General features: G+C 53.8%; 3 protein-coding genes, 1 long non-coding RNA gene and 1 other non-coding gene across 17 annotated transcripts; 3 read left to right on the plus strand and 2 right to left on the minus strand.

The window, feature by feature from the left end:
• Window positions 1-36,605: 36,605 nt before the first annotated feature.
• On the plus strand, window positions 36,606-44,188 carry LOC141278402 (uncharacterized). Its single transcript, XR_012331136.1, has 3 exons — window positions 36,606-37,379; window positions 37,992-38,166; window positions 43,396-44,188. It is a non-coding gene; the product is annotated as an uncharacterized lncRNA (long non-coding RNA).
• TRNAG-UCC (transfer RNA glycine (anticodon UCC)) lies at window positions 43,857-43,928 on the minus strand. The gene has a single exon. It is a non-coding gene; the product is annotated as a tRNA-Gly (tRNA).
• A 23-nt stretch (window positions 44,189-44,211) lies between the features above and the next one.
• On the plus strand, window positions 44,212-85,393 carry DPP9 (dipeptidyl peptidase 9). 11 transcript variants are annotated; one of them, XM_033854619.2, is made up of 23 exons: window positions 44,212-44,348; window positions 45,337-45,389; window positions 47,150-48,072; window positions 48,287-48,392; window positions 51,750-52,003; window positions 57,817-57,929; window positions 59,127-59,300; window positions 59,384-59,552; window positions 60,301-60,414; window positions 63,681-63,809; window positions 65,081-65,142; window positions 66,721-66,821; window positions 67,484-67,661; window positions 67,891-68,053; window positions 71,455-71,534; window positions 74,536-74,688; window positions 75,094-75,229; window positions 77,197-77,342; window positions 78,293-78,439; window positions 79,324-79,476; window positions 80,102-80,244; window positions 81,576-81,687; window positions 84,329-85,393. In XM_033854619.2, exons 5-23 carry the CDS (start codon window positions 51,781-51,783, stop codon window positions 84,419-84,421), a joined length of 2,589 nt encoding a protein of 862 aa, XP_033710510.1. In that variant the 5' UTR covers window positions 44,212-44,348; window positions 45,337-45,389; window positions 47,150-48,072; window positions 48,287-48,392; window positions 51,750-51,780; the 3' UTR covers window positions 84,422-85,393. The 11 variants fall into 11 exon arrangements, with proteins under 11 accessions (XP_033710510.1, XP_033710508.1, XP_073659496.1 ...); XM_033854617.2 differs by lacking the exon at window positions 48,287-48,392 and having other exon boundaries at window positions 47,150-47,212; window positions 47,985-48,072; XM_073803395.1 differs by having other exon boundaries at window positions 47,985-48,072.
• A 4,852-nt stretch (window positions 85,394-90,245) lies between these two features.
• On the plus strand, window positions 90,246-102,659 carry MYDGF (myeloid derived growth factor). Its single transcript, XM_033854626.2, has 6 exons — window positions 90,246-90,470; window positions 91,830-91,880; window positions 97,960-98,021; window positions 99,381-99,462; window positions 100,636-100,708; window positions 102,094-102,659. The coding sequence occupies exons 1-6, from the start codon at window positions 90,285-90,287 to the stop codon at window positions 102,171-102,173; spliced, it is 534 nt and encodes a 177-aa protein (XP_033710517.1). The 5' UTR covers window positions 90,246-90,284; the 3' UTR covers window positions 102,174-102,659.
• A 162-nt stretch (window positions 102,660-102,821) lies between these two features.
• TNFAIP8L1 (TNF alpha induced protein 8 like 1) lies at window positions 102,822-121,404 on the minus strand. 3 transcript variants are annotated; one of them, XR_012331130.1, is made up of 3 exons: window positions 121,273-121,404; window positions 105,122-106,561; window positions 102,822-102,958 (listed from the first exon to the last, which is right to left on the minus strand). XR_012331130.1 is itself a non-coding variant. In XM_033854625.2 (2 exons), exon 2 carries the CDS (start codon window positions 106,554-106,556, stop codon window positions 105,996-105,998), a length of 561 nt encoding a protein of 186 aa, XP_033710516.1. In that variant the 5' UTR covers window positions 106,557-106,561; window positions 121,273-121,404; the 3' UTR covers window positions 103,966-105,995. The 3 variants fall into 3 exon arrangements, 1 of the variants encoding a protein (XP_033710516.1); XR_012331129.1 differs by lacking the exon at window positions 102,822-102,958 and adding an exon at window positions 103,824-103,956; XM_033854625.2 differs by lacking the exon at window positions 102,822-102,958 and having other exon boundaries at window positions 103,966-106,561.
• Window positions 121,405-121,896: the final 492 nt, after the last annotated feature.

Here is a 121,896-nt window from a genome sequence, read left to right on the forward strand (position 1 = left end):
GTGCCGGGGAGAAGTGGCTGTGCTGAGGGTCTCGAGACTCGCAGGAGGCGAGGAGGGGGGATCCGGTGAGCGAGGCGAGCTGCTTCCCTCCCCCAGCTCTCCCCAAGCCCATCGCCCGCAGCCCAATCGCCCTTGGTCCCCCGTGGACGTGTCATCTGTGAAGGTGGACACAGCAGATTCAGGGTCGCAGATGGAGCCGGGGGTACACGCAGAAGAGTCCCTTGCCAGGAACTCCCCCATGCGCAAACAGGGTATACAGGCAGAACAGAGGGGCACAGATCTAGCATTGACAAACAGTTGCTGAAAGCTCACCAACCTCAGAGCCTGTGTTCAGATGGGGCAACACTAGACAAGGCAGAGATGAGACAGTCCCTGTGCCCCCAATCATCATCCTCATCACAGGAGCCCCTGCACCTGACAGCTCCCACGTAGAGGGCCTCAGCTAAGCAGTGTACCTGCATTTCATCCTCATTACACTCCTAAGTTATTCCCATTTTACATATGAAGAAACTGAGGCTCAGAATAGGGCAAACATCTAGCCAGGAGGAAGGTACTCCACCCTTCAAAGGTATGTCTATTAAAGCCCACATACTTAATTCACTTTATAAAATGTAAGCCAGTAATAATAGTAATAATAATGATAATAGTATGTTAGCTATTGCTGTGTAACAAATTACCCCAAAACTTAGTGGCTGAGAACAACAATATTTATCATCTCACAGTGTCTGTGGGTCAGAAGTTTGGATGTGACTTAGCTGGGTGCCCTGCCTTAGAACCTTTCTGGCTGAATTCAAGGTGTTGGGCAGGGCTGTGGTCTCATCTGAGATCTGACTGGGGAAGGATCCACTTCCAACCTCATGTGGTTCGTGGTAGGACTCAGTTCCTACAGGGCTGTTGCTGGAGGTGGCTGTCAGTTCTTTGCCTTGCGGGTCTCTCCAACATTGTGGATTGCTTCATTAAAGCATATTAGCCCATGGTGGGAATTCCCTGGCGGTCCAATGGTTAGGACTCCACGCTTTCACTGCCGAGGGTGAAAGTTCAATCCCTGCTCAGGGAACTAAGATCCTGCAAGCTGCACAGCGTGGCCAAAATAATAATAATAAAAATAAAAATAACTTAAAAATAAAGCATATTAACCCAGGAGACAACAGTCTCCTAGCAAGATGGAGGTCACAGTCTTTTATAACCTAATCATGGAGATGACATCCCATTACTTAGTGTGTGTGCACTTACTTATTGTGGTAAAATATGTATAACACAAAATCTGCCATTTTAACCCCTTTAAGTGTACATTTCAGTGGCATTGAGTACGTTCAAAATGCTGGGCAGCCATCACCACTATTTCCAAAACTTTTTCATCACCCCAGACAGAAACTCCATGTCCATTAAAGCAAAAGCTCCCCATTCTCCCTTCCCCTCAGTCCCTGGTAACCCCTAATCTACGTTGTCTCTATGAATTTGACTATTATAGGTACCTCATGTAAGTGGAATCTTACAATATTCTTTTGTGTCTGGTTTATTTTCTAGGCTAATATTTTCAAGGTTCATCCATGTTGTAGTGTGTGTCAGAATTTCCTTCCTTTTAAAAGGCTGAATAATATTCCATTTTATGGATGGCTCACATTTTGTTTATCCATTTATCTGTCAATGAACATTTGGGTTGCTGTCACCTCTTGACTACTGTGAATAATGCTGCTATGAACATGGGTGTGATAATATCTCTTTGAGACTCCGCTTGCAATTCTTTCGGATAAAGACCCAGAAGTAGGATGGCTGAATCATATGGTAATTATATGTTTAGCTTTCTGGAGAACCTACATACTGTTCGTAAAGTTTTCCACAGTGGCTGTACCATTTTATATTCCCACCAAGAGTTTGCAAGGGGTCCAACTTCTCCACATCCTCAACATCACTTGCTATTTTCTTTTTTCTAAATTCTAACAGGGTGTGACAGTTGGGTGCATTTTGTAACAAGGTCTTGCCAGGTGAGTTTGAGAGGCTTGAAGGACAAAGAGCGATTAAGGACTGAGGGACTCAATCAATCAATGTGTTGGTTATGAAATGAGAGTTACAGGCTTACCCCAAAGCTTTGGGGTCATGGGGCAGGATAGCAAGAGGATTATAGGAGTGAAAAGCAGAGAGGAAAGTGGTTGGAAGAGCTTGGAGTGGTGTGATATTGTGATTTATAATAGGATAGATATAGATACAGATATAGATATATTTGGACTTTTTCTCTGTTCCTGGCACAGAGCTCCTAAAACCCTTGGAATTTCCTAAGTGATAAGAGCAGTAAAGATGAAATGGGTGTTGTTTGTTATCCAATAGCCAATGATTTAATCAGTTTTGCCTACATAATGAAACCTCCATAAAAATCCCTTAAAGTATGGGTTTGGAGAACTTCCAGGTTGATGACCGCATGGAGGTGCTGGCAGGGTGGCGCACTCAGAGAGGGCATAGAATCTCCGTCCCTTTCCCCATACCTTGCCTTTTTTTTTTTTTTTTTTTGCGGTCCGCGGACCTCTCACTGTTGTGGCCTCTCCCGTTGTGGAGCACAGGCTCCGGACGCGCAGGCTCAGCGGCCATGGCTCACGGGCCCAGCCGCTCCGTGGCATGTGGGATCTTCCCGGACCGGGGCACGAACCCGTGTCCCCTGCATCCCCAGGCGGACTCTCAACCACTGCGCCACCAGGGAAGACCTGAGTTGTATTCTTCTATAATAAATGTGTAATCTAGTAAACTGTTTTCCTGAGTTCTGTGAGCCATTCCAGCAAATTTTCCAACCCGAGGAAGGTATCAAGGGAGCCTCCCATTTACAGCTGGTCAGTCAGAGGCACAGGTGATGGCCTGGGCTTGTGATTGGCATATGAAGTGGGAGCAGTCTTGTGGGACTGGGTCCTTAACCTATGGGATCTGATGCTATCTCAGGGTTTGTAGTGTCAGAATTGAGTTGAATTCAGGGTACCCAGCTGGTGTCTGAGAACTGTTTTGTGTGTGGGAATAGCCTACACCTTTTGGTGTCAGAATTGAAGTATTAAGAGCAATCATAGAGAGGAAACACAGGAGTGTTTTTTTCCTCCAGTTGGAGTTTCAATGGAGGAGCTCTGGTTGCCAGCAACAGAAGCCATACCAATGAGCCTTACAGAAGAATTGGGTTGTTCACAGGATTAGCTGAATATAGGACACGGGGCAGTTCTGGGGATCTGGAGAGCAAGACCCAATGGATGTCCCCTTGAGGGAGCTTCAGTTACCACGGTTGAGCCTGTAGCAAAGGCATTATTCATCTTGACCTCCTCCCACTCAGGTGGAACATTCTGAGAAAGTTCCACCAATTGTCTCAAAGTCATGAAACTGTCCCCTGACTGAGTGGGATGTGTGAATTGACAGCCCATCCAAGACCCAAGACCTAGGGAAGGAGGTGTTCCCCGGCAGTAAATCGGGGTGCTACCAACCCTCAAACCTCACCAGTTCACTATAAACAGTGCCTCAGGAACCCAGGCATTGGGACAAAGAAGAATGAGCTGACCCTCACGTGCAGGAGAAAAGTCTCTGTGGTAAGAGTCACCGAACGCATGCAGCCTGGCAGCAAGTTTGACCATGTACTTCCCCTGCTCTAACCTCTTCCGTGGCTCCCTATTTCCCTCAAGATAAATTCCATGCCTCAGTTTGCTCATCTGCAAAACAGAGCTGCTAATAGCATCAATCCCCTTAGGATGTAGTGAGAATAAAAGAGTTAACAACAGGGAGGGCACGTAAACGGTGTCAGGCATATAGTTACCACTCAAGAAATGACAGTGACCATGATGATAATTATCTTTTGTAAGCCTTCGCCTCTCCCCTCGCATGCCCCCAGAGATTCTGATATGCTTTCCTTCTGCTCAAAAAACTCTCATTATGCCTCAGAAATGGTTTCTGCATATGTAAAATGGAGGCAGTGACAGGATCCCCCTGACAGGTTGTGGCGAGTATCTTTCTTTAAACCCACATGTCACGTGCTTAACCAGTGCTGGGGGCATGATAAGTGCCCAGAAAATTTTAGACAATATTATATATCTTTTACGAAAGTTTTGAGATAATTGTAGATTCATATGCATTTCTAAGAACACGGGAGGATCCAGTGTATCCTCTACCCAATGATGACATCTTGCAAAACTATTGATGCACGTCCGGAATATTGACACTGAACATTTCTGTCACCGCGGGGGTCCCTCCTGTTCACCTTTTAAAGCCACACCCGGTGTCCTCCTACTCCACCCTGTTAACCCCGGGCAACCACTAATCCATCCTCCATTTCTCCAGTTTTGTCATGTCAAGAAGGTCCTATAAAGGGATGCATCCAACATGTAAGCTTTGGGGAATGGCTTTTTTTCATTCAACATAATTCTCTGAAGATTCATTCAAGTTGTTGGTGTTATCAGTAATTTGTTTCTTTTAACTGCTGAGTAGTTCCATATATTGGTTTTTCACTTTTTATTTTGAAATGAATATCAAAGTTTACGAGACTAGGGACTTCGCTGGTGGCGCAGTGGTTAAGAATCCACCTGCCAATGCAGGGGACACGGTTCGAGCCCTGGTCCGGGAAGATCCCACATGCCGTGGAGCAACTAAACCCGAGCGCCACAACTACTGAGCCTGCGCTCTAGAGCCCGTGAGCCACAACTACTGAAGCCCGCACGCCTAGAGCCCGTGCTCCGCAACAAGAGAAGCCACCGCAATGAGCAGCCCACGCACAGCAACGAAGAGTAGCCCCTGCTTGACGCAACCAGAGAAAAGTCCCCGCACAGCAGAGAAGACCCAACGCAGCCAAAAAAAAAAAAGTTTACAAGACTAGTACCATGACCTCTTGGGTACCCATCACTTCACTTCACATTTTGTTATTCACGTTTTAATATATATATCCTGTCATTGTCACCGAGCCCGTTAAGGGGTTTGGCACCTCTAAGAAAAAGGCTGTCCTCTTACATAATCATACAATGAATTCATGAAATTTAATATTGAGTCAATGTTATTATCCAATATGTAATCCATATTCAGATTTCTCCAACAGTCAGCATGGTGTTCATTAGAGCTCTTTTCTTTTCCGATCTGGGATGTAGTCAGAATCACACGTTGCATTTGGTGTTCCTGTCTCAACAAGCTGTCGTTGCCTTCCATGACATTTGAAGAGAGCAGAAAAGTTGTTCTGTAGATGGTTTTGCTTTGAATTTGTCTGATGGTCTCTCTAATTCATTTCATTCATCCAACAAGCATTTATTGAGTGTCTACTGCATGCCAGGTGCTGGCATCATACAGCAAATGGGACTTCCTAGTTGTGTAGTGAAACCATCAAGTAGATGGGCTGTAGCGTTGCTTTGAGATTTCCAGCCCTTCCCGGCCAAACATCCGGCTCTGCCGTTCACTCGCTGTGTGCCCTTGCACTGGACACTTTCCCTCTCTGGGCTTCACTTTCCTCACGTGGAAAACATGGCCAATGTTAGTCTTTACCACTGATGGGGGTTCGGAGAATTCAGTGGGACTTCCCATGGCGAGACTGGTAGATACCGAATGCATGATAAACAAAGTTAACTTGTGATTTTCATTATTGTGTGACTCTAGGTCAGGGTCTCCCAACTCCGTACTTGGGGCCGGATCCTTCTCTGTGGTGGGTCCATCCAGTGCACTGTGGGGTGCTGAGCAGCGTCCCTGGCTCCCACCCCCTTGATGCCAGGAGCCCCTCCCGTCATGACAACCACGGATGTCTCCAGACATTGCCCAGTGTCCTCTGGGAAGGAAGGACCCCGCTGCCCCACTGGAGTGAGGACCGCTGATCTGTGATAAGTGATTCTGAAGAATGATGATGATTGAAGCAATCCATGATTAAGTGACCAAGCCCTCCACACCTACTCAGCCAAGGGTTGAGCGACGCCGAGGAATATAAAGTCACATCCTAAGAATCTAAGGGGCTCTGGTTTCACAAGGGTAAGGTTTCCCGAGGTGTGGTCAGACACTGCTTGCTGCTCAGCCCGCTGGGCCCCCAGAGCTCCACCCCTGGCTCATCAGCTGTGTCTCCATGGGTCCGGGCGCGCCTGCCCACCCAGCCTCTGTCGCCGGCCTCAGCCGTGAGAAGAGGGGCTCAGGTTTCAGCTCAGGGCAGCTGCTGGGAGGCCCCGGTCAGGTGAGGGACTTGGGAGCAAGGCCTCGCAGATGAGGACGGAGCCCGATAATCCCCGTGTCACTCTTGTCCCTTGCAGTGTCCCAGCTCACCTGTGAGAGCCAGCTCAGGGGCCCAAGAAACAGGGAGAGTGTGTGGGTGGGCGAGCATACAGTCAGTCGGTGGCAGTCATCTGGGTTGGGACGTTTGCTCCCCCAGGGGACATTTGGCAATGTCTGGAGACATCTTTAGATGGAGGTGCTGCATATAATGGGTAGAGGCCAGGGATGCTGCCGAACATCCTGCAATGTGCAGGACCGCCCCCGAAAGCAAGACTGATCCGGCCTCAAATGTCATTAGTACTGAGGGGGAGGAACCCAGATCTGTGTCGATGGAAAGGGGTTCATTTCATCTTTTCAGAAATTGTCTTACTTGTTGTCTTTTTCTTATTATGTGAGTGCGTATTACCTGCCGATAAAGGTTAGAGAAAAACAAAAAAGTAAATAAAAGTCACCCACGACTACCCCATGCAGAGGGAATTGCTGCTAGCAGTTTTTAATATCCTCCTCCCTGATATATCTGTGTTCTCATTTGTATATTTACAAAAATGGAATAATTCAGCACAGTATTTCACATAACAGATAGGAAAATCTTTTTGTATCTTGAAATTCCTCCGTTATATTTTCTGATACAGCTGCCCCACCGTTTAAGTAAGAGCCTCATCATTGGACATACTTACTGGTTGCTCACAGTTTAGGGCTAAAGCACGTTTGTGACAGAGCTCTTCGGGACTCATTCTTTGTACAGGTTCACATTTATTTCCTCAAGATAAGTGGTTGGAAGCAGAACTGCCATATTAGCAAACACGCTCATTTTAAAGTTTTTTTTTTTTTGCGGTCCGCGGGCCTCTCACTGTTGTGGCCTCTCCCGTTGCGGAGCACAGGCTCCGGACGCGCAGGCTCAGCAGCCATGGCTCACGGGCCCAGCCTCTCCGCGGCATGTGGGATCCTCCCAGACCGGGGCACGAACCCGTGTCCCCTGCATTGGCAGGCGGACTCTCAACCACCGTGCCACCAGGGAAGCCCTAAAGTATTTTTTAAATGACAACTTACCTATTACCTACAACTACAAGGCAGTTGATAACTGCATTATTCACTACAGTGCAATTTGAAAATGCAGTCTGTAAAAAAGGTTGAAGAAGGATGTGAAGAGGGAAAGTACACTTCTCAGTTAGCCCCACCACTCAGTACCATCTCTCTTGACAGTTTGGAGCACACCCTGCCAGAGCTTTTTCTATGTGGACACAAACCTATGTTCATGAATTGCACTTCTACAAAATGCGAGCTGCTCTGTTCCTAAATGTAAAATTCCTTTTAAAATGAGTAAGACCATCTCCATCCCCCCGGCTTCTCCTGTCCTAATCAGTTCAAAATCACGTAGACCCATCTGATTCTCATTTTTCTCAGGTGGTGTGGCCTGGGGGTTGGAAATTTCCTCACTCATTTGTTTATTCACCACGTATTTATTGAGCATCTGCCATGTGCCCGACATTGTTCTAGGTGAGCAATGAACAAGACAGACAAATATCCGTGCCCTCACAGAGTTTATAACCCAGAAAGGGAGACAGACAGTAAACGAGGAAGCATTCTAACACAGGGCATTGGAGAAAAGTACAGAGTGATATGAGATGACCAGGGCAGGCTTCTCTATGGAGGGGTTGTGTGGGCTGAGACAGGAAGGTGCATTGGCACAACTAAGAGACCCAGAGAGCAAAGAATGTTACTGGAGGTGAGCACAGCATGTGCAAAGGCCCTGAGGTGTGAGGGAATATGACCCGTTCTAGGCACTGCAACCAGGTCGGTGTGGAACAGAGTGAGTGAGGGGGATCCTCGTTCGGGATGTCGCTGGAAGGGTCCTGCTTTTGAATATGGCTGAGACTAAGCTGGGTGCGGGGAGGTGGGAATTGGGTAGGGAGCACAGGAAGTGTCGAGGGGACTCCCAAGACCCTGGCAGGATGGATGGTGGTGAGTCTTGATGAGGACCAGGTCTGTAGGGGACAGATTACGGGGTGGGGTCTGTGAAGGTTAAAATTGCAGGTCTCGGTACAGCCTCCTTTCTCCCCTTCTAGAACTTTGAATATATGTCCATGTCTGTTAAATCCAAAGCCAGTAAAACTTATACCGAGGTAGCAAATGTTTTCTTTAAATAGGGGTGGGGAGGAAGAGAGAGAGAGAGAGAGAGAGAGAGAGAGAGAGGGAGGGAAACTGGCGAATGCAGACAATGTCCTCCTGAAACCATGGTGACTAGAATGACTTAGGAGGGGGGCTGCTGAGGATATTAATAATAATTTGCTGTGTGGATTTTTCCAGCATGGGTTATTGTGTAGGCAAGGCAGTGTGTTTGCCTCTGTGTGCATACGCGTGTGTGTGTATGTGTGTGTGCGTATGCATGCATGGGTGTGGCTGTGTGTGTGCACTTTTGCATAGGTTCCTGAATGTGTGTGTGTGAGTGACTTGCAGATGTGTGGCTGTGCATGTGTTGCGCATAGGTGTGACTGTGTGAGGTGCACTTTTACACAGGTGTGCAGAGTCCCATGTGTGTTCAAGTGTCCCTTTCCAAGCACTTGTGTGATTGATCAGCTGTGTGTATGTGTGCATCTGTGAAGGCATCTGAACTGGCTTGCACACATGTGTGCATGCAACGCTGTGCGAGCGACTCATGCCCATGGATGCAGGTGTGTCCCCATGTGCATGTGTATGTCATGTGTGTGCAACTCTAGAAGTGCGTCTGCACACACTTAGCTGTGTGCACCCGAGGGGAGCTTAAAGTGAAAATCGGAAAAATGAAGAGTCACAGTCTACCTAGCAGTTGGTGCCGATGTCAATTTCCTGATTTTGAGAATGTACTAGAGTTATGTAAGATGATACTACTGGGGAGGAAGCTGGCAGGAGGGTACAAGAGACCGTCTGTGCTATTTTTGCAACTTCCTGTAGAGCCTATAATTATTTAACAAATAAAAAGTTTTTAAAAATCTGAGGATAAGAAACACGAATTTCATACGTTTTCGTGTCTCCTCAAAACAAGGAAGAGAAAAATGGAAAAACAACCTAAGCAGCCGACCACTGATTTCTTTTAAGTGAGCTTTTTATCTGAGAACATGGTCGATGTCCCCAAGTCTCCTGGGTGGGAGGTGACGATCCAGGCATGTGTGCTGGGGGCTGGGGAGGGGGAGGTGGGGAGGCTCAGGCTGGACCCAGGCAGGTGCAGTTGGTGTTAGTATGCATGTGGCTGTCTGGTGACCTAGGAGGACCCGGGAGGGGACCGGGAACCTGCAGAGTGAAGGGCAGGATCGGCCGCATCAGCTAACGCAGGGGACTTCACAGGTGAAGAGGAGGAAATTTAATCAAGGTGGAGAGGACAAGTCAGTGATATCAAATCTCTTGGGTTGGCAGGGGAGGGAGGGGCAGAGCAACTAATCCCTGGGTTTCAGGTTGTCTGACCAGCTGCTGCTGTGGAGTTCCTCCTGAGACCCCAGGGTCCCAGGTTGAATGGGTGTGGGGGGAGGGAGGGAAGCAGAGACATGGAGATGTGAAGGGAGAATGAGGACGAGAGGGAGAGAGACAGAGGCCAGGCAGAGCAGAGAGACAGACAGAGAGGCAGAGACATAAAGAGAGACAGAGAGGTGGAGACAGAGAAAGAGAAAGAGACAGACACAGACACCTAGAGGTAGAGAGGGAGAGACACGGAAACTAAGCCTTTGCTGCCTCTGTTGAGCCTTTGTCTGCTTGCCTAAAAGGATGGATCAATTAATTGGTCCACTAATGGCATTCTCTCAACAGGCCAGTAATGTATCAGTTATCTATTGCTGCATAACAAACAACCCAAAAACTTAAAGGCTTAAACAACAACAATTTATTATTTCTAAAGATTCTGTGGTCTGGCCAGGTGGTTCTCGCCTGGGCTCATTCACGTAACTGGGTTCAAAGGGCAACTGAGCTGGGCTGGAAAGTCTAATATGGTCACATTCACATGTCTGTGTTATGGGGGATCTGGAAGGCTAGGATCTATCTCCTTCTACATGCTGTACTGCTGGGGCTGGAAGCCTAGAAACTACATTTTTCAGAATCTCTTGAAGCTAAACTTTGGGTGCAATTAAATTCTGTTAAGGGAATATAGTCATGCAGTGTTTGATTCAAAGGCTATGTTTCTGCCCCATCTGTGCTGTGTTTCTTGGCAAGCAGGGTGGTGATGTGATATGAACAGAGGCGTGAAGGTCCAGGTACCATTTTTTGTGGGCATAGAAAGGCAGGGAATGGGGGATCAATTTCTGTTGCTCTTTTCATTGACAGTTGTTGTTGACCAATAACAACGTGTTTGAGATGGGTTTTCTGTTAACTTGCAACCCAGAGAATCCTAACTGATGTGGTCAGGAAGGTGAAGTCTTCATGGATGAACGTTTTATCCAGAAGGAAGCAGAGGATTTAGTTTAAGGAAAATGATTTCCATGAGGTCATGTTCCCAGCTCAGCCAAAGCAAAGAGCAAACATGCTGGAGCCAGATAGAATAGCAGAGCCAGAATAGCCCACAGAAAAATGTTACTTGAACCGTAGCAAGGTAAACTGAGTCCAACAGGGACAGAAGGGCTTGCCCAGGATGACACAGTGATGCCAGATGAAGCTCTTTTCCCGCTGGTGGCTGGGTGGGCGGGTGGGTGGGGGTGGTGCGGAGGAAAGGTGTGGGGAGGGAATGGGAGAAGATTTCTCTGTGTGCAGAATTGCTTCTAGAACAGGAATAAAAAATGAGTCATCAGCAAGATGGTTGAGAGATAGAGCCTTAAAATGTCACTGGTCTGGGAAGGGCCAGCTCTGAGAAAGGATGGAGAGATGTACAGACATCAGGGGAGATGGTGGCATAGATAACAATTTTTTCAAGCCCTCAATTTGGTCTCAATTTCTGGATGAAGAAGTGCACAGTAGCTGATGTCGCCAGGGTCCTGGGGTGCAATATTACCTCTATTGTCCTAGGTATGGGCATACCAACAGTTACGGCATGGCATATTGAATCAGGTACTACAAAATCTCTGCTTGTCTCTGTGGTGGAAACAATGAGGTTTCAGAAACCAAGGGTGTACCAGTTAGGGAAGACTAAGTTTATGCTGCAGTAACAAACATCCCCCAAATCTCAGTGGTTCAAAACCCCAAGATGTATTTCTTGCTTGTGCTAGCCCCTCTGCTGGGATTTGGCAGAGGGCTGTATGTGTACTCCTCCAGGATACAGGTTGATGGAGTCACAACCATCTCAAACTTTACTGGTCACTGTAGCTGAAGGAAAGAGACAAAGTGATGAGTAGTGCCCTGGCTATTAAAGTTTCCACCTAGAAAGGGCACATGTCACTTAAACTCACATTTAATTGGTCCAGGGCAAATCTCATGTCTCCCAGCTGACTTCATGGGCGGCAGGGGAGTGCAATTCTGCCTAGGAGAACAGTGGACATTTTAGGAGGACAGCATTAATGGATAACTTGGGAGATGGGGGAGGGGGAATGTTCTCTAGAAATGAGATACTCATACCAGTTTTTTTTTTAAATTAATTAATTAATTTTTGGCTGCATTGGGTCTTTGCTGCTGCATGCGGGCTTTCTCTAGTTGCAGCGAGCAGGGGCTACTCTTCATTGCTGTGCGTGGGCTTCTCATTGCGGTGGCTTCTCTTGCTGCGGAGCATGGGCTCTAGACGTGCAGGCTTTAGTAGTTGCGTCTCGTGGGCTCTAGAGCACAGGCTCAGTAGTTGTGGCACATGGGCTTAGTTGCTCCACGGCATGTGGGATCTTCCCGGACCAGGGCTCGAACCCGTGTCCCCTGCATTGGCGGGCGGATTCTCAACCACTGTGCCACCAGGGAAGACCCACCAATTTTTTAAAAAAGAAAATAATGACATACTAGCAAAGTCAAACTATGTCTAATGCTAATGGATACTGGCACTATTCTAAGCATTTGATATGACTTAACTAATTTAGTCCTCACAACAACTCCATTTGACAGATAAGGAAACTGAGCCCAGAGAGGTTAGATAGTTTTTCCAAGAACCCAAGCTCTGAAGTAGCAGAGGTAGGGATTTGAACCAGGCAGTGTGACTCTAAAGCTGGTGCTTTTAAACACTACACTATAATGCCTCAAATCCAGAGAAGGTTTTATTATTATTATTATTATTTTTTTTATGGTACGCGGGCCTCTCACTGCTGCGGCCTCTCCCGTTGCGGAGCACGGGCTCCAGACGCGCAGGCTCAGCGGCCATGGCTCACGGGCCCAGCTGCTTCGCGGCACGTGGGATCCTCCCAGACCGGGGCACGAACCCGTATCCCCTGCATCGGCAGGCGGACCCTCAACCACTGCGCCACCAGGGAAGCCCCCAGAGAAGCTTTTAGGAAAAAAAAAAAAGAGGCCAAGAAATGTCAGTGGCTGCTGGACCACATGGGAGCCCCTAAGGACTCTCAAAGTGACAACCACTCCAATGACAAGGGAATCACACTTGAGAATGTTAGAACAAGCTTTGGGAACACTGAAGCATTTCTGAGCAGTGCAGCCACAGGAAAGCTGTGAAAAGATGTCTGTGTTCACCTAATATGTGGAAGACATTTGTGTAGAGGCCATGGACCAAGAGAGCTTTGAATATGGGACTGTGGTTAGATGCAGGGGCTCTGGACCATGCAGCCTAGACTCAAAACCTGACTTGTCTGCCTCCTAGCTGTGTGACCTCGGGTCAGCAACTTACCCTTTCTGTGCCTCAGCTTTCTCACCTGTAAAATGGGGGTGATAAAACACATTTCATTGATTCTAAGCCATGCATTTTTTAACATCTGTGAAGGTAGGGCATGCCTTATGATCAGTAGCAGTTCAAGGCTTGACTGGGGTATATTTTCTTTTTTTAAATGGCACATGGTTGGGTGGGCATCATTGGAGATGCTCCTCCCTCTCAGGACCACAGGGTGGGATATGTGACCCAGTCTGGCCAACATCCTATCCACTTGGCTGCAGTGATTGGTTCAGGGATGAGCAGATGATCCAGGCTGAGCCAATCAGATCCTTCCCTGGGACTTTCATGCTAGATCTAATGTTAAAGATTCTCTTTGTCCACTGGAGTTGCTAGGAGAGACGAGTGTGTGTCTGGAGAGTGGATGATAGCGTGGAGAGTTCAAAGACAGAGATGTTGGTGTTTGAGCCCCCGGATCTATCCATGTCTGAGGTGAGTTAATCTTGTTCTTCCTAGTTCCACAAACCAGCAAGTTCCCTTTATTATATATTTTTTTCCTCAAGACAGTTTGAGTTGAGTTCCTTTTACTTATAACCAAAGGATTCCTAAAGAGGACAGGTATCCTTTTGCAGACCCCCAGGAAAATGGCTCAAAATGAGGAGACCCTAGCACCCTGGAAAATGAGTTTATCTCTAATATGTCATAGATGTTGATGAGCCTATGCTTCAGAAGAGGGAAGTCAAGCCCTCCAATTTGGTAGGTGTGGTAGCCAATCTCCAATATGATCCCCAGTGACCCCCACCCTTTGGTATTTACACCTTTGGGTGGGCTTCTCCCTCACTATACCAACGTTGGTCTGTGTGACCAATAGATCTCTCTCTCTCTCTATCTCTCTCTCTCTCTGATCAAGCATTCTGGGGAAAGCCAGCTTTCATGTCATGAGGACACTCAGGCAGCCCCTTGGAGAGGCCCATGTGATGAGGAACTGAGGCTTCCTACCAACAGCCATGCAAGGGAACCATTCTCCAACCCCAGTCAACTCTTTAGCTCTCTCTGACAATCTGACTGCAACCTCACGAGAAGCTCTTAGCCAGAATCATCCCATGAATCTGTCCTGGACTCACCCTCAGAAACAACAAGATCATAAATATTTTTTGAAGCTTCTACGTTTGGGGGTAATTTTTTTTTTTTTTTTTTTTTTTTTTTTTGCGGTATGCGGGCCTCTCACTGTTGTGGCCTCTCCCGTTGCGGAGCACAGGCTCCGGACGCGCAGGCTCAGCGGCCATGGCTCACGGGCCCAGCTGCTCCGCGGCATGTGGGATCTTCCCGGACCGGGGCACGAACCTGTGTCCCCTGCATCGGCAGGCGGACTCTCAACCACTGCGCCACCAGGGAAGGCCTAGGGGTAATTTGTTACACAGCCATGGATAACTAATATACTGGGGAAGGAATGGGTTCCACATGGGCTGAATTGCAGGACTGGCAAGTGAGTTTGGGTCTAGCTGGTGCAGGGGAGATGGGAGTCAGGAAGGTCGAGCTGGACTTGTGGGGTACCATCTTTGAATCTCAGGGAAGGCCAGTCAAACCTGCCTGTGCCATCCAAAATGTTCCACCTTGAAATGATGGTGGCTGCACATAGGGTAGTCCTTGAAGGGATGGCCTGCTGCTCAGCTACCCAGCCCAGCTGCTCCAACTGCCCCTAAGAGCCTGGGAAGGACCTGGCTCCCCTCTTCTCATCCACCTCCTTCCAGGGTACCTAAGGGGGTCAAGGAGTCCCCCACATCTCTGCTGTAGACCTTCAGCACAACCCTGAGTCACATTTCTTATCAGTTGCCAGGGGTTCTCCTTCCCCCTCCCAATGCTTCTCCATCCTCCCACCACGGCTGTGGTTCAGGCTGACATCATCACTTGTTTGGATGGTGCCTCCGTCTCCTCTTGGTTCCCTGTGACACTTCCACCTCCCCACTCCCACGCCCCCAGGGAGCTCTTGGAAACATCAGCCTGAGAAAGTCACTCTCCTGTATAAAACCTTCCCGTGAGAACAGAAAATGGTACAATCTCTCAGAAAAACCATTTGGCAGCTTTTAGAAATGTTAAACATATACCTCCCCTAGGAGCCATTCTGCTCCTTGATATTTACCCAAGAGAAATAAAAACATATGTCCATATGAAGATGTGTCCATACACGTTTATAACAGCTTTATTTGTAATCGCCAGTTGAAAGAAACCTGTTTAAAAATGACGACAACGTCCCCTGAGGGCAATCTGATGACATCTACCAAAATTACAAATAAGCATGTCCTTGGACTGTATAACGCCACTGCTGAGAATTTACACTCCATCTGGAACCACACATGTGCTACATGACACACGTAGAAGACTTTCTCCCAGCACTGTGTGTTTATAGAAAAAAAGAGTGAAAACCACATAAATGCCCATCAACTGGGAGCTGGTTAAATCAATTATGAGAAATCCACGCAATGAAATATTATACAGTGAGTAAAAGCAACAAGAAAGTTCTTTATTTACAGAGAGAGAAATACCTCAGAATGTTATTATTAAATGAATAAAGCAAAGTGCATAATGGTTTGTTACCAATTGATCATGTGTGTATGTGCATGTGTGTGAAATATGTTTCTGTTTAGAGTCTTTACACTGGCTATTTGCTCTGCTTAAAATGCCTCATTCCCTCACTTCTTTAAGCCTCTGCTCAAATGTTGGCTTCTCAGTGAGGCCTTCCTTGGGCACCTTATCTAAGATTTTTCACACAACCCCATCTTATATTCCCCATCCCTTTCCCCTGATTCATTTTTCTCCTTAGCATTTAACACCATCTAATATGATATAGTTTATGTACTGATACTGTTTCTTAACTATCTCCTCCAGGACAGTGTGAACTCCACCAGGGCAGTGATTTTTTTACTTGCTTTGTGCATGCTGTGTCCCTGTTCCTATAACGGTGCCTGGTACACAGTAGGCACTCAACAAATGTTGGTTAAATGAGTGAGTGGATCTCTCTCTGAGATCTGAAGCTGCCCATAGGCATGTTCTAGATGGACCACCACAAACAAATGGATTTTTTTTTTTTTTTTTTTGCGGTATGCGGGCCTCTCACCGTTGTGGCCTCTCCCATCGCGGAACACAGGCTCCGGACGCGCAGGCCCAGCGGCCATGGCTCACGGGCCCAGCCGCCCCATGGCATGTGGTGTCATCCCGGACCGGGGCACGAACCCGTGTCCCCTGCATCAGCAGGTGGACTCTCAACCACTGCGCCACCAGGGAAGCCCCTACAAATGGATATTTAAGTGTCCCCAAACTCTTAGAGGCTGCCTTTGAAACACTTCCTATGTATTGGTCCATTTCTTACTGTATCAGTCAGCTATTGCTGCGTAACAAATTATCCCAAAGTGTAGACATTTAAAACAATGAACATGTATTATTTCACAGCTTCTGTGGACCAGGAGTCCAGAGCCTCTTAGCTGGGTGGTTCTGGCTCAGTGTCCCTCGTGATGTTACAGTCAGATTCTTGGCCAGAGCTGCGTCATCTGAAGGCTTGACTAAGGCTAGAGGAGCTGCTTCTGAAATTACTCACACAGCTGTTGGCAGGAGACTGGAGTCTAGTCAGATTTTGTTTCCTTTTAGTTTATTTTACTTGGAAATAATTTTAAACTTATAAAATGTTGCAAAAATAATACACAGAAGTCCCATCTACCTTTGACCCATCTTCTTTTATTTATTTATTTATTTAAAATTTTGGCTGCATTGGGTCTTCATTGCTGCACGTGGGCTTTCTCTAGTTGCAGCGAGTGGGGGCTACTCTTTGTTGAGGTGCGTGGGCTTCTCATTGCAGTGGCTTCTCTTGTTGCGGAGCATGGGCTCTAGGCACATGGGCTTCAGTAGTTGTGACACACGGGCTCAGCAGTGTGGCTCGCGGGTTCTAGAGCTCAGGCTCAGTAGTTGTGGCGCACGGGCTTAGTTGCTCTGCAGCATGTGGGATCTTCCCGGACCAGGGCTCCAACCTGTGTCCCCTGCATTGGCAGGCAGATTCTTAACCACTGAGCCACCAGGGAAGTCCTGACCCATCTTCTTTTAATTTAACATTGTTGATAACTGCAGGAAATGAACATTGATGCAACACAATGAACTAATTTAAGATCTTATTCAAGTTTCCCTGATTGTCCTATTGAATACTATTTAACTGAACTATAGATCTTATTCAAATTTCACCATTTTTTCCTCTTAATGGAATGAATATCATTGGATTATTCATCCTATTATAATTATTAACTTAATTTTATTAAATATTAATAGGATGCTGGTCCAGGCTCCCACATGGCATTTCATCTCCTCCAGTCTTGTCTTCCACGACCTTGACAATTTTGAAGAGCACTGGTCACCTTTTTTTTTTTTTTTTTTTTTTGCGGTATGTGGGCCTCTCACTGTTGTGGCCTCTCCTGTTGCGGAGCACAGGCTCCAGATGCGCAGGCTCAGCGGCCATGGCTCACGGGCCCAGCCGCTCCGCGGCATGTGGGATCTTCCCGGACCGGGGCACGAACCCGTGTCCCCTGCATTGGCAGGCAGACTCTCAACCACTGCGCCGCCAGTGAAGCCCGGTCATATATTTTGGTAGAATGTTCCTCAGTTTGGGTTTGTCTGATGTTTGCTCATGATAAGATTGAAGTTAGGCATTTGGGAGAAGGATGCCATAGAAATGATGTGTTCTCAGGGCAACTGATAGAGGGAGGTACATGATGTCAATGTGTGTCATCACTGATGATGTTAACCTTGATCACCTGGTTACAGTGGTGCCAGCCAGGAGTCTCCACTGGAAGGTTACCATTTTTCCCTTTGTAATTCACAAGTATCTTGGGGGAGATTCAGTGAGATGATGCACATACCCTGCTTCTCCTCAAACTTTTGCCCACTGACTTTAGCATGTGGATAGATGTGGAAGATCAAACCAACAGGACAATTCCCAATTTTCTAACTTAGGCACAGTTGATGCCCCATCCACATCCCCTCAGCGCACCTCAGACATCACCTATTGTCAGTTCCTGAATCTTGTAAGTTTTGGGTGTTCTCTGGGTGGGCACTGAACTTGGTCAGCACGTGGGGGAGCCATTGCCCCAGGAACGGACCGTCAGGTATTGATGGATAAAGGGAGAGACAATTCCGAGGTATGTCCTATAGGAACACCTTCTGCGTCGCCCCCTCCCTGCTCTGTCTCACTTCCCTCCCCTGTCTCACTTCCCTCCCACCCCTCCTGGGGCTTCCTCTGCTCCTACATGAACTATCAGTCCCTAGACCTTGTCTCCGGGGCTGTGAAAAATTGGTGTTCAAGGCATTCTCATGAACTTCAGCTTGGATGCAAGGATGCTTTTTTTTTTTTTAACAGCTTTATTAAGATATAATTCACACACCATACAATTCACCCCTTTAAAGTGTACAATTCATACTGTTTTGTTTTGTTTTGATTTTTGCGGTACGCGGGCCTCTCACTGTTGTGGCCTCTCCCGTTGCAGAGCACAGGCTCCGGACGCGCAGGCTCAGCGGCCATGGCTCACGGGCCCAGCTGCTCCGCGGCACGTGGGATCTTCCCGGACCGGGGCACGAACCCGTGTCCCCTGCATAGGCAGGCGGACTCTCAACCACTGTGCCACCAGGGAAGCCCAATTCGTACTGTTTTTATTCTGTCCGTTTTTAGTATATTCACAGAGTTGTGCAACCATCACCACAATCTAATTCAGAACACTTTCACTCCCCTAGAAGAAAAACCCGTCCTCATCAGCAGACCCTCCCCATTCCCCCTCCACCAGCCCCTGGCAACGACTAATTCACTTGTGGTCCCTGTGGATTTGCCTGTTCAGGATGTTTCATATAAATGGAATCATACACCTTCTGTTTGTGTGTGATTCTGTGTCCTTCTGTGTCTGGCCTTCTGTGTCTGGCTTCCTTCACTGAACGTCATGTTTTCAAGGTTCTTCCACGTGTCACATGCATCAGTGCTTCATTCCTTTTTAAGGCTGAATAATATTCTATTGTACGGGTGCACCACAGTTTGTGTATCCATTCATCCATTGACGGATGTGTGGATTGCTTGCACTTTTTGGCTATTAGGAATAATGCTGTTATGAACCCTGCTGTATACATTTTCACACAGATGTATGTTGTAATTTGTCTTGGGTATACACAGGAGTGGAATTGCCAGATCATGGGGCAACTTATGGAGGAAGGGGATGCTCCAAGCCCCCAGGCTGGCCAACTGTAACTGCTGTCTCTGATTATCTGTTTCTTATGGAATTATTGGTTTGCCTCTTCCACTGGAAGATCGGCTCCACCAGGACAGATTTCCCTCTGTTTTTTCGCTGCCAAGGTGTCCCTAGGGTCTAGCACAGCGCCTGGAATGTAGCAGGTGCTGGGTAAATAAGTTAAAGATCAAAATGAGTCCCATCCGGAGCTTAGCGCAGGGCCTGGCACACAGTGAACACAGGGTACCTGTAGCTACCGGTTTTACTGCCAAAATAACTTGGGGGCAGGGCGGGGGGGGGGGTCCTAGGCCGGTTCTGTCAGTTGTGTGCCTGCCTGAGTCTGTTTTTGGTCTCCTCCCCAATCACCACTCCTGCCTCCTTTCCTGGGAGGATCCCCCAGGCTTTCTCTCTTGTCCTCCCCATCTCCCTTCTGATGGCTCTTCACGGGCCTGGACCACTTTCTCTTTTTATGTCTGGTCGTTTGCATCTTTCTCCTCTCTGTCACTCTCTCTGTTTCCCTCTCTTTTTCCCCCTGTATCTCTCTCCTCCCCCGCCCCCTCCCTCTCTCTGCCCTTTCTCTCCTGGTCCTCTGGGATTCTCCCCCTTGGAGACTCTGTGTGTCTGTCTTTGTCGGTTTCTTCCCCCTTTTTCTCATTTCCCTCTCTCCCTGCCTGCCGGAGTTTTGGTCTGTCTTTATCTCCATCTCTTCCCCTCTGTCTCCTTCTCTCTCTCTGTCTCTGACCTTCTGTGTCTCTGGTTCTCCTTCTCTCTTCCTCTCCACCTCTGTCTCTGCCTTTCTGCTCCATCTGACCCTGTGTGCATCTTTGTCCGCTGTCTCTGCCTCTCTCTGGGGTTCTCCCTCCCACCTCCCTGCCCCCATCCCCTTTAAGTGCACAAGGCAGGGAACAGCAGCCCCGCGGATCTGGGGACACTCCCTCCTTGGTTGCCTGGGTGCTGGGGCCGGGGAGGGGCTGTGGGCTCATTACTCTAATGGTATCTGCAGTGGGCGCACAGCTGGCCCAGGAAATGGGCCACTTAAGCCTATTGGAGCTGATGGCAGCCTGCGGCCACTTCTCCCCTGCTGCTTTCAAGCAGAGCTGGGAGAGGGGAGTGAGCGGGGAGAGGTGGGGAGAGGGAAGGGGAGGGGAGGGAAAGAAAGGGGAAGGAAGTGAGAGGGGGAGGGAGGAGAGGGGAGGGAGGAAAGGTGGGAGGAGGATGCCTCTCCGTTTCAGGCCTGGGATGTCCTGGAAAAATGCACTGGGCTGGCTGGGAGGGGCAGGAGGCTGGACCCCGGGCCCCAGGAGCAGGGCCCCCCTTGTACACACAGTTGCACACCCCAGAGAGCACCACCCAAGGCTTTCCACTCAGGGACACCCCACGGCCCGTCTCCCCAACCCCCATGATCACAGATGTCATTAGCACAAACACGCACCAGGACACAGGCACAGACCCTCACCAATGGACACAGATGAACAGGTCACGCGCACACTCACACACTCACGCTCACACACAGCATTGAGACGCACGGAGAACTGAAAAGGACACGCACTCAAGTAGGTGTCTCGCACACAGCCAGGCACACGCTTACAGGCTGGAGATGCACAGATGGGACAGAGCGACCACATCAAATACACACGGGCCGCGAATTCCCCTTCACACACCCTCACGCCATGGTCAGGCGCGATCCGTGCCACAAAGATCCACGGATTCACAAACACACGAGCACATGCAGAAACAGCGACATCGGTAACAAAGGACACACACAACCACAGCCAGCCACGTTGGTCCACCCCAGCCTCTGCTCACGGCCACGTGTCACCAGGCGGAAAAGCAAGCCCAACCTGGCCTGATCCGCCCATTTTTTTTCCTCAGAGAAGCTGGAGATCCGGATTTTTATGTGAAACCACTTAAAAAGAAGATAAAGAGTGTGCAGCCCAAACCAGGAGAACTGATGGTCTAGACCTCAGCCTCCAGTTTGCAAAAGGGCCCCTAGTCGCACCATGAATAGCTGAGCAACCCCTAGGCCGCTCTGAGCCTCTACCTTGTCTTCTGGAAAATTCCATCATAACGGTCCTCCTCTCCAGGGCCTGTTGTGAGGACCGCGGCATGATGCCAAGTCAGCCAGGGGACAGAAGGAGGGCCTCCTGCCCCCTTCATCTCCCCGTGTCTGTCTGCCTCTGCTCCTCTGGTGGGTCTTACCCCTTCTCCGTCCTTCCGTCACACGCACACACATATTCACACGAGTGGCCTGGACCCCAGCCAGGAAGAGGCAGGGAGGCCATTGGGCTGAGTTAGGTTCTCACAGGGGCTTTGATTTTGAAGAATCTGAAGAGGAATATGTGTGTGTGTGTGTGTGTGTGTGTGTGTGTGTGTGTGTGTGTGTGTGTGTGTGTGTGCGCGCGCGCGCGCACACACACACACGCACATGCATGCACGCACACGCTCGTGCGTGGGTGCCTGGTGTGCCTGCATTTGCCTGTGTACCTTTGCCCACAAGCCAGCGTGAGCCATGAGCTGACACATGGGTGTGTGGCTCTGTGCACCCAGGATGCATGTTAGGGATGGGCGGTGAGAAGGGACCGCTCTGAGACCCACCTCTGCCTAAACTGGGTCTTCATTTCATCTTCTTGAATGGAGGCCCCTCTATCCCTCTTCTTTGGGTGGGGTCCCCATACCAGAGCCCCACCCCCACCCCGGCTCCCATCTCTGGCTGCTACTGGTTCTTGTTCTGTGACTGTGGGCAAGTCACTGCCCCTCTCCGAGCCTCAGTTTCCTCATCTGTAAAGTGGGGAGGAGAACAGTTCCCTAACAGGCAGGTGGATGGGGAACATTAAAAGAATGAAAATTACCAGGAGGGAAAGGGGTGGCAGGATAAATTGGGAGACTGGGATTGACATAGACATACTACTATATATAAAATAGAAAACTAGTAGGGACCTACTCTATAGCACAGGGAACTCTACTCAATACTCTGTAAAGACCTATATGGGAAAAGAATCTAAAAAAGAGAGGATATTTGTATATGTATATAGGGATGTATGTATAGGATTCACTTTTCTGTACAGCAGAAACTAACACAACAGTGTAAATCAACCATACTCCAATAAAAATTTTAAAAAATAAAAATAAATAAAAGAATGAAAAAAGGAACAATGAAAAGAATAAAGAATTTAAAAAGCAAGGGATTTGAATAGCCATGTCTCCAAAGAAGGTATACAGATGGCCAAGGATCACAAGAAAAGATGCTGGACATCAATGAAGGAAATGCAAGTTGAAACCTGCAGCAACTCCACCAGGACGGCTCAAGGTCACAAACAGACAATAACAAGTCTGCGAGGCTGTGGAGAAATTGGAACCCTCGTGTATGGCTGGCTGGCGGGAAGAGAAAATGATGGAAAACAATCTGGAGGTTCTTCCAAAAGTTGACATAGAATCACCATATGACCCAGCAGTTCAACTCCTAGTTATTTACTCAGGAAAAATGAAAACATATGTCCACACAGAAACCCGTACATGTATGTTCATAGCAGCATGATGCATGCAACCCAGTGATACTTGCAGGGGACTCTACGGACCCTACAAACCCTACCAACCTTGCTTGCAGAAGCAACGTGTTTATTAGCAAAAGTTTTCAAGGTATAGAAACACATGGGGAGAGGGTGGTAAAACTACTCAAAAGGTTAACATATTCTCTTATTTGTTTAAAGCATTTAAATTAAGGGACGGGAGTTTGCTCCATCCCCACCAGTAACTTTTCAGAAAGAATGAAGAGTGTCATGGGCATTTTCTGATGGGACTCAGATCTATCTCTCTCCCTGTCTCTCTCTCCCCAGTCTCTTCCCCTCCCACAGATTTGCTTTACAAAGCCTCATTTCGTTGATTTTTATTTTTTTATTTTTTGGCTGCTCCGCGCGGCATGAGGGGTCTTAGTTCCCCAACCAGGGATCGAACCCTCACTCTCTGCATTGAAAGCGTGGAGTCTTAACCATTGGACCACCAGGGAAGTCCCTCGTTGATTTTTAAATATAACTTATCTCATATATCACGCCAAATCAGGGCACATAGATCTACCACTCTCTTTTTAAAAATAGGATCTATTTTTGCATAAGCAATCCATGCACCGTGGGACAAAATTCCAGAGTGTATGTTGGCAAATCTTTCCCTGTCACCCAAATGCCTCTTCCAGAGGGACCATTGATACTGGTTTATTTTGTCTTCTGCGATTTTAGTTTTATTGGGACAAATATACATAGAAATTTTCACTCTTGGCATGTGTATTATTCGATATATAATGTATATTCCTATATATTATGTAATATAGAGATAAAATAATATATACATATAGAATATAAATACATGTGGAATATATGTATACATTATATAAAATATAACAGAATTTTATATAAAATGTATAATTCATCTATACATAGAGAGATGGAGAGGGAGATATAATGAGTGACCAGGGTCCCAGCTCTGTCCGCGTTTGCCCAGTTCCCAGAAAGGAATTTTTTTAGCTTTGGGAAAAACCTATTCTTACTCCTTCCCTCTTTTTTTTTGGAGGGGGGCGGTATAATTCCCTTTGCTTTTTCTCCCAGTTTTATTAGGACATAGAACCTTGTATTAATGTAAGGCATGCAACATATGATTTGACACTTGAATCACCACAACCAATAAGTTTAGCTAACATCCGTCGTCACCTCACATAGTAACAAATAGTTTCCCCGTGATGAGAACTTTTAAGATGTCTCTCATAGCAACTTTCAAATATCTGATACAGTATTGTCAGCCTTTTAATACATAAAAGCCAGCACACTCTACACATTCTGTGCTCTGTTTTTTTGTTTTGTTTTTTTTAACTTAGCCATCCATCTTGGAGATTTTTCCAGATCTACTTAGTGAAAGCATCCTGCTTCCTATTTCACAGCGCCTTCATTTTTTTCAACATCCCAGCATATAGACCTATCATAATTGACTTAGCCAGTTCCCTATGAGGGGGAATTTTGGTGGCTTTGGAATGTTGCTGTAACTACATCTTGGGTACCACCGCTTCCCACGTGAGTGGGACAACTCCTGCAGGGGTGTTTGTTTTAAAATATAGCATATTAGCTGGAGAAAGGGAGGAATGGGGAATTAGTGTTTCACGGGACCAGAGTTTCAGTTTGGGAAGATGAGGAAGTTCTGGAGATGGATGGTGGTGGTGGTTGCATGACAGTGTGAATGTGCTTAATGGCCCTGGGCCATACACTGAAAAATGGTTACAATGAGAAATAAATTTTATCTTATGTGTATTTGACCAAAATTTTGTAAAAATAATTTTAAAAAATATAGTCTTTATATTTTTAAAAATATTTATATATATATTTAAAAATATAGCATTGGGGAGTTCCCTGGTGTTCTGCTGGTTAGGATTCAGCGCTTTCACTGCCGTGGCCTGGATTCAATCCCTGGTTGGGGAACTGAGATCCTGCAAGATGCATGGCGTGGCCAAAAAACATTATATATATGGCATTAATAGAAAATTTGAGGCGTATTAAGGCCAACAGATCAGGAGACAACTGCCATTGAAAAGAGTTTGTTACGGTTCCCAAGAGGAGGGGCCACTCCATGCCAATCAGGGCCAAATGGGGATGCACCAGTGTCAGTCAGGAAGCAGAGGGAGGGGGAGAGAGTATGGGCCAGAACCTTTATTGTAGTTTACTAGAGAATGAACAGGCAAGGCAGGGTATGCAGGCTTAGGATGGGCTACTTTGAATAATTTCAATGGACTTTGGCTGTCCCTGGTTGTCTGGTTCCTGGCCCTGGGGTCATTAGGGCAGGGGGATAGTGACCCAGAGTATAAGAGCCCCATAGAGGAGGGGGTTGAGGGTGTGGGCCCTGGATTGGTTGGTTGGTTTTTGAAAAGTACACTCATGGTCAAGTTAACTATCTCTGGGAATTAGCTAGCCCTGGGAGGGGCCATTTTCCAGGGTCTGTGAGGCCCCAGATGTCAAAGCATCAGAAATAAAAAGGCATGGTTAATACAGTGTCCCTAGAGGGGACATCTGGGTCCTGGGGAGAATGGCTTTCCAATTGGGACGAATGTTTCCAGGTTTCCTCCCAAACCACTGTTCTTTTAGGCCACTCCAGGTCTCTCTTGTGTGCCAATTAAGTCCCTGTGGGGAGGGGCAGGTAAGGCCTGGGAAACACAGTTCTTTTTAAGAACTTAACTTTTCTGGGCCGAATTTAAAACCAGCCACTCCGCTCAATATTATGTAACAACCTAAATGGGAAAAGAACTTGAAAAAGAATAGATACAGGTACATGTATCGCTGAATCACTTTGCTGTATACCTGAAACTACCACAACATTTTTAATCAACTACACTCCAAGATAAAATAAAAAGTTTACAAAATAAAATAAAACCAGCCACTGATGTGACTACCCAAGTTCAGGGGCCGTTAGGGGAACCAGGAGCTCTGCTGAGATGAGACCAACAGCCACCATTTTATCATCCAACCTCCTGTGAGTGGAATCATACAATATTCGTCCTCTGTGTCTGGCTTATTTCACTCAGCATCATGTCCTCAAGGTTCATCGGTGTTGTAGCAGGTGTCAGGATTTCCTTCCTTTTTAAGCTGAATAACATTCCACTCTTGTGTATATACTGTGTTTTGTTTATCCATTCATCTGTCAGTGGACACTTGGGTTGATTCCACCTCTTGGCTCTTGTGAATCATACTGCTATGAATATGGGTGTGCAAATATCTGTTTGAGCCCTTCTTTCCAATTCCTTGGGGGTACATACTCAGGAGTGGGATTACTGCATCATACAGTTTAATCTTTTGAGGAACTGCCATACTGTTGTCTACAGTGGCTTAGCACGAGAGATGTTTGGTGTGATAAATCTTCCTTTGACAAATAGCTAAATTTGAAAGCAAATCTCGGTGGCCCTGTATTGACATGAGAGTATGTTTCTCCTACATTAAGCGAAGAAGCAGATGCCAAAAGAGTGTGTACGGTGATTCTTTTGATGTGCGTTTGAAATACACATACATCCCTCAGGGTCTTGGCCTTTCCCCAGAGACCCACACGATTCACTCATCCCCTCTACTCAGGTCTCCGCACAAATGTATCTTCCCTGAAACCTTCTAAAAAGAACCTCCCCCCTTGCCCCGCTTAATTTTTCTTCCTTCACTTACTCCTTCCTGTTGTATTATAGTTGATTCTACTTATTCATAGGGGTTCTGTTTTATAAAGTTGCCACAAACACGGACCTAGCCAATGCTGGACCACTGCTCCTGGGGGAAGTATGAGGTTAGGTTCCTGTGAGCCTCTGGGTCACAAGATTTTCATCAACCAGTCAATACATAGCCTTGTTTTACGTGTGTTTCTGTTTAGGGTCACCTCATTTAATATATATTGTTGATTCAATAGCATTGAACTCCCAACCAGTAGCACTATAATTCATGCCTGAATGAAGCTCATCTAACACACGTGTTTTCCCCATAGGCTTAGGACACACTGGGCGGTACTTCAGCACGGCGCTTGGGGCCACTTTAGAGAGCCAAATCACCACCACCACTGCCACCAACACAAAAAAGACAACACAACACTCACATCACCCAGAAAAGGACACTTGTCCACAATCTGAGCTGAAATCGGAAGACGGGCTTTGCCTGGTTCAGCCTCAGCAGGGAAAATATGTGGTGGGTGACACATTTTTTCACCATTCTGCACATGTCCACGAATGACTGTGAAAGTCAGACGTATTCATTTTGGAGTTACAAATAAATGTTAGCAACGAGGTGATTTTGCATATACCAAACCTGAAAATAATGAGGATTGACTATACAAAGAATGTGTATTTAGGGAATTCCCCGGTGGTCCAGTGGTTGGGACTCCATGCGTCCACCGCAGGGGGCACAAGTTTGATCCCTGGTCAGAGAACTGGGATCCTGCATGCCATGTGGCGAGGCCAAAAAAAAAAAGAATGTGTATTTAAATTTCATTATTGTTGTCTGTATTCCCCGGCTAAACTATCACATGGGCAGGGGTCTTGATCTCTCTTGTTCAGAGCTGTGTCCCCTAGCTCCAAAAAGAGAGACTGGCACACAGTAGGTGCTCAATAAATATTTACTGGTGGACAAAAAAGAACAGATAGATACATTTAAAAACAGCTATCTTGGGACTTCCCTGGTGGCGCAGTGGTTGAGAGTCCACCTGCCGATGCAGGGGACGTGGGTTCGTGCCCTGGTCCGGGAGGATCCCACATGCCGCGGAGCGGCTGGGCCCATGAGCCATGGCCACTGAGCCTGCGTGTCCGGAGCCTGTGCTCCACGACGGGAGAGGCTACAACAGTGAGAGGCCCGCGTACCGCAAAACAAACAAACAAACAAACAAAAACAGCTATCTTGTGGTATAATTGACATCGAATGAGCTGCATTTAAAGTGTACAATTTGCTAGGTATCGACATCCATGAAGCCATCACCACCATAAAGATAATGAACACATCTGTCACTCCCAAAACTTTCCTCCTGTCCCTTTGCCATCCCTCCCTCCTACCCCTCCCCATCCCCAGGCAAGCACTGACCTGTTATCTGTCACTATAGATGAGTTAGCACTTTCTGGAGTCTTCTATAAATGGAATCTATAACTGTATGTACTCTTTTGTCTGGCTTATTTCCCTAAGCATAATTGTATGTGATTCATCCATACTGTTGTGTGGATGTATAGTCTGTTCCTTTTTCTTGCTGAGTAGTATTCCATTGTGTGGATGTACCACAGTCTATCCATTCACCTGGAATGACATCTGGCTTTTCCAGGCTTCTTGTGATACGATACAATGAAATTCTGACATAACCACCTGGAGTTAAGGAAGACCCCACAAGTTAAGGGCATAGTCGCCAACAAGACTGTCTTCACTTCAGATGCATTCACGGACCAACAAGCTCTGCTGAGCCTTGGTGGTCAGAGTTTTTACTGGAGTTTCATTATATAGGTATGATTGATCCAATCATTGGCTATGAGATTGAACTTAATCTGCAGCCACCCTCCCCCCCCCCCATCCTTTAAGGTCAGGTTGACATCTTAAGGTTGGTGTTTCCTGCATGACCAATCCCCATCCTGAGTCATATCATTTGCATAAACTCAGGTGTGGTCACGCCCCACCACGAGCAACCAACACTCCTATTGCTCAAGGAAAATCCAAGGATTTAGAAGTTATCTTTCAGGAACCTGGGACAAAGTCCAGATACTTTATAATACAACAGTTGATTACAAGTAAGGCTGCTGTGAACATGCAGGTACAACAAGTCTGCATATGAATATAAATTCCCTTTTCTCTTCGGTAGGAGTAGAAAGAGTGGGTCATGGCATCGTAAAAGCATTTGATTATGGACACTTTCAAACACACACACAGGGAAGAAGACAGAATAGTGAGTTCCCATCCCCGTCTCAATTTTGTAGCCATTCCCCGACATTAGGTAAGCATTCACAAATGTTTTAATGATCTCTCAAAGATATGGACTCTTTATAAAAAGTATAATTCCAATATCATCACCACTCTTTTAAAAACTAGCCATAATCTTTAATAAGCTTAATATCATGGACTAGTAAGTAGCCTGTCAGGACGCATAACGTTTTTGCACAATTGGTTTCTTCAAATAGCCCACATGTGGTGCTGGCGTACATTTTTTTTTTTCATCTAAAAGAATATTCACCAAAAAGTTACCAGTGGGGAAAGGAATTAGGAGTGGCTGCTATTTTCTCCTGATTGTAGATGGTAATAATGATTGTTAAAATTTATTTTTAAAATGTGCTTACCTCAGTGTCTGTCACCTGTGGACTTTCAGCTTTTACTGTCTGAGCGTTTGCTGTGTCCTCAGCACCGAGTCCTTTAGAACATGTTTTATCTTATTTAATCTGGACAGCTGCCCTCTGCATCAGGCTTGGTTATTCCCTTTTGCAGATGAGGAAACTGAGGCTCAGAGAGGTGGAATGACTTGCCCTCGGGAGCACCCAGCTAGTTAGAGAGGGGGGGGGGTCAGCCTGGAAGCCCAGGTGTGCCCAACTATAATTTCTAAATCGAATCTATATTTTCTAAAGATTCTACAACAAATATCTACCACTTTGGGGAAAACAGGGTGTATTCATCTCCTGTGGCTTCTGTAACAAATTATCCCAAATTCGGTGTCTTTACAACAATAGAAATTTCTCCTGTCACAGTTCTGGAGACCAGAAGTCCTAAACCAAGGTGTCGGCAGGGTTGGTTCCTTCTGGAGGGTGTCGGGGAGAAACTGTCCCATGCCTTTCTCCTAGCTTCTGGTGCTTGCCCGAAATCCTTGGTGTTCCTTGGTGTGTGGATGTATCTCTCAAATCTCTGTCTCCATCTTACCATCATCTTCTCCTCTGTGTCTCCCTGGAGGTCCCCCTCCTCTTATAAGGACACCATTCATTGGATCTAGGGGCCACCCCAAATCCAACATGACCTCATCTTAACTAATTACATCTGCAAAGACCCTATTTCCAAATAAGGTCACACGTGGAGGTTCCAGGTGGCTGTGAATTTTGGGGGGGACACGCTGAAGCCAGTACATAAGGTTAGCTTTTTAGGCACAAAAAGGCAGGAAGGAGGACCCTTCACCTGCTCTCCATAGCCTGGTGCCCCAAGAGCTCTGTGCCTGGGTCCCCTGGCCGGGATGGGGCCGAGTGCAGAGCCAGCAGCGACATGGGGAGTGTGAACCGATCGCCCCAAATCATCAGTGACACAGCCAGGGAAGGAGCCAGTCTTCGAGGCTCCAGGCTTCCAGGCCCCTGCACTGTGGGTTTCTGACACTTCCAGCCCTCAGCCAAGCTCAGGATGGGGACACAAATGTGGCCAAGCAGGGCAGGGACATTGGGGTTCTAGAGACACTTGTCCCATCTCCTCCCTGCTGCCCCCCCGCCACCTGTCGTTGTATGAAGTCGCCAGAAGGACCTTTGATGGTATTTCTCCTACTTTTGATGGAGACATCACCTGCACACGTGAAGCAGACAAATCTTGTGTGTTCAGCACCCTGAGATCATACATGTGTGTAGACAGTGTAACCACCATCCAGCTGCTTGTATGGAACACTCTGGGCTCCCCAGAGGGGGCTCCAAGGAAGTGTTTCAAACGGTAAATCTGGTCCTGTTCTCCCTCACCTAAAATCTTTCCATGAGTCCCATCACCGTGAGGATGACACTCACAATAATCATAACGATGACAGCGGTGTGGTGGGTGCTCAGGGTACACCAGGCACTCAGTCTACACCATAGAGCTTGTCTGCATGGACTGCCTTTCCCTCCCGACATCCTTTAGACGCAGGTACTCTTATTATGCCCATTTTATAGATGGGGAAGATAAGGCATGGAGTGTTGAATTCGTTTGGGCTAAATTTGAAGCCACATGTCTGGCTCCATCCCCACCTCCAGATGGTCATGCGGCTGCTCCTTGTTACACAGGTGTATGCTTGAATGTCACCTCCTGTGACCCCTAGCACCTAGCAGTCCGGGGTTAGGGGCTCAAGCCAGAGATGGGGAGAGACAGAGGTAGGGTAGGAGTAAAAAGGCAGAGAGAAAGAGGGACTTCCCTGGTGGTCCAGTGGTTAGGACTCTGCGCTTTCACTGCAGGGGGCGAGGGCTCGATCCCTGGTCCAGGAGGGATCCCTGGTCCAGGGGGTTCGATCCCTGGTCAGGGAACTAAGATCCTTCATGCCGCGCGGTGCACAGCCAAAAACAAACAAACGAAGGCAGAGAGAGAGACAAAAAGAAGCAGAGACGGAGAGAGAGTGCAGAGAAAGAGAGAGAAATAGGCATAAAGGTAAAGCGATCATTGGAGACAAACAGAAGAGCTGATGTTCCTAGCAGGAGCTTCCTATATGTGCATGGCTGGGGACCACTGATGAGATCGACAGGCATCGATGCCAGTGGGGGCAGGGGAGAAAGCGGCAAGACCCCAAACCCAGGCACCTGAGCGTGGAGCATGGTGAGAGGGGGCTGCGACGCACCAGCGTGTGTGCACATGAGCTGAGCGTGAGGGAGAGCCCCGCGTGGATGCAGCTCTTTGGCCTTAGCATCCTCTCTCCCTCTCTCTCTCCCCCATCCCGGGTCTCCCAGCTTTTTCCCGTGACTCTCTGTCTCTTGTCATTGAGTCTCTGTCTCTGTGTCTCCCTGGCAGCCAGTGCTGTGGGTGAAGGGGCGTGTGTTGGTATAGAAGGCAGCTCCTGGGGGTGGGGTCACCATGGCAGCGGCTGACGCCTTGCACGCCATCATTCACGTAGAAGTGGACCCACCCACGGCTGACAGTCACCCTGTGGTCCCAAATGACAGCCTCCACCCCATCTCACCCACCCAGTGTGGACTGCAGAACCACAAGCAGCCTGCTCTGACACTGAGAAGGGGAAATGGATGGGAGCCCCCTTCCCCCCAAACCCCAAAAACCTGGCCAAGGAAGAATCATGGGGCCTCTCAAGTCAGGCCCAGCTGAGGACTTCCATCCCCAGGTCCCCAGGGAGGCAGGCTGGGGGTGGGGGGTGCTCAAGAGGAGGAGGAAGGGGGGAAGGGGCTCAGGGAGGAGAGGGGGCTCCGAGTGGGGAAGGGGGCTCACAGAGAGGGAGCAAAGTCAGAGAGTGGCTCAGCGAAGGGGAGGGGGCTCCAAAGGTGAGGGGGTCTCAGAGGTGGGCTCCAAGAGGGGGAAAGCTCCAAGAGGGGTGGGGCACCTGGGATTGAGGACTCCCCAGAGAGGGCCTGCGGCAATCCTGGAAGGCTTCCAGGAGGCCTGGCCTGCTTCCCCCTGGGAGAGTCCTTCCCACCGCCACCCCCCAACCTGGAGGAGTGGACCCTGGACCCCACGAGTAGATGGCCAAAGGGACTGACCAGCTGACCCTGGTTTACCAAGGAAAGCTGGCCGCCAGTCAGGTTCTGAGTGGCACAGGGGTGTGTGTGTGTGTGTGTGTGTGTGTGTGTGTGTGTGTGTGTGTGTGTGTGTGTGTGTGTGTGTGTGTGTGTGTGTGTGTGTGTGTGTGTGTGTGTGTGTGTGTGTGTGTGTGTGTGTGTGTGTGTGTGTGAGAATCTCTGTCTTCCTAATCAGGTCTGGGGGAAACAGACATGGCGATGGACAGAACTCAGCCCCTTCTGTGCTTTGGGGGGTTTCAGCTGCCCCCACTGGTACAGGTCCCCATGGGCCTGGGAGCCCCAGCCTAGGTGCCCCGACCCTGGATCACGTGGTCCCCTCCCCTCCCCCACTTCTTCCCTCCTCCTTCCTCAGCCCACTGGGCCCCCTGCCGACTTTAATTGGCTTTCGTGGAGCTGAATTCATTGGGACTCTGCACAGCCCTGTGAGGTGGGGCCGGGCTGCAGCTCTCCCGCCTCCCTGCCTGGCTAATTGGGGGGCTTCATTGTCGAGAGGAGGCCCCCCCAGCGCTCCCCACCGCCGCCTGCTCGCTCCCGCAGACAATGCTGGGAGCCCGCTGTCCTTAAGGGCGGGCTGCTGTAATTTGGTCTAATTCATCCGGGGAGACAGCGATTAGAGCTAATAAATGGCCCCCAACCCTGCTTTGTCTCACCCGCACCCCCGGCCCCGCTTCCATCCTCCCCCAGCGGCCCAGCTCCTCTCCCCTCCCCCAGCCAGGAGAGGGCCGGAAAACAGAAAGGCCCTCCAAGCCTCAGTTTTGCCATCTAGGAAATGGTTATAGCGTTGGTCCCCAGGAACTGGTGCCCACCTGTCTCCGCCGCAACTTGGAGGCGGGGGCAGCAGCCTGCTCAGATCGGCGACCCTCCCCCATGTCCTGGAGACACCAGTGGGCCCCATTCCTTAATGGAATCTCCACTCCACCCCCCAAATTCAAGGTCATGGTTTGTGAATCTAGCAAAGGGCTCTGGGCCCACCAGACTGGGCACACCTCCCCTCACATAGATTAACCCTGACATAAAGCCACTCTTTTTTTTTGGCTGTGTTGGATCTTCGTTGCTGCGCGCGGGCTTTCTCTAGTTGTGGCGAGCAGGGGCTACTCTTCGTTGTCTTGCGCGGGCTTCTCGTTGCGGTGGATTCTCTTGTTGCCGAGCACAGGCTGTAGACATGCAGGCTTCAGTAGTTGTGGTACGTGGGCTCAGTAGTTGTGGCTCGCGGGCTCTAGAGCGCAGGCTCAGTAGTTGTGGCGCACGGACTTAGTTGCTCCGCGGCATGTGGGATCTTCCCGGACCAGGGCTTGAAGCTGTGACCCATGCATTAGCAGGTGGATTCTTAACCACTGCGCTGCCAGGGAAGTCCCATAAAACCACTCTTGATGGTGGCTTGAAGCACCGAGAGGGTCAGTAGCATATCTGATGTCACACAGAAATTAAGGGGCTAGGTTGAGGGAATTCCCTGGTGGTCCAGTGTCCAGTGGTTAGGATTCCACACTCCCACTGCAAGGGGCATGGATTCGATCCCTGGTCGGGAGCTAAGATCCTGCAAGCCATGCAGCACGGCCAAAAAAAAAAAAAAAAAAAAGAAGGCTGGGGCAAGGTTGAGATTTGAACCAAGGCTTCAGGAGTCCAGTGCCTGTGTTCCTAACCACTAAGATATAGTAGCTTAGGGGATGAACTTAGCTTAGAGGATGAATTAATTTAGGGGAAGAACTTTGAATGTAGTCAACTCATGGGCAAGTTGGCCTTACTTCCTCAAACAAAGGAAAGAGACTTCTAGAAGGAAGACAGGAAACATTCATTCACACAATTAATGTATTTCCTGAACACAACAGGCTGTGTACTGTGGACAGAACAGTGGCTAAGACAGGTGGGCATGGCTTGAGGAAAAGCAGAAACAACAAGGAGACATCTGAAGGGACAATCTGGAGATGGCGGTGTTTCCCTGCCTGAGTGGGGACAGGTCAGGGCACAACTGGGGAGGGGGCTGGGCTGAGCAACAGGGGAAAGGGCACCAATGACACCCTGGGGACCGGGGGCCTGCGGTGGGAAACCCTTCCTGCGTGTCATCGCCGTGAGCCATTCAGTGCTTGCAACAACTCCAGGGGCAGGTGCTATGGTCACCCCCATTTTTCAGATGACAACACTGAGGTCGTCACAGGGCCCTCCTTGCCCAGCATCAGAGGCGGAGCCCGGTAAGCATCAGCTGCGCTCGTTGGCACATCCGTCTTTAGCCTCTGCAGCCGTGTCAGGGGTGGGGGTGAGGAGTAGGCCTGGTGCACACAGAGAGGACAGTAAAGGAGCTGGAAAATTCAGCTGAAGATTCACGGTGGGAGTTGTCACATGGTGGTCCAGCCCGGTCGACGGATGGGGTGGCGGATTCTTTCTCACGGTGGGCTCCAGACGGCGTCAGGGATGAGGATCCCTATGTTGGATCTGAGGCACTGACAAGTGTCCGTGTGATGACACTCCCAGTCAACAGCAGGATTCATACCAGTTCCCCCACCCGGAGGGGCCCTGGGGCCAAATAAAAATCACCACGGATGCTCTGTATCAAGGACCTTCTTTGTGCCAACCCCATAGTTAGCCTTTATTTTATTTAATCCTCCCATCACCCTCCACGAGAGAGCGTTATTATTATCACCCCCATTTCACAGATGAAGAAGTTGAGGCTCAGAGAGGGAAAGCCACCTGCCCAGTGTTACACAGTGAGGCTGAGTTTACCAGGATAGCCAAGAGTGAGTGAGACAGAAACGCAGTCCTGGGGAAATTCCAGTGGGGTGTGTGTGTGTGTGTGTGTGTGTGTGTGTGTGTGTGTGTCGGGGTGGGGGAGACAGATATGGGGGATGAGAAAAGCTTTCTCACGTCCCTCCATCACCGCACCCCCTCCCCCCCCCGCCACTTCCCATCTCCCCCCACATTTAGCCTTCAGACAGTGACGGTTTGATTGTGCGGAGCTAAGAATAACCCTCAACGGCAAAGTGCCCTGGAGATGCAGGGAGGTGAGAGGCAGAGATGGGGGGAAGAAAGTAGGCAGGGAGGCAAGTCTCATCCATGCATGCCCCCCACCCCCACGCCCAGACTCCCTGATCTGTAGCTTCTGTCAACAGCCCAGGGCTGCTTCTTCTCTTATCTACCATTCCTGCAGCCCCATAAAAAAAATAACAAGCCGACTTTGTCATCATCTCTTGATTAGGAGGGCCCTTTCTATATTTATAGGTACTGGGTTAGCTGCGGACAGGTTTCGAGACTTGTGTTCCGGAGTCAGAATGCCAGGGTTAGAATCGTCACTCCCCGGCTGGCTGACAGGTGACTTCAGCTCTTTCAGCCTCAGTTTCCCTATGTATAAAATGGTATTAATGATCACACTTCACAGCGTCGCCAGAGGATGAAATACGTTAGAAGGGCACCCACGAGGTCTCTGATTAATGTTATCTGCAGTTATGGTTGTGGTGATGGTGGTGTGTGAGATAGAATTTAAGGACCCCCAAACACCAGGGATTGTGTGTTGGCAGGGGGACTCCACATGGGCTACGGAGGAAAAGGCCTCATTTCATAAATCGATCAAAATTGCGAAGATAAGGTGAGCAGGTGAGTTCCCAGCTACTGCAAACCTCCCCAGATAATCAGTCAAAGAACTGATTCATTCAAACATGATCATTGTGGTTCCAACACCCAGGGAACAAATAGTTTAAAAGTATTTCTCAACAGCAAAAAAGGAGTGAGCGAGGTTGTTTATGAAATTAATCTCTCTCCCTCTCTCTCTCCCCCTCTCCCTCCCTCCCTTCCTCCCCTCCCCCCCATACACTGCTTTTTGTGTAACTTAAATTGCCAAGACTCAGTTTCCCCATCTGTAAAATGGGCATAATGAGAGTCCCGACCCCCATAACTGTGGGTTCTGATAAAGAAGTGATTAAAACAACTAGTTCAGGACCTGGCACCTTAACTATCATTATTTAACTACTAGTTAACCAGTTCATTAGCTAGGAGTTAACTATCATGATTTTCTTAATTAATTTTTAATTAAAAAGGTGATCCCAGCTCACAGAGGACATCAACTGTATCAGAAATGACTTATTTATTGTTTTTAAAAGACTCAAAGCAAATATCCTATATTCTTACCATTTTAATGGGTTTTAATTATGACGCGTGGCTCACCAAAATTCAACAGTGCATAAGGGTGTGCCGTGAACAACGAGGCTCTCTCCCACCTTGTGAAAAAGATTCGATGGCCTTTTATTTTATTTTTCGTTATCTTGATGTCCTTGAATTTTATCTATATAGAAGGCCGTCTAGTCTAGTTACTGCCAGAAATTACTTTCCTCGGTGTCTCCTATTCGATTCTAGCAATTTCCAAAGCACGTCTATTTTCACGCGTCTGCCCATGCAAAGGGGAGACTCATCTGTTGTTTGCTCTTTTTAACTGTAAATGTCTCGAGGTTGCTGGGGGAGGGGGGGTGTCTTTCTACATCAGCACATCCCCTCTCCTCCTTCCCTAACTCCACTGAAATCGGGGGCGCCGGGGGGAGCGGGGTACCACTCTTTATTTTATTTTATTTATTTATTTGGCCGCGCTGCGCGGCTTGCGGGATCCTAGTTCCCGACCAGGGATCCAACTCATGCCCTGGGCAGTGAAAGCGCGGAGTCCCAAGCACTGGACCGCCTGGGAATTCCCCGGGACGGGGTAGGGTGGTTCCATTCTTTAAATGAGCTGTTGAAGAAAAGAGGTTTTTGCATGAGAGCCGTGATTCCACTGTCCCACAAGCTTTTCTGTATGTTTGGAATGGTTTCCACAACGGAATCTCAATTTGTATACAAGTTGAGGAGTAGAAAGTCAGTCTTGCCCAAGCTCGCAGCCCCCAGCCTCCAGGAGCCTCACCCAAAGGTCATGGCCAGCCACCCCTGCTGCCCATTTCCTGGATTCCTTCCAGGGGTATTCCGTGGATACACCCGACTGTGTTCATATACATTTGTATCCTTTCTGGATCATGATTATTCTGATAAATGGTGGTGTAGGACATACACCTCCCCAAACTGTCCCAGCTCAGAGCACAAAGGGCCTCCTAATTCATTTTATGGCTGTGAGTGGACAATTGGGCTGTTTCTGTTCTTTAGCCCAGAAAGCTCTTGGGCTACACTGTCTTAATATACTCGTGAATGACCCTGGTACGGCCCAGGCTCAATGTTCCGATGGCTGGTTCTGATTCAATGACTTTTATTTTATTTTTAGTTATCTTGATTACCTTGAATTTCAACTATGTAGTACACAATCTAGTCTTGTGCCATGGACTTTGGAGCAAGACCATCTGGCTTCGAATCTCTAGTCTGCTACTTATAAGCTGTGTGACCTTGGGTAAGTTATTTAACCTCTCTGTGTCTCCTTGAGTGTGTTACTAACTTCTCCATGCCTGGGTCTCTTCACCCATTAAAAGGAGGCTGCTGCTGATGATAGCGCCAGTATCACGGGATTGTTGGGAGGACTAAATGAGTTTAGAATGTGACATTGTCTCGCATTTCCATTATTCTATGCATGCTATTCCCAGACATACAAAGGGATCTGTTGCAGCCAGCATTTGCAAGAAATGTTTCCCAGACTGAAAACATTAAATCCTTACCCCCTTCCCTTCTTTCTTTCCTCTTCCTTTTCTTCCCCCCAACCTTCCTGAAGGCTCCTGGAAAGCTAGACACTTTGGTAGGACAGGCCAGCAACCCTGCCTGCTGAGGCCACCTGCTTCGGGACAAGCGGGTGCTTCTGCAAATACTGGGGCGGGGGGAGGGGATATTAGGGGTGTCTGACTCTGAGATGCTGAGGTCTGGGGCTCAGAGTGGCGCTGGAAGGGAAGATGGGGTGGATGGCAGTCAGGGGATAATGTTGGGTGGGTGGCGGAGATACTGTGCGATGCCCGGGGTCTGGGCTCCTGCTGCCACCTAGTGGAATGACAGAATTATCTTCTTTTTTATCCAGGGAACCTGAGTTTGTAGTCTCCCCAGGAAGATGTACCAGACCTCACACAGGCAAACACAGGCTCAGAGAAGGGGAGCGACTTTCTGGGAATCACACAGCGCACTGGATGCCTTGAGTATGTTTGAAGGACACAAGAGATAATTTTAAAGGAAGTTTTTTTTGTTTTGTTTTGCAGGTAAGTGAGCTCTCAGGCCTCGATGGGGCTCATGGGGGAGAGAACATGTTTTCAGAGGTTCTCCCCCTCCACCAGGAAGCCCACCTGTATTACTCCATCCCCACTCCCAGGCGTTTTCTCTCCACTGGCCAGCTGTTCATTTGTTCATAATTTCAACAAATGTTTACCGAGCCCGTAATGACACGTAGAGAACAAAATAGATTCAAACAAACAACAAAAAACCCTGAGCTGGTGGAGCTCACAGCCCAGTGGGGTAGGCAAAGGAGAAACAAGTAAACAAATCTACAAATGGGATTATTTCAGAGACTGATAAGTCATTGAAAGAACAATGAACTGATAGGGACTGAATTTATCGGTGCCAAGGTTGGGGGAGAAGATTAAAGTTAGCAGGGCTCAGGGAAGTCACCTCTGAGGAGGTAACAACACCTCTGAGGAGGAGAGGGAGTGAGCCCTGGAAATAACTTGGAAAACCAGCAGGCACGGCCCGTGCAAAGGCCCTGGGGCAGGACTGTGCCTGGTGTGTTGGAGGAACAGCCAGGAGGCCTGTGTGTCTGGAGTAGAGTGAGTGAGGGGGAGAGAGGGAGGAGGGGAGGGCAGGGAGGGGATGGGGCAGGTCGTGCAGAGCCTTGTGGGCTTCGGGGAGGACTTGGGCTTTTACCTCGAAGGAGGTGGGAGTCCTGGAGGGCTGTGGGCAGAGGAGGGGAGGGAACCTGAGTCCGGTGCTCACAGGTGCAGTGGCTGCTGCGGGAAACAACAGGCTGTGGGCAGGAAACAACAGGTGACTGCATTTGTCCAGGTGGGCCATGATGGGGAGGACCAGGGAGATGGCCATCAAAGAGGGAAGAAGTGGGACTTCCCTGGTGGCGCAGTGATTGAGAGTCCGCCTACCGATGCAGGGGACACGGGTTCATGCCCCGGTCCGGGAGGATCCCACATGCCACGGAGCGGCTGGGCCTGTGAGCCATGGCGGCTTAGCCTGCGCGTCCAGAGCCTGTGCTCTGAGAGGCCCGCGTACCGCAAAAAAAAAAGAGGGAAGAAGTGATCAGATTCTGGGTATATTTTGAAAGCAGCGCCAATTGGATTTGCTAAGGGATTGGGTGGGGGTGGGAGAGCAGGTTCTGGCTGAGTGCCTGGAAGGAAGGAGCTGTCCTCTACTGGGGCAGGAGATGGAGGGAGAAGCAGTTTCATAGTTCATCTGGGCTACTGTTACAAACCACCATAGACTGGGTGGCTTATACACAGGAGACATTTATTTCTCACAATTCTGGATTGCTGGAAGTCCAAGATCAAGGTGACAGCAGATTCAGTGTCTGGTGAGGGTGTTCTTCCTGGTTCACACATGATGTCTTCTTGCTGTGTCCTCATTGGAGGAAGGGGTGAGGGAGCTCCCTGGGGTCTCTTTTATAAGGGCACTAATCCCATTCACGAGAACTCCACCCTCATGAGCAAATCACCTCCCAAAGGCCCCACCTCCTCAGACATCACATAGGGGGTTAGGTTTAACATATGAACTTTAGGGGGACACAAACATTAAGTCCTTAGCAAGCAGGTTGGGGAAGATAGGAGCTCAGTTAGGGCCATGGTAAGTGTGAGTCCCCCACAAGCCCTCCAAGCGCAGACATCCAGGGGCAGTCGGATCCCGAGTCTGGAGCTCAGGGGAGGCCTCGGTGTCATCGGGGTATAGAAGGGGTTAACGTCCTAGGAGTGGAGGAGGAGAAGGCTGCCAGAGAGGAGGGGAAAGACCTGAGGACCCAGCCCTGGACCAACGAGGGAGAGAGAAGGAAATCAATGGGGCCACTGAGGAGAGGAGGGTACCTGAGTATTTCCCAGGAGGAGGGGGCGGTTGGGTCAGGTGCTGAACTTAACATGAAGTCACCAATACGTTTCCCCTTTTTATGGCTGAATAATATTCCATTGTGTGATGGACCACATTTTGGGTATCCATTCATCCATTGATGGACCCTTGGGTTGTTTCCACGTTTTGGCTATTGTCAATCATGCTGCTATGAAAATGTGTGTACAGGTTTTTACGGGGATGTGTTTTCACTTTTCTTGGGTAGATACCTAGGAGTGGGATTGCTGGCTCAGATGATAATTGTTTAACCTTTTGAGGAACTGCCAGACCATTTCCCACAGCAGCTGCCCCATTTTTCACTCCCACCAGCAAAGTCCAAAGGGTCCAGTTTCTCCACATCCTCAGCAACACTTATTATTGTTTTTCTTTTTCCTGTATGTACATATGTATGTATGTATGTATTTCTGGCCAGGGAATTGAACCCGCGCCCTCGCAGTGAAAGCCCAGAGTCCTAACCAGTGGACCGCCACGGAATTCCCTGTTATTGTTTTTCTTGATTACAGCCCTCTTAGTAGGGGTGAATTGGTAAGTCTGGTCAACATTAGCTTCCAGATATCCCTCAGGAAAAAAAAAAAAAAGAAGGAATTCGCTGGCAGTCCAGTGGTTAGGACTCCGCAGTTCCACTGCAGGGGACTGCGTTTGATTCCTGGTCAGGGAACTAAGATCCCGCATGCCCCACAGCGCAGCCAAAAAATAAAAAAAATAAAAAATCCATCAGATCAGCCCACTCATCACCAGCTCTGGGTCAGCTTGACTTCTGCCTTACCCACTCCACTTTCCCCAGTTCACATAGTACGTGTCAGTAATACTTGTTGAATGAATGAATGAATGAATGAATAGATGGAATACTATGCAGCCGTCAAAAAGGATGTCACAGAAGAATGTTTAATGACGGGGGGAAGGTGTGGTCGCTAGAATAATGCCCCCCACAATGTCCACATCCTACTCCCCAGAACCTGTGAAGATGCTCCCTTCCATAGCACAAGGGACTTTGCAGGTGGGATTAAGTTAAAGATTTTGAGATGGGTAGATTATTTTGCATTATCTGGGTGGGTCTGATGTAACAAAGGGGTCTTTGTAAGAAGGAGACAAGAGAGTCAAAATCAAAGAAAGAAATGTGACAACAGAACCAGAAGTTGGAGTGATGTGGGACCATGAACCCAGAAGTGTGGGCAGCCTCTAGAAGCTGGAAAAGGCAAGGAATGGATTCTCCTGGATCCTCAAGGAACAGCACCTCCAGAAGGAATGCAGCCCTGTGGACACCTTGATTTTAGCCCCATTTGGACCACTTTTTGGACTTCTGACTTCCAGAACTGTCAGATGATACATTTGTGTTGTTTTCAGCCAGTGTTTATGGTAATTTGTCGCAGCAGCAGTAGAAAACTAAAACAGAAGATCTTCAAGATATATTACTGGGTCACAGTGCCCTGCTGAGCCATATTGGGATCTGAGGCAAAAGGAAAACTGTGTGCTTCTTGGTATGTTTTACGTGATTTTTAGTAGTTAATTCCTCCCCCCAAAAGCATATGTTGAGAATATTATCGATATGTTTGCTTCCATTAAACACAGAAAAGTAAAATTATAAAAAAGAGAAAAGTAAAATTATAAGTTCTTAATGTTGTGAGTTCTAATATACCTTTTTTTTTTCTTTCTTTTTCTTTTTTTTTTTTTTGCGGTACGCGGGCCTCTCACTGTTGTGGCCTCTCCCATTGTGGAGCTCAGGCTCCGGACGCGCAGGCTCAGCGGCCATGGCTCATGGTCCTAGGCGCTCAGGGGCATGCGGGATCCTCCCGGACCGGGGCATGAACCCGTGTCCCCTGCATCGGCAGGCGGACTCTCAACCACTGTGCCACCAGGGAAGCCCTCTAACATACCTATTTTTAAGTTTCAATATTTTCAACCATGTCCTGGGGGAAAATAACCATTAAAAATGCGTAAAAACAGACATATGGGACTTCCCTTGTGTCCCAGTGGTTAAGACCCCCACCTTCCGGCCTTCCCTGGTGATGCAATGGTTAAGAATCCGCCTGCCAATAGAGGGAACAAGGGTTTGATACCTGGTTAGGGAACTAAGATGCTGCCTTCTGTGGGGCGGGACCTGTCCTGTGTCTGTATGTCTGTCCTTCCGCAATGATTCCTGCTCTGTGGTCAGACACCTCCCCGCAAAAAGATCCTACTTTCTTTAAATAGTCATGGACTTTTAAGGTTTCCTTTAAAATGTTTACCATTGTTATTTCACATCTAACTGTAGAAAAGTTTCACTATTGTATCAGAACTTCTCCAGAAAAGTGTCACAGACCTTTTCTCCTTTGGGGAATTACGCCTAAATCATGGTCTCCATTAAAAGGCAGATCTTAGTTGCTGCAGGGCAACTAAGCCCAGTGCAACGCAACTAAGACCGTATGCAGCCAAGTAAATAAATTTAAAAAAACAAAACAAAACAAAAAACAGATGTAGAGGGGCACACGTTTTTGCTCTTGCCTCAGACTCCAATATGGCTTGGTAAGACACTGTCAGAACCTGTCTTGCTTTAAGATTTTGATATTTTGTTCACCATGGGGTTGCTTTTTGCCATTATTTTGATATTTTAGAATAACGCAGGCTTTCCTGGTGGCGCAGTGGTTGAAAGTCCGCCTGCCGATGCAGGGGACGCGGGTTCGTGCCCCGGTCCGGGAAGATCCCACATGCCGCGGAACGGCTGGGCCCGTGAGCCATGGCCGCTGAGCCTGCGCGTCCGGAGCCTGTGCTCCGCAACGGGAGAGGCCACAACAGTGAGAGGCCCGCGTACCGCAAAAAAAAAAAAAAAAAAAAAGAATGCATTAAACTATTATTTAGTTTTTTTAGAGCCACCTTAATTTTTGCACTTGAGGTCATTGCCTCACTCTCCTTCTAATCCTGGCCCTGTAAGGGGGAAAAACAAACAAAACAGATTTTACAGCAATCTGATCCTAACTCCTTGCCATTACCTCCCTTCCTTCTACTATCTCTCTTAAAAAAAAAGAAAGAAAAATAAAGATTGGTCCAAAATGAGTTAACTCTGGGTTATAAGATGAGAAGTCATTTAAATTATCTTCTTTCCATGTCCGGCTTGTTTTGGTTTTTTTCTTTTCACTTCGCAATTTGCTGCACCTGGCGTCCTTCAGCGGTCTTGCAGAAAGTTCTTGTAGAAAGTGGTTTGGGCTGAAGCAACAATGTCAACATTTGTAGACAGGCAAGAGTTTAAAATCTATCTATGAGACGAACTAATGAAACATTGTTGGGCTTCAGGGTGGGTTTGAGAGCAGTTTCTCTCTTGGATTGTTTTAATAGTGTGTTTGTGCGTGTTGCGAAGGGGGTTATTGGATTTTTTTTATTCTGTATTTTCCTCCTTCCAGCTTCCATTGCATCAAGCAGAGTGATGGATATTCAGTAAGAGCGGATATTCAGGAAGTTGCTGCCCAGACCACCGTGAAGGAAGGAAACAAATAATGTTCATTTTAGGAGTTACAATGTAACAATCTCCGTAACATTGTTTATGATAAGCTTAAGAAGGGCGACCCTAACATGTTTCCCTAGTGCTGCGGTTATCACGTTCTCCTCACAATAGAAAGGTCCCCGGTTCGATCCCCAGCAGAAACATTTCTACATCTTTACTGTAGAATTTTAAAATTTGCTTCAAAGTAATTTCAGTAGAAATTCAGCGTCGGTGCCTTTTTCTTTTTTCTTATTTCTCTAGTCTTTTTTAGATATTATGGAATTTAAAAAGTTATTGCAAAGTAACACAAACTCTAGGTCGATGTTTGACGAGAAAGTTTTAAGTGGACGGTAAAACTAAGAAAAAGCTGTAAAACACACTTGCGTTGGCCGGGAATCGAACCCGGGTCAACTGCTTGGAAGGCAGCTATGCTAACCACTATACCACCAACGCTCGGACGAACACGTTTTTCTCTAGGAGCCTTTAGTAGAAGTATTATCGGTTAGGCCGGGCAATACCAAGTTACTGGGGGTGTCTCTCCCAACGTCCCTGCTCGCACAGGAAGACGCCACGTTTAGGACGTTTCACCCCACTTGCCGCGGGGCCGTGCTGGCGCGTTCCCCTCCCCAGCGCCCCGGACTCCTTGGTGCCGGCCGGGAGGTGGCCAATCCCAGGCCGCCGCCTGGGCCGCTCGACTTCCGGGTCAAAGGGGCCTGAGCTGCCGGGTGTCCCGTGTCCGCTGCCGCCGCTGTACCCTGCGCCCGCCACTTCCTGGGCTGCAGTCCCGGGCATGGAGCCGCGAGCTTGAGACGCCGCTGGCCCCGGGACGCCCTGCCCAGCCCGGCCCTCGCCCCGCGCCGGCCTCGAGCCCCGGTGAGCAGAGCCCGCGCGCCCCGTCCGGCCTCGGCCGCGACCCTGAACCCGCCATTGACCGGCCCCACCTCAGTCCCGACTCTGGATCCTCCACTGACCGGCCTCCCCGGTACTCTCCGTCCCGGCCTCCGCGCACCCCGGCCCCGCCATTGCCCAGACTCGCGGTTGCTCCAGTCCCCGCCTCCGTTTCCCCTCCGCCCCGGCCTCTCCTCACTCCTTCCTCGCCCGTTCCCTCCATCGGCAGGGCCACCTCTCAGCCTTTCCAACGCCCGGCCTCTCCCGACCTCCTCTCCCATCCCGTTGCTACCCAGACCACCTGGCTCTGACCCCTTCCGGGGGTGGCCTCACCCAGTAACGCCTTCCCTTCCTTGTCGGCTCTGGAGGTCCCCACCTTCTCCCCGTCCCCATCCAAACCCACGCTATCTATATGAGACCAGAGACCACTTCCTTGACCTGCTCCACCCCTTCACCCCTCCCCAGCGCTCGGCTTCCCCGCCACCCACATCCCCACAGGTCCAGACCCTTCCCTCAGCTTCGCTCCCAGGCCAGTCCAGCCACCCACCTTCTTCGCACAGAGGCTCCGACCAGCCTTGACACTTCCCCATCCATGCGGCAGCTGAGCCTTCAGGAGTAGCCCGTTCTCTTTGAGCCCATCCCTGACCCCCTCCCCCCCACCGCGAGGAAGTCACTTGCCTTAGCGGCAAGAACAAACCTTTCCAGGAGCTGGGACTAGAGCCCAGGAGGGGTGCCCTGTGGCCACCAATCCCTGTCGTCCCTTGCTGGATCCTGGGCGAATTGGGCCCCGTGGCAGGACTTTCCTCCCTGGTGTGGTTCATACAGCGCTTCAGGGCTGTGAGGCATCCTTAGGAACTAGTGGGTACAGAAAATCAGGCCCAACCATCAGGGACTCTCCGAGTGGCAGGAAAATGAGTAGTTAGCCGGTCCCTCCATTAAATCACAGCGTTAATAAGACATTTACTCTGTCAAGGTCTGTGTCCCACGTCTGCAGCTGGAATGGAGGCTCTCTGGACCCTTTAGAAGGTCAGTGGTGCTGGGCTGGGGTGGCCGGGAAGGCTGGGTGTGTGCTGGTGGGATTCATTTGCCTGCTCCTGGATACAGAATTTGGCAGGAAGTGGTTTTCTGCAGCCCTGGGGTCACTGGTATTGGGGACAGTTAGCCAGGCCCCAGGCCAGGGGCTGCAGCTTCGTGTGCTCTTGCTGGAGACTTTTCTTTCTGTCTAGCATCGTATGCTAGATGTCCACGGACAGAAGCCCTGGAAGGACTGGGGGAGAAAAAGGAGGGAGCACTAATTCCAGCTGGATTTGGTGGATGTGTGGCTGCATCTCCCCCTCCCCCGCCACACACACACCTTATACGGTGCCTGGCACTCAGTCTGTGAATGGTGTGGATTCTGGCTCTGAAAGGAACTTGAGTCCAATTCTCCCCTTGGTGTAATTTTAAGTAACTTGGTTAGATGGCAATATTAGCTGGCCCGTAGTTTCTGCTATGTCAGCTGCTTTACCCGTGCCATCTCACTTAATCCTCACAGTAGTCCTAGGTGTAGGCACTGCAGTCCCACTTTTTTTTTTAATAAATTTATTTATTAATTTGTTTATTTTTGGCTGAGTTGGCTCTTTGTTGCTGCACGCGAGCTTTCTCTAGTTGCGGCGAGCAGGGACTGCTTCTTGTTGCAGTGGCTTCTCTTGTTGAGGAGCACGGGCTCTAGGCATGCGGGCTCAGCAGTTGTGGCTCACGGGCTCCAGAGTGCAGGCTCAGTAGTTGTGGCACACGGGCTTAGTTGCTCTGCGGCATGTGGGATCTTCCCGGACCAGGACTCGAACCCGTGTCCCCTGCGTTGACAGGCGGATTCTTAACCATTGTGCCACAGGGGAAGCCCTGCAGTCCCACTTAGTAGCTGGGAAAATTGAAGCACAGAGAGGTTAGGCGGCTTCTCCAAGGTCACATAACCCAGTAGTGGCAGAGTCAGGATTTGAACCCAAACCTCTCTGACACCAGAGCCCACAGTTTTCACCACTGGACTGAGGTGAAATCAGTGCTTCTTTATGGTGACATTTTGCTTCACTTCTTCCATCGGATCTCTGTCCTGGGACCAGGCGCTGCTTTCTTTTCCTTTAACCATCAGGACACCTGTCTCGTCAAGAAGGGGGTGGGGTGCCCACCAAACCAGGGGTCCCTACCAAACCAGGGGTCCCTTTGACTTTGTTCAGTGTTCAAGTGAGTACAGGGACTCGTTCATTCAACCTGAGACGTTTGCTGTATTGAGTGCTTCCTGTGTGCCGGGGCCACAGCAGGAACAGGACAGATGGGGGCCTGCCTCCGTGGAGCTGACTTCCTGGTGCGGGGTGCTCACACACCCAGAGAGGGCTTCTCAGCCTCAGCACTAGCGAGATTTGGGGCCAGGTTATTCTTTCTGGTGGGGGAAGGGCATCCTGCTAATTGTGGGGGACTTAGCAGCATCCCTGGTCTCCACCACCCAGATGCCAGCAGCATGCCTCCCAGTCGTGACAACCAAAAACGTCTCCTGGGAACACCAGGCCTCGTCAAGACCCCCTGGCTTAGGGGATTCACTGACCGCCCCCAAGAGACTCTGCGCTCCATGACCACCTGACCCTCAGAGGTCCTAGGATGCTGCACATATTTAAACACACAAACCAAGAGGGAGGGACAGGAGGCGACTCACAGACGCCGGGGGCCACCCTGATTTATACCATCTGAACCATTGGGGATTTATTTTGGTGTCTAGTGTGAGCTAAGGATCTAACTCCATTTCTTTCCCACAGACAATGAATACAGAGTTTCCCCCCCTGGGCACTGTGGACACTGGGACCAGATCATTCTCTGGGGTGGGCCATCGTGGCCACAGTAGGGTGATGAGCGGCATCCCTGGCCCCACCCACCGGATGCCGTGGCACCACTCCCCAGTCAGTGGGAACAGCCAAAACTGTCTACAGACACCACCAAGGGTCCCCTGGACGGGGGGTGGGGAGAGAGGGAAAATCACCCCCATTGAGAACTACCATTTTAGAATGAGTGCTTGCAGAAAGGCCGAGGTGTTGAGATGGGGATAACAAGGTAGCAACTTCAGACTTCATGCCAGGAAAGACCCCTGAAGAGGTGATACTGGGACCCAAAGGATAAGAGGAAGCACATCATACAAAAAGCAGGGCAAGGGTGTTCTAGGCAGAGGGAATGGTAAGTGCAAAGGCCCTGAGGTAGGACTGAGTCAGCGTGTTTAGGGGAGATTAAGGCTAGCGTGTCTGGAGATCATGATCAAGGAGGTGGGGTCAGGAAGGCCATCAGGGAGCAACCACAGTGGGGAATTTGGGTTTATTTGATTTCCAGCAAGTGCCGTGGGTGGTGGCCCCCGAATCGTTTGAAACTCTCATCTCAGGGACTCTCACCTTGGGAGAACCACCCGGTTTCTGGCAAACGCCTGGACAGGTGTTCGAACTTCGAGTTTCAGGACAGGGCCTGCACCGTCTGCCTCATGAGGAGGCCCTTGGCATCGGGTGTTCCCCGCAGACAGGAGGGTGGCCTCGAGGAATGGGAGCGGGGAGGGGGGCCCACAACCCCACACTGCCAGAGCTGCAGCCCTTCGGTCTGCCCCCCTCGCAGGCTCACCCACCCAGAGGTCAGCCGAGTGGTTAATGCGGAAGGTTAAGAAGGTGCGGCTGGACAACACAAACACAGGACGTTGGAGAAGGTAAGGGGCATGCCGTGGGAGCGTGGTCGGTGGAGACGCGGTAGAGGTTCCCGAGTTTCCAGCAGAGTCTTAGGTCTGGGAAGGCACCTTGGCCACCTCGACGTTTCGGCATTTCCCCAGGGTGCGCGTCTGGCGGTTCTGCGTGGGCGGCAGCGTGGGCTAGGGAGGGGTTGTTCAGCCTTGGCATTTTTGACACTGGGGCTGGGTCATTCAGTGCCGGCACTGGCATTGTCGAGTGTGGAGCGTCACCCACCCGTCACGACAACCACAGATGTCCCCAGACATCACCCCGTGTCCCCTGGGAACGGGATCAGCTCCAGGTGAGAACCCCTGGCCAGATGGTCAGGATGTGGGTTTTGGGGTCCAACAAACTGGGGCTCCTGTCCTTCCTCGTGGGTGACTTTGGGCGAACCACATGACCTCTGAGCCTACTTTCCAGTCCAAATGAGGACGAACCCAGCACTCACTAACCAGGGTTGCAGTGAGGGTTAAACGTAATCACCCACACAAGGCCCAGGTGCTTGTAAGTTCCACGTGTGGGGCCCGGCGCGGGCTGAAGGGACCGCAGGAAGTCCGCACCCTAGCCGACCTCTCTCACTATCAGTTTTCTGATCCTCAGGCTCATCTGCTTTTAGGGAGCGCAAGGATCGGGGAGGCAGGAAGGAACGGAAGATGGTTCTGGGAGACAGGGCTGACGTTAAGCACGGTCACTCGTTTCCCAGATGTGGGCTCTGAAAACGGGTGGTGTGCGTGCATTCGGGTGTCGGTTAGTGATGGGACCCCGAGTCTCGTCTCTCCTGTGCGCTAGGTACCACGTGGGCACGGGCTGTGCTGCACACTGACTTGAAGAAGCTGAAGGCCCAGGCAGTGCCAGGGCATATGGCCTTCATAGGGCAGAGGATGGCCTGCTGCTTCCAGGGAACCGCACCCGCAGGCATGCGCGAGTTCCCTGAGGGCCACTCTGAGGCATTTCCGGAGTGTGGCGGGCCCCGCCCCTCCCCTCCCCTTGTGCCTTATGAGAATCTGCTTCCCTCATCACTGGCCCCGCCTGGGTCTCCACCAGGTGCCCCTGTGGGCGGGTGGTCCCAGCCCGTGAAGCACTGGCTCAGACAGATCACAGAATGCCATCGGGCCTCGACTGTGACCGCACCAGCGGGTCCCGAGCTGTGCACTGGCGGCATCGTGGGCTGTGAGGCGTCCTACCGATTGGCAGAAGGAGAGCGTGGGTGGACCTGGCCTAAGTGGCTTAGAATCCACTTTGATTTCCCCAGCTGTGTAAACTCTTGAGGCAAGAAGCCGAGCCCCAGCTGGCACTGAATGAGACGGGCCGGCACCCTACGGGCTGCATTGCATTCACCTGTTCCCCCTCCGAGGCTCCCTCTGCGTCTGGGGAGGAGAGGGGCGAGCGGAGGGCCGGGGTGTAGCAGCAAGCCTTAGCCTGGGAGCTCGGGCTGCCTGGCCACATCTAGAAGATTCCTAGGACTTTCTCCCGATGTTTCATCTCGTTTCTCATCTCCTGGATCGTGTTTTTGCTTCCTGGGCTCTCTGCGCGGATCGGAGGCAAGATCATTTTTATCGTTCTTTGCTGTGGAAAGAAGTCATGAGATTCCGGGAGTGCTTCCGCCAGCCTCTCCGCTTCTGGGGTTCCCCGTGGGAGCCCTGGAGGCCACGGTCTGTTCTTTTGCCGTGAGCAGGGCTTGAATTGTGGCAGCCGAGTCGGTGGGGGGCTCGGCGGGTTAGAGGACATCCCCTGCCTTGGTTTTCTGGGCTTGGTGCCAGCAGCGCTTGGGGCCGTGTGGGCTCTGCAGCGCTCAGCCGGTCCTGGCCCGGCCCCTGCCCAGCACCGCCCGTGGCCCCTGCCGCCCTCGAGGTGAACCGCAGCTCTCCGGCAGGCCGGGACGGGCCACGCGTGCCCCTCGGCAAGGCTTCCGTCCTTCCAGGGTTTGCTTTATTTGACCCGAGGGCCCAGCAGGCTCTGATGGCCTGTGGTCCGTGTCTTCAAAGCCGCCGTGGGAGGAGCTGAAGTGTCTGGGGGACAGGACACGCCAGCTTGTTGCCCCGCCACCGCTCTTCCCCAGCCCGGCTGGGTCAGGGAGGACTGAGCAGGGGGCGCGGTTGGAAAGGGCACTCTGATAATCAGCCCGCAGTGGGTGCTCAGGAACCATGGGAACCGCCTCGTGTCTCTTTCTCCCCTTGCCTCTCAGAGCGGGCAGGGGTCCTTTGTCCTGTGGTGGTCACTTCAGGGTCTCGTATTGGCAAGGGGCAAAGCCTTCTGGGAGTCTTAAGCCTCCCACTGGAAGGCTTAAGTGGGAAGCCTTCCCTGGAAGGGGGGGCACCAGCTCTGTCCATGACTTCTCTAAAGCCGTCCCCTCCTGCAAGGGAACTCAGACTTGTGCCTGCAAAGCCGCTAATCCCAGAGGATGAGGAATCCCAGCGTCTGGCGAGGCCTCCAGCCATTCGGTGCTCTCGCAGGAACTCGAGCCCGGCCCACTCACGTTGGCTGGCCTCGCTAGACGACCCTGGCTCTTCCAGAACCGGGTCACCGTGGCCATGTTTAGATTTCCCTAAAACAAATATTTGTCTGGCCAGCCCTGTTCAGTCAAGAAGTGTGCTGAGCAGCGGGGGTGGGGGTAGGGGGGAGCCGTTGCACAGCAGCCGCTGCCCCTGGAGGGGGAGGAGAGAGTGGGATGGCCTCTGGGGGAGGGTTGCACATCCATCCTCTCACGTGGAGCTCCCCCGATGTCCAGCGAATATCTGCCTGGGCCTCTGAGCACCTCTGGTGAGGCACGAGAGGTTCCCCCGCTGGCCAGCAAGCTGACAGCACCGGTGAGGAGGTTTGCAGACCCACTGCTTAACGCTCATTTCTTGTTGCGGGAGTGACTGTGTCTCCCAGCGGGCTGTAGGGGAGACCATGATTGCTGTGGCTCTCCGAGGAATGCCTCCTGTGTGCCGGGGCCGTGTGAGGTGCTGAGACGCTGCTGTGAACGGGACAGACGCGGGGGAGACAGAAAGGGGACCCGTGAACAGCCACTGTGACGAATGCTCGGAGGGCAGGGCAACCAGGTGGCAGGTGAAAGGTGAACGGAGAGACAGGTTTTGGTACAGATGTTCACCTGAGGACCCGACAGATACTTAAGCTGAGATCTGATTAGAAGTTAGTCCAGTAGAAAGAGGAAAAAAAGGGTTCCAGGCAGAAAGGATAGCACATGCAAAGGCCCTGGGGCAGGAAGCAGTCTGGCCTGTTTGGGCAGCTGAGAGAAGGCCAGTTTGCCCGAGGCCTAGTAATGAAGGTGGGTGAGATGTGAGGGCCTGGCAGAGGTCAGAGGGCAGAAACCATCGAAGGCCGTGGGGAGCGCTGGTTTTTAACCCTGGAGGGTGTGGAAAAACAAGGAACGGTTTTAGGTCAGGGGATCCGAGTTGCAGTGCATGTGCAGTCAAGCTGAGAGACAGTTGCGATCATTCAGCTGAGAGGTGATGGTGGCCTGGATCTCAGGATTCGTGGATGGAGAGAAGAGGAACGATTTGAGAAATACTTAGGCGGGGCAGGGAAGGTTGCACGGGGCTGGGGCCCTGCCAAGGGAGTTGGAGAGTCTGATGGGAGGCAGCTTGTAAGTGGAACCTAGGTACCGCCCCCCCACCTTCTCATTGTCTTCCCACCCGTCCCTCCCTCCTCGTAGCTTCTCGCTGAATTCCGAGGGGGCGGAGAGGATGGCCACTGGGGCGCCGACATCCGACCGGGGCGACGCAGTCGAGATGGAGGACCCAGCCTCCCGCTTCCAGGTGCAGAAGCACTCGTGGGACGGGCTCCGGAGCATCATCCACGGCAGCCGCAAGAACTCGGGCCTCATCGTCAACAAAGCTCCACATGACTTCCAGTTTGTGCAGAAGACGGACGAGTCGGGCCCCCACTCCCACCGCCTCTACTACCTGGGTAAGCCCCCGGGCTCCCCTCGGACCCCCACGGCTGCCCTCGAGCCAGGCAGCATTTCTGGGACAGCTGTTACTAAGTCCTCTAGTCTCCAGATGTTGGCCAGTCCAATTAGTTAGAAGGTCCCAGTAGAGGGCCTGGCCCTGGGCAAACTGTCCCATGAATGACGTAGTGCTGCCCACGTTGTGATGCCACCCGTGGATGACATCTGTTTACAGTGAAAGTCTGGGGCAAGGGTCCCCCACGGGGCTCAGATGTGTATGTGACCAGAGCAGAGGGCAGTCCTACTCCATCTGGGTTACAGCAGCACCATGGCTCGGGCCTGGCCTGTGGGTCTGAGGCCCTGAGATTGTTTCCAGCCCTCGTCAGCGGGGCCCGCCCCCTGAGTCACTTCCCCGCCACCTGGGCTGGGCTGGGCCTGGCTAGCGAGCAACTTGACTTCCCCTCAGTGGGAGTTGAAAGTAACTCAAGTAGATGCTTGCCGGCTAGCAACGCGTTAAGAAGGAACCTGAGGCTCAAGGAAAGGTGCCACGGTGGCACCTTTGCCTCGTGGGCTGACAGTTGGGGTTTGCTCTCCCTGCCCGAGATCCCTGGCGGCTAAGCACGTGAATGGCTAATCACGTCTGCCTCCCGGTATGTGCCTTGAGAGCAGCACTTTCTACGTCATTGGCAATTATTTATGTGTTTGTGTTCCCTGCCGGCCTTTGGGGCGCAGATGAGGCCTCGTGTACACCTGTGGCCTCAGCAGCTGGGCCAGGGCCTGGCTCCTGGTAGGGGGACAGCAAATACCTGTTGAGCAAATGAATTTCGCTTAAAGGTCTTCCAGGGCAGAAAGGAACAGTGCCAAGCATGTCCCTTTGTAAGTAGCCTGACACGTTATTGTTGGTCCAGAGCAGGTTTTTAACCTCAGCACTGGACATTGGAGGCCAGCGCTTTCTCTGTGTATCCTCAGCCTGCCCCCAGTCAGCCCGCCGTCAGTATTGGAAGCGAGTGATGGAGTGAATGAATGAGTGAAGGTCATCCCCTGCCTGAGGCTGACCCCACGCCGAGGACCGTGAGAGTGACTGAGATGGACGCCAGATGGCTCTCCCTTTCCCACAGTCCATGAGTCCATGCCATCTCTCCTCCTAAAGGCCCATGTGGAAACCATATGGCAGTTTGGCAAGCAGAGGCAGAGAGAAGAATGGTCTAGAAGGGTCGGCAAGCGACGGCTGTCTGTTTTTAGAAATCTAGTTTGGCCGGTGCACAGCCATGCCCACTGGTTTACAGACTGTCTATGGCTGCTTTTGAGCATAATTGCAACAGAGGTCATATGGTCCGCAAAGCCAAAAATACTTACTGTCTCTGGCCCCTTGCAGAAAAATGTTTGCCAACTCTAGCCTAGGAGAGATTAGGGCATGCTTCAAGTTTCATTTACCCAAGGGAGAGTTGGCTGTTAGGACCGAAAGTGGCCAAGGCTCTGGGACAGTGGTGAGCTGTTGCCTCTCTCTTTTTTTTTCCTGTGGTTCCGTGGCCCCCAATCCCTTTCTCCCAACGCAGTCTCTGTTGGACCTCTCACTCTCTCAAGTTCAAGGTGCCGTCCTGGTCACGGTACTTATATGAGCTTCCTGGGGCTGCTACTGAAACAAATGCCCACCAACTCAGTGGTTTAAAACAACAGAAACGTATTCTCTCTCAGTTCCGGAAGCCAGAAGTCTGAAATCAGTTTCTCTGGGCCAGTCAAGGTGTCCGCAGGGCCAGTCTTCTTCCGGAGGCTCTAGGGGAGAATCCGTTCTTTGCCTCTTGAGGCTTCTGGCGGCCACCGGCATTCCTTGGCTTGTGGCTGCGTCACTGCAGTCTTTGCGTCTGTGGTCTCATCGCCTCCTCCTCTCCTGTGTGTCTGTAATCTCTCTGTCTCCCTCTGATAAGGCAGGAGATTACATTTAGGGCCCACTGAGATAATCCAGACTAATCTTCCCAGCTAGAGGTCTTTAACGTTATCCCGTCTGCAAAGGCCCTTTTGCCAGGAAGGTAACATACAGTTTCCAGGGATTAGGACATGAGTGCGTAGCCATTGCTAAGCCAACCACAGAGCTGCCGAAAGGGACAGAAACGCTCCGAGCTACTTTGAGCCACCAAGGGCCCCTCATAGTAAGGACACGGGTGTGTCAGGGAACCCCCCAGCCTCATGACCAGCACTGAGAAGCCCAACCATATGGAGTCCAGGCATCTGCCCTCGTATGTTTCTCTCCGTGGCTCCACCCTCACTGCCCACTTACCTTCCACTGCCACACTCCCGGGATTGCACGTCTGGTTCCAGCCACCAGCAGAAATGGACCAGCTTTTTCTGAATTTCTGGGACAGCGAGTATGATTGGCTTAGACATCCACTCATCCAGTCATCCTTGGCCTGGGGCGGGCGGTCCCTGCTGTCTATAGCAGGTGCTAAGGGCCCTCTCTTGTAGGGGGCAGCTCCAGACAAGGACTGTGGACCCACTGCGGCTCCAAAAAGTGCCTAGAACAGCCCAAAGCCATCCTACTTCTCTTGGGGTGACGTTGCTCACCCTTGAGCTGATCCAGTCTGCATCACTCAACACCCTCGGAGTACCCTTGACCTCACTCCATGTCCAAGTTCCTGGGGCAGGTCTCCCCAGAACCCCCATGTATTTATAACCTGTCTGCACTAGCCTGGTGCCAGGGGAATGCTGGCAGCCAGAAGCATTTATGGATTGAACAGAAAGGACGTCTAGGGGCGATGCCCAGCCCGCCCCCTGCTCCCCTGGGACCCCTGCCTCCTGGGCGGGCCCCAGGCTTGCCAGTCACCGTCCTCTGGGAAGGCTCATTGGGAGCCCAGTGCACGTGGGATGGAACAGAAAAGGGAACGTGCCTGCTGCTCGGGCACGTCCCCGGAAGATGATTCCAGGGCTCAACTGCTCCTAGTGGGTCGGCTCCTCCCCCCTGCAAACGGGTGTCCTGCATTCGGTGGAGGAGGGCATGGGGCCCCAGACAGCACTGGGGGTCCCTTAGGGGGTCCCTCGTGTCCTGTGTCCAGGTCCAGGGTTCCACGCCCCATGTGGCCCCTCATCCAGGCCACGCGGTGTTTGCCCAGGCCTGGGCCACCTGCCGTGCTGGTGGGCTTTGGGGTGGGGTGCTGTCCCCAGAGATGGAGTGGAGCTGGTAAGAGGAGGCGCAGGGGGGACCGTGACAGCAGAAGTCAGCGACTGTGGTCAGCCGTCCCAGACCCTTGCCGTGCACACCGGCATAGGTGCCTGCTGAGGGCAGCTCCTGCAGGGAATGTGCCGGGATGGGCTGTTTCATGTCACTGCTTATGAATTGTTGGCGGGGGGAGGCAGCTCTGATGTCCTTGGCAAGGCTGCACCGTTGATTTCCTGTTTGGAAGGCTCTGGCTCCCAGAGAGCCTGCGGACAGGGGCTGTCCAGAGCCCACAGCGCTCGGCCGAGAGTGGCCACCTGCTCCCTCCCAGCTTTCCACGCTGGCCCTCCCAGCCACCACGCTGCGTGGTGTTTGCTTTTTTTTAAATTGAGATGTAATTCACATCCCATAAAATTCTCTCTTAAAGGTGGAGAGCTTGGTGGTTTTGGGTACAGTCACAGTATTGTGCAACCATCACCACAGTCAAATTCCAGAACATTCCATCACCCCAGAAAGCAACCCTGTGCCCGTTAGCAGTCACTCCCTATCCCCCTCCCCCAGCCCGTAGCGACCCACTGACTTGCTTCCCGTCTCTGGATTTGCCTGTTCTGGACGTTTCACAGAAATGGAATCACAGGGACTTCCCCTGGCGGTCCAGTGGTTAAGACTCCGCGCTTCCACTGCAGGGGGCGCGGTTCCATCCCTGGTCTGGGAACTAAGATCCCACAAGCCGTGTGGCCAAAAAAAAAAAAAAAGAAATGGAATCATGCACTGCACGATTCTCGTCCCAACTTGTCTTGTGAACTTCGGAAGATAGCCCCATCGGCAACTCAGACGGGCGGCGTCACATCCGTGCCTCTAGCTGGGAATGATTCCAGCTGTGGCAGCTTAGAGAGTCCTTAGAAGTCGAGTTGTGAATGCTTCCCACTTGTAGCTTGCGTTTTCACTCTTTTTTTACTAACTATGCTTCATGAGGAAACTGTCATGAGTGGAAGACGCGAGTCACTTGCCATATTGAGAAGCTACCCATAAGAGTTACTGTGGTGGAATAGGTACTATTTATGAAGCTCTATCTAGCTCTGGAGGTGCCAAGCTTGGGGGGCGGCCCGCCTGTTCTCCCACTCTTAGAAGTGAGAGCGCTGGGGCGTCCCTGGTGGCGCAGTGGTTGAGAGTCTGCCTGCCGATGCAGGGGACATGGGTTCGTGCCCCGGTCCGGGAGGATCCCACATGCCGCGGAGCGGCTGGGCCCGTGAGCCGTGGCTGCTGAGCCTGCGCGTCCGGAGCCTGTGCTCCACAACGGGAGAAGCCACAACAGTGAAAGGCCCGTGTACCGCAAAAAAAAAAAAAAAGTGAGAGCGCTTACGAGGAAGAGAGGCCAGCACCAGACCGAGCCTTCCTCCTGGAGAAATTTGGGATTGAGAGGGGTCAAAGCGGGACGCCTGCTTTCTGTGACCCGCTGTTGGCCACAGCGCATTCCTGGGCCACCGCAGAGCATCCCGCCTGCTGCCTGGGGGCTCTGCCCCAGTCCCTCACCTTGTTGCCCAGAGAGTGGGGAACCCAAAGCTTCCCGAAAACCATTCTGCTCCCGCCATTAACTTTGTTAACAGCCATAGTATCGTCATCCATCGAGGCAGAGGCACTTCCAGTTGGGACTTCCCTGGCAGTCCAGTGGTTAGGACTTCGTGCTTCCACTGCAGGGGGCATGGGTTTGATCCCTGGTCGGGAAACTAGGATCCCACACAGGGTGTGGCGTGGCCGAAAGAAACCTGGTTAGAAGATACGTCCTTGTTTTGTTTTAGTTGCCGCTGTTTGTGCTGAGTGCTTGTATCTCTTACCTCACTTCATCCACACAGGGGTCTCGCTAGGCAGCTCCTGTATTTTACAGATAAGGTCACGTTAGCTCAGCGGTTCTCAGTCGGGGTGCTCCTGCCCCAGGGGATGATGCTCAGCAGTGTCTGGGGACGTCTGTGGTTGTCACACTGGGGGTGCTCGTGGCATCCAGTGGATGGGGCCAGGGAGGCTGCTCCACACGCCCCAGTGCCTGGGATTGCCCCCCAGAGGATGACCGGCCCCGGTGTCCGCAGCACCGCATGGGAGAGGCTGGACTGGACACACATTTCCCAGTCCTTCTGGACCTTTGCCCGTTCTCTGATCCTCGATTAATTCCTGGACCAGAGCCCAACCTGTGGAGAGTTGGGAATCACTGACCAACCCCCCGTGTTTCATGCTCTTGTGTGCTGTTTCTTTTTATTTATTTATTTATTCATTTATTTATTTTGGCTGCGCCAGGTCTTAGTTGCGGCATGCGGACTTCTTAGTAGTGGCATGCATATCGGATCTAGTTCCCCAAGCAGGGATCCAACCCGGGCCCCCTGCATTGGGAGCATGGAGTCTTACCCACTGGGCCACCAGGGAAGCCCCATTGTGCGCTATTTCTTCAGTAACTGAGGCTAAGATATTCAGCACTAACATCTCAGGTGGAATTGCCTGCTGCTCCTGCTGGCAGGTGTAACCCAGGGTCCGTGGCTTCTCTGGGGAGGGGTGTGCCGTCAGGGTGCTGGAGAAGCAGGAGGAACCAGCCGGGCCCAGCCATGGGGAGTCAGGGCCCGAGGCCGGTCCCGCCCGAGTCCCTCGCCCCAACCCTGGCAAGGGCGCCCATTCTGGTTTTCCTCTCTTCCTCCCAAGGGATGCCCTATGGCAGCCGAGAGAACTCCCTCCTCTACTCCGAGATCCCCAGGAAGGTCCGGAAGGAAGCACTGCTGCTCCTGTCCTGGAAGCAGATGCTGGATCACTTTCAGGTGAGCCGTGGGAGTCGGGCCCTCCCGGTGGGCAAGGCAGGTGGGCGCACGGCAGCCCCTTCTTCGGCCTCACTCAGCTTCCTTGGGCCCTGCACCCACCCCACCCCTCCTGAGGGGGTCCCAGCCCATCCCCCGCTTAACGGCAGCCCCTCAGAGAGGAGCGCCTGGCCCTGGACACCTGTGCCACACCCACCCCCTCCCTTTGGTGCACACCCGAGCCCCAGCGTGTAGCTTGCGGTGACAGCTCTCGTCAGAAGCACGTCTTCCTCTTAAATGCCTCACCAACGGCGTGCAAGTAACTTGGGCCGAGACCCTTTTATAGAAATTTAGCTAATAATGGATGCCGCCCAAAGTCACCTCGCTTCCAGAGGGGCAGACGGCCGGTGAGCGGCGAGAGTGCTTTGTGCACTGGTGTATGTTGATTTATTTTTGATCAAAAATAAAATATGACAGTACGCAGGGAAGGGAACCCGTGCAGCCCCTCTCTTCTGCCTGTCCCCTGTCCCGGGCTGACCAACTCCTATTCACACGGCTTTCCTCGCAGCGTGGGGCTCATTGTGCTTTGGATTCTGCTCTTTAAAAATGCATTTCTGGGAATTCCCTGGCGGTCCAGTGGTTAGGACTCCGCGCTTCTGCTGCAGGGGGCGCAGGTTCGATCCCTGGTCGGAGGACTAAGACCATGCATGCCACGCAGCACAGCCAAAAAAAAAAAAAAAAAAAAAAAAATTAATAAATTAAGAAAATAAAAATGTATTTCTTCCCTTTAACGTTCCTCTGAATTTCCACATCATCTTCAGAATTCTTCTTGGGGCAGCTGCATGGTGTCCACCATAGTTTACCTGCCCGCCCTGCCCAAGGTCAGGCGTTAGGGTGGTCAGGCGTGGAATCTGCCCCACCCCTACCCATGCCAAGAGCATGAACGGCTGGTGGTGGGTGGCTTCAGCTCGAATGCTCTCGCAGGAAGAGGCTGTGACCAGGGAGGGAGGGCGGGGGTCTGTAGGGTGTAGGGTGGCCCTGGGGGTGGAGGAGGGCCTCATGTGTCCTAGAGCGATTTGGTGGGGGGTGAGGAGGTTGCAACTACAGGTGAGCCCCGCAGCCCTGCCCATCTGTGCCGCTCTGTGGCCAGGGTGCTGGAGCCTCCAGCTGCTGATGCCAGTGTTCCGCCCCGCCCCCCGGCCCCGCCCAATGTGTCCCCAGGCCACGCCGCACCACGGGGTCTACTCCCGGGAAGAGGAACTCCTGCGGGAGCGGAAGCGCCTGGGCGTCTTCGGCATCACCTCCTACGACTTCCACAGCGAGAGCGGCCTCTTCCTCTTCCAGGCCAGCAACAGTCTCTTTCACTGCCGGGACGGCGGCAAGAACGGCTTCATGGTGAGCCCCCGCTCTCTGGTGGGGGGAGGCGGGGCAGGTGGCGGCCTCCTGACCCCCTGAGCTGGGTCTCTGTGTGTCCCCAGGTGTCCCCCATGAAGCCCCTGGAAATCAAGACCCAGTGTTCCGGGCCCCGGATGGACCCCAAGATCTGCCCCGCCGACCCCGCCTTCTTCTCCTTCATCAACAACAGCGACCTGTGGGTGGCCAACATCGAGACGGGCGAGGAGCAGCGGCTGACCTTCTGCCACAAGGGTGAGGCCGGGTGGAGGGCGCCGGGAGGAGGGCGGGGCGGACGGGAACCAGCACCCCTGGTGTGGTCTGTCATCACAGCCACCAGTCCAGCTTCTAGAAAGACTCCCACCCCTGTCACTGTGCTCCCTGCCGGACCACCAGGCGCCTTCCCAGAACGTGATCCCACGGCCCCTCTCCCGTGGCTCCCCCTCTGGCCCCACAGAGAGTCCAGCTGCCTGGCTCAGGGTCTGCCTCTGTGTGAATCGCCCCGGCCACTGGGGCCTGGCCTCCACGCCGGACACTTGTGCGCCTCTGCTCCCCTCACCCCCTCCTGCCTCCGCTCTCCTGTCCCCATGCCATTCTTCCAGCCCAGAACTCACCAGACCCAGCCTTCCCCTCAGGCCCCTGCTTGCCGACAGTGACATCAATCCTGTGCAGATATATCTGCGGGACTGCATGGGTTGTGGCCTCTGACCCTGATCCCTGCCTCCTGTCCTGCCCAAGGCCCTGGTGCCCTCTCACTAAACCTGAGCTTCTCAGCCAGGGGCGACTGGGGTACTGGCCATGTGCTGAGACATTTTCAGCTGTCACAGCGAGGTGAGGATGCTCCTGGTATCGAGTGGGTGAGGCCAGGGAGACTGCTGCACACCCCACAGCGCCCAGGATGCCCCCACAGAGAACGGTCCGGCCCTGATGTCAGCCGTGCCAGGGGAGAAGCCCTGCTCTAAACCAGACTCCTCATCTCTCGCCCGGCCCCCTCCCCATCCAGGCTTGTCCAGTGTCCTTGACGACCCCAGATCCGCGGGTGTAGCCACCTTCGTCATCCAGGAAGAATTTGACCGCTTCACTGGCTACTGGTGGTGTCCCACAGCCTCCTGGGAGGGTAAGCGCCTTTCCATTTTTAGAAACACTTCTGCAAACACTTCTGTTAGCAGAAGCACAGTGTACATGCTGGTCTGCTCTTTGCTCTTTTCATTTAAGATAAACCTCAGCAACCTTCCCATCAGCATCCGTGTCTCAGTCCTTTGAGGCCGCTGTGACAATACCACAGCCAGGGCGGCTTATAAACAGCTGGCATTTATTCCTCACTGTTGCAAGGGCTGGGAGTCCAAGTCCAAGGCAGATTCGGTGTCTGGTGAGGGCCTCTTCCTTGTTCACGGATGCTGTCATATCACCCTGTCCTCACATGGTGAAGGGTCAGGGAGCTCTCTGGGGTTCCTTTGTGTGTGTGTGTGTGTGGTATGCGGGCCTCTCACTGCTGTGGCCTCTCCCGTTGCGGAGCACAGGCTCCGGACGCGCAGGCTCCGCGGCCACGACTCACGGGCCCAGCCGCTCCGCGGCGTGTGGGATCCTCCCGGACCGGGGCACGAACCCGTGTCCCCTGCATCGGCAGGCGGACTCTCAACCACTGCGCCACCAGGGAAGCCCTGGGGTTCCTTTTTATAGGGGCACTGATCCCCTTCATGAGGGCTCCACCCTCGTGACCTAATCACCTCCCAATACATCACACTGGGGGGTAGGGTCTAACATTTGAATTCTGTGGGAACACAGACATTTAGTCCATTGCAGTCAGCACCCAGAGAATCCTTTAACTGTGGATGTCCTGGGGGCGTGGATGTACCACAGTTTAGTTAAGAAGTCCACACTGATGGGCACTTTGGCTGTTGCCAGTTTCCGGTTTGGGTTTTGCTTTGGTGTTGTAAACAATACTGCAGCAAAATCTTCCTACATTTATCCTCGTGACCTCCTGGGAGTATGTTAATGGTCCTCAGACAGGGGTGGTCTGCCCCACCCCCCACGCCCAGGGGACACTGGGCCGTGTCTGGGGACATCTGTGGTTGTCACGACTGGGGGTGCTCCCAGTATCGAGGGGGTGGGGGCAGGGGTGCTTCTCCACACCCCACCCCAGGGTGGCCCCCCGCAGAGAATGGCCCGGCCCTAATGTCTGCAGCGCCAAGTATCGAAAATCCTGCCTTAGAGAAAATTCCCAGCTGTAAGAGAGATGAATTGAAGCTACATGCATCTTAAATCTTGACGGGTTTTGCCAACAAGTTAGAAAGAAGCCAGATCAGCAGGCCACTTTGTATCTGTTTTTCTGTGCTATGCGTGAGGCGAGGGTGTCTTATCTCCCCTGTTCAGTGGACCAAAGTCTGTTTCCTGAGCACGGGGAGAGTCGTTTCTTGCGGTGCGTGAGTACCATCACACCCTCTGCTGCACGAGCAGGAGTGGGCCAGGCCTCCGCTGCGCATAGAGTCCTCCCTGGCCTTAGCGCCTCTGTGTGCGTCCGTGGGCGAGCGGCCACGCAAGCCAGGATGCGGGGGCCCAGGCACTGGCCATCCGCCGCCTCAGCCGAGTGCCACCTCGTCTGCTAGTCACCCCTGCCTTGACTTCAGCGTGTCTTCTCCTTAAATCAATTTGAAAAGAAAACATCATGGTCCTACCATGAATAGAAGCTAGGCATGAAAACCGTGCAGCGGAGAGAAACCAGCGCCGAACATGCTAGCCAGCGCCCAGGTAAAGGACGACTTGCCAGCGTCAGGCGCCTAAGGGCTGCTGGTGCTGCCGAGACGGGGCCGGGATCGGCACGTTCCTGGGGAGGACGCCGCACGCGCTTCCCCTTCATCTGGGCCGGGATCTTTCACCACCGCAGTGCTGTGTGTGCCCCTGGTCCGTGTCTCTGGGGAAAAGGGCTCCAGGTCAGGAGTCAGGGTCCTGGGTCAGGTCACTCAGCTTGTGACTCTGCGTGCCTGAAGCAGGTGACCATCCACCCTTCGACTTCCGGCCTATAAAGTGAGGTCTCTCCCCCTCGGCCCTGTGGCCACGGAGGCTGGGTCATTCTCTGTGGGGGGCCTTGGTGACTCAGCGTGTCACCTGTCACCTGAGTTGTGACAGCCACAAATGTCCCCAGACATTGCCACATGGCCCCTGGGGACACAGAATGGCCCCTGGTTGCCATTCACTGGTCTCGATGACATCAAGATACTCACTCTACTATTCTTAACAGCTCAGAACCCCTCAGGGGCTCAGATAGAGCCCCTGAATGCTGAGGCCAAGGGACGTCTACCCCGTTTGCTGTAGCCCCACTCATGGCATGCACCCGTGGAGCTACATGACCACAGCAACCCAAGAGGGTCTTTCCTGGCCAGGAAACTCAGGGCCCCGGAACAACCCATGCCCAGTGGACAGACATAGGAGCCCTTATCACTGAGTCAGAGCTGCAGCACTTCCACTGCCTCAGCCCTGTGGCTGCCAGCGCCCCATAGAGCAGGTGTGGAGACCTAAAGGCAGGGTGGGCTTGGCCGAGGTCAGCGGATGTCATTGGTTCATCCTAGTGAGTCAGGCGAGGGTACAGGAAGCAGATGGGGACCCTTCTCGGCAGCCGAGAAAGGAACAGCCGTGGGCTCCGTCCCCTTGATGTTGGCATTGCCCGTGCTCACGCCCCTTGCTAGGCTGTCAGCTCCCAGTGATTCGCTTACTTCTCATGACAACTTCCACTGTACCCCTTCTTGAGCCCTGCCCCAAGTGTTAGTCTGCTCGGGCGGCCGTGACCACGTCCCACAGATGGGGCAGCTCAGACGTCACAGCCTGGAGGCTGGACGTCTGAGATGGGGTGTCGGCAGGTTTGGCTTCTTCCGAGGCCTCTCTCCTCAGCTTACAGACGGCTGCCGTCTCCCCCTGTCCTCACGTGGTCTCCCCTCTGCGTGTCTGTGTCCTAACCTCTTTCTATAGCAACAGCAGTCATACCGTATCAGGGCCACCCTCAGGGCTGCATTTTAACCGAATCACCTCTTTAAAGACCCCGATCTCCAAATACAGTCCCGATCTGAGGTCCAGGGGTTGAGACTTGAATGTAGGAGTTGGGTGGGCGTGCGGTTCAGCCCGTAAGTCCCCACGTGGCCATCTCCCTTGCCTCCCCGTGCTGGGAAGAGCGCCGTTCTTGCTCTGGTTTTACAGGGAAGGAAATCGAGGCCCCAGGAGGATATGTGACTGGCTTCAGGCCTAGTACACGGCAGAGCTGGGTTTCCGGCCCCAGGGACCATTCTTGTCTGGGCCCTGCCATGGTAGAGCAGAGTCCCCGTGTGGGCAGGGGCGTGCGGGGCGGCAGAGGGGACACCCGGCACCCTCAGCAGCGGCCCTGCCCCCTCCCAGGTTCAGAAGGCTGCAAGACGCTGCGGATCCTGTACGAGGAAGTGGACGAGTCCGAGGTGGAGATCATTCACGTGCCCTCTCCTGCGCTAGAGGAGAGGAAGACGGACTCCTACCGGTACCCCAGGACAGGTGAGGGCCCAGGACACATGAGGACGGCTCGGCTCTGAAGCCTCATAGAACACAGTGAGGCACCAGCCAGGATGGGCCCACAGGACCCAGACAGGGATGGACCCGGAGAAGCAGGCTGCACTTGGGAACAACAGCCAGGCCAGCGCCACCGTCAGTGGTGACTGGTGTCCTGCCTCGGGGCCCAGGAGACAGTAGGAGCCCTGGGGAGGCAGTGGGAGGTGTGGGCCCCCTCCGGGGGCGCATCAGACACTCACTGCCTTGTGAGAATACAGGGTTTGCCCAGAAATACATGGAAGTCCCAGAAATCTACCAATTCTTAAATGTGGCTCGAATCATTTAAAAATACTTAGCAGGACTTCCCTAGCGGTCCAGTGGTTAAGACTCCACGCTTCCACTGCAGGGGGCACGGGTTCGATCTCTGGTTGGGGAACTAAGATCCTGCATGCCGCACGTGGCACGGCCAATTTAAAAAAAAAAAAAAAAGACTTAGCCACACAAAATACATGTGCAGGCCAGGTTCAGCATCTTTGGGACCTCCGTGGAAGCCTACGACAGACTCGTTCTTGCTAACTGTGGGCCGTGCTAGGCAGAGCCTTCCTACGGAAACTTCCAGTCCCTGGTGTGAATGGGGAAGTCGGTCCTTCCCTTCCCCTGTTGGAGAGACGAGGAAACAGAGGCACCGAGACATTACCTGCTGGGGTGCGAGAGCCACGGGGGCCAGAGTTGAGATCCGTCGTAGGAATAACAGGGGCCTGAACCAAATCCCACCCTGGAGGGCATGTCTCGGTCACCCCAGCCTATAGGCCACCTGCCTCCCGACAGCTGAAGACTGGCTGTGTCACTGGGACGTGGGCCACCTTTCTGCATCATTGGTGCTTTTGTTACGGGCGTGTGCTGTCTTTGCAGCCAGCATTCAAGCTCTCCAGAGGCAGAGAGGCATCCTCCTCGTGTTTGTGTCCCCCTCACGGCCCTCCCACCAGCCCAGGCCTGACCTATGTTCTTAAACAGCAGAGACGTTGCCACGTCACTGTCGGGACTAAGGTCCAGGCCCAAAGTCAGACAGTCCTGCCTGGGGGACTTTGTGCCTGGGCCAGAGAGGGTGACGCACCTACAGAGAGACCTTTGGCCACCTGGCGCCTTCCTCCCCTCCCCCCATGCCGGCCATGTCCCTGCCTGTGAGGATCACCCCCCACCCCAGCCACCGCCCCCAACACCTGCTCTGAGCCCTCTTGGCGACACCTGCCAGATCCACCTCACTTTCGTTTCTGCAGGCAGCAAGAATCCCAAGATCGCCTTGAAACTGGCTGAGTTTCAGACCGACAGTCAGGGCAAGGTAAGAGGGGTCTGGGCGCCCGGGAGAAGCTTCTGGATGAGGAGAGGAGGGCCGGGGTGTGCACTGGGAGACGGGTCCAGAGGCTGCTCGCCCCCATTGCATGGCAGGTGCTTCTCTTGGCCAACTGAACCTGAAGAGGTTCTGCCTGGAGCCCCGGCTTCCAGGCTGGGCCCTGCCGCCCGTCACTCTGAACCTGGACTCCGAGACGGGGAGTGGTGAGCCCAGCCCCACCTGCCTCCAGGTGGCCCCGAGGCGTGGGGAGGGGCCGCCCGGGCATGCGAGGGCGGTGGCTCGCAGAGCTTCCAGAACAGGGAGCTCAGAGGGGTGGGGAGCAGTTGCCTGGAGCACCCCGACCTCAGGCCAGGGGTGCCCCACCCCAGCCTCTGAGCAGCTCCTCACATATCACTTCACCGGCCCCATCTGTTCTGCATCCTTCCCTCTGTCAGCTGGTCGTCATCGCACACAAGGGTCCTCATCGCCCAGGGAGTCGTTCCTCAGGACCCCACAGCCAGGAGGGCAGAGGAGGCTAAGGGGAGAAGGGCTGTAGGGATGCCCAGCCCCACGTGGGAATGTCAGAGGGCGACGCCCCTCGCAGCAGAGGTTGGAGCAGGCGGACGAGCCGGGAAGCCCCTGCATATTTTTGCCAAAATGGCTTCTCATGTAATGTTTCATAAAAGAGGCGTGAGATTAAATACACCTATTTTCATGATTGGGGGGGTGGTTTTGGGTTTGGGCATGATTAGGCCCTAACCAAACCCCTTCTGCACTCTTGACCGGAACATTACGGCAGGTTCTACAGGGATCTGTCCTAAGTGGCTTTGCTGAGCCCCCACCAGCTGTTGTAAATGGTTCCTGGCCGCGTCGGATGGGCAAGGTCCCGAGGCAGGCGTGGGTTTTGCCCACTGAACAGGCAGGTGGGGCAGGCGGGGGTTGGTGGCGAGCCTGGGTGTGGGCCGTGCTGAGGCCCTGCCCGCCTCTCCTGTCACCCCTCCCGGGGAGATGCCCTGCCAGCCCCGTGTCACCTCCAGGAAGCTGCAGCGGCCAGAGGCTGTGTCTTACCCAAGGCCACCCGGCTCTTCAGTGACAGCCCAGGCCAGAGCCCTTGGTTTCCAGGCAACAGGCTTTCATAGCAAAGTACCACTGGGAGGTTTAAGCCACTGAAGTTCATCATCTCCCGGTTCTGGAGGCTAAAGGTCCAAAATCAAGGTGTTGACAGGGCTGGCTCCTTCCGAGGCCTTGAGGGAAGATCTGTTCCAGGCAGCCCCCCTTGGCTTGGAGACAGCCGCCTGCTCCCTGTGTCTCGTCACAAGACGTTCTCTGCCTGAGTGGTGCCTCTGTCCCTTTTTATAAGGACACCCGTCCTGTTAGGTTGGGCCCCCCCACCCCAGTACGACCTCATCTGAACTAGTCACACCTGCGACCACCCCGTTTCCAAATAAGGCCCCCTTCTGAGGTACCAGGAGTTAGGGCTCCAACATGTGGAGCCGGGGGGGACACAGTGCCCCCCAACAGTGGCTGTCTCCTCCTGGGCAGCACATGGGCAGGCCAGACTGTGACCCGAGTGTGCTTTGCCTTTAGATTGTGTCGACGCAAGAGAAGGAGCTGGTACAACCCTTCAGCACGCTCTTCCCGAAGGTGGAGTACATCGCCAGGGCCGGCTGGACACGCGACGGCAAATAGTGAGTGTCTCCCTCACTAGGTAGAAGGTGTCCTTTTGCAGTCATTTTCTACCTCTTCTGCCCAAGTTGGGGCAGACACCTCTAAACCAGGGCCCCAAACCACCACCCGGGGGCCAAATCCAGCCCGCTGCCTGTTACCATACAGCCCACAAGCCAAGAATGGCTTGTCCGTTTTTCAGTGATGCAGGGGGAGATCCAAAGAAGAGTATTTTGGGGGCTTCCCTGGTGGTGCAGTGGTGAGGTCTCTGTGCTTCCACTGCAGGGAGTGCGGGTTCGATCCCTGGTCAGGGAACTAAGGTCCCACAGGCCACGCAGCACGACTGGGGGGAAAAAAAAAGAAACTGTCCACTTAGAGTAGAATATGAAACAAAGGATAAATAAAGGCTGAGGATTTGGCAGAAGTCGGCCAAGTTTACAAATGATGTGAGGTGTTTTCAGAACAAACCGGATTGCACGGTTCTGTCAGCACCCCCGTCTCCCCTTGAGCGGGCGTGCCGGCTACGGACCCTTTGCGTGCTGCAGGGTCACCTGCTCAGGTGTCAGTGAGGTCGGCAAAGGAGGCACCGTTCTGATCAAACACAAGTGTGGAAGGGGGGCCATTGGGCCCTGGCTGGCCTCCGCTGGCCCCTGAGGTGCCGGTCCTCTCTTGCCTCACCCCCCAGTGCCTGGGCCATGTTCCTGGACCGGCCGCAGCAGCGGCTTCAGCTCGTCCTCCTGCCCCCGGCCCTGTTCATCCCCACCGCCGAGAATGAGGAGCAGCGGGCAGCCTTCGCCAGAGCCGTGCCCAGGAGCACCCAGCCGCACGTGGTGTACGAGGAGGTCACCGACGTGTGGATCAATGTAAGGGCAGGGGTGTGTGCCCCGCCCGGGCCGGGGTCCCGCGTCCCCGCCCCCAGCTCCCCAGCTGGACGGGGGCTGGCGATGTGGAGAAGCCAGCTCCGGAGGGAGAGTCGGTGGGGTCTGACCTCTAGCCAGGTAGTCGGAGCCTCCCCTTTCTCAAAGGGATGTGTCCCCCCACCACCCCAGCCCCCGCCTCTGACACATCCTCTCTCTCTCTCTGCCCGGACAGGTTCACGACATCTTCTATCCCTTCCCCCAACCAGAGGGAGAGGACGAACTCTGCTTCATCCGCGCCAACGAGTGCAAGACCGGCTTCTGCCACTTGTACAAAGTCACCGCTGTTTTGCAGCCCCGTGGCTACGACTGGACCCAGCCCTTCAGCCCCGGGGAAGGTGAGCGACCCTGACTAACACCTTGCTCATCGCCTGTGGTTCAAGCCTGTGGTTTGTTCCCTGGTCCCGCCCCAGAGGGAGTGGGTGCCAGTGACTAAGAGGCCGGCCTTTCCCAGTGCCAGTCCTGGTCTGGCAGGGTTATCACAGCCGGCTCCCGGCTTATTCAGGCGGCAGTATTTATTGAGCGCCGACTACATGCTAGGCCCTTTGCACACCAAGTCTGTGCTGTCTGGCTCTTTATAGGAAAAGCTGCCCTGCCCTAGGTGCGGGGTGGGGGTGGTGGGGGGCGGGTATCACTGTAGGAAGAGAAAAGCGAAGACCTCTGCTCTGGTGGAGGAGGCAGGCATCATCCACATACAGTGAGAGGCCAGGAGGCCAGGGGCACAGCAGTGGATAACGTGCCACAGAGCAGAGACCGGGTGGAGGCAGAAGTAGCCACAACACGGCGCTCCAGGCCGAGGGTCAGCCCGTGCAAAGGCCCTGCGGCAGGGCGGGGCTGGGCCTGGCGTGTTGGAGGGACAGCCAGGAGGCCTGTGTGGCTGGAGCAGAGTGAGCGAGGGGGAGACAGGGAGGAGGGGAGGGCAGGGAGGGGACGGGGCAGGTGGCACAGGGCCTCGTGGGCCGCGGGGAGGACTAGGGCTTTTACCATTGACCTTCGGCCGGTTTAGAATGATTCTTGTGGCTGTTCATGGAGCAGAGCCTGAGGGAGGGGGGAGGTGACAAAGTTGGGGTCAGGCAGTGGGGCTGAGCTGACTCTGCTCTAGATCCAGGTGGGCCCGATTCTGGATGTACTTGACTGCTGAGCTGACACGGTGGATTGCACTGGGGTCTGAGAGAGAGAGAGAGAGAGAGGGACGGCGTGGACGTCTGAAAGGGTTTTGGAGTTCCAGTCTGAGATGGAAAGACTCTGAGGGGACAGTTTAGGAGAGAACTGTTGAGTTTGGTTTTGGACATGTTCAAGTTGAAGCTCCGTGCAGGTTCTGGGGACCAGGGTGGATCCACGGTGGGAATGTGGGTGTCCTCACACACGGATGGCATCTCAGCCTGGGCACAGGCTGGGGCACCAAGGGCGGAGCCTGGGTAGGTAGGGTGTGGTCTGAGTGCCAAGCAGGGCTCTCAGAGCTTGGAGCAGGGTCTCCTCGGCACTGCGGACATCAGGGCCGAGTCACTCTCTGGGGGGTGTCGGGGCCCTGTGGGGTGTGGAGCAGCATCCCTGCCGCCACCCACTCGATGCCAGGAGCACCCCTGTTGTGACAACCACCGATGAACCCAGACACCACCCAGTGTCCCCTGGGGGTGGGACTGTCCTGGATGAGCCACAGGGCTTCAAGGCCATGCCCGCTAAGGAGACTGAGGCCGCCACGGTGTGAAGACGGTCACCCAAGGGAGGGGGTATCCGGGGGGCTCGGGCGCCACAGGAGCCCGAGGGTCAGGAACAGACTAAGCCACAAGCTGCCGGGGCGTCAGGTGAGATGGGGACCAAGGAGTGACCACCGTCTGGGCGTTGTTGTCCTTCAGGGTTGAGCGCGGCCGTCACAGGCCAGCTGAGCCGTCTCAGAGACACTCGTCAGCATTTGCTTTCCTGTTTGGAAACCCCCTCGCCTTGGAGATCTCACTGGAGAAACCCTCATCCTCCCTCTTGAAATGGGCAGCCAAGAGCTCTCATTCTGCCTGGTGGTGGTTGAGTGGGGCTCATGGCAGGTGCCCCCGAGGGACCCCTGCCTTTGAGGTGGGCCTTGCTGGTTTCCCCTCCGCCCTTTGGTGCCCCGACTGCATCCTCCCCACCGCCCTGCCTCAAGGCCTCCGCCTGCTGCAGGCAACTGAACGGTCCAGAAGGCGAGGCCAAAGGAGTGGGTTCCTTAAGGGCGTCCCGGCCGAGTGGGAGGGCAGTCAGGAGGCTGGGGGACCCGGTCAGGAGGAGTGTGTCCAGGTGACACAGGTGGCTCCCCAGCAAGGGGCCGGGAAGGGAGGAGGGAGGAGCCTGGCATGGTCTGCGGGACCCTCTGGGCCGTGAGCAGTGTGGGCTTGAGCCCAGAAGACGACTGAGGGCAGTCAGAGCGAGTGGGAGCAAGGCAGAAGGACCAGCAGGTTGAGCCATCGCCCAGGCCTCCTGGGGGCCTCCTGGGGGCAGCAGGAGAATTGAGGGCACAGCGACTGTGGACTGGGAGAGGTATGTCGGCAGGGCCGGCCCCAGAGGAGGCCTGTGCGACTGGGCTCCCTGCCTGGGCCCAGCAGAGTGGGTGTCCAGCAAAGGCGTGAGTGGGCAGGAAGTGGCGCATCCGGCCCCTGGTGAGTGAGGGGCGGAGGAACAGCCCTCCCTCCCGGGTCTTCTTGTGACAAGTCACCCAGCCCAGGTCTCTGCACTGGAAGTTCCTGACTGTGCAGCCCTGTGGATCTGTGCGGGGACATCTGTCCCTCCCTAGGTGACGTGGTCAGTAGTGTGCTTCAGATCCAAGAGGATAGAAAACAATTTTAGGGACTTCCCTGGTGGCACAGTGGTTAAGGATCTGTCTGCCAATGCAGGGGACACGGGTTCGAGCCCTGGTCCGGGAAGGTCCCACGTGCCACGGAGCAGCTAAGTCTGTGCGCCACAACTACTGAGCCCGCGCACCTACAGCGCGTGCTCCACAACAAAGAGAAGCCACCGCAATGAGAAGCCTGCGCACCGCAACGAAGAGTAGCCCCTGCTTGCCGCAAGTAGAGAAAGCCCATGTGCAGCAACGAAGACCCAGTGTGGCCAATAAATAAATAAATATTTAAAAAAAAAAAGAAAAGGAAAGAAAACAATTTTAGCCAGTGCTCATAAACTGTCTTAATAATTTCTAACACGTGGCAAGACACATTCCGTATTGTTATGTACCTGGTAAAAATTCAAAAGCGAGGCCTACCCACCAAAAAACCTCCTGTAACTCCACTGAGCCTTTGCTCAGCCCCAGAGTTTAATCAAGATCTGGTTACGTGGCCTAAGCAGTCACAGGTCCAGGCATGGAAGGTGGCAGTTTGACCTGCAGGATTCTAAAATTGGGTGCTTTTTTTTTTTTTTGGCCACATGGCCTATGAGATCTTAGTTCCCCAACCAGCCATTGAACCCGCGCCCCCTGCAGAGGAAGTGCAGAGTCTTTACCACTGGACCACCAGGGAAGTCCTGAAAATTGGGTGCTTTTGATAAAAATGCAGATCCCTGGTTTTTCTGGGGAAATGCTGGCGCCCCATCCACATGGTGGGAACCTCGCACCTCGCTCCCTGGGCCGTGGTGTGGCAGGTCCTTGTACCATCCCTGGGGCCCAGCCGGTGTACCTGCCCATCACCTGGCTGCCTGGGCTCCGTGGAGAATTCATTGTGTGCTTTGAGTCCCCATCATAGCTTCCCGGGCTCCCTTCACCTCTTTTCCTTTCTTCCAGATGAATTTAAATGCCCCATCAAGGAGGAGATCACACTGACCAGCGGCGAATGGGAGGTTTTGGCAAGGCACGGCTCCAAGGTACCCGAGTCTCCATGCATGCTTGTACACGCATATGTGCACAGACACAATGCACACGTGCTCCCGCCCCCTCCAGACCCCCGGGCCTGTGGCTTCTCTCTCCGCCCCCCCACCCGGCCACTCCCTCCTGCTCTGCACGCCGAGGGCCACGGGGGCTGTGCTTCCCACCAGCTGGAGACCCTGGGTCCAGGAAGCAGGCTGTCCTGAGCATCCTTTGTTGGATCCTAGTGGGTGAGGCCCAGCCCATTCTCAGTGCCATCTGGAGCATTCACTTAGCCTCCATCCACTCCCTGAAGCCACCTGTCCCCAGGACAGCAGTCTGTGAGTCTGTGGGACACTGGTGGTGCCCACCGTAGAACTGTCCTGCAGCTTCCAACGGGGGCCCACCCCCATGCCTGCCCGGGGAGGTTTGGGAACAAAAGATGCAGCTGCAGGGCTGAGAGGTGCACCTTCCACTCCCCGACCCAGATGCTCCATCATAAAGATGTGACCAGGGCTTCCCTGGTGGCGCAGTGGTTGAGAGTCCACCTGCCGATGCAGGGGACACGGGTTCATGCCCCTGTCTGGGAAGATCCCACATGCCGCGGAGCGGCTAGCCTGTGAGCCATGGCCGCTGAGCCTGCGTGTCCGGAGTCTGTGCTCCGCAGCAGGAGAGGCCACAGCAGTGAGAGGCCCGCGTACCGCAAAAAAAAAAATGTGACCAGAGTATCTTCACCGGGGTCCGGGTCTACAGAATTCCAGATTTTCCAAAGAGACCCCTTAATCAGACCTCCTGGATCCCTGCCTCACACCAGCATAAAGCCCTCCTGGACCAAAGACTTAGATGGAAAAAAATAAACCATACAAATAACCAGGAGGAGAGGTGACCAACCCTTTTAAAGTTGAGAGGTGGGCTGCCTGTGTGCTGCCCAGGGCTGCCAAGAGAAGGGGGCCAGGCACCCCTGGGCAGCGCAGCCAGGGGGCGTGGCTCGGCCTTTCTGGGGTGCAGAGGCGGCATCTATTACAGCGTCAACCTATGTCTCACCTGACCCGGCAGCCCCAGGTCTAGGCGTGGACCTTACGAGGCCACCCCAGGGCACCCTCGAGAGGTTAACGTGCAAGTGTGCATTGCTGTGCTCTTCATACAGTGGGAAATAGTGGTTAGAAAACACTCGAGCAAGAGAAAAGTTATTGCTGAGTTCCGGTTCTGTAGGTAACTGTGTCCGTTCCCGTATGACCACACCTGGCCCTACTCAGTCGCCCTGCTGTGGTTGAAGCTCACTGGAGGCCCCTGTGCTCATAGCCTCGCTCGGCCCCTCGCTAGGTGGGTGCTAAGACTCAGTTTCCTCACCTGTGAGATGGGACCATCAGATAGCACTGGTCCTCTCCACAGCAGTTTCCCCCTTGGCGCCATGGACACTCGGGGCCAGAGATGGGCACTGTGGGTGTGGAACAGCCTCCCTGGCCCCACCCTGGGGGTGACAACCACAGATGTGTCCAGAGGCTGCCAAACGTCCCTGGGGGGGCAGAACAGCCCTGGGTGAGGACCCTGCTTTAAAATATTTGGACGCCCTCAGCGCAGCATCTGGCAGACACACAAGACAGTCCTTTCTCTAAGGACTTCCCTGGCAGTCAAGTAGTTAGGACTCGGCGCTTTCACTGCCGAGGGCCTGGGTTCAGTCCCTGCTCAGGGAACTAAGATCCCACAAGCCGTGTAGTGCAGCCAAAAAAAAAAAAAACCCAAAACCTTTCTTTAACGTGAAAGTTTTACCTTCTGCATGCCTTATCTTTTTACCCAGAAATTTTCTTTTAAAAAAAAGCATTTTAAGAATTAAAAAGGGAAAGAGAGCCCTCTGCCACCTCCACGGCCGCGTGCTCCATGTGGCCTGTGCCATGGCCCCGGGCCTCGGTGGGTCCCCCGCCTGGAGATCCTTCCTGCCTGCATATCTTCTCACACGGTCCTTGTGACGACAGCAGCACACGACTTAACTACCTGTGGTGTGGGGTTTTCCCACGACATCCTCCATTTCTAGAAAACCAGCATTTATTTTTCAAGTACAGTGACAGCGAACACATCAGTGTTTGTTGTAAAATTGAATCGTTCTAAATAATCCCCTTCCATCCTCACCCCAGACCCCTGTGACCTCCCCACTCCGCCTCAGAGGTGACCACGGGGGGAAATCACTGCAAATCTTTCCTATTTTCACACATCTCCACAGGAGCATCATAATTTTAGAGGATTTGTAGGGTTTTTTTAGACAGTATAGCTTTATGTGGCCACAGAGAACTGTGCCGTAATTACGGAGCCAGCCCGTCTTTTGGGCATTCGGGGTGTCACCTCTCTTTAGTCTGAAGAGCACTTGGAGCATCTTTGTGCCTTCGTTTTGAACTCACCTCTCTGGTGGAGTCCTCAGGAGCAGTTCCCAGGGGTGTAATTGCCGGTTCGGAGGATGTGCCTTTTTGAAGTGCCTCTTTAAGCATCTGTGCTGCGTGGTCAGCCCCAGCAAGGCAGTGCCTGTTCCCGGCCCCAGAGCAAGGTTCCTTCCTGCACCTCCTGAGGACAGTGCCTAAGAACCGTGCCAGGGGTCTGATGGGCGTTCCCCCAGGAAACCGGTGGGGCAGGGAATTACCACTTCTTAACCCTGAGCACCTGGGTCAGAGAGGTGGGCTGTCCCCACTGGGGACCAGGGCCGGGGACTGGCAGGCCCAGGACAGGCCCTCCCTCAGCCTCTGTCCCAGCACTGGGGCCTCAGCCCCCCTCAGCGGCTGATCTGGATCTGCCTGGAAGGAGCTGTCCGGACCCAGAGTTCTGACTGCAAGTCAGACCGGAGAACACGCAGTTAGCCCAGCCCTAGTGGGGTCTGCTCCTGCCCCACGGGGTCTGTGAAGTCTCCCAGACAGCTGTCCATCCTGTGGGCTCAAGCCAGCTCGGAGAGAACGGGTCCCCTGTCCACAGAACGCTGGGCCCTCCCTGGGGGTGGGGAGGGCGGCCCTGTCACCAAGAGCCCCCGTGCCCCTGCAGATCTGGGTCAACGAGGAGACGAAGCTGGTGTACTTCCAAGGCACGAAGGACACGCCCCTGGAGCACCACCTCTACGTGGTCAGCTACGAGTCAGCCGGCGAGATCGTGCGCCTCACCACGCCCGGCTTCTCCCACAGCTGCTCCATGAGCCAGGTGGGCACCTCCCTGATGCTCCCTCCCTTGGAACATTCTGGAAGATCAGGCAGCATTCTGGAACATGAGCACAGGGCTACCCCCATCCCGGGCAAGCAGCCAGTGGCTGTTTGCTGGCTGCAGAACCAGCAAGATAGGCACACTCTGGCATCGGGCAGGTCTGGCTCTGACCCCCACCCCCGCTGGGTCCAGCGGCCTCCGCCTGGGGTCCCCTGGCCAGGGGACAGGCTCCTCTCACCTCAGTCTGCTTATCTGCAAGGCAGGGCTGGTGGTAACAGCAGCAGAGTTAGGCAGGGGAACACACCACACGGGGTGAAGATGGCATGTGGTTGATGCAGGTGGCGGGCGAGCAGGGAGGGGGAGGGGGAGGCGCCCCGCGGTCTCAGCACCCCGTCCCGCCTGCAGAACTTCGACATGTTCATCAGCCACTACAGCAGCGTGGGCACGCCACCCTGCGTGCATGTCTACAAGCTGAGCGGCCCCGATGACGACCCCCTGCACAAGCAGCCCCGGTTCTGGGCCAGCATGATGGAGGCGGCCAGTGAGTAGCCCCAGGCCCCCGGGCTCCTGAGCGAGTCCTTCCCCTGGGGAGCCCCAGCTTTCTCGTCACAGGCCTGGTAAATAAGGCAGGTGAGAGGGGGCCATCTGGGCGAGCACAAGGCATTGAGCGGCGCGGCCCCGAGAGCGGGTCGAGCATAACCACAGGTCCCGACCTGTCCTGTGGGCCCCCCGAGACAGTCTCTGGCTTCTGTGCTGCTGTTATGGATGGAGCACATACTCAGTGCAGGAGCCGACTCTGCCAGATGGATGGGGTCCCTACACGGGCCATCCTCGTCCTCAGGGGCGGCCGTCTCCAAGGGCGCCTGTGCAGAGCAGGCACTCCAAAGCCTTCATTTGTGGAAGGAGCCGGGAGTAGGTCGTGAGGGGCCTCGGGGAGCACGAGGCAGCTTGTCAGTTTGCCCAGGAGCCTCCAGGGTGCCAGGACTCTGCCCGGTTGACCCCATGTTCCAATTCTGGCTGCGGAAGCGAAGGCAAGTCAGCTCATCTCGCTGAAATGTTTGCTTATCTACGGAACGGTCCAGTGGCCCCCCATGGGATGTAAACCAAGCGCTCACGTAGCGCCCAGCTCATAGGAAGCGCTCACTAAAGAGGACGCCCTTTCCTGAGCCCAGCCCTGCCACTTGCAGATTTCTAGAACATTGTAGGAAATAGGAACCCCTGGAGTTTGGGGTGGGCTTTATGGGCTGGAAAACAGTTTGTCACATCACCGCCCCCGAAAGCTGAATAAGCAAGCAGCCCCCTCCATCTGACAGCTCAGTCCCTGACTCTCCCCATGTCACCATGGATGTGACAGCGCGGGCACTCTGGCCCTGGTTCACAGAAGAGGAAACAGGGAAGGGAGGGGCCTGCCAAGGCACCCAGCACAGCCAGTGGGGCAGCACTGGGGGCGCGGGTGTCCCGATCCCCAGCCCCCGGCGTGCAGGCAGGCAGACGGGGGCACCGCTGCCCCAAAAGTCCAGTCTCGCCACATCTGTGAGAAGCTGGCAAGCTGGCCTGTGGGCCAACTCCGGCCACGTCCAGTCATTTTGGCATCACCCGTGGTGACTGGGGCTGCAGCAGCGGCAGAGTCAAGTATAGTCAGCCCCTCCCTAGCCACAGGTTCCGCATCCACGGACGCAGCCAACCACAGAGCGTTCCAAAGAGAAAAGCTTGAGCTGTGTGTGGCAGCTGTTCACATAGCGCTTGCATCGTATTTACATAACGTGTGGTATCAGGCATTATAAGTAACCTAGAGGTGACTTAAAGCTAAAGCACGGGGGAAGGTGTGCCTAGGTTATATGCAGATACTGTGCTATTTCACATGAGGGGCTTGAGCATTGGCAGGTTTGGGTATCTGAGGAGCGCCCTAGAGCCAATCCCCTGAGGATACAGAGCGACGAGTGTGGTTACAACCCAGAGACACACGACGGCTCTTCTGCATGTAAAGCCAAAAATACTACTTAGCCTTTTACAGTAAATATTTGCAGACCCCTGACCTACATCACTATTTACTTATTTTCCTCTTAAATGGATACTCTGTTTAACCTAAATGAACTTAAAGGAAGAGTTGTCTTCACCACTGGATTGGAAAACCAGTGTTGCTTTGCAAAGATACAGGTAACCATGAAAATCAGAGAGAGCCCCCTCCCCGCCATAAAACTGTCCATTAATCAGATCCCAGCGTTGTCATCACCTCCGTACTAGGTGAGCCAGTGTCGGGGCTCTGGAGTTGGTCCCGGCCAGACTGTGGCCTGGCCCGAGCTGGCTCACAGGGTGCAGGGTCACTTCCGCCCTCAGCCTCTGATTTTAACTGTCGGGCAGCACAGGAGATGGGGTGCCTCCGGTCCACCCTCCGGGGCTGGGGGAGTGTGGGCGTCGGCCAGACATGGGCCGTGCTTCGAGGTGGGCTTCCCGGGCCCGCCCCGGCCCAGCCCGGCCCTCGGAGCCACAGCCACTCTGTCTCCGCAGGCTGTCCCCCGGATTACGTGCCCCCGGAAATCTTCCATTTCCACACGCGCTCGGATGTGCAGCTCTATGGCATGATCTACAAGCCGCACGCCGTGCAGCCAGGGAAGAAGCACCCCACTGTCCTCTTTGTGTACGGAGGCCCGCAGGTGGGCGCTGCCCTGCTCCCCACACCCTCCCCCCTCCCCCAGTGCCCCTCCCCATCCCCACTGGCCACGCAGGGTCCTTGGGGGCCCCTGGCTCTCCGCACACCGCACTCTCCGGCACAGCCACCCTTTCACCTGCTGATACTCCCGTGTCCCTCTGGGAAGCCCCACTAAACCCGGCGTGTGTGTCTGGGCCACCTGCCCAGCAGTGACCCACTCTCACCGCTGGTCACCAGCTTGGGGACAGAGGTGGCCAAGGGCCCTGGGCCCAGCTCTCTGTGAAGGGGACAGGCCAGGCAGGCAGGTTGGCAAGCAGGTCCATCTAAGAGAGCGGTTCTCTGCTGGAGGTGGTCTGTCCCCCAGGTGGTACTTGGCGATGTCTGGGGACGTTTGTAGTTGTCGCAGCTGGGGTGGGGGATGCTCCTGGCATCTAGTGGGTAGAGGCCTCGGATGCTGTCCACACCCTACAGTCAGCGGGATGCCCCTACCCGCAGAGGACGATACGGCCCCAAACATTCATCGTGCCAAATAAGGGACTAGCGTAAGTGACGTCACTTGGGGAACACAGCGCCCGCCACCCGCAGCAGTTTTTGTGTCTGTTTTTAGAGATAACTGAAGGGTAGAAAAGAAAGAGGCTGAAGAAATAAGGGAGTAATTCCATGGAGGGCCTGGGGCAGAGTCCCTGGCCGAGAAGGGAGCCTGGCCGGGGCCTTCCTCTCTGTAGCACATCCCAAGCACAAGGCCTGGTGCACAGTGGGCCCCCGTCTGACCTTCCCCTCCCCACCACTTCCACAACCTGCCCAGGGCCATCCATAGCCTTCACGATAGAGCACAGGCCCCGTCTTCAGGCTGTAAGCCCCCGTCCCATCCCGCTGGCGTCTCGCCCGTCTAGCCCATCCTGCCGGTGTTTTACTTGTATTTCTCACACTTGCCTCATCTCGCCTTCCCCACAGGTGCAGCTGGTCAATAACTCCTTCAAAGGAATCAAGTATTTGCGGCTTAACACTCTGGCGTCTCTGGGCTACGCCGTGGTCGTGATTGACGGCAGGGGCTCCTGTCAGCGAGGGCTCCGATTTGAAGGGGCCCTGAAAAACCAAATGGTAACATCTCTTCTCAGTCCCTTCCTGTGTGGTGAAGGGGGACCTGGGGCTTGGGGGTGGCCCTGGGCCACCTTCATCAAAGATGGTCCTGGCCAGGATGTCAGTCAGAAGTGGGGCGGCCTTTGGAACCAGAGGGAACATCCACTCTGTTGCTCAGCTCTGAGTTGAGCCTTTGGGGAGACAGGTAGACACACGCCCCACCTGGTGCCTAAAACCCAGATGCAGCCAGACACGTCAGTATAGGCCTGATCAGCAGGAAGTCCCAAGGGTTGGGCAAGACAGGCACTGGTGGCTGTGGAAGTGGTGCTGATGGTGGTGATGGTGGTGGTGGTGATAATAACGATGGTGATCGTGATGCGGATGGTGATGGTGATGGTGGTGGTGATGCTGAGGATAATGGTGATGAAGGTGGAGATGGTGATGAGGATGAGGACGATGATGAGGATGATGCTGATGGTGGTGGTGGTGATGAGGATGGTGCTGACGGTGGTGATGACGGTGATGACACCAGCTGTTCATCAAGCCTCAGCATACGCCAGGCCTCAGAGTACAGGACACTCGGCATCTCGTTTCATCCTCACACCCACTGTAGACTCGGTCCTATTCATGTTGACGTCCTCGTTTTGGGGATGAGGAAACTGAGGCCCAGAGAAGGGACATGACTTTCTCAGAGTCAGCCAGGGGATGGTGGGGCAGGGTTGGTGCCAGGCCTGTCTGACCGCCACCCCAGACAGCAGATTTGCATGGGGCCTGGAGAGAGGGGTAGCTTCCAGAGAGCTGCTTTTGATCCAAGAGGAAGAGGGCTCCCTGCAAGGGAAGAGGTGGGACAGCAGGGCGCGTGCCTGGGAGGAGGCCACTGAGAGGTGCCTGGCCTCATCCCCCAGGGCCAGGTGGAGATCGAGGACCAGGTGGAGGGCTTGCACTTCGTGGCCGAGAAGTACGGCTTCATTGACCTGAGCCGGGTTGCCATCCACGGCTGGTCCTATGGAGGCTTCCTCTCGCTCATGGGGCTGATCCACAAGCCCCAGGTGTTCAAGGTGGGTCCTGTCCCCACCTCCTCCCTCCTGTCTGCCAGCGCCCACCCGTGCCCCTTGGAGCCCGCCCCCCCGGGGGAGGCATCTTGGCAGGGGCCTTGCCACGTGGCTGTTTCTCCCCGCAGCAGCCCCATGGGGCCGAGCCCCCCTCCTCATTGCCCGCCACTGCTGACCCCAGGATGGCGTCCGGCTGCACAAAACCCCGCCAGCAGCTCTCTGTGGGAGGCTGAGCCCGGGACCCCGGCCTCGGATGGGCAGAGGTGGGGCATGGTGTGAAGAGCGTCGGGGGAGGGGCCCCCAGGCCGGCGGCACTGTCAGGGCACCGCGGGGCGGCGATGAGGAGGCGGAGGCGGCAGGAAGGCAGTGGGCCCAGGGAGGGGCCGATCCCGGCCCCGGCGTGCTCATTCAGCTCACCCACCCTCCCGAGACAATGCACGGTCCACGGGGGAGACACATCTGAGGGCCCCTCCCCTGCCAGCCCCCGTGTGCATGCCCACTCCTCACGTCCTCCGGGGGAGGCCCCGGGACAGCCGGCCAAGCGCAGGCTCCCAGGACCTGAACTTTGTGTGTATGTGTCTCTCTCTTTCTTTCTCTCTCTCTCCCCCGCTCCATCCACTGTGGCCCTCAGGTGGCCATCGCAGGTGCTCCGGTCACAGTCTGGATGGCCTACGACACAGGGTACACAGAACGCTACATGGATGTCCCAGAAAACAACCAGCTTGGCTACGAGGCGGGTTCCGTGGCCCTGCACGTGGAGAAGCTGCCCAATGAGTAAGACCCCCACCCGCCCTGACTTCAGGGTCGCCAGGGCTGGCCCGCCTGTGGCCGGCTGGGCGTGGCTTCCGCACCTCCCACTGTGCCTGCCCCTTGGTCCCCTCTGCTCCCGCAGCCCTCCCTCCTCACCGCTCCTCACTGAAAGCAGGTGCCTGGGTTCTCTTGGAGCGAGGAGGGAGGGAAGCCCCCCAGCCCTGCCCCCAGAAAGATAGAAGGGAAGATCTAGAGTCACACCTTGCACGTGCTGGCTCCCCTCATCCCCCAAACACGCAGCCCACCATGGACCCCCTGAGTCAGTTTTGAACCTGAACGGCCTCTGTCTTGTGGGTTTTGACACCGTGGTTCAGAACACAGGTCCACAGTGGTTCTAACATGTAGGTGTGTTGGAACAGCTCTGATGTCCCACGTCAATGCTTTGGGCATTGGCTTCTGATTCGCCGATCGAAAAGAAACTGGCGTGGCCAGTTTCTGGTGTGGCTCTGTCTGGTGAACCTGGGCCCCACCTTTAGTGCCAGGGTTCTCGTCACAGGCTGACCCCGCCAGGGCCCCTCTCCCCGCAAGGCTGCTCTCTAGTCTGGAGGGTGGCCTGGGCTCCACAGTGGCATGCTATCATGCAGCCAAGCTCAGAACCCACTGCTCCATGGCCACTCCGATTTACGTTCACATTCATCCCCATTCACTAGAACAGGAAAACCGTGGAGACAGATGACCAGTCGTTGCCCAGGGTGGGGAGTGCCTGCTCATGGGCACAGGGGTTTGCTCCAGAGTGATGGAAGTGCTCTGGAACTCGGGATAGACATGATGGTTGCACGACACTGAATGCACCAAATGCCCCGAAATCCCTTTAAAATTAGTAATTTTAGGTTGTGTGAGTGTCACTTCAATAAGTTATTTTTATTTATAAATCAAAATTTTAAAAAGTAAGGTTCCTCGACCACCCTTGCCACATGTCAGGCACTCAGTAGCCCCTGGCGGCGATGAGTGACACAGGTCTAGAACGTTCCATCGTCTCAGAGTGCCCGTGGGCAGCACTGCTCCAGAAGCTTCCCCGAGCTCAGGGCATTCCAGGCACAGCCTCTGCGCCCACCCCTCCCCTCCTCGCCTGGAAGGAAGTGAGGGGTCTCCCAGACCCGCCAGTTGTGCACTGTGCACGGGGTTTGAGTTCCGCCACGTTCTGCTGATGAGCTGCTGCTTCCGCCCTCGCTGTCCTGGGGCTGGGACGGGACCCTGGGCCCCCAGCCCTGGCTGAGCGTGGACTGCGGTGCGACTGCCTATGGGCGGGAGAAGGGGGTCTCGCCCCAGACCCTCACGCCCACCTTGTCTTCCAGGCCCAACCGCCTGCTCATCCTGCACGGCTTCCTGGATGAGAATGTGCACTTTTTCCACACAAACTTCCTCGTCTCTCAGCTGATCCGAGCAGGAAAGCCTTACCAGCTCCAGGTGGGTGGCTCCTCCCAGGAGCCCGCTGCGTGAGCAGCAGTGGGTTGGGGCACCCGTGGCCGCGCCCCCATCCTCACACCTGACTGCCTGGCTCCACACTTAGCCGGCTCCCTGGGTCCCGACCACCATTCAGCAGTCGTGCACTGATCGCTCCGGGTCCACGCCACCTTCTGCTGGCGACACCTGGGAACTGGGCCCGGTGGAGGGAGGCTGATGTTACCGAAATGATTGCGCATGCGCGCCAGGAACCTTGCTTTGAAGGAACTGTACAGAATACTGAAAGCATCTGGGGGCGGGGCGGGGGGGTGTCCCTTGACGGGGGTCAGAAAATAATTCCCCGAAGAGGTGACATTTAAGGGTGCTAAAGAGTAAGTGGGGACTCATCTAGGCCTGGGGGGCAGCTGTGGAAGACACCAGACAGGAAATTAGTAGGCGGGAGCAGCTCCAGGACGGGAGACCAGGGTAGCTGGAGCCAGCAGGAGAACAGCTGGGGAGCAGGATGTGGTGACCGGCATGGCAAGCCGCCTGACGCCTCCGCTGATGGGCGGGATTTCAGCAGTAAGGGGCGGAACCTTGTGAGAGGGCGGGGCTTCAGCGGTAAGGGGTGGGCCTCAGGGGAGGGCTGTGTTTTGTTCCGAAGGGTGAGGCGAGGTGTCAGGCCTCCCTCTGGCAGCCCTGTAGACAGAGGCCCATGGGGGCCAGTGGGACATGAGCCACAGTCAGTTGTCCCGGCAGGAAAGGGGGCGGGAGTGGGGAGCGAGAGGCCTGGTGGATTCGGAGGAGTGGGGGCTGGGTGTGCTGGAGGCGAGAGGGACAGATTTTATTACCTGCTGCTGCCCTGCAGTCTTTCCGCTTCCTGGACGCCTCCATGCGCTCTGAGCTGTCAGGGGAAGACATGTTGCCATTCAACAAATGGGGAAACAGGGTCACTGGGCAGGAGGGACAGGCCGCAGGGACCTGTGGCTGGGCATGCGCTTGCCAGAGAGGGCAGGAGGGAGGCGGGGCTCCCTGTGGGTGAAGAGCTGGGTTGGGCGTTGCTTGGCAGTCCCCCCGCCACCAGCTGCACATGCTCTCCAAACACAGGCCAGAGGCAGCTGCACATCAGAGCAAAGGAGTCGGGCGGGGCCAGGATGGATCCTCACCTGTCCCTTCTGAGCCTGAAGCCCTGAGCCTCGCTGCTGGGGTAGCCACTCCCTTCCCATGCGACCATTGGCGGCAGGTCCTTTAACCTTGGGCCTTGTCTCCTCATCTGTGAAGTGGGCGTGATAACCCCTGCCTCCCAGAGCTTGTGAGGGTCAAATGAGTTCTCTCAGGAAAAGCATTTGGCACACAAGGGGGTCCCAGAGGCTTGTGAAGGTGAGACAAGACACTCCCTTGGGGGCTGCGAGTGGGGGAGATGGAGCACGCCCACCTTCCTCTTCAGACACCGGGCAGCAGTTGGCCTGCAGGCTGACAGCCCCAGCTTGTTGGTGCATCACGTTTGTTGTCAGATGTCAGGACTGGGGGCTGGGAGCACAGTGGGGAGCCAGATGGACCCTCTCCCTGCCCTCACAGCCCAGAAGGAGGAAGAAGTAACCAGACCCAGGGTGGCATGAAGGGGTGGGTGCAGCGGGGTCTGTCCCAGGCAGTGCCGCTGCCCCGGGCCCGGAAGGAGTGGGGCCCGTGAGGCTGTAGGGGCAGCGGGACCCAGGAGTCCAGGTCTTGATCTCAAGCTGGCAAGTCCTTGCGGACCTCTGAGCTGGGGACCATGTGATCAGACTTGTGATTCATCCAGGTTGGATTCATCAAGGCAAGGGTGGAGGAGGGGAGATCTCTGGGCAGTTCGGTGCATTCCTAGGGTCTGGAGCAGGTTTCACGCCTACCCCATGAGCCCTTAGGGCTCCTCTGAGAACTGCTGGGGTGCAGGAGCCCTCATTTCATAGCCAGAGGCAAGACCTGCGTCCCTGTCACCATCTACCCAAGAGCCTGGACATGCGCTCAGCCAGGCTTCAGGGACTGGGTGATTCCTTGGGCATGGCCCTTGGCACCAGCGTGCTGCCGTTTCTCTCTGGGGATGACCCCCCCTCAGGTGGTGAGCAGACCCAGGAAAACACCTGGCACAGCCTGGGGTGGGAGGCTGTCCTGGGGCCTTAGCATGTATAATCCCCAATGGGGCCTGTTGGCGAAATGAACGTGGCTCAGTTGGAGGCACCAAACGTCTGTGAGACATGAAGCCCCAGCCACTCACGGAGCTGGGTTCCTTGCAGCTCTCTGGGTTTGGGGGATAGAGCAGCAGCACAGTTTCTTAAGGCTTTCATATGTGCAAGTCCTCTGTGTTTGAGACCTTAGCTTGCCCAGGCCACAAAGACCCTACAGGGTCTGAATTCTTCGCTCAGCTTTCATGGGGGGCTGCCGTCAGGCAGGTTGTCACTTCCCCAGAATTAACACAGCAAGCTGGCCGTGGAGGGGGGATTCGAACCTGGGCCCCTCAGTGCCGGAGCAAGACCTCTTCCCTTCCTGCACCCTCCCCAGGGGTTGGGGGGCGGGGGCGGGACCGAGGCCCTGAGGAGAGACACTCTGAGCCCGGGGGTGGAGGGGTTCGGGGGTAGCAGGGTGCAGGGGTGCCTCGGTGCCACCAGCCTTGCCTTCTCTGTCCACCCAGATATACCCCAACGAGAGACACAGCATCCGCTGCCCCGAGTCCGGCGAGCACTATGAAGTCACACTGCTGCACTTTCTACAGGAATACCTCTGAGCCCGCGGGCCGCCACGTGCGGGCCTGCACAGTCAGAGCACAAGTGGCTTCGCCGCCGCCGTTGCCGGAGGGACCGAGCGGCCCCGCAGGCCCTGTGCAGCGCCTCCTCCCACCGGCCCCGCCAGACCGCCCGCCCCAGGAGCTGCCGCCTTCGCCCCAACGCCTTTTACTGTTTTCGTTAATGCTCCTGGGGTTTCAGCCTGCTGCTGCTTCGTGGCCAGGATGGAGAGATGAGACCAACGTCCACGAGGCACTTCCTCAAGCCATCCCTCCTCTCCCTGTCATCCAGGAGCGGGAGCCTCAACTCCGCTGGGCACTGGAGGCCAGAAGAGACTCGGAGGAGCCAGCCTTTGCCCCGGGGACCCCCAGGCCCAGCCCGGCCACCGGCGCAGAAGCATGCGGTTGCCTTTCCTCCCCACCCGCCCACTTCATATTTGTGTTTCGTTTTGTTTTTCTTTTGGGGGTGGGCATTTTTATGAATTATTTAAAAGAAAGATAGCAAGGGGTGCCTAAATCTAGATTCAGGGTCTGCCGCTGGGCCACAGGGTTCACCCCAGCCAGCACCCGAAGCCCACAGCAGGAGTCGTGCCCGGCAGGCTGTGAGCGGTGCGCAGGGAAGCGGGGCAGCCTTCCGGCCCGGCTTTCAGGCAGGCTCTGAAGCGCACCCGGCCCCGTTCTCCCCAGCCCAGCCCTCCGCCACACGTTTCTGCCTGGCCCGCCGGCCCAGACCGGGGTTCCAGGGCTGGGAGTGGAACCCTCCCCGCCTCAGGGTTATCCTTACTCCTTCCTTTCCCTCCCGCCAAGAGTTCTGCCAGGGGCGGGTAGGAAAAAAACAAAAAAACAAAACAAAAAAAAACCCCACCAGAGACGAACCACCTCTACACATTATGAAAAGAAAATATTTTTGTCGATTCTTATTCTTTTATAATTATGCGTGTAAGAAGTAGACTCATTAAACGATTCCAGATGGAAGCGTCGCCGCCTGCCTGAGGTTCCTTCTGAACCCCTGGGGCTGGTGATGGGGGCTCCTCGAGTGGGCGGGGGTCCCGGGAGGAGGCTGAGCCAAGGGCACGGCAGGCCTTGCAGTCGAAGGATGGGGGCGCTGCTTGCTCAGCGGTGCTGCCCTGGCATGAAGTGGGGGGGTGGGGCGCCACCCCTCAGCCAACTGGCCCAGTAAGGACAGTCCCAGAGGTCCTGAGGCAGCCCGTGGGTGCCTCCGAGGTGCCTGGCCCTTACTTCCTTTTGCACCTCTCCTTGTCCAGAGACTTGACTCAGCGGTTGGGGGTCAGGACACACCGACAAGGGACGGCAGGCTGTGCCCCTCTTCATGTCTGTCCTAACAGCTGAGAGACTAGGAGACCAGAGACCATGCCTGCGCAGAGGGCACTCTTGGTACTTGAGTTTCTAACAGCACGGTGGCCTCTCCCTGTGCCATCAGCCACTCCATCCTTGCGGAAAGTCCAGTTTTTTTTTTTTAATGGCTTAAAGAATAAAACTAGTACAAAAGAATATAGAGGAAAAATACGCCCTCCCTCCCGAGAGGTAACCCCTCCCCAGTCTCTCTTTTTAATACCTGCCCTCTTCTGCCCTGTGAATGTGCCACAATTTATTTTGCCAGGCGCCTATCAAGGGATAACATAGATTATTCTGGGCTTTTCGTATAAATCAACAGACTTTGTCAAGGGCCAGATAGTAAATATTTCAGGCTTTGTAGGCCAGGCAGTCTCTGTTGCAACCGCTCAACTCTAGCCCTTGCAGTTCAAAAGCAGCCACGGGTGATGTGTGAATGAGTGGGCGTGGCTGTGTGCCAATAAAACTTTATTTACAAAGCCACACAGCCGGCCAGATTTGGCCCACAGGCTGTAACTGACCAAACCCCTGGGTATAAAGGATCCTACAACAAACAGCCTTGTACATGGTTGGGGCATATGTCTGAGTGTATAGGGTAAATTCCTAGAATTATAAAAAGGCATATTCATTTTTAATTTTGAAGAATATTGCAAATTACCTTCTAAAGAACGCCTCAGTGTACACACTTCTTTTTTTTTTTTTTTTTGCGGTACGTGGGCCTTTCACTGTTGCGGCCTCTCCCGTTGCGGAGCACAGGCTCCGGACGCGCAGGTTCAGCAGCCATGGCTCACAGGCCCAGCTGCTCCGCGGCATGTGGGATCTTCCCGGACCGGGGCACGAACCCGTGTCCCGTGCATCGGCAGGCGGGGTCTCAACCACTGCGCCACGAGGGAAGCCCTGCCCACCTTTCTTTTGATCTATTGACCTCACTGATTTGTAGACACTCTTTATATATGAAGGAAATCAGTCCATGGTCATACACGTTGCAAATTGAACTGTGTGGTTGATCTCAAACAGTTTTATGGGTAGGAATCTCAGCCAGTGAATGTTTAAAATCATCTCAGGAACAAGAAGATGTCTTGCCCTTAATCCGCTGTGAAAGAAAGTGGAGAGGCAACTAGTCACAAGTCACAGAATGACAGAAGCTGGTGAGAAAGGGGGCACTGGGGTTGCCCCCTGAGGCTTGGCAGCCCACGCCCTGCAATTGTCTCAAGCAGGAACTTTTTGGGGGTGGGGGGGTGGGGGTGGGGCGGGGTGTGCCTCACAGCATTCGGGATTTTAGTTCCCCAACCAGGGATCGAACCCACACTCCCTGCACTGGAAGTGTGGAGTCTTAACCACTGGACCGCCAGGAAGCCCCTCAAGCAGGAGCTCTTCATCGGAACTTACTACCCCTACCTCCCTCGGTCAGTACTCAGAATCCATCAGTCAAACTTCAGTCAGTTGTATTCCTGCCCGGACAACAAGGCCTGGGGAGGGACATGGGAGGATGGGTGACGGGCAGCTACAAAAGGACAAGTGTCTGCTGGCAGAAGGTCTTGGTCTTGGAGGTGGCAGTTTAAGAGACCTTTGTTTTCTTCAATGTTGATACAGGGCCACTTGTTTTCTCCACCACTGGTGGGATTTCCATCTGAGGGAGGGTTCCCACTCTGTTTCAGGTCGCCCGTGTACATGCTCGAGTCCTTTCTTGGTGGAAGTGCTCAGCTCTTCCCTAACTGGCAAGAACCCATAAGCGATGGACATAAAAACCCGTTTCATATCGTTTGCAGATACTTTCCCAGTTTGTCATTTGCTTTTCAAACGTGTTTGTGGTATTTTTTTAATTCTCTATTTTTTAAAATTGAAGTGTAGTTGATTTATAATGCTGTATAGTGTTTTGTTTTGTGTTTTTGGCCGCACCTCGAGGCATGCTGGATCCTAGGTCCCCAACCAGGGACTGAACCCATGCCCCCCTCAGCGGAAGCGCGGAGTCCCAACCACTGGCCCACCAGGGAAGCCTCTTTCTTTTTTTTTTTTTTTTTTTTAAATCAACTATAGACACATGAGAAGTTGCAGAAACAGTGCAGAGTCCCGTGTACCCTTCATTCACGCAGCTTACATCTTACTTAACCCCAGCACACTGTCACACCAAGAAACTGATGTGAATACGACGCAATTAACTAGACTCTAGACCTTATTCAGATTTTATCAGCTTTCACATGCACTCATTTGTGTGTGTGTAGGTCTGTTCCACGCTGTCACCTGTACAGATTCCTAGAACCACCACCACAGTCAAAATACAGAGCTGTTGGGGACTTCCCCGGTGGGTCAGGTGGTTAAGACTCCGTGCTTCCACTTCAGGGGGCCCAGGTTTGATCCCTGGTCCTAGAACTAGGATCTCAAATGCCCTGCGGCCAAAAAAAAGAAAAAAAAAAGCTGTTTATTCACCACAAAGGAGCTCCTTCATGCATCCTCTTCATTATGTCCTCACCCACCCTGTTTATGGCGTCCTGACCATGGAGAGAAAAGTCGTGATACCTGTGTTATCAAATCTTTTCTTCCTTTATGACTGCTAGATTTCATGTCATGATCAAAAAGCAGGATCTTGGGAATGATGGGTTTTTTTTCTTTTAATCCCTTCAGTTTTTTGTTTGTTTTTTGGAGGCAAAAAGGAAAACGGAGAAACAAGAGGCTTGGGGCTCAGTCTTTCTGAAAACACAGACACACACCTACCCCTCTTTGAGTAGGAAACTCAAGACCACTCACAACTGAAATACCTTGTTAGCAAAAGCGCTTGGCCACTAACTGGATCCTTCATAGTGACAGGCTGGTCAAACACAGCGCTGAGGATATGGAGATATAATGGAATCCTGCTGTGTTTAACATAGAATAGGTCTGCCGGCCTCCAATTTATGCAGCCAATTCCTAACGGGTCCACAGCAGCCAGCTGCAAAGAGGGAGCTATTTCTGCAGAAATAGTGGAGTTCCCTAATGCCCTTCACCCAGCTTCCCCTAATGTGAACATCTTACATCACTATGGTACAAGCCAGGTTATTCAAGCCAGGAAATTAACATCAGTACAATCCTTTTACCTAATATACAGAACTTATTTGGATTTCACCGTTTCTCCCTCTAATGTCATTTTTCTGGTCCCGGATTGTTTGTGTCCTCTGCCCCCAAATTCATGTTGAACCCTAACACCCAGTGTGATGGTATGAGGAGGTGGGGGTCTTTGGGAAATGATTAAGTCATGAGGGTGGAGCCCTCATGAATGGGATTAGTGTCTTCATAAAGGGACCCTAGAGAGCTCCCTCTCTCCCTCCATAATGTAAGGACATAGCAAGATGGAGTGTGTGAACCAGGAAATGGGCTCTCACCAGACACCAATTCTGCCAGAGCCTTGATCTTGAATTTCTAGCCTCCAGATCTGTGAGAAATAAACGTGTGTTGTTTAAGCCAGCCAGCCTGTGGGACTTCGTTATAACAGCCCAGACTAAGGCAAGGATCCAATCCAGGATCCCACATTTCCTTTCCATGTCTTGGTCTCCTCACTCTGTGATGGTTCCACAGTCTTTGTCTTTCCTGACACTTTTTTTTTTTTGCGGTACGCGGGCCTCTCACTGTCGTGGCCTCTCCCGTTGCAGAGCACAGGCTCCGGACGCGCAGGCTCAATGGCCATGGCTCACGAGCCCAGCCGCTCCGCGGCATGTGGGATCTTCCGGGACCGGGGCACGAACCCATGTCCCCTGCATCGGCAGGCGGACTCTCAACCACTGCGCCACCACGGAAGCCCTTTCCTGACACTTTTAAAGAGTACTGCCAGTTATCCTGGTAGAATGTCTCTCAACTTGGGTTCATTTGGTATTTGCTTTGATTAAACTGAGGTCGTCCATTTTGGACAGGAATTCCACAGAGGTGCCACTGAGAATGTCCTTCTCTGCATCCCGTTGGCGGCTCCATGGTGTCACTGTCTCATTTTTAGCGACGTTGATTTGATCACTAGGCTAAAGATGGTGTCACTACTGTAAAATTACTACTTTCCCTTTGTAACTAATATGTATCTTGGGGGGGAAATACTTTGTGACAACGCAAATATCCTGTTTCTCACAATACGTTTCCCCCACCAGTTTTCAGCAGCGATCCACGGATCTTGGCTGTAACAATCATGAGGTGTTTGCTCAACGGTGATCTGTCATTTCCCTCATTCTGCCTACATGTGTTAATCTGAATATTATTGGTGGTCTTTTATTTACTTCACTCCTTGTACATGTACGAACTGTTGGAACTGAAGGGTCAATCCCTTGCCTAGTGAGGGACGAACGGACCCTAAACCAAGGAACCTGTTCCAATTTCACACACCCCAGTACCCTCTCTGTACTTCCAAGCCCCGCCCCAAGATGGCGGCCCGGGCCGGAGGGGCGGGGCGCTCCGGATCACGTGGTCTTGTCGACGCTGACGGGGCCTCCGGCGGACGCCCCACTTGTCCCTCGCCGCGCTCCGTCCGTCGCCCCTGCCCAGCGAACCTGATCCCAAGATGGCGGCGCCCAGCAGTAGAAGGAATGGCGGCGGCGGCGGCGGCGCCGTGAGCTTGTGGGCCGCGCTGCTCCTGGTGGCCGTGGCGCTGAGGCCGGCACGGGCGGTGTCTGAGCCCACGACGGTGGCCTTTGACGTGCGGCCCGGCGGCGTGGTGCACTCCTTCTCCCAGAACGTGGGCCCTGGGGTATGTGCCTCAGCCACCCCGGGGGCTTGAGCAATGGTGCAGGCGTAGGCAGGGCCTGGGGAGGGGGCGCGGACCGGCGGGGCGGGGTCTGGGGGGGATGGGGGGAAACGGACCGGAGGGGGCGGGGCCTGAGGGGTCGCGGACCGGCGGGGGTAGGGCCTGAGGATGGAGGGCGGGACTTGGTAGCGAGGCCTGACAGAACTAAGAAGGGAGGCGGGGCTCCTGGGGGCTGGCGGCTTTGGGAAGGCTGGGTCGCTAGCCTCGTCTCTAATTCCTGTCTCATGCCCAGCGTGCCCAAGCAGCCTTATCCCCCAGACCCAGGTAACTCCCTCGCTGTTGGAGGGCAGGACGGGCCCAGAGATGGGGAGAGGGGAGCTGGAGGCTGATGGGCATATGCCTCCAGGGCCTGCAGAAGGTCGTCCCGCTGTAGCTCTGACCAGGGAGGAAGTGGACAGGCGTTGCTCTTTCCTTCCATTGCACAAGGTCCCCCCGTCTTTTTCATTGAAATGTGGGGCCAGGCCCTCCTTACCTGGAGGTAACAGGCCTGGGTCTAGTCTAGCCCGTCCCTAGCTTATTGGAGAAGTCACGTCCTCTCCCAGTCTCCTTTTCCCTGCCTGTAACAACGATATCAATCATCACTATTTGTTGAGTACTTCCTTATAACCAAAGGATATTGTGCCAAATTCTTTTTTTTTTTTTTTTTTTTGCGGTACGCGGGCCTCTCACTGTTGTGGCCTCTCCCGTTGCGGAGCACAGGCTCCGGATGCGCAGGCTCAGCGGCCATGGCTCACGGGCCCAGCCGCTCCGCGGCATGTGGGATCTTCCCGGGCCAGGGCACGAACCTGTGTCCCCTGCATCAGCAGGCGGACTCTCAACCACTGCGCCACCAGGGAAGCCCGCCAAATTCTTTATGTGAGGCCTATGTTACAGATGAAGAAACAGAGGCTCAGAAAGTTTTGCACTTGTCCAAGGTCCACAGCGGAGCAGAGATGGGCCCCTAGGTGCCCCTCCTTCCAAAGTTCGTGTTCCTAGATGGGTGGGTGCTGGAGGTGGGTGTGACCTCCCCCTTCCTGCTCTTCATCCCCCAGAAGCCATCTGGGTTGTTTGTCCTTACCCAGGATCTCCCAAGTAGGGAGACAGGTGTGGGAATTCCAGATCTGCAGACACTGGAAGACCTTGCAGGGCTGGCCTCCAGGGACATCGGCCAGAGGGATCTGCCTCCACCTCCTTTCTCTGAGTGCAGATACTCAAAAGCAGGATCTTCTTGATTCTGGATCTCAGAAGGACATCCTGAGACCCTGTACTTCAAGCACTAACGATTATCTCCTACCGAGACTCTTTTTTCCTTTCATTCTCTAGGACAAATATACCTGTGTGTTCACCTACGCATCTCAAGGAGGGACCAATGAGGTGAGTTGTTCAAAATTCTACGTGGTTTAGTACGACAATATCCATTGTCATACAGAGATGCTCTCTAGGGGACACTGGACATCAGACTATTCTTACCTAACCAATAAAAGACAGTGCTTAAGTTACATAATGACGGCAGATTCCATTCATAATTCCACGGAGTGAACAAACGTCTGGACAGAAGGAGGGATGTGAGACGTGACTCTGCCATTCCCATGAGTCTCTATTAGGGTATTTTGTTCATTTTCTGTGCTGAGTAACAAATTATCACAGACTGAGCAGCTTAAAACAACACCCATTTATTATCCCACGGTTGTGGAGGTCAGAAGTCCCGGTCGGCTCAGCTGGATGCTTTACAAAGCGACAATCAAGGTGTCAGCTGGGCTGGGTGTTCACCAGCAGGCTCTGGGGAGAACCCTCGTCCAGACACATTCCAGTTGTTAGCAGAATTCGGTCCTTTTCGGTGTGAAACTGAGGTCCCTAGTTCCTTGCTGGCTGTTTTCTCCAGCTGGAGGCAGAAGAGGAGGTAAGAGAGATTCAAAGCACGAGAAGGATGTAGTGCACCACAGCTGGCTTTGAGGGACCACATGGGAGGGAGGACGTGGCCTCCAGGAGCTGACAGCGGCCCTCAGCTGGCAGCAAGGAAATGAGGGCTTCAGTCCTCCAACTGCAAGGAATGAATTCTGCTGCAACCACATGAGATGGAAGAGGACCCAGAGCTCCAGGTGGGAACACAATCTGGCTGACACTTTGATGTTAGCTTATGAGACTGAGCAAAGAACCCAGCCCCACCACGTCCGGACTTCTAACCTACAGAATTGTGAGCTAATGAATGGGTATTGCTTTTTATTTATTTATTTTTTATTTATATTTATTTTTGGCCGCGTCAGGTCTTTGTTGTTGCGCGTGGGCTTTCTCTAGTTGCGGTGGGCGGGGGCTACTCTTCGTTGCGGTACATGGGTTTCTCATTGCGGTGGCTTCTCTTGTTGAGGAGCACGGGCTCTAGGCGCGCAGGCTTCAGTAGTTGTGGCACGTGGGCTCAGTAGTTGTGGCTCGCGGGCTCTAGAGCGCAGGCTCAGTAGTTGTGACGCACAGGCTGAGTTGCTCCGCGGCATGTTGGATCTTCCCAGACCAGGGCTCAAACCCTTGTCCCCTGCATTGGCAGGCGGGTTCTTAACCACTGTGCCACCAGGGAAGTCCGGCACAGCTTTTAATGCTACTGAATTTGTGGTAATTTGTCACACAGTATAGTGAGTTGAATGAGGCCCGCCCCCCATAAAGATATGTCCACATCCTAATGCCTTGAACTTGTGACACTTAAGAAAAAGTCTTTGTAGATATAATTAAGTTAAAGATCTTGAGATGAACACATTATCCTGGATTACCCGGGTGAGCCCTAAATCCAGTGGCACACATCCTTATAAGAGACACACATGGGAGATTTGATAAAAAGAAGACACACAGAGGAAAAGGCCATGTGAAGATGGAGGCAGAGGTGGAGTGATGTGGCCACAAGCCAAAGGACACCTGGAGCCACCAGAAACTGGAAGATGTAGGAAGGATTCTCTCCTGGGGCCTCCAGAGGGAACACGGCCCTGCCCACACCTTTTTTTTGGACTGCTGGCCTCTAGACTGTGAGAGAACAGATTTCAGCTGTAAGCTACCAAATTTGTGGTGATTTGTTCCAGCAGCCCCAGGAAACGAATACACACAGCAATAGTTTACTGTTAGAGCCAGTAATGCACCATTACAGATAAATACTCTGAGGATAAAATACTGTTGTTAAATTCTGGCTAGACACCGCCGCTTGGTTCTGTCTGAAGGGAGGGCAGCACACGTGTTTGAGAAGAGACACAAAACAGACTTTCTCCTCGTGATTGTTAGAAAGAATGAAAGATAATTGAAAAGGAAGAATTAATTGTCACTGCGAAAGTCAGTGTAAAGCATCTTTTGTACCCGTAAATTGTGCTTTCCTCCCCAACCCTCAGACTGTAGGGAACACTACTGTCCTTTCAGAATAGTCTATGGCACTGTGTCCCCTAGTAATGGAGACCAGGGGGTGGCAGCTCTGCTGGGGAGCATCGCCGCCCTTCCGCCTGCCTCCAGGACAGCAGGCATCCTGCGATCATCCGCCCCTTCCTTGGCCACCTCCAGGCCTTGCTGCTTCTCCAGGTGGTCCACTCCATTATGGGATGGTGACAAGTGGTGGAACATTCTCCCTTGGTCCAGGCCCCTTGGTCCAGCCATGCCCTGCCACGAGCTCCAGATCCTTCCCAAAGCGCCTTCCTCCCCCAGTCAGCCCTTTCCATGCCTCCTTTGTTGTGTAGATGATCAATTTGTTATACAATAAAATTGTGATAGCACCATCGCCTTGGTGTTTGTCGGGCGGCCCGCAATGTGCTGAGACAGATACACGTCTCGTTTCCTCTTCAGAACCCCAGGAGGCTGTCCTTATCCCCGCCTCACACACGAGGACACGGTGGCTCAGAGACTGAAGAGTGCCCTGGCTCCCCCAACTGGGACGTGACCAAGGTCCCCAAGGCGCAGGCCCCTGACCGCCGCCCTGAGCCAGGACATGCCCCGCGTCACCAGCAGCTCGGAAAAGAACGCCCGCGCCTCCCTAACGGGACCCTTGGGATGGACAGTCCACTGCAGCGTAGGGGGAGAGAGCTAGGCTCACTCTTGGAAAGGTGGCTGGGTCACAAATTCTAAAACCAGCATCAGGCTTGATTCTGCCGTTTCGGGCATCCTCAAGGAAACACCTAAGAGCCCAGCAGACACGTCTAGCACACGTCTAGCACTTGTTCCAGCAGCACCAGCCTAGAACTGTGATCGTCAGACACCACGGGCCGACTGCAGAGCTGCGTGCGTGCGGTGCGACCCACGGGCTCTCTGGCTGCTGGCCTGCCGCCCGCTTAGGAGCAAACAGCCGGCCGGATTCTCAGCAAACATTCAGGGGCCGTCCAAGATGTTCTCCGGGATCCGCTTGGCCACACTTGGGGGCCCTGCCAAGATGCCCCTCGGAGCAGCTGGAACGGAAGCCCCAGAGGCCCAAGTGGCACTTCTCTAGAGCCATCGTCAACAGAGGGGAAATGGGTCTGTGGTTTGGGCTCCCAGGGGGCCCGGGATGCAGGCTGGGCCTGGGGAGAGTGGGAGGCCAGGCTGCTTTGACAGTGGTTCGTTTCTCCAGAGGGTCACCTGAGAGGCCGGCTGGTGCCGGGTGACAGCAGGCACAGCGTTATTCATGATCTCAGTGCCGGCCAGCATCCTGAGCGGCCAGAGAGCTCGTCCAAGGTTGCCGGGAATGCGGCCACTTGGGAAGACTGGCCCTTTCTTATCAAGTTAAACATACGACCCCATGCTTCCACTCCTCGGTATCTCCCCGTTAGAAATGAAAACTTATGTCCACACAAAGCTTGTACGTGAATGTTCGTAGCAGCCTGATTCATAATAGCCAACAAGTGGAAACAACCCAAGTGTCCCCCAGCTGATGATGGATAAACACAGTGTGGTCCCTTCACACATGGGAACATCAGTCAGCCGTGAAAAGGGGTGAAGCACTGACACTCGCTACAACGTGGATGGACCCTGAGAACACGATGCTCAGTGAGAGAAGCCTGACACAGAAAGACCCAGAGTGTGTGATTCCATTGATGGGAAACGTCCAGAACAGGCAGATCCACAGACACAGAGGGTGGGTTCGTGGTTGTTGGGCTGGGGGAGGAGATGGGGGTGTGCCTGCTCATGGGGATGGGACTTCTTTGGGGGGTGATGAGAATTAGATACAGGTGATGGTTGCACAGCTCTGAATATACTAGGTAGCATTGAAGCACGCACTTTAAAAGAGCATATCGTCTATACATGTTTTATTTTTTAATGTAAATTTATTTATGTATTTTTGGCTGCATTGGGTCTTCGTTGCTGCGTGCGGACTTTCTCGTTGCGGCAGGTGGGGCCTACTCTTCATTGCGGTGTGCAGGCTTCTCATTGTTGTGGAGCACAGGCTCTAGGCGCGCGGGCTCAGTAGTTGTGGCACGCGGGCTTAGTTGCTCCGCGGCACGTGGGATCTTCCCAGACCAGGGTTCGAACCCACGTCCCCTGCATTGGCAGGAGGATTCTCAAACACTGTGCCACCAGGGAAGCCCCATATTGTATGTTATGTAAACTGTTTCTCAATAAAGCTGTTAAAGGCAAGTGAATTATTGATATACGTGTAGCCACATGGGTGAATCTGATATGCGTTAGGCTGAGTGAGACTGACCGGCGCAGGAGACCATGTCCTGTGTGATTCCACTCAGGTGGCATTTTGCAAAGGCACAACTATGGGGACAGAGCAGATCAGTGGTTACCGGGAATTTGCAGGAAGGGGTTGACTCCAGAGGGATGGAGGAGAGATAACTGGGAAGATGGAACTGATCTGTATCTTGATTGGGCGGTGGATACACAGTGTGTGCATTTGTCAAAACTCATAGAACAGACACTGAAATGGGTCCATTTCACCATCTGTTACTTGTCTCCTAATAAAGAATAATAGCGGTTACCAATTACCTGTCCTCGATTACACCCAGCCACTTAGATCCTGAGCCCCCTAGCCTCCCGGAGAAGGTCACAGAGGCTCGGGCTGAACAGGCTGCCCCAAAACACACCGTCGTGTGAGTGTCTGATGCCAAAACCTGAGCCTTACCAAGGGCACCTACTGCCCACCCCGGCCTGCGGCCTCGAGACCAAGGTCAAGTTCATATAACAAGACCACTCAGAGGGATGTTGACCCTATTGCTAAGAAGCTCTTGGTTTAAATTTTGTTTGCTTTCATAATTTAAAAATAAAATGTTTAAATGTTTGCCTCGGGACTTCCCTGGTGGACCAGTGGTTAAGACTTCAAGCTCCCAATGCTGGGGGGCCCAGGTCCGATCCCTGGTCGGGGAACTAGATCCTGCATGCATGCCAACTAAGACCCGGCACAGCCAAATAAATAAAGAAATAAATATTTAAAAAAAAAAAAAAAGCCTCATTTTCATGAATCTTTCAAGAGCTATGGAAAACCATCCCAGATATATTTCACAGCGTAAAACTGTTTCTGGGCGCTCAGAGGCCTGGAGCCGTGGGCAGGAGTTTTTAAATAGAAAATAAATGTGTTGGGCAGGTCCCCTTGCCCTGCCTGCCCTACCTGAGTAATTGGCTTCTACCTTCCTGCTGCAGGCAAAAGACTTCCAAGTCACCGTTTACTCCCATTGTAATTAACATACAAATGGCCTTGTTTCTATTAATGGAAAAGCTCTGGCATTTAACCAGATGATCAGCAATTGGATTCCACCTTTACTCTCAGGAGAGGACGGGACACTCTCATTTTCCTAGCAAAATGCAAAAACGCCGCAGGTCACCAGACCTTGCGTTTGGCCGGATTTTCAGAGGCCCTGAAAATGAGAATAAACTGGTAGCGGTGTGTTTTGGAACCATTTAAAATTTTTTTTTTAATTTAATTTTTTTAAAAAGCTAACACAGGGACTTCCCTGGCGGTCCAGTGGTTAGGACTCCACGTTTCCACTGCAGGGGGCATGGGTTCGATCCCTGGTTGGGGAGCTAAGATCCCGCATGCCGTGTGGCCAAAAAAATAAAAATAAAAAAGCTAACACACGTCATTCAAAAAGAAAAAAACATAAAAAGCTCTCCAGCGCCTTCTGTCGGCCCAGTTCCCACCCACGTCCTACATGTAACCGGGGTTATTAAAATCTTGCATCTTCTCTGAGGACTGCTCTATGCTTATGCAAGCAAGCATGGGTGTATTGTCTTTCCTTCTTTTATTTTTGTTTTTATCTTTCCCAGTAGACTTTATTTTTTACAGCAAAATGGAGCGGAAGGCACAGAGATTTCCTGTATACCCCTGCCCCCCAACCATCGCTCACCAGAGTGGGACGTTTGTGACAGTCGTTGATGAACCTACACGGACACGTCATCACCCCAAGTCCAGAGTTGCCATCAGGGTTCACTCCTGGTGTGGTGTGTGCCGTGGGCTTGGACAGACATATAATGATGGCGAGGCTGTGTGTCCCGGACTGACCTGCCTGTCCTCTCTCCCCAGAAGTGGCAGATGAGTCTGGGGACCAGCGAAGACCAGCAGCACTTCACCTGCACCATCTGGAGGTGAGCGAGGGTCCGGTGGTGGGAGCTCCTCCTGGACGAGACACCTTCGTTCTGGGCAGTACCCATACTGACAGTGTCCTGCGCCCCTGGAGGGTCGCAGGCGGGAGAGGGGGTGCCGTCCTGTGTGGGAATTGAGGGCAAGGAGGGCCTCCCGGGGAAGCACGTTGATACTGAGGCCCAAAGGGGGCAGGGGGGACCGGGAGGTGGCGTCTAGGCAGCGGCTGCAGCCCCGGGAGCGGGGCCGGGCTCCCCAGATGCCACCCCCTTCATGGTCACCTCAGTTACATTCCTTGCTCAAGGGCTTCATCTCCCGCTGTGCCCACCCTTTTCATAATCCCACTTCCTGGAGCCCAGCTCCATGAGCCCGAGAATGGGGTGTTGGGCCCTCTGACGGGGCGGAGGGTGATGGAGCGTCACCAATTCCTGGCCCTTCTCCCCTGGGCCTCACGGCCTGGAATGTGTCGCCCAAGCAGAACAGATTTCTCAAGCATTTGCCACGCGCCTGACGTAGAAGTCCCAGCCGCGTTCTCACCCTCATGGGCCCGGGGTCAACATAGGGGACGGATCAAGAAGTGGGACACAGAGAGCAGCGACAGTGACATTTAGTTAAAGAAGACGCTTGCAGGCGTTGGCGCAGAATCCCCGTCTCCTGCTCGATGCGTTACAAACCGCAGGCGTTTTAGTACCAAGTATTGTTGGGGAGCTTCTCGTGGGGGCAGAAGCCCTGCGTCCTCAACACGCTACCATCATCCCCGCTGACAGGGGAGACCCTGTCTGTGCCCCTTCCCAGCCTCAGAGAGAAGCATCCCAGAGGCAAGGAGCCGGGGTGGGGGACTCCCTAATTACAGGTTAGTAATCAGGGCTGCATCCCCCCGCCAGTAGACCACCGTCTCACACAGGCTTGTGAGCACCAGCCCTCCACCTGGGCACAGACCCAGGCCGCACTGGCCCAAAGCAGGGTCCTCAGCCCGCAGCCTCTTAGCTGACCACCCAGTGGCCCCCCAAGGACACACTCAGCCCCAGACACCCTGCCGTTCCTAGTTAACCCCCATACTTCTCACCCCCGGGATGTGGCCCGGCCTCACCCCTAGTGCACACGTGGGATGTTGTCCACTGGATGGGAAGTGTTCTGTGAGTGGATGCGAGAGGCTCCGTTCTAGAACAGCTCCTACCCAGAAGGGGAAAGAGGCTTGTCCATCAACGAGTCGGAAGAGCATCCTGGCAAAGAGGAAAGAGTGGATCACATTGAGGGCGCCCCATCCGTCCTTCCCAGAAATGCCTGGCAGCAGATCCCATCTTGGAGAGCAGGCGGGGGCACGCAGCCCTGGGCTGACCCTGTCGCCCGACCTTTCTTCGCAGGCCCCAGGGCAAGTCCTACTTGTACTTTACGCAGTTCAAGGTGGAGGTGCGGGGTGCTGAGATCGAGTACGGCATGGCCTACGTGAGTGTCACCTACACATGGGGTGGCCGCCTGGCTGGGCCACCATGGACTGCAACTTGGAGACCCCGGGGGGTTGCGGGGGGGAATGAGGAGAGGGACACCAAGCCCTTAGAGGGAGGCCTGGTGGCGCAGGGGGCCGGGGTTACGGTGCCCAGAGGGGAACCTGGCTGACCCCCAGAGACACCTGGCCTCCCTCCTGTAAGGCCCGCCGGCCTCCCACCAGTGCCCCCTGCTGGCAAAGCCAACAGGAAGTCGGGGGCAAGGGGGCTCAGCCCTGGGACAGGGGCAGCGAGGGCGGAAGTTGGCCCAGGGGGCAGGTGGGCAGCTCATTGGTGTCGGGAGGGCCCCACGCCCCTTGGCTCCAGTGACCTGTGGTTCACAGGCCAGCCAGCACCTTCTGCTGCACTCCTGACCCCCATGGCCCCTCCAGAGCCCAGCCACTCTGCAGAGCCCACCCCTGCTTCTTCATCTGGGTCAGAAACAGTTTGAAAATCACCTTATCAGTCCCAGAAGCAGAACCAGTAGGAGACAGGCATTAAGAGATTCACTGCCAGGAACCGGCCTCCACTGTGGGAGCCTGGCTTTGGGGTTTCCTGCAGGGAAGCCTCAGCTCTGCCCTGAAGGCCCTCCCCTGATTGAATCAGGCCCGCCCAGGTCCCCGAGGATAATCTCTTTTACTTAAAGTCAGCTCAGGATGAGCCTCTGTCACATCTACAAAATTCCCTCCCAGCAACCCCAGCAAGGGTCTGATTGTATAACGGGGACTGTGGCCGCTCCAATGACACATCAGACTGTCCATCACACCGTTAACTAATCGCTCTCTGGGGTCCCTTCTTACTTTGAAACTCTATTATTTTTACTGATTTGAAAAAGACACAATTCTGCTGTTTAAAAATTACATGCAAGAAGAGACTGCCATGCTAGTATCATTTCCATAAATTAACTAAAAAAAAAATTCCCTTCGATTTGCAGGGAAGGCATGAAGTTTTAAGCTAGTTGACAATCTCTTAAGTGGATTAACCCACTGCTTCTGCCGGATTCTCTTTTATGTGCTTAAAAAAGCATCTCGCGGCCCTTCAGCAGAAGCAGGCAGCTTTAGCCTCCGCTGCTCTGCAAAGCAAAGCGAGCCGTGTTCCTTCCCCATTAGAAAAGTTTCCACTTGTTCCCTTTCAGTCGAAAGCTGCTTTTGAAAGAGAGAGCGATGTGCCCCTGAAAAACGAGGAATTTGAAGTGACCAAAACAGCAGGTACGTAGAGGGGTTTGTGGAGCTGGAATCTAGGTTCTCAAGCAGGGAAGGGGGTGAGAGAGGGGACAAGACCCCCGCTAGAGGGCGATCCAGGGGCCCTGTGGTGAGAGGAGGCTGCCATCCCTAAACGGCTTCCGCAGAGGGCCACCTAGTAAATATTTTCGGCTTTGGGGCCCCCTTTGAAACAACTCGACCCAGACCCCGTAAGGCAAAGTCAGCCATAAGCCACTAGTCTGTGAATGGGGGTGGCTGCCTTCTAATAAAACTTTATTTCGTGAACACTGAACTGTGAATGTCATATCGCAGGACGCCATTTTTCCTTTGATTTTCCTTAAACTATTTGAAAGTGTAGAAACCACCCTTCGCCCACGGGCGGCAGGCACACTTGCCCAATCCCTAGCAGAGAACGGAGAGCATGAGAGTCTGTCCTCAGAGAGCTGCGTCCTGGGACACTCAGCGACACTCAGCTCCATAGGAGGCCAGGGAGCAGGGGGCCGCGGGGTCTGACGCCTACACAGCCTGGCCGTCCTGGGCTCCGTGACAGCTTCCAGCAGCGCAGTCGGGACCTTGTGCATGCATGACACGGGAGGCGGGGGTCACCTCCTGGGGCCCCGAGACCCCCGTGGCCTCTGACCCCATTCAGCTGTAGCCATGCAGGCCAGATGCCGAGCAGAAAGAGGGGCGGTAGGCACCTGAGTTGGGGCTCAGGGTGCGAGAGCAAGGGGGGATGAGTGGGTGAGACAGTGAACACGGGGCTGAGCCGAGTCGGGGGGCCCCGAGGGTCCTGAAGGACGGGGGAGAGATGAGATGAGCAACCCATGTGGCCGTGGACGTCACCAGGCACCAGAGGGGAGGGGAGGGGAGTGGGCGGCACGAGCGGGGCTTTTAGGAGGGCCTGGAAGGCGGCCCAACCTGCCCGCAGGTCCTCCGGGTGGGGGCAGGGGCCCGTTTAGAGTGGAGATCAAGGACAGAGGGGATTGGGTTGCTGCAGACCCTGAGCTCCAGGGAGCATAGATGGTGAGGATGGACAGGGAGTGGGGGGCAGGCTGGGTGTGCAGAGCAGGGGGCGGCCAGGTTCCCTGACCCTGCCCGAAGAGCATCAGACACGTTTGCCAGTGCAAACCTCCAAACCCCAGCCATTCTCAGTGTGGCAAAAATGACCACGGCTCTTCCCACGTCGACATCTCCCATGGCCTCCCACTGCCCTCAGGACAGGCCCACAGCCTCCCCGCCTTTCTCCTATCCCTCACCCGTAAGACATACAGGGCCAGGGGCCTTTCCCTGTGGAGTCCACTCGGAGACTGCTCCCATCGTTGCCCGCACCCGGCTCAGGACCCGGAGGATTTGCAGAGGCGAGGGCTGACCGAGGGTTTCTTCTTTTGCAGTGTCCCACAGGCCCGGGGCCTTCAAGGCTGAGCTGTCCAAGCTGGTGATCGTGGCCAAGGCGACACGCAGTGAGCTGTGACCAGGAGTCCCTTTGAGGGTGGCTTTTCCTCACCTCCGCTGCAGGAGCTGGGCCCCATGAGGGCCCAGTACTGGTTTTCTTGGGGGTGGGGGCTGTTAATTTTCTGCCCAGGCTGATGTCGCCCCGTTCAGAGGGCTTTGCAGGGCAGCTGAGGCGCCAGGGCAGAGTCCGGAGGGCCAGGACTCTCCTGGCTCCCACCTTCCCCTCCCCACGAGGAGTGTGGCTCTGAGACCCACTGCTCTTCTTATCAGAAGAGGCGTCAGGGCACAAGGTGGGGCTCACGGGGGTCACAGCTTTTCTGAAGCCAGCAACGTCTCCCCTGGATCAGGCCAGGCTCCAGGATGCTCCTGGGGGGAGCCGTCCTGCTGCTCTCTGACCCTAAGCCAGCTGTTTTCTTGTCATCCCCCAGGGGACCAACTTTCAGACTAACTGGGCAGAAGTGAAATGTTCTTTCATATTTAAATAAATAAGACAATTAAAAAGCAACCACACAGTCTTGGCATCTGGTGCTGGTGCCCACCTGGCTGGGCACGTGGGGCTGGGGGCCCCTACTTCCCTTCGCTGCTGGAGACGTAAAGCTGCATCACCCTGGGCACAGGGACTTTTCTGCAGGCGCAGACGTGCGGGTCCCGAGGCAGCTGCACCTTGCCGAGCCCACAGGGCCACGCCCAGCAGAGGGTGAGCGCTCCAGGGCAGACCTGCTCTTCTGCATCCTGTGGTTGGCTCTGCTTACTTTTTTTTGAGGTCGGATTGCAGCTCGGTGACTTTAAAAAAGAAACAAAAACCTGCAAGCAAACCAAAATAAATAAACGACATCCCCAAAGGCCTCAGCCACTCAGGGGAGCCTGGTCTCCCAACAGCAGGGCCTGGGAGTCTGACCCCCACTGGACTGTCACCCTGACCTCTGACTGTGAGGAAAGAAACCATGTGGCCATGGAGCGGGTCCTTGATGATCAGAATCACCACGTTGGGGCGACTGAGGCCTCTCTGTTCCTGTCACTCACCTGGCCCTCCCTCATGCCACCCAGGAGCCCGGTGCTGCTGTGACCCCACCTGCTGGGGCCTCAGCGGTGCTGATGTAGGAATGGCTCCAGAGAGAGGCGCAAGCAAGATGAACAGCTGTTCCCAGAATCACTGAGGGGGACCTTGGGCCCACGGTACTCGGGGCAGGGGCGGGGCACCAGCAGCCTCAGTGGTCAAGCGCACACGATCTGCACCACACCTCGTGAGCAGCTCTGGAGGCACACACGTCCTCCGGGAGGCTCACTCCACCGAGCACGGCGACCTGCAGTTCTCAACAGGGCCCAGGAGATGATTGCCCAGGGCCTCCTGCCAAAACCAGGCAGCTGGACACAGGCGGAGACGATGGTGCACCCTGGGCCCCGAGGTGTGTGAGGGCCAGGCCCTGGCTGAGAGGGATATTGATTCTTCTATGGTCAGCCTGGAGTCACTTACCGCTTCCAAGTACTGGGCGCCAGCAGGGATGCAGAGCGGTAGGTGCAATGTGCTGGGACGCAGCAGGGCGCCTCTGGACACAGAGAAGCTTCCCCTTTACTCCATGTGATGTGCGCGTGTGCCTTTACGGAGCTTTCTGGTGAGCGAAGCCACCCGGCCCCAGGACCTTTGGTCATTATGAGGAGCTGGACTGAGCCCTGTTTGGGCTGCAGAAGCCAAGCTCTGCCACCTCTGCTAGTCTGTCCTCCAACGCAGCGGGAATCAAACCTGCCAACAGGCTGCGGGTGTGTGACGTTTATGTGCAACCGTGATTCAAAACGCAAAAACCCTAGGTGGGTGAGAGCAAACTGTCAGATGCTTTTATTTACATAGTTTTGTAGCGCTCTTTGGTTTTTTAAAATTAAATCTCAAGTGTATAAAAAAGAGTCCAGACAGGTACAAAGCCTTATCACATGGATATATGCCTGCAGAGCAGAGGGCAAAGGATTTCATGTGGGGCTTCTCAGCGTAATCAAAATGCACGACTGTTCATTTGAAGATGTCTTTTGACCCAAGATAAGAGGGAAAGTTTGCCTTGGAAGTGGAGGGCAGAGGTAGGAACAGCTGGCTCCTGAGTGAAAGCCTTTGACTTTTTCAGAGCAGCAGAAACCAAACAGAGAAACGCTGCCCTGAATCTGGGGTCCTAATCTATCAGCCAGCCCCTCATGCCGTGGAGAGGCAAAAGGGAGTGGTGGGGACTGTGGCAAAACAAAGACGGGCAACCTCTATGCAGCTTCACCATTGGGCAGTGCGGGCGCGTTTTCTAGAGAACCGCCAAGATCAAGATCGGGACGTGCTATTTCCTTGGTTTTAAGTGTTGGCAACTAATTCCAAATGTCTCAAACACTGGATGGGGCTAAGCAAACCCATCTTCTTGCCTAATAAGGCCTGCAGGCCTCCTGTTTGCAGTCTTTGCCCTAAACAGACCAGGTTCTGCAAAAATAGACATCGTTCCCCCGCTCCCCACTGAGTGCCCAAAATAACCTTCCCGGCCCTGACATGGCCAGACCTGCAGCCGGGTTTCGCATTTTTAAAACCCATGCCCACTTCTGACAAATCACAAATAATGCTCCCACACCCCAACGTGTCCATCCACGCCCCAAGTTAAGAATCGCCACACCAGCGTTGCCAAAGCCAAGAGTTGTTGAGCTTTGTTTCTGAGGCCCGTCTTATAAAAACAATTGTTTGTTTGTTTTCCAAATATGAAATCATCATTTAAAAACATGCACGCATCTCAGACAGCTTTCCCCTGACACCCTGCATGGGGGGCACGCTCCGTTCCTCTCCCATGTGGGAGTCTGGGCCACGATGCCAACCAGAGGGAGGAGGCGTCCTCACTGACACACCTGCACCCACCGCGGCCCTCGCGTGGCTCCCAGGGCCCATTTCCTGGTCTGCGGAACAAAGTACCCCAGCCTGGGAGGCTGAAACAACAGAAGCTTGTTCGCGCTCACCTCTGGAGGCCTGAGATCAAGGGGTCAGCGGGGCTGGTTCCCTCCGAGGGCTGTTCCAGGCTCTCTCCCAGCTTCTGGGGGTGGCTGGCAGTCCTTGATGTTCCTTGTCGGTCAGACACCTCCCCCCAGTCTCTACCACCACCGTCATATAGCATTGTCCTCTGAGTCTGTGTCCAAATGTCCCCTTCTCATAAGCACGCCACTCAGAGTGGATTAGCCACCCCTGCTCCAGTATGAACTCAACTAATCACATCTGCAATCACCCTATTTCTAAATAAGGTCATATTCAGAGGCCCTGGGGCTTAGGACTTCGAGGAACTTGGGGCGGGGGAACAGCTCACTGTGTAACACTCCCTTTCTCCTGGTTCCCCATGATCCTCTCTGTGGGAATGCAAAAGCCCAGGCAACATTATGAAGTGGGAAGCCGCCAGCTGTCAGAGACACCAAGTGATCTGAGGGGTTCAGACCGGTGGCTCAAGGGTTATTGTGCAGACGGTGCGCCGGAGCAGGCAGTGGTCTCCAAGTGCCCCGGGAGGCTGCTGGCGCAGGCAGGCCGTGCCGGGTTCCGCGCTGAGTTCCTCTCCCCACGGAGACTGGGCCGGAGGAGGACAGGTGACCTGGGTCCTTAGAGCTGCAGAGGCGGACGCGCGCGCGTGTGCGTGTGTGTGTGCGTGTGTGCGTGCGCGAGTGTGTGTGTGTGCGCGTGCGCGAGTGTGCGTGTGTGTGTGTGTGTGTGTGTGTGTGTGTGTGTGTGTGTGTTGGGCGGGGTGGTTTTGGCCAGAGTCAGACTGGGAGAAAAGAGGTTAAAAACCCCCCCGCAAGCCCCGCCCCCAGCGGCAAGCCGGAACGAGGAGGTCGGAGGTCAGGTCGGAGGTCATATGCTCTCCTCGTCCAGCAGCCGGGTGAGACCCTCGCAGATCCTGCGCAGGTGGGAGCGGTAGGGCTCAGCCGGGCCGTAGAGCGCGGCGAGGAAGTCGCAGTCAGCCAAGTGGCCGAACACGTGGTTGATGCGGCCGTGGGACTTGGCGGTCAGGTGCGCGCCCGCCGCCTGGTGCAGCAGGTCCCGGCACTCAAGCAGGGCGGCGGCCAGGACGCGTCGGTCGAAGGTGAAGTCCACCTGGTGGAAGCTGACGGCGGTCATGGCCAGGCGGCGGGCCTGCTGCCGGAAGCGCTGCAGCCGCGCCAGCTCCTCGCCGCCCAGCTGCCCGCTGCGCAGCAGGACACCCAGCTTCACGGCCACCTTGACCAGGTTCTTGACCACTTTCTGGGCCTCCTTGCGGCTGCGGGTGAACTCCTTGGTGGCGCGGTACAGCTCGTCCAGCACCTCGCTGCTGGTGTCGTCGATGAACGCGGCCGCTACCGCCCTGGATGCCATCTTGCTCAGGAGCTTCTTCTGGGCCTGGAGGGCCAGGCTCTTGGTGCTGAAGGTGTCCATCCGCCCTGCGCGGGGGTGGGGACACAGACCCGCCGTCAGCCCGCACAGCCCGGCTGCCAGGGGCTTGCCTGGGCGGGCCGCTAACGTTGGCGACCACCGTCTTCCCAATCCGGGAAATGGGCACACGCCACCAGCCTATCTCCAGGGGAGCCTGCGTGCCCATTCCACAGACCTACTGTGTGTGCCAGGACCGGGTGTACAGAGCCGACCAGCGAGCCCCCGGGAACACAGTAAGTGCTACCATCCGGGAAGCTGCAAGAGCCCACATAGCACAGGATCCCCAGCAGATCAAGAGGGCCAAGGCTGACCTCCTGGAGGAAGAGACAGGTGAGAAAATGGGGAGGGCATCCCAGGCGGGAAGATCCCCATGCTCCAAGGCCTAGAGGAGGGAAATTCCAAGTAGCAGGAGCACAGAACGGCAGAAACTTGTGAAAAAAAAATAGCAAAAGCTATTTTTAGGAAAAGCTCGTTTAAAAAATAGCATTCACACTGAAGAGATGATGACCCAAGGGACCCTAAGGGAATTTGTTTCTAAAAAAAGTCAAAGGAATTAATGTGTAATGTTGAAATCTGGGCAGGCCCTTCTGTTATGGTTTATTACAGGATACTGAATCTAGTTCCCTGTGCTATACCATAGGACCTCCTTGTTGTTTGTCCATTCTGTATATACTCATTTGCATCTGCTAATCCCAAACTCCCAATCCTTCCTTCCCCTACCCACCCTCCCCCTTGGCAAACACAAGTCTGTTCTCTATGTCTGTGAGTCTGTTTCTGTTTGGTAGATAACTTCATTTGTGTCCTATTTTAGATTCCACGTATAGGTTTTATCATATGGTATTTGTCTTTCTTTTTGACTTACTCCCCTTAGTATGAGAATCTCTAGGTCCATCCATGTTGCTGCAAATGGCATTATTTCATTCTTTTTCATGGCTGAGTAATATTCCACTGTGTATGTATACCACATCTTATTTATCCATTCATCTGTCGATGGACATTTAGGTTGTTTCTATATCTTGGCTATTGTGAATAGTGCTGCTGTGAACATTGGGGTGCATGCATCTTTTCGAATTAGAGTTTTGTCTGGATATATGCCCAGGAGTGGGATTGCTAGATCATATGGCAACACTGTTTTTAGTTTTTGAGGAAGCTCTATACTGTTCTCCATAGTGGCTGCAACAATTTACATTCCCACTAATAGTGTAGGAGGGTTCTCTTTTCTCCACACCCTCTCCAGCATTTGTTACTTGTAGACTTTTTAATGATGGCCATTCTGACCAGTGTGAGGTGATACCTCATTGTAGTTTTGATTTGCGTTTCTCTAATAATTAGCAATGATGAGCATCTTTTCATGTTACCTGTTGGCCATCTCTGTGTTTTCTTTGGAGAAATGTCTATTTAGTCTTCTGCCCATTTTTTGATTGGGTTGTTTTTTGGTTATTGAGTTGTATGAGCTGTTTGTATATTTTGGAAATTAATGGGCAGGGCCTTCTGAATCCCACTACTTGTGGTCCCTGGTACCAGCCCTGCAAACCCACTGTATCCTTGCTCTGAGTTGAGAAGGGGCTCAAGGTGAGTTATCACAGGAGGGGTCCAGCTTATCATTCCCCTCATCCTGCAGCTCCATGAAACAGGGTCCCAGCCCAGCCCCTGGGCTGTTCAGGGTGGAGAAGCCTAGGTACCAATGCTCCTGGCCTCCTCACCCCCTTGAGTTTACAACGGACATCCTGAGACCTTAGTCAGGCCCTGAATGAGTCAGGGGGGCAGTGACCTGGGTGGGGGTTCCCCAGGGCCATTTGTGGGGTTTCTGGAAACGCATCACTCTGCTGATTCCTCTGATACAGAAATATTGACTTGCATCAGCTTCCACCCAGGAAAGGGCCAGGGAGGTGGCCAAGGTGAATGGCAGGCTGGCTGTCTGGGAACAGTGACCAGGCCTCCAACCGCAGAAGCCTGGACCTCTGTCTGTCCCTTATGTCTGACTCCTTTTGTCCTTCCTGCATGGCAGTCTTCCAGATCCCCCAGGCTCTGGAGGCTCCCCTTCCAACCACCTCCTTCCTGCAGCGCCAGAATTCTTCCTACATTGCACATCTGGGCTTAGCCCTTTCCTTGTAAGAACCAGCTGGCAGCTCCTCATGGCTCTCAGGACCAAAGCCCACACCTCATTCCAGCCCCTGCATCTTCCCTGGTGAGCTCCTATACATCCCCCAACACCTTGGCCCCCAAACCCCTGCCTCTTCTCTGGTGGACACATATACATCCCCCAAAAGCCCTGGCCCCTAAGCCCCTGCCTCTCACCCTCGCAGGTTCATCCCTCAGCTCAGCCTGGACACCACCTCCTCTAGGAAGCCACCCTCGAACAGCCAAACTGACAGTGAGGCACCTCCTCTGAGCCACAGAGCACCCCAGGCATCCCTCATCACTGCTCTGCCCCGCTGGCTTTGCTTCTTCCGTGGTCTGCCTCACCGCAGGCCACGGGGGAGGTAATGGGCCTGATTCCTTAACTGCTGTGTTTTTGGAGGCTCCGGAAACATCTTCCAAATGAATGAGGGAGCCTGAGACCCACCCCCAGCCCTGACCCGCTGCTGCCTCAGGCTCTGGTGGGAATCCACCCCGACCCCAGCCTCAGGCCAGCCAGACCAGGAATGCCACATGGGTGCCCACTCAGCCACAGGAACCCCGACAAAGCCCATCTGTGTGTGAGCTCAGACCCCGGGAGAAGTCCCAAGCCTCGGCCGCCCTCTCCCTGCCCACAGAGGTCGGGACGGGCCTGGAGATGAATGACCCAGTCTTCCCTGCTCCCACAGCAGCCCCAGACCCTGTACAAAGGCTGGGGCAGAGCAGGGGTGTGGGTGACTCAGCACCGCGTGGCAGGCCCTGAGCAGCGGCGTGTGCCTATTTCATCACTTCAGCGTGGTGGTGTATTCGGCTGGTTGCCGGGTTGCAGAAGAAATTACACAGGCTCAGAGAGGCTGAGCCATTTCCCCAAGGCCACACAGCAACACAGGGACTGCCTGCCCCCACCACCTCTGCACCCCTACGCTCTCTGCTTTCCCCAGCTGACTCCTGCGAGTTGCCCTGAGTCTTGTGGGGCTGTCCCCCATGACAAAACCAGCCCCAAAATTTAGGGCCTGCTCCTGGCTCTAAACTCTTGGTCAAGCAACATAACTGCCCCATGCCTCAGTTTCCCCATCAGTAAAATGGAGGATGGTGGCTGTAAGGAGGGAGAACTACCTCCATCCTAGGGCAGAAGCTTGTGACCAACCTGAGTGTCGCGCGGGTTGTGAGCTTTCCCCGGGCAAGAGGCTGGACGCCACTGCCTGGACTTCTGACCTTCAAGCTCTATGCCATTCAGCTCCCTGAATGTACAGACCTATTTCTCTGTGATGTTCTCTGGGAAAAAAAAGAGCAGCAGCAGGAATAACTATGCTTCCAGGATGCCCTCTCACCTCTGTTTCTCTAGAACGTTCTATTCCATTCCCTCTACCTAGACTCCTCTCTCACCCATCACTTATCCCGTAAACTCATTCAAGTCTCAGAGTTACTGTCACCTCCTCTTGGAAGACTCCTGGATGCCCCAGGCTGGGCCAGGTGCCCCCTTGGCTCCCATGGTGCCCGGGGCATCCTCCATCATGGCCCCGAGTACCTTGGTTTCGGTGTCCATCTCCCCGGCCTGACAGCTTGGGTAGGGGCTGCATCTTTTTTTTTTTGGCCGTGTCACAGGTCATGCAGGATCTTAGTTCCCCAACCAGGGATCAAACCTCTGGCCCCTGCAGTGGAAGCACAGAGTGCTGACCACTGGACTGCCAGGGAATTCCCCTGCATCTTTCTTGTTCACGCCATGTCTCCTAACCCTAACCCAGGGCCTGGTACCCAGCAGACACCCAGTAAGTGTTTGTTGAATGTATGAGGGAAAGGATGTCTGCAAACATTGGAACCCGGGGGCGGGGGGGAACTCCCAACTCCCTGGGTCCAGCTCCCCAGTTTACAGATGGACAAATTGAGACTCAGAGAGGAGAAGGCCTTTCCCTGGATCTCAAGGACTCTGGTGCCCAGGTCTTTCTGCCTATTTGGTTGCTGTGTGACCCCAGGCAGGGTTCTGTCTCTCTCTGGGCCTTGACCTTCCCCTCTGCAAGTCCTGAGGTCGGGCGTGTTGGTTCACAGGGGAAGCCTGTCCTGTTTACCAGCTTCAGGAAGAGCCTGGGCCCTCAGCAGCAGTACTGCCCCACACCCACCCTGCCGAGCACAGAGGAAAAGGGGCGGAGGGCGGGGGCAGCTGCAGCCTTCCCTCTTGGCCTCCACACTCCTTGCCCCTACTCCCCTTGGGGCAGTCCCCAGACCTATGACACCTGGACCAGCCCAGCTGCAATGGGTCAGCGGTCCCCACTCCCACCCCCCCGCCGCTGACCCATTGTTCTACCAGAAACGCCTCCATCCAAGCAGCCAGACAGGGAGATGACTGCTCTCCCGGGGGAGCATGCTGGGGACCAAAATAAACCCCAGCCTTCCTTCCTGCCAGCTGCGCTCATCCAAGTCCAAGGGCAGACAAGCCAGGAGGGGCCTGGCTGCACCAGGGCAGGCCCTTCCCAGGGACAGCGGAGGGGCTCAGCGGCCAGACAGCCAGTGTCCCTGGCCCCTGCCCACCAAATGCCAGATCACCCCACTATCGTCACAGCCAGGAAAGCCCAATAAAGCTTCAAGGGCTCGGCTGGAACACTCATTCAGTGGCTCAGTGAGCACTTAGGGAGCACCAGTTGTGTCCCAGGCACTGGGGACATAGCAGTGACCAAGAGAGATCCCGTCCCTGCCTTCCAAGGGACCCCAACCTTCTAGACACCATGCCACCTCCTTATTAGAAAAGAATTTGGGTGCCCCCATTTCCCTGAAATGGAATCCACAGGCAGTACCGTCTGTCTCCACCTGCTGGTATAAAAATAAAATTAGGGCTTCCCTGGTGGCGCAGTGGTTGAGAGTCCGCCTGCCGATGCAGGGGACACGGGTTCGTGCCCCAGTCTGGGAAGATCCCACATGCCGCGGAGCGGCTGGGCCCGTGAGCCGTGGCTGCTGAGCCTGTGCGTCTGGAGCCTGTGCTCCGCGACGGGGGAGGCCACAGCAGTGAGAGGCCCACGTACCGCAAAATAAATAAATAAAATTAATATGTGGTGACAAAGGTGAGGGGGATTGTACAGGGAGGAGCTCTGGATTTTTTTTTTTTTTTTAATTTTTAAATTTTTTTAAAAGATTTTTTTTTTCATGTGGACCATTTTTAAAGTCTTTATTAAATTTGTTACAGTATTGCTTCTGTTTTGTTTTTTGGCCGCGAGGCATGTGGGATCTTAGCTCCCTGACCAGGGATCGGCACTGGACCACCAGGGAAGTCCCTAATTTTTTAATTAAAAAAAAAATTGTTTTTCAAACCCACGCCCCCTGTCAGTGGAAGCGCAGATTCTTAACCACTGGACCACCAGGGAAGTCCCCGGAATGTTTCATGTTCTGTGTCTCCATCTGGGTCTACACAATGTAAAAAGTCATCGAGTTGGATGGTTACAAAGAAATGTGAATACACTAAAACCCAGAAAACTGTAAACTTTCAAAGGGTAACTTTTATGGTATGTGAGTTATATCTTGATTTTTTAAAAATCTAACATTTCTCCAAGGAAGATATATAAATGGCCAATAAGCAAGTGAAAAGATGCTCAACATCACTGGCTACTAGGAAAACCAGTCAAAATCATCATGATACATCACCTCAGCCCCACTAGGATGGCCGTTTCAAAAAGACAGACAAAAGGGCTGGCAAGGATGGGAGAAACTGGAGCCCCTCACCCACGGCTGGTAGGAATAGAAAATGGTGCAGCCGCCGTGGAAAACAGTTTTTTGGCAGTTCCTCAAACACAGAGTTACCACATGACCCAGCAGTTATACTCCTAAGTACCTACCCCAAAGAGATGAAAACATACGTACACATAAAAACGTATACACACGTGGGCATAGCAGCATGATGCGTAATAACCAAAAAGTGGAAACAACCCAAATGCCCGCCAGCAGATAAATGGACAAACCAATTGTGGCCCATCCACACACTGGGATGTTATTCAATCATAAAAATGAGTGAAGCACCGACACTCACTATAACATGGATGGACCCTGAGAACACGATGCTCAGTGAGAGAAGCCAGACACAGAAGGACCCACTGTGTGTGATTCCATTGATGGGAACCGTCCAGAACAGGCAAATTCACACAGACAGAAAGTGAATTAGTGGTTTCCAGGGGCTGGGGAGCAGAGAATGGAGAGTGACTGCTAATGGGATGGGATTTCTTTTGGGGGTGGCAAAATGTTCTGGAATGTGAGCACTTTAAAATAGTGAATTTTACAATATGTGAATTCTATGTCATCAAGCTGAACACTTACTGTATACATATCAAGCGTATATAGTTTATACCTTTGTGCCCCTTACTCTATTTTATGCCTTTTTTTTTTTTTTTTTTGCGGTACGCTGGCCCTCCCTGTTGTGGCCTCTCCCGTTGCGGAGCACAGGCTCCAGATGCGCAGGCTCAGTGGCCATGGCTCATGGGCCCAGCCGCTCTTCGGCACGTGGGATATCCCCGGACCGGGGCACGAACCCGTGTCCCCTGCATCGGCAGGCGGACTGTCAACCACTGCGCCACCAGGGAAGCCCTATGCCTCATTTTAAAAACGTTAAATAAATTGGGACTTCCCTGACAGTCCACTGGTTAAGACTCCCCGCTTCCACTGCAGGGGGTGCGGGTTGGATCCCTGGTCGGGGAACTAAGATCCCACATGCTGCTCAGCACGGCCAAAAAAAAAAAAAAAATTTAAAAATCACGATTTGGCCCAAGCAGTAATACAAACAGAAATAAAAGGATTACAGGGACTTCCCTGGTGGCGCAGCGGCTATTAATCTGCCTGCCAATGCAGGGGACACGGGTTCAGCCCTGGTCCGGGAAGATCCCACATGCTGCGGAGCAACTAAGCCCATGTGCCACAACTAGTGAGCCCGTGAGCCACAACTACTGAAGCCCATGGACCTAGAGCCCGTGCTCCGCAACAAGAGAAGCCCCCACTCGCCGAAACTAGAGAAAGCCCACACGCAGCAACGAAGACACAATGCAGCCAAAAATTAATGAATTAATTAAAAAAAAAAAAAAGAAAAGTATTACACAAGTGGAGATTTGCAAATCACTTCCACCTAGCCAGGCACATGGTACATGCTCAATACATGTTTGATTAAAAAAGAATTTTCCTGGGACTTCCCCAGTGGTCCAGTGGTTGGGACTCCGCACTCCCAATGCAGGGGGCCCAGGTTCGATCCCTGGCCAGGGAACTAGATCCCACATACCGCAACTAAAGATCCCACATGCAGCAATGAAGATCCCGTGGGCCTCAACTAAGACCTGGTACAGCCAAATAAATACACAAAGAAGTATTAAAAATTTTTTTTCCTCCTTAAAAGCTCAGGCCCACTGCACTCAATGATGGAGTGCATCTGTCAGAGGTTTGCCCCATACAGGGCATCGCAGGGAACACGTAGCTACAAATTTCTATCAAAAAAGAGCTCCATCTTCCCTTGATTTACCCAGGAGTTGCATTTCAGGAAAATTCACTGAATATTGAAACCCCTAGTCATCGGTTTCTGGCAGGACATTAGGAAGTTGTGAGGGCCAGGGGCTGCCCTGAGCATGGCCAGACGCCTAGTGCCTTGGTCCCTGCCCCCCAAATGCTAGCATATCCTGTTGTTATCATAAGTGGGAGGGGAAAAAAAAGCCCTCTGATTTTCCAAAACGGCCCCCTAAGAGGTGTTGCCCCTGATGGAAGGGGGAGGCACCAGGAAGCAGTGAAAGTGGAATGTGGAATGTGGATGTGGAATGTGGAAATAAACAGGATAATTTCAGGGGGATGGGGGGAGTGACATCCCCCCGGGGATGGGGGGCAGTGACAGCCAGGGACGGCAGGTGACCTAGGCTGGGTGGTCAGGAGGGCCCCTCCAAGGTGGAGCCCCTGGAGCTGGGACTGGGACTGGAAGGACAGGGTCTGGGGGAGGGTGAGCCAGGCAGAGGGAATGGCTGGTGCAAAGGCCCTGGGGCAGGACAGTGCCAGGGAGGAGACCGGAGGCTGGTCCACAGCCCCCGAGGAGGCCACTGTCCAGGCCTTCCCACAGCTCTGAGGTCTCCCCTCCATGACCTCACACAAGCCCCAGCCCCTGGAGGCACTTTCCCATCTGTGAAATGGGTGTCTAGTCACTGAGTCCCTGTCTCTGCTGATTGCTGCCCTGCACCCCACATTCTTTGTGGAACCTCAGCCCTCTGTCCACGCTCAGACTTTCACCCTCTGCCAACCCCACTTTGTCTTTTTGACTCTGACCTTTGTTCCTGTCCCCATTTTGGACACTCCAGCTCCCAAACTGGCCACAGACGGTGGAGCCTCGGGTTGCTCTAGACTTGACAGCATCCTTTCCCCACACAGGCAAAGGTGGGCTTGGAGGGAGGGTGGGGTGGAAGCAGGACTGAATGTGAGCCTCCCCCAAGGGGAAGGGCACACGGCAGTGGACGGCACTGGCCCCAGTGGACCTCGTTCCTCCCAATCCCTTCTGTCCCCAAACTCTGGAGCAGGGCCAACCTTCCCGCTCCCCACATCAATGACCTCCCCTCCTTCATCTCCCCTCTTGCTGTCCCTGCAACATGCTAGGCATGGTCCAGTCTCAGGGCCTCTGCCAGGCCCTGCCAGCTGGGAGGCCCAGGTGGGGAGACTCCTCCCATGGCCCCCCATCCAACCCAGGTCACAGGTGCGCCGGGGTGGCCCCTCAACCCACAGATTCCCAGTCCTGGATGCTAGGTGTGGGGGTGATGGGGATTCCACAGGGCAGAAGATCCTGCTTCCCAGGGTCCCCAGTGCCCCCCGGGTGCACCGTGAATGCTGCGTCCCACCCCATTCACTAAGCGCTGGAGAATTCTTAGCCACCAGCTTTCCAGGAAAAATAAATGTAGGCATGTAGGTACATACATATGTTTACCATAAATGTTCCTGACATAAAGGATGTGCCCCATGCAACTTACAGACGTAAGAAAGGATTTTGCACGGGTGAATTTCACACCCAACCGAGGCTCACTATGTGTTCTTGGTGAGTTTTGCCAAACTGGTACCAGTAGCCAATCTATACTTGCTACGGAGAAAGGAGAGCAGTCTGACACTGATGTCGCTGGATGGTCTCTTTCATACGAACAAGGAGAATTCAGATTTTACTCACTTATCAGCCAAGTGAGCGACTTCTTTGCCGAATCCGATGGCAGTTTTCGAATGGTGAGAGAATATTCCCTCAGTGCTTTTGTGCTGTTCGCAAGGAAGCAGCTAGAGACATGCCACCCTTTAAAATTTAATTTTCATTATTGATATTTCCTGTAGTTAGACCAAGGGCGGCAAATTCTGGCCTGCTGCCTGTTTTTGTAAATAAATAAAGTTTTATTGGCACATGCCACGCCCATTCATGTCCTATTGGAACGCAGCCTTGAAGAGAGGCAACAGAGGCAGAAAAGCTGGCAAAGCCAAAAATATTTACTATCTGACCCTTTATGGAAAAAGCTTGGGTACTTCCCTGGTGGCGCAGTGGTTAAGAATCCACCTGCCAATGCAGGGGACACAGGTTCGAGCCCTGGTCCGGGAAGAACCCACATGCCACGGAGCAACTAAGCCTGTGCGCCACAACTACAGAGCCTGTGCTCTAGAGCCCGCGAGCCACAACTACTGATGCCTGCGTGCCACAACTACTGAAGCCCGCGCGCCTAGAGCCCGTGCTCCACAACAAGAGAAGCCACTGCAATAAGAAGCCCACGCACCGCAAGGAAGAGTAACCCGCACTCACCGCAAATAGAGAAAGCCCGCACACAGCAACGAAGACCCAACCCAGCCAAAAATAAATAAATAAATAAATAAATTTTAAAAAAAGGTTGGCCAACCTCCGGGTTACATGATGACAGAACAATATATCAAACCCTGATTTGTAGCATTTGCCAATTTCCATGGTGTAAATTCTCTCACCACAGCCAATTTCAAGCTTCCAACTTGAACATGGAGTTGGGAAGAACTGCTCACCGTCTCCACCAAACAGATACACTAGACGAAAATAACCTCAAGAGCACAGATCCTTGCAAAGTGCAGTAAAATAATTAGAAATTAGGATTTTTGACCTTTGCTTTTTTATAAGTTGTGCTGAAGTATATGTCACATACCATAAAATTCACCCTTTAAAGTGTACATTTCAGTGTTTTTATATATTCACAGAGCTGGGTAACCATCACAACTATTTAATTCCGGAACATTCTCACCACTCCGAAAAGAAACCCCCTCCCCAATAGCAGTCACTCCCCATCCCCCTCCCCCAGCCCTCTGGCAGCCGCTAATTTACTTTCTGCCTCTATGGATTTGCCTGTTTTTCTTATAAAAAGAATCACCCACTGTGTGGTCTTATGAGTCTGGCTTCTCTCACTGAGTGTCATGTTTTCAAGGCTCAGGGCTCCTGTTTTTTTTTAAAGGGTTTTTCTTTTTTTTTAATTAATTAATTTTATTTTTGGCTGCGTTGGGTCTTCGTTGCTGCGCGCAGGCTTTCTCTAGTTGCGGCAAGCGGGGGCTACTCTTCGTTGCGGTGCGCGGGCTTCTCGTTGCAGTGGCTTCTCTTTGTTGTGGAGCACGGGCTCTAGGCGCGCGGGCCTCAGTAGTTGTGGCTCATGGGGCTTGGTTGCCCCACGGCATGTGGGATCTTCCCCGACCAGGGCTTGAAGCCGTGTCCCCTGGATTGGCAGGCGGATTCTTAACCATTGTACCACCAGGGGAGTCCCAGGGCTTCACTCCTTTTTATGGCTGAATAATATTCCATATCTTTGAGGTTTCTTTTTTTTTTTTTTTTTTTTTGGCCCTGCCAAGTGGCTTGTGGGATCTTAGTTCCCAGACCAGGGATTGAACCTGCACCCTCGGCAGTGAAAGCGCCGAGTCCTAACCACTGGACCGCCAGGGAATCCCCATACATACTTTTGTTTTAAATATAATGTATTTGACTGTAAGTTCATAGTATGTCATTTTTTTAAATTTATTTTTCTTCCAGTTTTATTGATAGTCTGTCCTTTTTAATAATGGTGATGTTAACAACAGGGTTGCGAAATTCCTGGCAATACAGCAAGTGGCCCTCGTGAGCGGGGGTGGGGAGGGTGGATGCTGGCTTCAGCATGCCACTGGTCCACGGAGCAGCCCGCCCTCCACATGAATTCTTTATGTCACAACAAAGGACGTCAATAATTGATGGGCCCCCTCAGCGGGGCCTCCTCCCTCAGCCCCTGCTGCAGCATCCCAGGGTGGCCTCAGGGGCTCCAGATCTCCGCCCACCGTGGCAAATGCCCCCACACTATTACCCTCTGCCAGCATGAGGGCACCCACTGCTTCCAGCCCTTTACCAACCATCACTCAGACCTCACAGTCGGTGCCCATTTTGATATGGCAAAAGGGGGGACCTGCTTTTCTCAGGTGGGGGGGCAGATACCAGTGGTTTTCAAACCGGGTTCCCCAGAGCCCTCGGGGGCCACCCCAAGGATGGGCAGGGTCTGGCTCCCTGCCAGGCTGCGGTGGGAGTTGGGACACTTTCAACTGTGGTCAGATCTCCACTGAAGAAAGAGCTGGGATGGGGTGGGGGTGGGGGACACCAGTGGGCAAAAGTGAATGTTGGAAGACCATATCCCACCCCTCTACAGAGAAAGACAGGACAGGCTGAGGCTCAAGCTGAGTAAAAGTTGTTTTTTTTTTTTGGCCGCGCTGCGCACCTTGCAGGCTCTTCCCCAACCAGGGATCAAACCCAGGCCCACAGCAGTGAAAGCATGGAATCCTAACCACTGGACCGCCAGGGAATTCCCAAGTAAAAGATTTTTAACAGCAAGTGGAGGAGGCTGGAGGGTCACCTGGCAGGAATGTGGATGCAGCCCCTACATGAGTCCGGGTTCCACCCACTTCGCACCGCCCACAGCCTCCATCTTGGTCCCCTGGCTCCTGCCCTCGCACCCTACAGTCTGTCCTCTCCGTAGCAGCCGCCAGAGGGCGCCAGTGAGCACCCGAGTCAGATCCTCCCCCTCTTCTGCCCACAGCCCTTCAGGGATCCCTCCTCCCTGGGGGTAAAAGCCCAAGTCTCCCCATGGCTCACAAGACCCTGCACGACCTGCCCCGTTCCTTCCCTGCCCTCCCCTCCTCCCTCTCTCCCCCTCGCTCACTCTGCTCCATCCACACGGGTCTCCTGGCTGTTCCTCCAACACACCAGGCATGGTGCTGCCCCAGGGCCTTTGCACGACCTGTGCCCTCTGCCTGGATTGCTCTTTCCCCCAGGTCTCCATGTGGCTATTTCTTTCTTGCCATTGAGCTTCAGCTCAAATGTCACCTCCTCAGGAGGCCCTCCCAGATTCCCCCATCTAAACTAATTTCCCCATCAATCTGTCTCTCCACTCCTTCATGCAATTACAGCTAACCCTAATGACTTTTCTGGATGAATGTCCATCTCTCCCAACCCCAGTCTGTGAACTGAGTGGGGGGTGGGGACACCAGACGGGCCTTGGTCATTGCCAGGTCCTTGGCGCCCTGCACCAGGCTTGGCTTAGAGTAGGGGCTCAGAACCAGTTGTTGAATGAATGGATGACCTCCCAGCACTAGAGGGGCACAGAGTCAGATATCTCATCCAAGGGCCCCATTGTCCAGCCAGGGAAACTGAGGCCCCGAGAAAAACAGATAGCCCAAGGTCACACAGCAGCACAGCACGAACCCTTCTGGAAGGGGCTCCCCCACTGTGGACACTCCCCAACCTCCACTGCCCCATTGGACAGAAGGGAAAAGTGAGGCCTGGAAGACGGGGCCTTAGAAGATCCCAAGTACTCTTGGGCCAGAGGTGCCTCTGTGAATCCCTCAGGTGGTGGGATTCCAGGGGAAGTTGTCTCATGGAGGGGTGTATGTGGGGGATTCTGGGATAAAAGCCCAAGTTCTCTGTAACTGGGCCAAGTCCTGCCTGTCTCTAGGTCCCCATCTCAGTCTGTAACACCTGGGGCTGAACCTGAACAAGCATGTGTCGTTTCTTCAGCATCCGCCTCTGGGGCTGTTTCCATGACAACAGATGGAGTTTTGTCCTAGGCACCCTCTGGTGGCCCCATTTGACAGACAGGGACACTGAGACCTCCTGAACCCATCACATCAGATCACCAAGCAACCAAAAGGCCCCTCCCCTCCCCAGGCCTCAGATGAGGAAACTGAGGCTCAGGGGGCACCTGACCTGCCCAAGGCCACACAGCAGAAGGGGATACGACAGAGCCTCCAATCTGCACCTGCCTGACTGGTTTCTTCACTTAGGGACCCCTGCCCCCCATCAGAGTGGGGTGTGAGCGCCTGACTCGCCCCCCTCCAAGAGGTCTGGGCACTCACCCACCACCTGCGTCCCAGGCCACCAAGCCTGCCAAGTGGGAGAAGCTCAGCCCAGGTGTTCGCGTGGCTGGGGCGACAGTTCTTTGTTCCGGTTTCCATAGGTACAGCGTCGCTGGGCCGGCTCCTCCTCTGCCCCTTCCAGCCACCCAGCCGCCCAGCCCTGGCCTGGCAGTCCCTTGGCCCAGCCCATCTAGGCAACTTGTTATGTTTTAAAGTTGGCGCCTGTGCACCTGTCATGGAGGTACAGGGAATAGCCCGTGCAAAGGCCCTGAGGCAGGATGGTGCCTGGCGTGTTGGTGGAATGTGGAGGCTGTGTGGCTGGAGCAGAGTGAGTGAGGGGGAGAGAGGGAGGAGGTGGAGGCCAGGTAGAGACTTGCAGGGCCCACATTCCTGCATTTAATTCTGGAAGCTGCCCTCACCCCCAGGGAGTTATGACCCTCAGACAGGAAATTGAGGCTTGGAGAATTGAATCACTCGTTCAAGGTACCAGTGATGAGTGGCAGAGCGGGAACCCAGGTTTGTCTGATTCCAAGGTCTGAGCTTGGGCTGAACCAACCCAACCACTGGGCTGAACTGCCCTCACCCTGCTATGGCACCCCCCACCCAGGGCGTTCACCTCCCCCAGCTGGGCTCAGACCTGCTCAGGAAGTAACCTCAGAGGCCTGTTTACAGCTGGGGCTGCTCCTCCTCCAGGAGAGCCCCCCAGGAGAGAGGAGGTAGTGATGCATGCAGATCTGGGTCAGGTCAACTGCCAGTCACCTCAGCGACGAAGGTCCCAATTCACAGCTGGCAAAACTGAGGCCAAGGCTTCAGAACACTGGGGAGCTCCCAGGTGGCCAGTCTGGGTGGGCCTGGCTCTGACTGTCTCTGCTGCCTGGACCAGCCAGAAGTCTCACTCATTCCCACCTCCACGCCTTTGGCCTGGCTGCCCACCACCTAGAATGCCCTCCTAGCTCTGGAATCTGGCCCTGGCACCTGGTGCCCTGCACTGTGAAAGGGGGCAGAGTCCATCAGAGTCCTCTTGTTGGGGGGAGGGGGGTGCTGATCCCAGAGCACCACCCCAAGCCAGGGTGGGCAGTTCAGACCCAGGATGCCTCCCTGTAACCCACACATCAAGAGAATGACAGGAAGACAGTGAAAGGGAGAAACGGAGAGGGAGAGGGAAACAGACATAAGGGGGGTCAGGGACATAGGGGGCGAGAGAAACAGAGAGGCCAGGTGGCCCCCGAGATTGGGGGGCGCCCCGGCACCGCTAGCTCACCTGCTCTCTGGGACTCCGTCGTCGGTCCGACGGTCAGGGCTCTGTCCGGCCGCCTCCGAGGGGGCTTTGCTGTGGCCGCGAGACTCGTGTCTGAGGACTGGGACCCAGCGGGGCGGGGCAGGAAGCTCGACCCCGCCCCCAACTGCCCCGCCCCTCTGAGCGGCCCCGCCCCCCGCCCCCGCCCGCGCGCAAAGGACCTTCAGGGACCGAGGGGGGGGAAGGGGCGGGCGAGGACGTAGGCTCAGCCAATGGCAGCGCGGGCGGTGTACGAAGAGTCCAATGGGAGCTGGTCTCCGCGGGGGGGTGGGGGGGGAACCTGGGGCGGGGCCAGGCAGCTCTGGGAGATTCCTCCGGAATCGCGAAAGGGGCCGGATGCTGGGGGAGAGCCCAACCCCGGGCCCCGTACAAGAAATGAGAGGAAGGAGAATTAGAGTCAAAAAACAGAGAGAGATGGGGGCCGGGGAGAGAAAGAGAGCCAAAAAGAAAAACAGAACAACCGCGTGGCTCTGGGAAGGCCCCTTTCTACCCCTGGGACTCCGTTTAAAGTACGGCCCCAGAGAACACTTTACAGCAGAAGGACCTGGGAGCCCCTTAAACATGTAGATTGCTATACCTCCCAGACGG

This window comes from Tursiops truncatus, chromosome 3 (assembly GCF_011762595.2).
Source record: "Tursiops truncatus isolate mTurTru1 chromosome 3, mTurTru1.mat.Y, whole genome shotgun sequence".
Taxonomy (NCBI): domain Eukaryota; kingdom Metazoa; phylum Chordata; class Mammalia; order Artiodactyla; family Delphinidae; genus Tursiops; species Tursiops truncatus.

Bases quoted from the DNA above. Each gene is read 5' to 3' on its own strand.
- DPP9 (XM_073803394.1), top strand. From the start codon at position 48,017: ATGCGGAAGGTTAAGAAGGTGCGGCTGGACAACACAAACACAGGACGT. The intron at 48,073-51,749 runs GTAAGGGGCATG...CCCTCCTCGTAG, and splicing joins AACACAGGACGTTGGAGAAG to CTTCTCGCTGAATTCCGAGG. The intron at 63,810-65,080 runs GTGAGGGCCCAG...TCGTTTCTGCAG, and splicing joins CTACCGGTACCCCAGGACAG to GCAGCAAGAATCCCAAGATC.
- MYDGF (XM_033854626.2), top strand. From the start codon at position 90,285: ATGGCGGCGCCCAGCAGTAGAAGGAATGGCGGCGGCGGCGGCGGCGCC. The intron at 90,471-91,829 runs GTATGTGCCTCA...TTCATTCTCTAG, and splicing joins CCCAGAACGTGGGCCCTGGG to GACAAATATACCTGTGTGTT. The intron at 100,709-102,093 runs GTACGTAGAGGG...CTTCTTTTGCAG, and splicing joins TGAAGTGACCAAAACAGCAG to TGTCCCACAGGCCCGGGGCC.
- TNFAIP8L1 (XM_033854625.2), bottom strand. From the start codon at position 106,556: ATGGACACCTTCAGCACCAAGAGCCTGGCCCTCCAGGCCCAGAAGAAG.